Genomic DNA, 144,179 nt, shown 5'->3' on the forward strand with positions numbered 1-144,179 from the left:
TCAACCCTGTATAAGCGATATTAAATCGTCATGCGGGTCTTCATCAGGACTTTAAAATAAACAATGGCAACCTGCAAGAGCAAGTAAAGTGTGTGTCAAACGATGGTCCTTAATACCCAAATACGTGTGTTCCTAAGTCTACAAGAATGTAGTAATAAAATCGGCCATAACTCACCTAGCCGTTAGTCTAGGATGGCCTAATATTCACAAATTGCAGAGCCGAATCATTCATCCAATGGGTTTCTGAAATTTAAATTCAAATAAATTGAACCTTGGATGGCGGTATTGGATATAGAAAAATCATCCCGCCATCACTAATAATGAGGAAGACCTCCACCAACATTTCAGGGAACTTACAACAGGCAAAAGACCCCTTGTCAATTGCAATTTTGCTCAAAGGAAACTCATATCGCAGTGGAAAAAAGTGAGTAATGCATGTAAACTCGGTTTCTAATTTAAAGACCACACTTGTCCCGGTAAAAACGTCCCTGAACAGTGGCTAATTAGAAGATCACTCACAGAGTTAAATCCACTAACGTGACCTACAAACTGCTCTAAGGAAACCACAGATTTAGACTAACTTAAATTCTTATCATAGTAAAGAAAAGGCTAGTTTGTAACCAAATCAGTAACAATTCCGTTGTTTACGAAGAATAAAATACAAAAGTAGCTCCTTAAGAATTGAGGAGCTGGTCACAGCTCACCTCAAAGAGCGACTTGCTGGCTACAGGGCTTTGTTAGTTAGATATTAACCGTCAGATCCAATCTGAAGCAGGAGTCGTTAGAAAAATCTAACAGCGTCTAGAATATGAAAGACAAATGCACGCTTAGTTATATGCTCTTTGGCAAAGCGAACACAGAGAGAACGCTTCTGCGTAATACTCACTTGCAGTAATATCAACAAATTGCTTCCAAGCGGTTTCGAATCCCGCTACTGGGCCACCTTTCGTTACAGTAGGAGTAGTCGGAAGAACCTCCTTTAAAATTTGGTCAGTTAGGACTATAGGCCATTCCTTTTTGACAATTTGTTTAATGTTTTTGGCTTGTCTACTATAGCCTATAACCAATCTAATCTCTGAATTTTCACAGTTTTGGGTATCACTGGGGACACAAGCATTGGATTTCTCATGTCTGTTTGGATCAAGTAGTGCTGTACGATTTAGGGTAATGGCCTTCCTCATAGCAACATCTTATCTACTGGACTGATAGCCCCTAGCCTCCAATCTCTTTTTGGCCTCCATTTGATGGTACATGCGGGCTTCAGGTGTACTACAAGCTCTGTGCATGTGAATGAATTTGCCATATGGAATACTAGCTATGGTGTGTTGAGGATGAAAACTTTTTGCATGTAGAACTGTGTTGCCAGAGGTTGGTTTCCTATACAGACAGGTTTCTACTCTACCATTAATCGCTTGCACTCTGATGTCTAAAAAATTAGCAAAATTGGAATCAATATTAGCAGTGAATTGCAGATTTAGATCATTGTCATTGATGATATCGACAAAATGACTGGCTTGATCTTTAGTCCCTCGCCAAATGATAAAGACATCGTCAATATAGTGCCAATATTTGATTACATGTTCAGACCATATTGAGGCGTGTTGTGACCTGAGGACATGCTCCTCCCACCAGCCCACATGAAGTCCAGCGTAACTGGGGGAAATGCATGCCCCCATAGCCACACCACGTAGCTGCTGAAATAACACATTATTGAACTGTTATAAAGGCACCAATGTATCATTTTGATCAACATCTCATTGTGGCGATATAGTTCAATAGGTCGTTTGCCCAAAAAATATTTCACGGCTCTCAATCCGTCTGAATGTGCAATACTGGTATACAAAGTGGAGATGTCCATGGTAAGGAACAGGTATTCTTCCGACCACTCACAGTTACTCAACTGAAATAAAAAATCAGTTGTATCTTTAATGTATGCTGGTAGACTCGTGACAAAATCTTGGAGGTAAAAATCCACCTATTTTGACGTGTTTTCAAAGGTACTATTGATAGATGATACAATTGGTCTTGGAATGGGTAATTCATTTTTGTGTACCTTCGGTATGAAATGAACATTTGGCAATACAGGAAATTCTTTGTTGAGAAACTTGAATTCATCACGAGAAATTAGCCCTTCTTTTTTCCATTCATTGAATTCATCCTTGTAGTTTTTTTGTATGTTTCTCACTAGTGCCATATTGATTTTCTTATAACACGTATTATCATTGAGATGGCGATATGCTTCTTCAATATAATCTTTTTTGTCCCACAAAACAACATTACCACCTTTGTCCGATTTGTTAACAATGACAGTGTTGTTCTTCTTAAGTTTATTAATTAAATATTAAATATTGTTTAGTATGGAAATTAGGTGGTGTTTGGTGTAATTTGGTTCTATGATGTAGTTTTTTCAATTCCTCAATGACCCTATCGTGGTAAATGTCAATGGCATCACGTGGCATATTCCGGACAAATGAAGAAACTGGCTTGAAAGGGCTTATGTTTGATTTGCAGATGTCGATTTCTTCTGCCTCAGCTAATTCCTGTCTGTTACATGCCTGGATGTCTTCACTATTAAGTTCATGTAGAATCCGAACTAAGGGCATGTCTTTAACTTGCAATCCTTGAGTAGTGATGTTTGTCTTAAGCTTGTGTCTGTCTTTATGGACCTGTACAAAGTTATTTTTTATAGTAAAGTATTTTCTGAGTTTGATCTTCCTAATAAATTTATAGACATCCACACGTGTATTGCAGTATCCAAAATTGCTTTCAGGACAGAAAGACAAACCTAGTGATAAAAGTTGTTTCTCAGCTTCATCTAAAACGATGTCAGTAGGGTTAACGATAGTGTTGTCATTCATTGCTTGATCTTTCTCCAATAGCGGTTCTGTTGCCGCCTTGGTTTTGTTCCTGAAGAATTTCCATTGTTCACGCCTCCTTGCGTTTTGCCTTTGTTTGTGGAGGCGTTTGGATTGCGAGGTCACAGCGATTGTTTGCGCTCCACTCTGATATGCTCCAATTCCTCCGCCAATGTTAGTTGGCCCAAATCCCCTCGTTCTGCACCAGGGTTGCTGTCATCCGACTCTTCTTCACTTGTGACCAAACTGACATCAGACGTGGACACATTGGAATCGCTAGCCGCCAAGTCCTGTTACCTGGTATTAATCGTTGTTTTGTTAAAGCCACTGCTTTTTTGTCTACGCAGATTGTCGAACTTGCGTGCAAACGTAAAAATGTTGCTCCTGTTCATAGTCCTGTTTGTCTCGGGCAAACTTAAATGCCTTTCTTGTTTTTATCACTGCCTCTTGTTTTCTTAGCCGATCATTCATGTCTTTTATGCTTTTATCGATGAATTCTTTGCTGCTTAAATACTTAGGTTTCCTCAGTTTGTTATTTATCCTTACTATTTCCTCTTTGTTTTTGTCCCGGTCAATCTTTGCATATTTAACCAATAAGCATACCAGGCGCATTGATGCCTCCAGATTACTTTCAGCCCACTCCTTCAAACAAAATGGAATTTCTACAGAGTAGCACGGTTCCCCAATGTCCATTGGATCTGCTCCTTCTCATGGTTCATCGCTCAGCCCCACCCTCTTCAACACATACATGATCCCTCTTGTCAACGTCATCCATTCACACAGCATCAACATCCTCTTCTTTTTTTTATTTTTTATTTCTTTCCACAGAAGTTCCGGTGACAATACAGATTAAAAAAAGAAATTCTAACCTTAATACACATTATAAAAAAATATCTCTCAGATTCATACAATTGAGACACTTATGAATAATAAACCATCATTGAGGGATAATTAAATAAGCCTCAAACATAAAGGAATAAAGTACAATAATGATAGATACTACAGAGCTCATCATGCCACCACATAATCTGTGAGAGCACCCCAGGTTAACAATCCAATTTGTTTCTTTCAAACCCCCTTCAAAGCATATAAACTCCATTCTAATTCATAAATATTATAAAGCTTAGCTCTCCAAAATTTAAATTTCGGAGCCTCAGGGAGTAACCATTCCGTTGCAATACATAAACGCGCAACAGTCATAGCTAATAATAAAAAATATTTATGCTCATTTAATATAGGATAATTAGATAAATTAGGTCCTACTCCCAACAACATGAGTGCAGAAGAAATCTTAAACGGACAATGCAACACCGTTGATATAAATAACTCAATACTGGTCAAAAAATGCGATAATTTTGTACAATTAAAAAAGATATGTAACATATCAGCATCCGAATCCCCACATCGAAAACATTTCCCATTGTTTTTACTGCCCCAGGTTGCGATACGCTTAGGAGTGTAATATAACCTAAAAACCGTCTTGTAGATTTGAGCTTTTAGGTTTGCAGCCATACATATCTCCTTAGCCATACACAAAGTGTCCTGAATATCCATTTCAGGCTCTCCTAGCTGAGTTTGCCAATAGAGATTATATTTTTTCATATCATCCTCTCTAAACTCCATCAAAATCAAATATAGCGAGCTAATCTTTTTTTTATGGCGAATCCCCTCCACTAATATATTAGGAGAGAGCTTAATGTGTATTTTTAGACAAAAATCTCGAATTTGGAGATATTTAAAAAATGAATAATGGGGCAACAGATATTTATCTGAAAGTTTTGCGTATGTAACAAATATTCCATTTGCATCATATAGATCTCCGATTCTACATACGCCCTTTCTTGACCAGCTCTTTGCTACATTGTCCCAAAATACAGAAGGGAGTATTTTATCTGCATTAAAGGGAGTATAATAATTTATTCTGCCCAAATGTATTAATTTCCTGACGCTTCTCCAAACTTTAAAAGCTGAGACTAATACCTTGAAGCGGGTATGCTTATAGTAGTTACCCTCGAGTTGTTTTAATAAGCATCCTTTTGCCGATTCTCCTAATACCAAAAAGAATATCGAGGGTTCATCCGCTTCATCCTCCATAGATTCTCCTGTCAGCATAAACCTCATTCTTTGTAAAAAACAAAGATAATAATAAAGCAAAAAATCTGGTAAACCTCGTCCACCCCTTTCTTCCGGTAATGTCAGCCATTTCATGGCTCTTCGAACTTTTCCCGGGCCCAAAAAAATTCCCCACAGATAGAGTGAAGTTGCAATATATATTTAAGTGGAAACTCCAATGGAATACTCCTAAATAAATATAATATTTTAGCAAGAACATTCATCTTAATGATGTTTCCTCTTCCTATTATAGATAATTGCAATCGGCCCCATTTCCCTAATGATTGCTTAACTTGTGATGTTGTCTCTTGCCAATTTATATCTACTATCTCTTGTATTTGGGTTTTAATTTTTATACCTAGATACGTGACCTCATTTGTAGCCCTAGGATCTTTAAATTGGATATTCTGTGTACATAGAACTTGAGTTTTTGCAGAATTTAATTTGTATCCAGACATACTGCCAAAAACACTGGCTAGTTGTTCAATCTCAACAATAGACTCTCCGGGATCAATCGTTACTATCGCGATATCGTCCGCGTATGCAAAGACTGAGTATGCAATATCTCTTACTATAAATGGTTTGATATGGGATGAATTTTGGAGGCTGATAATAAAAGGATTAATAAATAAAGCAAAAAGCAAGGGGGAACACGGACACCCTTGCCGTGTCCGTCTCGTAATAGTAATCTTTTCAGATTTTAAGCCCATAGCAGTTATTCTAGCGTTGTTTTCTTTATATAAAACCTGAATTGTAGTCAAGAAAGTCTTCCCAAACCCCATCCTTCTCATGACTTCCCAAAAGTATGACCACTCCACCCGGTCGAAAGCTTTCTCTGCATCTAGTAATATCAACGCTAGATCCCTTTTTTCCACCTCCGCAATATCAAATAAAGTAATAACCCTATTAATATGTGTGACCGTACCTCTTTTTGGAATAAATCCATGCTGGATTATTGCCACAAGCGGTTTTATAGCCTTGGGTAGCCGATTCGCAATCATTTTTGAGTAAAGCTTGCTATCGCAATTAAGCAATGATATTGGGCGATAAGATCCGGGTAACTCCGGCGGTTTCCCTTTTTTACTAAATACCACAATTGAGGCATCATTCCATGTATTTGGGGCAATCCCTCTTAGTGCCATTCTAAAAGTCTCAAGCATAACCTTTTTCAGTGATTCAGAAAAACATTTATAGACTTCTCCCAGGATAAAATCAGGACCTGCCGCCTTACCACTTGGTATACTCCTAACTGCTTCCATAGAAAAGGGGCTGTCCAGAAATTCCGAATCACTATCATTTAGTTTATTAAACATGCCCTCTTCCCATTCCGAAACTACAACACAGTTTGGCTGATGAGTATATAATTCCGTATAGAACTGCTGAAATATATCTAATATTTCTCCCGGTTCTTCATGAATCACCCCAAACAGATCCTGTAGTTTAGGGATTGAACGAGAGGTCGCTTTCATTTTTAATCTTAGAACCAAGGACCGACCAATAGATTCTCCATATTCATGAATATGCCGTTTATATACTAAATATTTCTGCGCGATCTCTTGAGTCCATACCTCAGTTATACTAGCCCGCCGTCGTGCTACTTTAGCCTCAGCCAAGCTTATATTCACCAAATTGTCTTTTTTCCCAATTTCTTTGATCAGCTCTACTTCCGCTGCCCTTAGACTATTATACAACTCTCGCATTTGAAAACGTAATTTATTTTGATTGTAAAGCCCATAGCTTATCGTCTCCCCTCTAAAACAAGCCTTAAATGTATCCCATACCTCTACGATACTGGCCGACCCAAGATTAATATCAAAAAATCCTACTAGCTACTTGTTCATATGTGTTTTATACTGTTCATCAAAGCAAAGCTTCCTATCATATGAAAAACTTCTCAAACTATATATCTCTTTTGAGATTGAGCTCTCTATTAAAATTGGGGAATGGTCAGATGATACTCTAGGGAATATCTGGATCTTAGTCCCACAGTAAATAGTTGTGGAGACTAGAAAATAGTCCAACCGGACAAATTTCTTGTGTGGAGCGGAGTAATAAGTATATCCTGGAAGCGTCGGATGATTTTTACTCCAGATATCTACCAGGCCGTGCTCATTAACCAAGTTGTATAGAGCTTTAAAAACTCATGGTTTACGGCCCCTATAGTTTCCTAAGACGGCATCCAGCTCCATAGTATTTAAATTAATATTCAAATCTCCACATATAACTAAAGGGGACCTCCAGTTAGCAAGTTCTATATTTAACCATTCCAAAACCTCCGGCTCATCTACATTAGATCCATAAACTGTGCATATTGTAAAAGACCCACTACCCACTTTTAATTCTGATATTGCCCATCTACCCCATTTATCCGTTAACCAACGAACTACATCACAGTAACCTGGTTTGGACAGAATCATTACCCCTCTAGTTTTGTTAGTTTGTTGGGAGGCGGAAATTAAAGTATACCCTAAATCTGCTATAAGCTTCCTTTCATCCCATGCCAAATGAGTTTCTTGTAAACAAAGAATATCCGGTTGTTTAAAACGAATTTCAGCTGCAATTCTCCTCCTTTTACTAAAGTGATTAAGCCCGGATACATTAAATGAGCATATTTTAATATTTCGCGACATACTATATAAATATCAAAATCCTCAAATCATAATTGCTTCTGTCTAAACGTCTGTATGTTGATAAACTTGTTCTACTCAAATGAATCCCCCAATACCAAAAAAAATTTCCTTTTCATTATTGCCACCCGACATTACCGTGGAATTTTCCCTTTTACCCCTCTCTACACCCAGTACCCTCCACCCCCTCACTCCCCTCCTACCCCTCCCCCTTTTCCCACCCTCAAAAATCTCCCCCCAATCCCTCTTAACCGAGGCTTTCGGACTAATAGTCTCCCTTCCTGCATTACCTTTAAATTCATCCTGCCTTTAACTTTTTCAACCAAATTGCAATCCCAAAGCTAAACTAGGCTAGAGATAACAATGAAATAAACATGATGTTTTTCAAAAAGACAATTCTAAACTAGTGATGCTTCCAATTAATAAACCTGAAAAATTAAGAGTGCGGTAGAGACTGCAAATAGTTTTGCTGCCACAACATTAGTGAAAAAGCGAATTTTCTCCTTATAAATCACTTTGAGTTTCGCCGGATTCATAATAAAGGCTTGAGCGCCCCTCATTTGAAATGGATTCACCAACTGTTGCAGCTGCCAGCGATTGTCCATTGTGTATTTAGAATAGTCAGGTGTGGCAAAAAAAGAAAAACCTTCCGCCATAGTTTTCCTGTTTGGTTGCGTATTCATATATACTTCTTCTCTAGCACAAAAATTATTAAAGGCCACAAGAAACGGTCTAGGTTTAGTTAAATTCTGTCCAGGTCAAAGATTAAAAGGATATCTATGGGCACGCTCAATCTCCCGTTCCCAGTCCCATTTACTCAAACCCGGAAAAGCCTGTTGAAATAATTCTACTATGAATTTACGCGGATCTTGGCCTTCTTTACCTTCGGGAATTTGCATCAGTCTTAATTTATTACGGCGAGCGCGATTTTCAAAATCGGCCATTTTCCACAATGAATCCTCCTTGTTACCACTCAAGGTCTCTGTAATAGATTTCTGTTTTACCAGCTCGTCCTAAGATATTCTAGTTTCCACCTCCGTAAATCTTTCTCCGAAATCAGCCTGTGCCGTGACTAACTTCCGAATAGAACCTTGCAGTTTTCGGCAGGAATTCTGGATTTTATGACTTTCTGATGCAGTTTTATCCATATGGCTCAAAATTGTCTCGTATATCGTGGTCAGAGTAATATTATCCGACAATCCTTCTAGAGACCCCCCAACCGCGCCATCTATCCTGGGCATATCACTCCCAGCTCTAACTGTAACAGGACTTTCCTCTTCAGTATCATCTGGTTCGTTATCGTCGTATTCACTCTCAACCTCTGCCATACACAGCTGTTTAGATTATTGTGCTACCAAGTCTTCACACGATGAAGCTGAATTTTCGGACACCGAGAAAAAGTCCACAGATTCAGCCTCTGTAGGCTTAGTGGTAGCGATAGCCTGCTTCTCTGGAAAAATTAAATCATCAGGATTTAACAAGGGGGCGTCCTCTCCTCCGGTATTACAGTGCCCTTCTATCATGATATTGTCTGTCTCAATACCGAGATTTGGTGAGTTAACGATAGCGGTGACATTTGGTGGCGCTTCTAAAGAGTTTTCCAATTGGGGTCCTTGCTGCCCATTGGGAGCCTTCCCCTTACGTTTTTGCTCTGAAGCCGTAAATAGGACAGATATAGTCTGTTTCACCCTCCCTAGGCTTTTGGCAGGAGTCCCCGTCCCATTTTTCTTCGTAGCAGCCCCATTTGAATCTTTCTCACCTCCGCCGCTGTTTGTTGCTGATTCTGCCACATTCCCCGCACTCTGCTCCTGTACGCGTTGTTTGCGTGCGGTTTTCGGGGCCATAGTTCCTCTCCGCACCTTCTCCTGGCGGTTGCAGTCGGCGTTCTGATGCTTGCCTCGTAGCCAAACTGCAGCACCTGTGTGGGTTACCGCCCACCAGGCTCTACGGAATCTCAGCACCGCTGTAACTGCCTCCAACATCGAGGTGCTTCCCAGCGTACAGCGTCCTTCACCTGCCATGAAGATTCTGCACCGAACTCTGCCACACCGAGAATCTCCGGTCAGTAGCGAACACCAAACCGCCGAAGTCACTGTAGATTAAACTGTTAACTGCATCTCCAAGTCCTGTGGGTCAACGAGAGAGGTTAGCTCAGACGTCCAACACGTCCAGCCACACGGGCGCCATCTTGCCTCAACTTCCTCTTCTATGCTGATAACACTCAGCTCATATTCTCGCTCTCATTCACTGCCTGCATGACTGAAGTTTCTAACGGAATGAAAGCCAACTGTCTAAAGCTCAACACCAAAAAGTCAGAAGTAGTCGTCTTCAGCAAGAACACTTTATCATGGGACTTCAACTTCTAGCTGACAGAACTGACACCCACACCCAGTACCCATGCCTGGAACCTCGGAATAATCATTGGCAGCAACTGGACATGACCACACAAGAAGCTCCACTGGCTTCCGATACACAAACACACTTATTTGAAACACCTCACATGCACATTCAAGGCATTACACAACTTAGGCCCACACTACCTGAACAGTTGCATCTCCTTCCATCAACAACCCACAGGACTACCACTCACACACTTACCACACAGAAACAAAACCAGTTCAGGAGGACAGGCATTCTCTTACTTTGCTCCTAAAGCTTGAAACGACCTCCCACTCTACATCAGAGCCATATCCACTCTACTTGAATTCCGCAAAAGCTGAAGACTTGTCTTTTCAATGAACCAACCTACCATAGGCACGTTTAGGCTCACACACCAGCTCCATGTGAGAATACCCTTGTAGATGATAGTGTGCTTTACAAATACACATAAAATAACAACATAATTTAACATACCATACCATACCATACCATAATATAACATAACATAACATAACAGAATTAGAAATGGTTATTTTTTTATGTATGCTCTGCGTCCTTCCTTCTGCTGCATTCTTGGCATCCAAGGCTGTGTTTGATTGACATGGGGAGAATTAGTCCTCCTCTTGTGAGTCACTATCTGGATCTATTGTTAGTCCTGAACTTGTTGAAATATAATTCAGGATAGCACAACAAGCGATGATACATACTGCAGAGTTCTGCTACTTTTGTGAAGGCAACAGAACCTTCCTTTAAGTAGTCAAAATGCTCAACCACAAATTATGTCTTTATGTGACCAATATTGTATAAACCCTACCCATGTTCTGTGTGAAAGAAGTAAGGAGTCGTGGCCAAATGGCATATGCATTGTCTCCTAGGGGAAAATAATCTAACATAAGATATATGTACTAAATTAATAAAAACAACTGGATAATAAATTCTATAACATACCTAATAGATACCTATCTCCAACCTCTCCTCTTCCCAAACAGTTATAGTGGCCACCATTTTGGAACAGGAAGTATTCATGTTTACTGCCAGGGTAATGGATCAGCAAGCCTGTTATAAGGCACTCTTAATTACATATTACTTTTATATTCAACTAATGTGAATGTTTCCTGTTTCTAGAAAGGCGTTCTGTGTCTGAAGGAGGAACATATTAATTTGTGTTCCATCAATATATTTAATGCCTTTGGGAAGGGTGCTATGGGACAAAATCTAACTATAGTGTCCTTCAAGTCCTCTTGGTTATGTGGAAACACCATATGGATATGTAGTCTGGATATAAGACCACCAAGGAAAGATCAGAACACAAGTGAAAGCAAACTTTGTGATAGTGCAGCTGTTCTGCAACTATACCCTGGTAGCTTCCAGAGGCCTCTTAAATCATATATAGGCATGTATAACTTTTGTTAACTCAACCAACTAACTGAGTGCTTACAAAACTCAGTCAGTAGTTTTAAATAGTTCACTCGGAATAAATGAATCAGTAAAATCACAAGGTTGGGATCACTTAATTCAAGAATCTTGTAGGAGATGAACCACGTGTAATTTCTGTACTCTAACACATAACCGTGGGATTGTTCTGCGGTTGTGTAGTAATTCAAATGTAGGATCTAGAGGTTCATGGGTGGGATTGATGTGATGGAAATGTCTGTAGATAAAAGGTATATTTCAAAACTTTAGCCCTCTTTCTTGAACTGAGAATGGTTATACTGAGATTCCAAAGCTGGATCAAGACCACTCCGGAGTTGAGAATCTTGCTCTTAGGTAGTCTTGCCATCTTGCTTACTTTATTTGAAATGTGTGTCCATGATAGACAGGGAAAGGCCTTTGATATTAGTATATGCATTGTGTTGGGATTCATCGGACAGACTGTGAGAGTACTATTGTGGTATGCACCACTATCTGCATGGATGGTGGTGGTTGATTTCTACCAGATATAGCTCTTTGTGCTTCACCTATACCTATCTGTACACATCTCATATTTACTGCGCCTCCTCTTCTTGTACACTTTAATACACTATATGTTGGGTTTGAAGCACTAAGTCAGGTTACTTCCCTTTTGCTAAACATATTTTGTGATTATTTTGTTCATTGCACTGAAATAATTGCTGTGGGGGCAGGATGTTATCTTGCCATTATGTGGTCAGGGAAATAATCTATGCCTCACACTACTGACGTCCTTCATTGGGAATTTGAGCAAGTCCTCGTGGCTGAGATGGGTTCCAGTTCAGTTTTTGCCACTCTAGCCAAGCGCATCATAGTATGATAATGACTGTAATGCACAGGAACCAAGTCATAAACTCTATTTATAGATGTTAATATAACTTACATGAGCAAATAGCCTTATTCACAAGTCCAAAGCAACTTATGCAAATCACAAAAGTCGGGTTTTCACTTATGAAAGCATTAACTCACTTTTCAGGAATAGTAAAGCTCCTCCTATAGGTGGGGAGTGATGAGCTTCAGGCCGAATGCACTTGAGCCCTGTAAGCACCTAGATACTTACACATTATGTTCTGACCCTTCACTACCCTGGAATGTTTGATTACTGTCTAAGACAGTAATAATTTGCTTTCTTAGGTGGGAAAGGGGAGAAAACACTCCTCAAAATCATTGCAGTGTAGGAGAAGTGCATTTTTCCACAGAGAAAACAAAACAAAATAGTTAGCAATTGCTTTTGCATGAAGAATTTGCTCGCATATTCTTGCATGCAAAACTGAAATTGTTAAAAGATATCCAGAAGTAGTCCTTTTGGCAGCTTTCGATTTCTTGAAATCTTTGTGAATACCCGAAAGTCATAAATCTGCACCATGCAGGGTAGTAAACCTGAGGATGGGAATTTTTGAAGACTCACAGAATCGATGTGCTTTGCCTGTATGTTGCATAGTTTAGTTTGTGTCAATCTCACTAAACATTGTTGATACTCTAATGCCCGGATATAGCGTCACCATGAGGATGGAAAGTGGCTCAGTAACTAACCGAGAGTACCATTTGTTGTTATGCCATCGTACTGTAAATAAACTCAGCAACAGTTGGGAGTTTTAGTATTTTTTGTTTGTACTTTGCTGAGTTGCAGCACACCAGCATCTCAGCTTCGCTATTAATTTGTCCATGGTCTTCTTTTAGGGGCTTAGTTACGGAGTGGTGCAGCTGATGCAATTCACCGAGGCCCAGAGGTTGGAGGGACCCCCAACTACAACAGCCTTCGTGACAACACCCCCCCCCCTCCCGATAGGGCACCTAGACAGAGGTCAAATGTTACTTTAGTATTCTGACAAATTGCTGCTTATTTTTTTAACACGGATACTGGTGTTTTCTTTTGCTTATTGCAAAGTGTGAGGGTTTTGTACGGTGACCTGTGTGAATTTCTTGCAGGTGTGAAAGGAAAGGCTGTAGAATGTTGTATTCTTCTAAAACAGAAATGGGGTAATCTAGTTGGCAGTAGCTTTAACCCTGTCCAAGTAGGGATCATTGCTTCTAGTCAGGGTAAGGGGACTACACACCTGAGATAATCCCTGCTCACCCACTTGGTAGCTTGGCATGAGCAGTCAGGCCTATCTCAGAGGCAATTTGTAAAGTATTTGTACATAACAAACACAGTAACACAGTGAAAACACTAAAGATGGACACCTCACCAGTTTAGAAAAATACAGTACATTTAGCCAAACCAAACAAGCCCATAATGACAAAAATCCAACAATCATAGATCAAAATATCACTTTTAAAAGAAATAAAACAGTTCAGTCCATTTAAATTATGGTTGCGTAATTTTTTGTGCAAAGTACCTGGGATGCGTCAAAATCAACAGACGAAAACAGGCACAGGGGAGGCGAGGCGCCGGAAAGCACAGCTATAGGTTGATTTCTTACATGCAGGGAAGGTGATGTGTCATTTTCTTGCTCCAGCGGACATGATGTGTGGGTACCTTCCTGCTACGCAGGGGAGGGGATGCGTTTGTTCCTTACTGGGGAGGAGGTGATGTGTCTGTCTCTTACTGCAATGGAAGGTGATGCGCCGGTTTCTTACTGCATGGGGAGGTGATGGGTAGATTCTCCGGACACCGGGCCTCGGTTCCCTACTGAAGCCCAGTGTCGATGTAGACGTGGCGCACATGTGCGATGCATGGGAAAATCTGGATGCGCTGGAGTCAATATGGCGGCAGCGAACAAGGTGCTGCATCGATATCTTCAGCCGCTGTCTAACGATGTGCCGATCTTCTGAGCTGCGCAGCAGGGCCAGTGTCGGAGTCAGTGCTGTTGTAAAAAGGTAGGCAGTTTCAGTCGATAACCTTTAAGTATTGCCCGGCGGTAATCGCCTCTCATACCATTCGATAATTATCAAACAAAGAGGCAGGCGCTGGAGACTGGAAGGCGGGAAACAAAGGTTTTATTCCGACGGAGCAGAACACGTCAGATCGGACAGCAAGGTATCGTTTCGAGGTGCTCTCTCTGCGTCTCTGAGACCTGGTCTCTTATACACAATTTTATTACTTTATTACAGGTTTATTATACATGGCACATTCCTGATATTGCTTTGATACATGAAAGGACATCCTCGGAGTCCCCGCCTCAGGCCCGCTCCCACACATATCTACATTAGAAGTCCCCACCCCACCCACAGTAGGAGATGGCAATCACACAGCTGGACATCCCGCCGATTCATGGAATGTGTGCGACTGGTCGGGTCTCATGGGGTGGGGGCCTTGATCAACTGTAACTCCTTTGAAGAGGGGTGATTCCTTACAGTGGGAGCAATAAACTGCATCCGCAGGGCTAGGTGATGGCCTGGGATCGGCTCAGACAATCGGGCACGGAGGAAGGGGGTTATCAATAGGGCGTGTGACCATGTAAGGGATGAAGGGAGGTGTTGGTCAGGCACGGGATGTGGTTCCAAGGCAGAGTCGCGCAGGAGGAGAGGTTTTATGGCCCGTGCATGAGAGAGCGGGGGTGGTCAGCGCGTGGGGGGATGTTCGCAGCGCCAGAGGGACGCGATGGCGATCGGCAATGAGCAGGGAGAGAGGCCATGGTGCCGAAAATGGCTGCCGTGTGTTTTTGCGTGCGGTGCTGGGGAAGAGGCAAGATGGCGCAGATAATGTTCAGTTACGTATTAAATTTCGACAGTCCTCCCTTTTAACATATCTCGCCAGCTTGTTAGTTCGGATCTATCCCCATAATATTACGTATTTCTACCTCATACAGAGCTTTCATATGTTCGGCTTCAAAGTCCAGAGTCTTAGGGCAGATACAGTTTGTAAAAAGTGAACACAGAGGTGGCAAGCATTGAATACCCAGGCAGCATCCACATAGTATCACGATTGGTATTAGGATAAACGTAAACAACCTCCACCCCCAGTTTTTCATAGTGTCCCAGAACCAGCTCCCAAGCGACCATCGTTCTTGTTCCTGATGAACCTCTGAGGAAAGTCTGTGGAGGTGTTCAATTGCTTTGTAGACTGAGGGTGAGTTATCCGGTACGTAGGTTCAACAGCTGGATCCAATGATGCGGCATGCTCCTCCACGGTCAGCCAGAACCACATCTAGAACGAGGCGGTTCTGAAGAGCCACCAGGCGGACGGCCTGAAGCTCGGCGGTGTTGTTGGTGAGGATGCCAGCTGTAATGTTCATTGTTGTCTCAACTGCCTGGGTCAAGTGTCGGATAGCACGGCTGTTCGCCATCGGACCCCAAAGTGGAACAAGTCCCTTTACTGCATCCAAGAACTGTGCTCCGGTGCAGTCGGCTTGCTCAATGTCCCTTGCACGCTTCTGTCGGTGGTGGTTTGCTGGAGCCACATACGTCGGAGGAAGGATAAAAGCGACCACAGACGAAGTACATGTTTGGGGAGGTAACAAAAGAGGGTGGATCAACTGAGTCTAATGTTCGGGTGATGTGGCAGGAACTGTGCCCCACCAACTGCGTTCCCAGGCCTTCGATGCATACAAGGCCTGAGACGTTGACGACAGACATGGCCACTGTCAGGGTGGCGGCTGTTCGTTTCCAGAGGTAAGAGAAGGTGGGTCTGGCTGGATTGTTGAACACCTGCATTTCAACTCGTTCTTTGGCAGGGATGTCCATATGAAAAGAGGCGTTTGATGTCAGAGGGCAAAAGGGAGCAGACGTTTTTCCTGTTTTGTTCAGCCAGAACCCATGATAGAAGTGTGACATAGTTTTGCTGGAAGTGGCATTATCCTTCTAACTCTCTTGTAAGAGGATCAACCAAGCGAGGCAGGAACCATGGGCAGAGAAAGGCGAAGGGATGAAAGGGATAGAGTGTCCAGTGGCATGTGGTAGCAATCCACAGATCCAGCAATTCGTGGAATTAGCGGCAAGATTGTGTTGGTGTAGCAACTGCACAAAAGTTATTCCAGAACTCCTCACGCCTTTCTCGGAGTTGAGGTGAAAGTGAGATCAGATGGTGTTCTTTCATGGTGGTAGGCTGAGCAGTGGTTAGCAATGTCTTATGAGCGGGTGCGCTCTCTTCCACAATCCAGAAGGTGGCCATGAGGAGGAGGCAAAAGAGAAGGGCGATGAAAAGTGCAATAGTCTTTGAGCTGTGCATTTTGTCAGTCTTTGGGTCTTTGTAGTGGATCTTTGGACGTCCGGTTGCTTCCATCATCTTCGTATCGGGCGCTTCCATCATCTTCAAAGGACTCGGTAGCGGGCAGAACCACAGACTTCGTTTAGCTTCTCTCCTGGAGGCCTTTGTTGTGTTTAGGCTACCGCTCTGAGATTTAACTTAGTCAGTGGTCTGCTTAGCCGAAATTCCCTCCTTTCGACCCAGATTATACCCTTCTTTGGATGGCACAGTGGGATCAGGAAATTTTGCCAATTCAAGTGTCTCTTTATCAGGGTAACAGCTCAGGGATGGTCGGTCTTTGTCCAGGAGCTCCTCTTGGGTGGTGACGTTTTCAGTTGTTGTCAGAGTCGAGGATATCTTCTTGCAGTGATGTGCATGCAGCCAGTTACGCTTCCCCTCCACTCGAAGAGCTGTTCGGGTGGTGATCAAGACTTGCCAGGGGCCCGTTCACCGGGGCTCCAGACTCTTTGCGCGCTGGAAATTTCACACTAGGACGAAATCACCGGGTTGGATGTCATGTCCGGGGCCCCTGGAAGCATCGGGGATGGCCTGCAGCACCGTTCGGGCCGTGGTGATTGCATAGGCAGCTGAGGTGGTGCCGTCGGGGAGCTTGATGCAAGAGCCGTCTACCCATAGCTCTCCGTCAGGGTCTGGGAAGGCAGTGTCTCGGAGGTCAACCCTACTCCTAGTCTGTTCGTCCGTGAGGGTCATACAGTCATGTATAGGGGACACATTGTGATCAGTGTCAGCGAGAGGTAACAGAGTGGCTGGGTTCAGAGTGGTACATCGTTTCAGTGTGATGTGGGGTATAAGCAGAGTCAGTTCGTAACCAGTCAGTCGTGCGCTAGTCAGGTGTTGAGTCTTAGTCTGGTTCAGGAGGGTGTCAACCGCATGGGGTACTAACACTGTGAGGGAGTTCGAAAGTACGATCCCCTCACTTTGTCGGATAGAGACAGCAGCGGCGGCTACTGCTCGAAGGCAGGCAGGCAAAGCTCTGGCTACGGGGTCAAGAGTGGTGGAGAAGTAGGCACAAGGGCGTTGCTTGGGGCCTATGGATTGAGTTAGAACAGACAACGCGCATCCCTCCCTTTCGTGGGTGAAGAGGGAGAAAGGCTTAGTGTAGTCTGGGGTTCCTAGGACTGGTGCTGAGCAAAGGGCATCTCGCAATTCTTTGAAGGAGGATTGGCATTCGGGGGTCCAGGGGAGTGGGAAGGGGACATCTTTAGCCAGCAGGGAAAGCAGAGGTTTTACGATAAGGCTGAAGTTTGGCAACCACTGTCGACAGAAGGAGGTGAGGCCTACCAGAGAGCGAACTTGCTTCTGAGTTTTGGGAACAGGGGTTTCCAGAATGGTCTGAATTCGGTCAGGTGTAAGCTTCCTCCCGTCTTTGGACAGGAGGTGGCCTAGGTATGTCACTTGGGGTTGGCAGAATTGCAACTTCTTCCTGGAGACCTTGTGACTGTTCTCCGCGAGGAAGTAGAGGAGTTGGATGGTGGCTGTGACTGCAAGCGGAGTGGTGTCGGCCGCCAAAAGAATATCATCAACGTACTGTATTAACACCACTCCATCCGGTAGCTGGACAGCGTCCAGCTGTCTCTTGAGGGCCTGGCTATAGATGCTGGGACTTTCAGTGTAGCCTTGGGGTGCTCTACAAAATCTGTACGAACGGGCTTTTAAGGTGAAGCCAAAGAGGTAGCGGCTGTCTGGGTGGATGGGGATGGAGAAGAATGCGTTCTTGAGATCGATAACAGAAAAGGTGGTGGCAGTGGACGGAATCAGGGTCAGAATGGTGGTGATATCTGAGACTACGGGATACTGAGGCACAACCACTTTGTTAACCTCTCGTAGGTCAATGATGAAGCGGTACGCTTTCTCATCTCCCTCGCCTTGCTTCTTTACAATGGGTAGGATAGGGCTGTTACAAACATTACTAACTACTTCTTCTACCACTCCTGCATCGACTAGGGACTGGATAATCTTTACCAATGCCTTCTCACCCTCGGGCGATATCCGATACTGTGGAAGTTTTGGGAGCACTGCGTCCTGTCGAACAGTTATATGTACAGGGTCGATCATCATGCGTCCTACGTCTGAGTCAGTTTTGGCCCATAGGTACGAGGGTAAAGTGTCGAGTAGGGACAAGTCAGCATCGGTCATGGAGAACATATGTCGTGTGAGACAAGGCCCGAACAGATTTGGGTTATCATACAGTATAACTCGAGCTCCGTCTGGGGAACACCTAATGGTAGCTCGGAAATGTTTTAGCAAGTCAAGACCCATAATGGCATCGGGGGTGTTGGAGGAGAGCAGAAATGTCGTGTCAGTGGTGTTATTTTCCAAATCAAAGGAGATCGGTGTGGACAAGGGATTAGTGGTGGGCGTTCCATCAAAACCTATTGATGTTACATGTGAGCCAGACAAGGGTGCCCTTGGAATCAGTTGTTTAGATAACGCACTACGTGTCGCCCCAGTATCTACCAAAAATGGAGACTTCATGCCCAGGACCTTAGTGGTGACGTAAGGACCTTGCTGGTCAACACAGAGCTCGACTGGATCCCTCCCTTGCTGCTGGCGGTCCTATGCAAAGTCATGGGTGTTCTCGTAGTCAGACTGTTGGTACTGGTTCTGTCGGGGACGGTCAAATGTGTTCGGTCTACCTGGCCTGTCGTTGTTGGTGTCATTCGTGTACCCTCGTCCCTGTCCTCTATTTCTGGGGCCATTCGCTACGTCTCTTGCTTCTCTATTTTTGTTCATTTCCAGAAGGACCGGGCACTGAGATTTCCAATGTCCGAATCCCTTGCCGAACGCACACTGATTCTCATCTAAGTCCTTACGTCCAGCATAGGGTGCGGGTGTATGGTCTCTAGGGGATAGTTTTCTAAGAGCAGTCGGTTGATAATTTCCCTTGGAAGGTTCCCTTCCTATTGTCACCCCTTGCAAATGTGCGATCATTACTCTTTCCTTCAGGTCCTTTTTCTTTCTCTCGGACGCCCTATCGTTCTCGTTCTTTTGGTGTTCGTAGTACTGGGCCATCTGAAGGATAGCCGCGGGTTTGGAGGCCGCCCAACTACTCTCACTAGTCTGTAGTTTCTGAGAGACTTCCTGTGACAGACCCTTAACATAATTCTGGACAAAAAGGTGATGTCCGGTTGCAGTGGTCATGTCCTGGCCACTATAATCGGAAAACACTGTCTCGAATCGTGAGAAATATTCCGATACGTCTTCCTGGGGTTTCTGGCGGCAAGCCGTTACTATCGACCAGTCTACCTTCTTTTCTGGGATCAGGGTCTTTAATTTCTGGACAATCTTGTCTGGGAGTTCTAATATGGCCTTTAAGGGTTTCTGTCCAGGGTCTCGCTGTTTATCTATGGCATCGAGTTGTACCCAGGTATATCTGAACGGCTCAAAGTGGTCGACTCTCCAGGTTTGCTTCCACACATCAGCTGGCAGACATAACCCGAAAAACAAATCGATGTCCCCTAGGGTCATTATTGTTGAACCTAAGGCTGTGCCTAGTTCAGTGTAAAAGGCAGTCGGGTTCTTTCTCAAATCGGGTAAGGACTTTCTGAAAGTCAGGATGTCTTGTCGGTCCCATGGCTGATAGACCCAGTTATACACAACCCTCCCCTTCGCATCTTGGTGGTTGATGTCATCGTGTGTTCCCTGAACTCGTGGGGGGACCCAGTAGGGAGCGGCTTCTTTGATGGGCATCATGGTATCAGTTTTTTCTGCCTGGGGTTCAGTCGCTACGGGGGTTTCTGTTTTGGCTTTCTGTCTTTGTTCTTTGAGGTGGCAGAAGACTTCAAGCGTACGCGTGAAGAGGTCCGTCACATCGCCCTCGCCCTCATCACCAATGTCAACTTTTCTATACAAAGTCGTTAAGCTCTCAGGACCCTTATCCTGGTATCTATCCTCATAGGCATTTAGGGTGTGGTAACAAAACCGCACAACAAAGTGTCATCTGTGGCTATCGGCATATGAATTGTACATATCCGTCACATATTCCTCACTTTCCTTCCGTTCTACTAATGTTCTCACTACCTTATCGATTCCGGCTCGTTCACCTTTGGTCAGCCGATTAATTCTGGCAGAATCCTTCTTTCTAGTCTCAGGGTCATCTAATGTTACCGCTAACGTTGTGTTCAGTACAAGGGGTTCGGCCGGCGCGGAGGCCGTGAGGACCGAGGCCCTAGCACTACTCTCGCTTGCGTTCGGGGATGGTGGGTGCTGTACTAAAGATTGGGAGGGAGCGTATGGAGGGGGCATGTAGATAATTGGGGGGCCTAATAGTAAATCATCGTTCGCTCGTTGTTTGGAAGGTAACTCAGGGTAGAGCGTAGAGGGGGTCCTAACAGGGCACTGGCCTGATGTTTCAGACTCTTGTTTTAGTTTAGCTTCCTCACTCTCTTTTATTTCTTCTTCTAACTTTCTAGCGGCAAGGTGAGCTGCTTTTCGTAACTCTTTTTCTGCTTTCACTTCTTCTCTCTTTTTCCGTTGTGCTGCTTCTTTGCGCCACATGCCGATACTATCAAGCATGGTGGGCGTTGTTTTATTACTGCGAAGAGCTGTTTCTGGCGTTTCTATTTTACAATCATCAAAGGATCCTATCAGTGGCCACTGACTTTCGGGGTCCTTCTTTGTATATTTATGCCATAGTTTGCTATAGGCTACGGCGACTAGTCCATATTTAGTGAACATGTCCTTATTAGGGGTGCCTTCCAGTGGAGCTGGATGGTTCATCTCTAATAAGCGGTCCGGGCTGAACCAACTACCAATCAGTGGGGAGAAGATAGGCATGACAGATTACAAAGGGTGGACAAAGGTCCGCACTACCTATCCTTCACTACTTGCAAAGACTAGACAGAATATTTCTATTCTACGTTATTTGCAAACAGAGCATATCTCAAAAAGAACTATTCTTCAAACAATCAATGTTCGGACAATCAATCAGTGGGGAGATAAATAGGCACGACAGATTACAAAGGGGGACAAAGGTCCGCGTTACCTACCCATCACTATCTGCAAAGGAAGAGGGAGTATTTCTACTCTTCCCCGTTTGCAGTCAGCGAATATCTCAAAGAATAACCAAATAAGCAATAATAGTATTTTCAATCAATCAAACAATCGTTTCGCAATTCGTCGTGTTACACGACCTTACCCGGACCGCATCGACAGTTTCTCATCTTCCGCTTCCAGCGCCCGATCGTCCTCTACTCTCCGTTATTGCCGCGGCACTCCTGATGGTTCCCAGTCAGGACCGTAGATCACTCGAGAGAGGTCTGCTCGGAACCAGTGAAGTTCGGATGATCGGCTGCCAGACGAGGATCTATCTTCCAGATCGTTGCAGTCGTTCACTCTGTCGTCAGGACCTCTCCCACTGGATCCACGTGTCGCTGATGGGCCCCACGTTTGGGTCGCCAATTGTAAAAAGGTAGGCAGTTTCAGTCGATAACCTTTAAGTATTGCCCGGCGGTAATCGCCTCTCATACCATTCGATAATTATCAAACAAAGAGGCAGGCGCTGGAGACTGGAAGGCGGGAAACAAAGGTTTTATTCCGACGGAGCAGAACACGTCAGATCGGACAGCAAGGTATCGTTTCGAGGTGCTCTCTCTGCGACTCTGAGACCTGGTCTCTTATACACAATTTTATTACTTTATTACAGGTTTATTATACATGGCACATTCCTGAGATTGCTTTGATACATGAAAGGACATCCTCGGAGTCCCCGCCTCAGGCCCGCTCCCACACATAGCTACAGTAGAAGTCCCCACCCCACCCACAGTAGGAGATGGCTATCACACAGCTGGACATCCCGCCGATTCCCGGAATGTGTGCGACTGGTCGGGTCTCATGGGGTGGGGGCCTTGATCAACTGTAACTCCTTTGAAGAGGGGTGATTCCTTACAGTGGGAGCAATAAACTGCATCCGCAGGGCTAGGTAATGGCCTGGGATCGGCTCAGACAATTGGGCACGGAGGAAGGGGGTTATCAAAAGGGTGTGTGACCATGTAAGGGATGAAGGGAGGTGTTGGTCAGGCACGGATTGTGGTTCCAAGGCAGAGTCGCGCAGGAGGAGAGGTTTTATGGCCCGTGCATGAGAGAGCGGGGGTGGTCAGCGCGTGGGGGGATGTTCGCAGCGCCAGAGGGATGCACTGGCGATCGGCAATGAGCAGGGAGAGAGGCCATGGTGCCTAAAATGGCTGCTGTGCGTTTTTGCGTGCGGTGCTGGGGAATAGGCAAGATGGCGCAGATAATGTTCAGTTACGAATTACATTTCGACACTGTGGTCTTGGACTTCAGAGACCTGTTCGCTGAACTCGGGCTGCGGCAGTTCTTCTGGCCGTGGGCAAGTACTGCATTGGCTTCTTTGGCCGCACAGCGGCGATGTGTGGCAATTTTTCCTGCATGGTGGTGCTACATTGGAAAAACAGGTGCTGGAAGGGCGAAGCACTGATTTTTCAGGGTTTTACAGATTTTTGTAGCAGGAAACACATCCAAAGGGCCCAGAACTGGAATTGGCACCACTTGGCAAGTTACAACTCCCAGCAGTGGAGTTCAGGTAAGCTGAAGATAAAATCTTTGATGGTCCTGAGGAGGCAAGCACACACAAGCCCTTGGAGAAACTTCACAAGCAGGTTACACAACAAAGTCCATTCCTTTTACTTCGAAAGGAGAAGCAGCAACTGCAGGCCAACCCAGCAAACCAACACACAGCAAAGGGCAGTAATCCTACTCACAGATCTTCAGCTCTTCTCCTTGGCAGATGCTCATCTTGAGCCAGAAGTGTTCTAATAGTCTGGGGTCTTAGGTCCAATACTTATACACCTTTTGGCTTTTGAAATAGGCTCTCTTCAAAGGATTGTCTTTGTACTGCACAAGTTCTTGTCCTGCCTGGTCTTGGCTCCAGACACACTCCAAGGGGATGGAGACAGCATTGTGAGAGGCCATGCACAACCCTATTCAGGTGTAGGTGTCAGCTCCTCTCATCACTCTATCTCAGGAAGGCCCATACGCCTGATGATGGGCCATGAGGATATGCGGGGCACACCTTAACTTTGTTTGCGTGACTGTCTAGAGGGAATGCACAAACAGGCCCCTGCCAGTCTAAACCAGACGTTGATTCCACAGGCAGGTAGAGGCACAGGATGGTTAAACAAGAAAATGCCCACTCTCTAAAAGTGGCATTTTCAAACACACATTTTAACAACCTTCTTTACTAAAAGAGGAGTTTTTGAATTCTGAGCTCAGAGAGCCCAAACTCCAAATCTCTAGCTGTTTCCAATTGAAAATTACACTTATAAGATGTTACAAGGCAGCTCCAATGATAGCCTATGGGAGAGCAAGCCCAATGGTGAAAAACAAAATTTGCAGTATTTCACTTTCAGGACATGTAAAACACGCCAGTACATGTCCTACTTTTCACATACACTGCATCCTGCCCATGGGAGTACCTTGGACCTACATGAAGTAAATAAGAAAGGATAGGGCCTGGCAAGTGGGTGCACTTGCCAGGTCGACATGGCGGTTTAAAACTGCACTCACAAGCCCTGCAATGGCAGGCTTGAGACAAGTTTACAGGGCTACTCATGTGGGTGGCACAACCAGTGCTGCAGGCCCACTAGTAGCATTTAATTTACAGGCCCTGGGCACCCATAGTGATCTTTACAAGGGACTTAGCAGTAAATCAAATATGCTATTCATGAAGAACCAATCAGAATCACAATGTATAGAGAGAGCATATGCATTTTATCACTGATTTGGAGTGGTAAAGTGCCCAGAGTCCTAAAGCTAACAAAAACAGGACGGATAAATATGAGGCAAAAAGTCAGGGGATACATCTTGAAAACTAGACAGGTTCAACAAACAGTAAAATCTAAACACCTGTAAATGAACTGTACAAATGTTTTCAAAATAAATAAAATTAAATAAGCAAGAAAGCACAAGTTAAGCTTTTTTTCTCATTCTAAAGTGTGATGATGAAAACAAATATTTTAATAGAGTCAAAGCAAATTAAGACCCTTTACTTGGTAATGTGCAAATGACAAATATTTGCTAAAATCCATTTTCCACACATTATCATTTGTGCACTAAAAACTTTCATCATTAAACTGTACGTCTGTGCAGATTTAGTTGTACTTTCAATGGAAAATGTGCTGTCTGTAAACAACAGTGGCTACCACACCATGCTTTAGTAATATATTTATGACAGTGTGCTCCTAAATTCAACACCAGCTACATACTACAACCATACCACTCTCCTGCTGAAAGGGTGTGACTCATTTGCAACACTTGTTCTTTGTGTGAAGCTTGGCTTTTTCAGAATGCTGAGTTCAATGATGTAACATTGATGGCAGCACCACCAGTCTGAAGATTGTTCCAGCGCACTGCCTATCATGTGCACCCTATATGTGGGCTATATCAATTTTTACATGAGCGACGTTATAATCAATTAAGTCAAACACAAGAGTGAGCTTTGTGCAGCACACATCCTCAAATATTTCAAGAATTTATCAAATGCAATAATAAAAAAAAATCTGAGGCGTGTTAAAATAAAATATTTGCCTAGAATCACACAAAGTGCCCAAGCTGCAATTAATCTCAGGTTTTCTAATCTCATAGTGTAATTCAGCCACTGGAATGGTATCCCTTTCTTGCTCCTGTTTGACATCAAAGTTAAAATCTTTGTCTTTTATTCTTAGTGCATGAGGTTAAAGCCTGGGGAGCACCATGGGCGTCATTTGAGAGTAGTCAGGGGTCACAGCTTTGACCTTTAGCTTGCTCCCTGCTACTCCTTGCATTCCGTTAATTACCCCTGGCCTCAGAAGAGGTAAACATTTGACCCCCTCTGAGGCCAGGGGTCACATGGGAAGTACCAGGAGTAGCAGGGAGCAAGCTAGAGGTCACAGCTGCAACCTCTGAGTACTCCCACATTATGTCCATGGATAGCACACAGAAGCCACAACAAAGATCGGCTCACTCACCTCTATATTTGACACCTGGCATTTTGTGTCTAAAATAGGTTTAGATGCTGCTGCCAATGTGATACCAGTTTTGTCTGTGAGGATATCTTAGCTTGCACTAGTGATGATCATCTTGTACCTGTGCTGCATATGAGAGGAATTTACACTGCTGTCAAATGCTGCACATTGTCTGTGTGTGTATTATACACTGTCTTGGACTGCTGCAGATGCTGTGCATATTCTGTGCATGCGAGGGAATCATGTATTGTTTCTGACCATATCAGTATATGTTCTATGGGTGTGAAGGAAGCGTTTACTCCTGCCTGGTGCTGTAACTGTTTTGGGTGTAGAAGTATTACTACGCCTGTGAGTCTGGCTTGCACTCATACACCACAGTGCCGTTCCTTACACTAGTTTCAAATCTGAAATGCTTCTTGTTCATTGTATCTAAGGGAAGCATTAAATGGTGCTGCCCAGTGCCACACTTATTCCATGTCTTTGAAGGAAGCTTGCAGTCACCCTGCAATACCACAATTGTTCCATGTCTTTGAAGGGACCTTGCACTCCCTGGCCCTGCAGTTCCACACTTGTTCCATTTCTTTGAAGCAAGTTTGTACTATCCCTGAGTACTACACTTGTTCCATGTGCTTTAAGGTACCTTGCACTGGCCCTGCAGTGTCACACATGTTGCAGGTCTTTAATTAAAGCTTGCACTGGACCTGCATTACCACATTTGTTCCATGTCTTTGAAAGAAGCTTGCACTGACTAGCCCGAAGGAAGCTTGCATGATACCGCAATGGCACACTTCTTCCATGTCTTTGAAAGAAAGTTGTGATGCTCTTGACCAGTGCTGTAAGTCTTTATGAGCCAAGGACCCCCTGCACTCCTGATCCATGTGCACTATCTATTTCTGTGTGTTTTAGGTCTGACCAAAAGCCTGCTTTAGCAGTTTTACCAGCCTAGTGATTTCACAGAAATAATACATAATATTGCTTGGAGAAAATGGGCTTTATGTGAGATCAGTTCAGTTATTCAGGCAGATTGCCATTCACATATTAGTTCAGTCTTTCAGAACAGCATGCAATTGTGTGGCTCTGCCTAGTAGACAACTGCTGGTCTTTAGGATGTCAGTTAGTCTGAGTAATATTATTTATGCCTGTTTACTCTGTATTATTCTGCATCCAGAGAAGTTCGACCTCAGGAGATATTTTGTTTGATTCATCCCCCTGCAGATCACCTGCAAATTCGGACTAGTGCTAATTGAGTAATACGAACACCAGCTGCTATGCTGCCATTGTTACTGGACCACAACTTTCTTATGCAGAGAGCCAGGCATCACTGCTGCAAACTTCAACATCATGCCACCATCATGAATCGGTATTCTGCATACTCTATCGTTTTTTGCTGTTCCACTATGGCAGATCTGTGCGATGCTTTACATTTTGATTTTTGTTCAAAGCACATGCCCCCCACATTCAGTTGGAATCTTCCTCTTTCTGGGACTTTTTTTGATGCCAAATCTCTTCCATGTAGAAGACAACGAAGGTCAGACTCATAGTCTGCAGTGCTGGCCCGAGAGTAGTGTATGGGAGAATAGATCATCTCAGTGGGCTTTCAGGCTTCAGTTGCTTCAAGACTTCGAATTACACTAGGAGACCAATGCACCAGATACTCATCATGTGTCTCCTATGCCACCATCTGTCCAAACTCTTCTCCTTCCTAGAGAACAGTGTACCTGTGTGTGAGCAGTGTGCTTGTGAGAGTGCAGTTTGCCACCATGTTTTGTGAGTGCATTGGGGTTGATGAGACTCTGTGAATGCAGGAGTAACATTGTCTTTAGTGAATACAGGGTAAGTAGTCTGCAGGTTGAAAATTGTGCATATGTGAATGCATAGTGAGGCATATGCCTGTGTGAGTGCAGTGTGAGGAATGTGACTGTGAGGGCAGCAGTGTGAGCATGGGGACCCTACATGTTGTGTTTTTGTTGGCCTACACTTCACAAGGGCCAAACCTATTTGCTTTGGTAATGCTTTTTAGGGTTATGGTTTTGACTTACAGAAATGCAGTGCCGGGAGTGTGTGTATGAGAAATGTAGAGTTTTGATATGATGGATGCAGACTCTGTCGAAGGAGGTTAAGGAGGTGACAGACTGAGATGTCACCCTAGTGACGGGGCCCATTTACGTTACTTGCACTAGGGTCCATGGCAACCTAGCTGTGCCACTGTCTTCTTGTGAATTGTGTAATATAATAATGTGCAAATCATTAATTGAATTCAACTAGGAATGAACTTTTGACAAATGCATTTATTTCAAGAAACAAAATACGGTCTGAGGAGATCTTAATTTTTGGACCTTAAATTAATCCAAAACATGTATCCATATGAAATCAGTAGCCAAAATAACTTCAAGGTGAAAAAATAAATCAGCCTTCCACAAAATGCAAACTTTCCAGAAAAATATTACAGCACTTCTACATCTGCATTGTGTGCTAAACTGTCCGATATTACACCCTTTGACAAACTGTGTGAAAAAATCCGGAATTTTAGAACACGGAGCTCATGACAATATTATCTGTGATGTCTCCTTAAAGCAAGCTGTGAGTTAAAATGGCACCGTTTTCAAAGTCAGTACTTGGTGGAAAAATAAAGCAGTGAACATGTGAGACTCGTCTGCAACAAAATGTACAAAAGGGTACCAGAAGAAATATTACTGGTGTCTGCAGAATGACAGATGAATCCATCATCTCACCAGAAACTCTCGATGATGGATTTTTAATCTTTCCTTTTTACCTGCTCATCTGCAAAACACTTGATGAAATATACAATCCTTCAAAGGAGAAGGGGGATTTTGAAGAAGAGGCCAAACAAACCACTGAAATACCAATTTCCAAAAGCCGATATTGTTACGTTTATTTTGTCGAACAATTTTCAACTTTCATGTTTATTTACAAGCACAAAGATATCTGCTTGAGAGATATGTTTTTGTGTATTTGTTGAATACACGTGTGATATGTAGTATATATCTTTGCATTACAGGAATGCGAACAGTGATGCAGTTTATGCGTGGCTGCTGATCTAGGGTTACGTTCATTTAAATCCCAGAATTTGATAAATCCGAGTGTTCTGAAAGAGCTGAACCGGTTAAGCATTACGGTGTGGAGGAAGGGAGTCATCAATAAATATTATTGCAAGAATAGTGACCACAGCTATACTTTGCAGCGCATATTTCTGAATATATCAGTAGACTATGCATGCATTTATTTACAGCACGTCGGGCTGAAGGACTGGTGGCGAAAACGTGGTCGCAAATTGTGCACCAACATTTTCGGACTAGTCTTTAATTTTGCGATGCGCCCTATGCTCTATTAAGTCATTGCATAATCACCATTTTCAGGGGTTTGCAAAATGATCTGCCCAATTTTAACGAGGCCAGTCACTATTTTCAATGTCCCTTGAGTGGCTACAACCACAGGGGTGGTGACCTTCACCATCCTTCTGTTTGCATTCCCGAGCAGGATTTTTTAGTTTTTAAGCAGACCTGTGTTTCATAGAGGAACTGTTGTTGCTTCAAAAGAAAAATTCAATTCGGTATCGCATTCTGGGAGCAGGAAGTTTCCCTGTAGACCACTGTGTGCTCCCCCCCAGGTCACCCAACATGATTCCCAGGGACAACATTCTAAAAGGGGCAGCTTCCCCTTCCTCGAGGAGTCAGTAACTGCTCAATGCTTTGGAACTGCAATTGTTGTTGCAAAACATTAATACATAGCATATCGAATCACAAGTATTAGGTGACATCAATTTCACGCCCCTTGCTAACTGAGATTCGGTATGGCTCAGTAAACACAATTAGCAAGTTGGAATCCTTTTCTGACTCACAAAATAAATTTAATATATACCCAAAAGCAATTTTGCCATCAGAGAACCCTTTGAATTTGTGAGTCACAAAGTTTGTGACTGCAGGATGGCTTTGCACAGCAGGTCCTTGGAAACAGCAGATGTTTGATATAGGTTCTTATACAATAACCAAGTTAATAATAAGATATTATGGTCTATTTTAAAGAAACATCTAATAGGAAGAACATGAATTTATTCAATACTCCACAATTTTAACAGTTCCCCAAATGGATTGTTCTTCTATACTTCCAAAAACCGTTATAGGCCCATACAAACATTCAGTGGGCAGTTGAAACTCTAGTTATTCTACAAAGATATTGAATAAAAAAAATTGTGATACAAAAATATTGTGTCAAAAATATTATCAGCTCACACATATTCTAGGACAGAATATAGAAGGTAAGAATATTGTTTTCTAGATATATAATATAGTTGTTCTAAATATTGTAGTATATATTATCATCTACTATGAAACACTTTAAAATATTAGATATATTATAATTAGGTATTACTTTCATGACAATAAGTGGTTCTTACTTTTTATATTAGCCTGTGATTTTCAATATGTAATTTTTCAAACTGATGCAAATAGCAATTGTTAGTTTAGTAGCGGGTTAACGTGTTTGCAAAGTTTATGGTGGGAAGTTATCTAAAATGAAAATTATTGTTTTTCAAATTGAAATTATTGTTTTGTTTCGTAAGTAATTAATTGGTAATTAAGTATTTAAATATCTACGTTATTCAGTTGCTTATTTAATTGATTAGTTACTATTTTAGTACAGTTTGAAATCTTTAATATGTAGTTTTATTTTCTTTAAAAGTGTCATGAAGGGCAATCAATGCTTTAAAATCAATGTAAATATAAAAAGAACCAACCATGATGCAAAACATTCAAAGACGATTTCACTGAGAGGGCAAAACAGTTTCGTAAAAAGTGCAATGTGCAATACAGAAGCCCCAAGGGGATATTTTGCTTTTGTGCCATGCCTGCCTTTTGCAGCAATATATATGTCCATGGTGGCACCTGCCAGGACGTCCCATGCCTGAAGAGGATCATGTATGGCTATCCACTCTCCAAAGTCCAACGGAAGCCAGTACATGAGTTAAAAATGTCATGTCATGGGTGGGTGTCAGTGCTCTGAAATTGAGGCATTTCATCATAAAAGTAATAGACTTTATCATACTTTAACTGCAGCACACTAGAAGAAGCCAAGTTAAAGCGTACATAAGAACTGCTTCTGCCTCATATCATGTGCAGAAGTTAGCCTTCCCATGTTAAGATATTATGGGCTATGGTCCCTCAGTAACTCTCTTATTGTTGCATAAAACTTGGAGATTCTTGCTAGTACCATAAGGGACACATAGGTCTACACGTCCTCTTTACAGGTTCAAAGTCCATGCTGCAGGAATATTGGCCTTAAGAAGACACGCCTTTGGGACAACAATGCTGGGCAGTGACATAGCAAATGTATCACTGATTCCGGGGCGGGAGCACACAGTCGACACTGTTGCAGGTCCGGCATATGTGTTTTCCAATGTGCTCTAAATTCACAAATTGGCAGTGTCAGGAGTCTGGTGTGCAGGATATTCCTAAGGGCCTGCCTCTCCAAGGCAGATTTCAGGTATGGGTGGCAGGCAACATACATATGCACAGTGCTTAATTTGTAAAATATTAAGTGCCAGGGCTCTGACCAGGAGGCCAGTGCAGCTTGCACCACCCATCGCCCTTGTCATCGCTGCCAAAACAATTACTAACCCTCTCTCTGGCATGGAAATTCAACAGTTCAGATTATTCCAGGTCCCCGAAACTAAAGGAATGGCTGGGGAGGCAGGTATTAGCAATTTTAATGTATATTGCATTCCTAAACAACCGTTGTTCTGCTCATCTCTAAGTTAGTTGAGCAGCGCAACCATGTGGTATACTGTTCTAAATATCGTGTTGACAATTAGGTGCCGGTGCAGAGCACCTGAAACCAATTAAGTGCCGGTTCTGAGCACCGGAAAGCACCGGCTCAAATTAAGCACTGAATATGCAAATTATGGAGACCCACAGCACCCATGATCTGCTTGATCACTGACAAGTCTTGTTCTTTTGATAAATACCTACCATGCTTTTTTAATATGCTCTTTGGATGTGGCAGAGTAAAAGCTTGATGTTTCAAGTTTTCCATAATTAGTTTTAGCATTGTAGAGTGCGGTGAAAGTATTTTGCTTAGGTTGGAGTGCGATTAGTAAATCAAATCCCTTCAAAGTCCAACAAGTTCCCTGTTTTTGCTTATATTGAAGTGGGAGTTGTAAATCTGGACTCTCAAAAGTCCAATGCTTTCCCTACTGTTGCTTGGGTTAGAGTGTGAATAGTAAATCTAATTCTTCCAAGATCCAACACTTTTTCTACATTGGTTACACTGGAGTGGGAATAGTATAATTACCCCTTCGAAATGCAATACTTTCCGTCTTTTTGTTTATGGCAGAGTGGAAATATTCAATTTCACCCCCTCCAAAGTCGCCCTCTTTTCCTACTACTGATTAGAGTGGGGAAAGTACATCTAACCCCGCTAAAGTACTTTTGCTTCCATTGGAATTGGAATATTCAATTACACCCCTCCAAAGTCCCACACATTTTGTATTATGCATTGTTACTGTTTTGTATTATTTCTCTGTTTATTTATAAAAAGAAATTATAATTTTTGATTTCAATTTTATTTTTGTTGGTTTTGTATTATTTATTATTATTATTGTATTTATTTATTTAATTATGTTTGACATAATTTTAACATAGTTTTTAAATTGTTTAGTGTTAGACCTGTCAGCCTTTGAGTGGTCTTCCCCCCAAAATGTTGCCTTTTCCCTCCATTGTTGCTGTAATTCCTTTTGCTGGCCTTAGGAACCTGTGCAATTTATCACTGCTAATCAGTGCTAAAGTGCTTGGGCTCACTCCCCTAAACTTGGTAAAATTGTCTTACACCAAATTGGCTAATTTTATTTACTCCTACGTCCCTTGTACGATGGTATACCATATACCCAGGGCCTCAAAGTTCAATTCTACTACTGCAACCGATTCAAACATCCCCAGGCCTGTCATTGCAGCCTAACTGCAGTTTGACCTCCTGGATAGAGACCCAGCTCCCAGCCTGCACAGCTACACTGACTGAGCCCTCGCTTCTGGTGCCCCGTTCCCCTCTGAGACAGGTGGGGGTTCGAGGCTGCTGTCTGTCCTTGTTCCCTGCCTCCTCTGACAGAGTAGTTGCTGTGATTCCTGTATCCCTGCCCGCTCGCATATTGTCTTAATTGTTTTCTGCTCATATTTGTCTTGCCCTAATTGTTTTTTGCTCATATCTTCTTGCCTTAATTGTTTTTCCATATTTTGCCATTGCTTCTGCCTTAATTTGCCCCCTCTCATACTGCACTTGTTTTCTGTTTCCCCGTTTTTGCTCTGCTGCCCTAACAGCCCCTTCCCCTCCAGTTCTCCCATGCCAGCCTCCCAGCTGCATTTCTCTCCCCCTTCCCCTATATAATGGAGTCTGCTGCAAGGCTGCACCGACCGCGACCAGCGCCAGACCCCCTGGATCTCACACCATCCACCGCTATGACTCAGCAGCCCTCCTCACACTCAACCCCGGGAGAAACAATAACTGCCAACAGTCCACTCCGAGCTCTACCCACAGCCAGTTCTCCTGTGGCCACTGCCACCAGACCTTCACCACCGCCCCGCCGCCAACACCACTGGCACCCTGAAGTGCATCCTCCTCAACATATGCTCCATGCACAGACACGCCATTGAGATCTGGATCCTCCTAGACACCCTCTCACCTGACGTCGCTTTCTTTACAGAAACCTGGAAGAACGCCGCCTTTGCCCCCGACATCGCCACCATCATCCCAGATGGGTACAAGATCCAGAGAAAGGACCGCCTCAACAATCTGGGAAGAGGACTCGCCATTGCGCACAAAAATTCCCTCCGCCTCTCCACCTGGTTTGACGCCTTCTCCACCACCGAACACCTGAATTTCCAGGTCCAGACCAGCCCCAACTCCACACTCTGCGGCACCCTCACCTACAGACCTCCGGCCCCCGCGCCTCCTTCGCATCCACCATCCCGACCTCATCGCACCCTACGCCATCACCTCCATGGACTACATACTCATCGGAGACTTGGACTTCCACCTCGACAACCCCAGCAACCACAACACCACCACCCTCATTGACAAACTCGCCAACATCCGACTGAAACAACTTGTCACAATGCCCACCCAGAAGGCAGGATACACCCTCTACCCAATCTTAACAGGGGGAAACAGAACCCTTTTCAGCCACACCACGCAATCCACATGAACTGACCACCACTGCGTTCACTTCCTCATCAACAAACCCAACCCACCCAAATCTGCTCAGCGCCCTCCGCGATGAAACTGTAACAGGATCTCCGAGGAGTAGCTCAACTCCACCCTCAAACACGATACCCCCGCCGCCACAACCTAAGCCAACCTCACAGCCAGGGAGCTTCACACCTGGATATCCAGATGCGCAGACAAGCTTGCCCCACTACACAACTCTGACAGACAGTGACACAGGAAAACCACCTGGTCCACCGGCGTCCTCCAAGAAGCCAGAAGAACTTGCAGACGCCATGAGAAGAACTGGAGAAACAATAAAACGCCCGACAATCACACCACCAACAAAAACACCATGACACAATACCACCAACACATCAGAACCACCGAAAGGACCACAATCCACAACAAAATCCTCACACAAGCCAGCAACTCCAAGGAGCTCTTCAGCGTGATCCAAGAATTCCCCAAACCAACCAGCGAAACCACAGACATCACCCCCTCCCAGGACCTCTGTGACAAGCTTGGATCGTACTTCCATCTGAAAATCAAGAACCTATACAACAGTTTCAATGACCACACACCTGCCCCCGCAACCACCTCACCCTCCAGCAACACCAATCAGCCCACAATGGACTCCTGGACACCGGTCACGACAGAAGAGACTGTCTCGACCATGAAAGGCATCCACTCGGGGGCCCCCAGGAACCCCTGCCCACCACATATCTATCACAGAGCCACCCCCACCATCACACCTGAACTACGATGCACCATCAACACCACCTTCATGACAGGCATATTCCCCGACGACTGGAAATGCGCAAAAGTCAGACCCCTGCTTAAGAAACCCTCAGCAGACCCCACGGACCTCAAGAACTACCAGCCCATCTCTGTTCTCCCTTTCATGGCCAAAATCACTGAGAAAACCATCAACGCATAGCTAACAAAGTTCATCGAAGACAACTACATTCTTGACCCCTCCCAATCCAGATTGCGCAGCAACCACAGCACCGAGATCGCCCTACTCGCCGCCACAGATGACATCCGCACCCTCCTCGACCAAGGCCACACCACAGCCTTGATCCTACTCGACCTGTCAGCCCTCGACTGGATCTGCTCGTCCCTCACCGGTAGAAGCCAACAAATCAGAATCCACATTTTCTCTCCGAGCCCACGGAAATCAACTGCAGAGTACCCCAGGGGTCATCACTCAGCCCAACCCTTTTCAACATCTACATGGCCCCCCTCACCACTTTCGTCAGACAGCACGGCCTCAGCATAGTATCCTATGCCGATGACACCCAGCTCATGCTCTCCCTCACCAAGTACCCCACCACCACCAGACTCAACTTCCAGCAAGGAATGCAGGACTTTGCATCCTGGATGAGCAACAGCTGCCTGAAGCTCAACTTGGAAAAGACAGAAGTCCTCATACTCAGAACCACACCATCAGCATGGAATAACACCTGGTGGCCCACCGCACTCGGCAGCCCTCCAACCCCCATGACCACACCAGATACCTTGCCATCATACTCAACGCCTCCCTCTCCATGAGCAAGCAGGTCAACGCCATCGCTTCCTGCTGCTTCAACACCCTCCATATCCTCCGGAAGACCTTCAAATGGATCCCCCCTGAGTCAAAGAACACAGTCACCCATGCACTCATAACAAGTGGACTGGACTACAGAAACGTACTCTACGCCGGCATCAGCAAGTCCCTACTCTGCAAACTCCAGATGATACCGAACACCGCAGCCAGACTCGTGCTCGACATCCCCCGACATGAGCACATCAGCCAACACCTACGGAACCTCCACTGGCTCCCCGTCGAGAAGAGAGTCACTTTCAAGATACTCAACCACACCTACAAATGCTACACAACACAGGACCCCTATACCTCAACCAAAGAATCACCTTCCATGTATGAAAAAGAAACCTCCTCTCTGCCAACCTCTCCCTTGCCAAAACCCCATGCATCCGCAGAGCAAGAACAGGGGGAAGAGCCTTCGCCTACATCACGGCCAAGACCTGGAACGAGCTCCCTATCAACATCAGACGTGCCCCCTCCCTGAACACCTCCAGAAAGGCTCTCAAGACCTGGCTTTTCGACTAAGCGGAACTGCTACCTCTTCCCCCCCAGCTCCTTGAGACCTTCGTGGGTGAATAGTGCACTTATGATGGAGCAAGGTTTTGTATAAAATGAAAGTTGCTCGTATGCAATCCTCTCGAATAACCTTTAACAGTGTAATCAACCTGTTTGTGAATACTAATTTTGCACCACATTCTACCTATTGTATCTAGGGGACGCTTTCCTATGTGCTTCACTAATGAATAACCCAAGTGTCCTAAAATGGCCGCCAAAAACGCGGGAACTCTTCTGCGCATGCGTCTACTACATCTACATAGTATGACGTCTTCTGTCGCTTGGGGGAAATCTTTGCAGCTGCGCAATAGCTTTTAATATGGCTGCTCGAAACCACCGCACTGACACACATGCTGTGCTGAAACTAACCTATATAAGTTTTACTAAGCTATTAATGCAAAAGATTTATAAAGTAAATGGGGTTAGAGTAGAAGTAAGTGGTATTCAGTAAATTATTTTAATTTTGTATTCTAACATGCTCTTCTCTGATTTTATTAATAGTTCGTAATTGGGCCTTGGAGGGTGACAATGTCTTTGTTTCCTTGTGGCAACAACGCTTGCGCGACTTCTGCTTGTCCTGAAACTGATGAACTCATTGGGTCACTGCCAAACCCTAAGCCCAGCAAGGACATGGGGAGAACAACTCTTGACCCTACGAGGGGAAGAAGAGTGCAACATTATATTACAGATTTATCGATCCACATATGAAATGCTTGTGGGAATAAAGCTTGTGGGTATTAAAATTAAGGGGTGGAGAATTAGACAATAGACTAAAGAAAAATATTACACTTAGTATGGTGTGATGCCCTTACCCCACTGCTTGGCCCAACCAAATTGCGGGTGAACATGGGATTGAAACATTTGGGGGTGAATCATGCATTTGAATTGGTATAACAGAGCTAAGTTCTAGGTAGTTAGACACATTTGATGCTGAGATGCTGATGCTATGCTGAGATGCTGCCCGATTTTGCTGCAATCTGACTGAAGAAACCAACACTAGGGAAATTCGCGGAACAACCGAGGAGGCACATCTAGGAAGGGGTCCGGACGAGCCCGAGCCGGAGAGAGTAGCACCAGAGAGGGGTGTAACACTGGCATTACACTAGAAGAGGTCACCTTCCCTGTCTTGAACTGGTCCTGAATCCTTGACACTCTGAATGTTGGGGTCCTCACACCATTCTAGGTAAATATAACTGCAGGGTTAATTATCCATAATTGCTCTCTATTTTTTCTCTCCTCAGGTACTGTCATTGCAAGAATTTAATTAATGCAACTGTATATAAGCTAACTGTACTATTTTCTTCCTGATGGAGAATTCTGGTACATGTGTTTTCTGATTTGACTCCCAAAATTATTAATTCAGATAAACTTTTAAAACTCCTTCTGAATCTGTGGTTCCTTGAATAAAAGATCAATGTATTTTATTATTTCCTCCCTATTCTAATCTACTACTACATCTTTCGAATGTGCATTTGCTCAGGAGACAGGAATGGTAAGGATACTGGTGTAAAGGTTGCCTAGGGTAAAACAAAATTGATGACCAGTGGATATTTGCCAGCTCATTGAGTATATGAATGTATATGGGCCCAAATGAGTGCTGTGTGTATGAATGTGTAGAGCTGGTAAACTCCGCTGCATCAGTTTTTCTTGGTAGCAGAGGCATGGCTAGTATAGTTAGTTAGGTGAGGATTGTATTTGAAATTTTGAATTATTGATTTATGTTTTAACCAAAACTCGTTATGTATTGTTTTATGATGTCTGGAAATTCCCAGGAATATTGAATAGCAGGTGGTAAGTGGAAGCCACACTGCAGTGAGGTTATTGGTCTGGATCGAGAAAGTGCTGAAAGTTACGCAGGAATGGAAGCACTAAGTTAGGGAAAATTCTTGTGTGTTAGTGAGAATAATTGATAGCGATGAGTTTCCTGGTGAAAGTTTGGTATTATATCACCTAGAAAGGGTAATACTGAAGGAGTAGCAGGTTCTCTGGTGCTTGTGTGAAGAGTAAGCTGAAAAGTTTTACTCGTAGTGAAAGAAATTCTACTATTGTTTGAATTAGTGGGTCAGACACAATAGTGAATGTTTACACTTTGTTAATTAATGAAATTGTGTGAAAAGGTTGTGAGAAATTGAGTTTTTGCATTACCTAGTAAAGGAGGGGTCAGTTGAGGGTGCTGAACTGACGTCATCAAGAGCCGCGCTGGGATTGGTTGAAACACTGGGCGGGTAGTTGATGCGAAATTGTAAAGGAGGGGTCAGTAGTAATGAGTGATACTGACGTCACAGAAAAGCCGCGCAAGCATTGGCTGAGCGAGCGAACAGCGTAGAAGTTGATTGGTCCTCAGAATAGAAAATGCACTGGTATTGGAGAATTTTTAGAATTAAAGCAAGCGTCTGATTGGTTGATAAAATAGAAATACCAAGAATAACAATAGATAGTGGAGTTTGCATGTACGATCCAACTTTAAGAGGGACTCGACCACATGGAAGATTTATAGGGTTTGCTTACGAACAGTACCTTAACAAGCACAAGCACGCAATGTATGGAGAAAAGAGAAAAATTTCATTCATGCAAAAGGTTAAGAATTATTTTAAAAAGGACATAACCATTAAGAGTAGAGAGGGGATTCACATTCCTCCTCCAAATACACCTGCATTATACATGCTGGCGGAGAGAGGCTATCATACTTGTGTATGGTTAGAAAATTGGATAGAATACACAAAAGATGATGGAATATTAGTATTTCCAGAATACGGAAGCTTTAATGGAAGAATATTGTACAATTTAAGAACACAAGTATGAATGAATTAAAACCCAGACCTATATTGACCCAGTATGAGGCTTTAGAAGAATGGGAAATGGAAGCCTTTGAACACGACAGACCCCGAAGTAACACGACCTTAAGCAAATATTACCCGAAATTTCCCCGAGAAACTAGAGATAGTCAAATGAAACAATGGAGACAGGCCATGGTGGCAGAAGGTTTATATCCTGTGTTAACATCAGAAGAACAGACAGGAGGAAAATGTACAGAGAAAATAAAGCACTTAACCATGATAGATAGCGGAGAAGCAGAAGAAGGTTATTTAGAGGACGTATTAATGAAAAGTCCTCCACCTAATAATGAAGGATTTGATAGAATGACCCCTAGCGCCCCAATGGTAAGAACACCTTTGGTTCCACAAATAGTACATGACACAGCCAACAGGGTACTTCAAGAAAAGGAAAGGGAAGCAATAAATAAGAATACAAATGAAATGATCCAGAAAATAACTCAGATGAATATACATCCTGATGCATTGACCATACCAGTGACAATAGGTCCGGTAGTTCCATTGTATGGAGAAAAATCAAACTGTCCTAAAGTTCCTGTAATGCCTACCCCAGGCATATAATCTAGAAAGGAAAAGATAATCATAGATGATCAAGCAAGTGAATGTGAATCAGTAATATCATTGATGGATTTGCCCATAATAGAGCCGATGATGGAAACCCCGAAGAGAAATTTGCCCAGTTGTTCTAAGGAAGTTAGACTAGAAACATCATCAGGAACTAGAAGTGCCACAATAGTAACCCCAGAAGATATAGAGAGATGGTCTCAAGAAATAGAGAAGCCAAAGTCACAGCCAAAAATATTAGACATTTTCAAATTGAGAGTAGAATTGGAAGACATGGTTGCTGGAAATGTGGGTCTAGACATATTAAACACATACAGTGAGGAAGAATTACTGTTTATTTGTAGAAGCATTACACGAAACACAAAGGTATTCCATGAAAAACTGGCGAATTTGGCATCGGAAATGGGAATTGACATAGGGAAATCAAAGGTGTTGCAGAAACCTTATAGAGCAGAATTTTCTGATAAGGATTTGGAAAACATGAATGTGTCTGGAAGAAAGTTGCAGATCAGGGAATTGTTATTTCTGTTGCAAAAGTGGGGGGATCTGAAAGATGGAAAGTTAGATGGACAAAGAAAAAGGAAGAAGCACAGATAAATCGACTGACATCTGAATATGCCATGAGAGAAACAAAAAAAGCTGAGAGGTTGTATCCAATGAGAGAAGAACCCGGAGGGGGGTACGCACATGTGCCATGGAATAGGCAGGATATTTTCTGGCACATGCATCAAGCAAAATACCCCTCGCAAAAATTGCGATTCGGTAAAATAGCCGGTAACCAACCGCAAAACAACACTTTCCAATGCATCAACCCCAATCGCAAAAAATGCTCCCGCTAAATTAGCGATTTGCAAAATAGCGATTATATAATAGCGAAAACCAAAACTGCTCCTGCCAACAGCGAGTAGCTAACAACGAATCGCAAACCAATGCATCAAAAATCACTAATAGCGATTTGCCCCAAAATCGCTATTTAGCAAGAGCAGAATAAAGGGAATCTCAACCAGGAGGTAAAGTTGAGGAATACAAATAAAAAAAAGAAAAACCTTTGCATCACAGGTACAACCAATCTGAAACCCTTTCAAAATGCATCAGGAGACCCTCTAAGCCATTCACAATGGCAGCCCTCTACGTACTAGCAAGGAGGATGAGGATAAATGCAGTAGCCCAGCGCAGGCGGAGGATACAGGAGAGGGTATTCTGAGTGTGCATTACATTGCTGGACCAAAATGAGGAAGAAATATATAAGTATCGTCAGAATCGTGCAATGATAATGCGTCTCATAGCAGATTTGGAACCCCTACTGCAGCACCAGACCTGTGGGACGAATGGCTTTCCGTCACACGTCCAGGTCCTTTGTAGCCTGCACCTACTGGCGTCAGGCAGTTTCCAGGGGGTCGTAGCGGTAGCTGGAGGTGTATCCCAAAGTACACTCTCACGCTTCTTCCGGAAATTCCTTGAGGCCATGCTGACAATGATCCATACCCATATAACCTTCCCCACAACCCCACAGGAGTTGAATAAGACCAAACTGGAGCACTACCAGGTGGCCCAATTCCCACATGTCATTGGATGCATTGACTGCACGCATGTCCCCATCTGTCCCCCCTCAGCCAACGAGTACATCTTCCAAAACAGGAAGTCTTCCACTCCATCAATGTTCAGGTCGTGTGCAATGCTAAGCATATAATAACAGACATCATAGCCCAATTTCCCGGAAGCACACAGGATTCGTATATATTCCACCACAGTGGCATCAACAGGCGTCTGCTCGGCGGTGAATTTGGAGAGGGACACCTACTTGGTACATACATATACCTATTTGTGACATCATTATTCCAAAGGTGATTGCAATACTGTGGCTAACCCTTTGCCTCCCACCCTATAGGTGACAGAGCATACGCCTTGCGCAAATACATCCTGGTCCCTTACCTCAACCCAGCCACACCACAGGAACAGCGCTACAACGCGGCACACATTAGCACAAGGAATGTGGTTGAAAGGACATTTGGAATACTAAAAAGTCGCTTCAGGATCCTTCACAAGACTGGTGGTGGTCTACAGTACAACCTGCCATGCTGCACAACATTGCCACAAGAAGAGGCATACCAATCGAGATGGACGAGAATGACAATGATGGTGATGACCAACCACACGCACAACACTGACAGGCACATGTGGCAAATACAGCTGAAGGTCAGAGGAGACGTGCGTACATCACACAACATCATTTCTGAGGTAGGTGAAAATGAGCCATCACAAGAAGTTGCAGATTGAAAATGTTTTATTTACATGTGCACATGTAAAACAAAAAAATAATGTTTAGAAAATTGTGACGGTGATTGCATAGGATGATTAAGTCCAAACAAAGCTTTCCAACAGCACTGTAGGGCAATCACAATGTTGAAAGGTCTAATGGTTACACCACCATGGCCTGATTGGTGGATATACGAGGCTAGCGCCTCTTGCCACGTACCCCCAGCCACCTGTCGCATGACTCTGCAACATCAGCCTGATGTGTGCTTGCAGAAGTGGAGCTGCACGAACTGCACCTCCTGCTTGTGCTCACTGGCACAGACACACTACTCAGGCTCGATGCCTCCTCACTACCCTCCTCCCCTTCCAAGTTGCTGGCAATCACAGTCCCAGACTGGAGGTGTTCCACGGCAGTGGTCACTTGGGCTAAGGCCTTTGCAACGTCCCCACAGAAATGGCCCAGATCAATCTGTAAGGAAAAGCACAAATATGGTGACAATCACAGAGATGCAGCAACATGCCGTGCCAATACTGCAGTGGTGTTGCCCAGCTTGGTTATGGCCCTGGTATTGGATGAGGTACGTACCAAACTCTGCCGATGCCACCTACGCCAAGAGCGTTGTCCTGCAAGAACTGCACGTGTGAGCTCCTGTAGGTTATGGTTTGTCTGGCGGTTTCCCTCCGCAACAACTGTAGTGAGGTCACGCACACAGTCTGACATAATGCTAATGTTTGTGGCCAGCTTTGAGATCTGCATGTTGATGGCGCCCATGTGTCTCCCCTGCAGGTGCTGCACACGAAGCATCTGCGACTCCACACCGCCATATAGATTTGGAGCCAGTTCTACATCGGACGCAATGCGGGTCCTGGGCCTGCACCGGCATCCTAGTCGGAGCTGTGCTGGTGAAGGGACCCGTGGCTGGCTTGGGACTGTTGTGGCTGCTGGAGTTGACTCTGGTTTCATTTGTGGCAGTGCGGGTACATGTGCCCTGAGTTTTGGTGGTGAGGGTGGTGTACATTCAGGCTCCACAGGGGCCTCTACATCCGTCTCTGCAGGTGTCTCAGAGATGATGAGCCGGTCACTGTCCTCGGAGTCCACCTGAGCTGCATCTGTGTGTGAAACAGTGCAGTGTTAGTATTGTTTGTTCCAAAATATGATTCTCACATGGCCTACTTCGTACATAATAAATCACTGATCTGAACTAACTGTCTGATGTGAGGTGTTGTTATGTTTAATTGGACATTGACGACTATCCATGGCCACTTGGTGCACATGACTACAACTCCCATGAGGCTTCTTATGTATGAGGGAATATGTGGAATGGACTTATCACTCCACACTGTGATTTGCCTGGGGGATGTGCATGGATGTATAGTCCGCATATTATTAGCGCTTGCATGCATCTTACCTGGTTGTGTACTCGCTGCGCCGGAGGTGTCCAATTGGGTGACTCCCACGACTCCCACGACTGCCTCGTGCTCTATGGTCCCCTCCACGAGGTCCTCCAGGGCTGTGTTGGCAGGTGCTGTCGATGGTCCCCTCCTGTGCCAGCTGCTTCCTTCACCCTTTCGCAATGCGCTCCTTGGCACACTTTCTGAGGTCATACCACCTCTTCTTCAGGTCTTCTATGCTGCGGTGGGTGACTCGAACATCATTCACTCTCTCTTTGATGTGCAGCCATATTTTCCGCTTCTCAGCCTCTGGCACTTTCAGGGACAACTTGTCAAACAGTTTGTCGTGGCTGCTGCTCACCCCCTCTATCAGGTGTTCAAGTTCCTTGTCTGAGAACTTCATCTTCCTCTTCCTATGTGTGGCACTGGTCCCAGCAGCATTTTTGTCCATCCTGGCTATGTGTACAGTAACAGGATTCTGAAGGTGATGTGTCTCTGCTCAGCTTCAGTGCTCTGTCTCCTCCTCCTCTGAGCTCCTCAGGGCACTGTATGATGCATGGACTGAATGACTTCCTGGTTGTGATGTCATCAGCCTGCTTCTTACGCGACCGGCATTTTGCAAATTTGCTAATACCGAAATCGCAAAATGCGAACTCGAAAATACAGAAATCGCTATTTGCTAGTTTTTGGGTTGGCGACTCGCAATCATGTTTTCGGTATTATTTTAGCGATTTTTAAGGGATCGCTAATATTTACCGATCAGGTACATGCATCTCATTTAGCGATTAGTTAATTGCGATTCCTTATTTTTCACCAATAAGGACTCGCTTTTGCGATTTTTGATGCATGTGCACCTTTGTCTTTCACAAATGATTTCCCAAAATTAAGAGAGAACCAGTGGAGTGGTACAAACAAGTTGAAAGGTTTGTGAAAGTTTCAAAGGTTTTATTAAAGGATTTGGTCTGTTTGACATAGTGGTACCTGCAGATTTGTGGACAGAGTGTCAAATTACTGTAGATTGGCCCAGTGAAGAGTATCCAAGTCATTCAAAGACAGGAGCTCCGTCAGAAGATGTAATGAAATAATATCATCAAGTAATAACTTTCCTAAAGAGTAAAATTCCCCCGAAGAAAACTGATTGGGTAAAAATAGACAGGACAATCCAAGAGAAAAATGAGTCTGTGCATGCCTACTACGAATGTTTTTTACAGGTGTTCAAACAGTATAGTGGGTTTGAAAGTTTAGAAAATAAGGACATGACTGATTTTGTGTATCGATTTGTACCTGGGCTGAGATTGGATATATCTCAAATGATTAAGCAGCACATGCTGTGTTGGCAATCAAAGCCCATTGATGAGATTTTAAAATATGCTAAATATTGTGGGGGTGAAATTGCTAACAAACGTAAAGCTTTGGAAGAAAAAGTAATGTGGGCTCAAGTAAAGTTGGCTAAGCAGCAAGAGCTCCAATTAAATAAACAGTCAGAAAATCAAGGAAGAGCACAAGGTCAAGGTGAGAATAATGGGGGAAAACCTTGAGGAAGGTTGAATCGGGAAGAGGCAAAGAAAACATTTCCCTGTCACGGGTGCGGGAAGTTGGGGCATTGGAAGAACGAGTGTAAAGCTATACAAGTTAATGGCCCGAATCAAAATTTGAATCCACCGCCGCAGAATAAGGTGTTAATGAGTCATCAGCAACAGGGTATAGATCTACAGAGTCAATTGCCACCTGCCCCTAAATCAAATTATGTGAGTCAAGCCAAGTACAGTGTGGACGCTGGATTTCCAGAAGGAAGTGGTAAGAAAATTTAGTAACATCACAGTTTCTTTTGCAGGACCCACTATTTGATTATGATCAGGAATGACGGTGCCTGAGGGGGGAGGAAGGGGAGTGCGTACTTTGCGCATCCCTACCGGTAGATCAGTCAGGTCAATACATATACGGTAAAGTGGAAGGAAATGATATCACTTTCTTTTTGGATACTGGTGCTACCAGGTCTACCGTGAGAACAGCAGACATGCCTAACCTGCCACTCTCGGGCGAGAACATCCAAGTTATAGGTGTTTCAAACAAACAGATTAGAACTTCAATCACAGAACCAATGGAGGTGCGAATTGGAAATTTAAAGAAATGCATAAGTTTGTGGTCTGTGACTCAAGCCCTGTAAACTTGCTTGGAAGAGACCTGTTGTGCAAAATGAATTGCACTATATTTTGCACACCGGATGGTGTTGCAATACAAACCCCAGATGAAGATGGAGTTTACAAGTTCATGTTAGCTAAACAGGGAACAGAAGTAAATGAATTATATTCGATGATGACACAAAATGAATTACCTGCCGAAGTCAAACTGACTGTAAATGCAGAAATATGGGATTTTACTGGAAAAGAAATAGGATTAATGGCAAATGTAGATCCCGTAAAAGTGACAGTGAAAGAAGGTGCTGTTTATCCGCATACCCGACAATACAAAATGAGTCCAGAAGTAAAGGCAGGTGTTGCAGCAGAAATAGAGCGATTGGTCGAACAAGGCATTCTGCAAAAAATAATGAGTAGCCCTTTTAACTCACCTATAGTTGGCATTAAGAAATCTAACAGAAAGTATAGGGTGGTTCAAGATCTTAGAAAAATTAATAAAATTGTTGTACCATGTTACCCAGTAGTGCCAAACCCTGTTGTGATTCTTTATAAGATACCGTAGAAAGCAGGTTGATTCACAGTAATCGATTTATGTCATGCATTCTTTTCTATTCCATTGCATCCAAATAGCAAGTTTTTATTTTCGTTCAAATTTGAAGAGCATGTTTACGTTTGGAATCGTGTGCCTCAAGGGTACACTAAAAGTCCTTCAATATTTAATCAGATTCTCAAAAGAAGCCTTGAATTCCTTGTGTTACCTAGAGAGTCAGTCTTGGTGCAATATATTGATGACCTATTGGTGGCGTCAAATACACGAGATGACTGTGTTACTGATTCAATTGCACTGCTAAATTATTTGGCAAAGGGTGGACATAAAGTGTCCCCTGAAAAACTTCAATTTTGTAAAAATTCAGTTATACTTGGAACACCAAATAGAAAGAGGGGTTAGAAGGGTGACCTCTGAAAGAATCAGAATAATAAGACAAATACAGTTGCCACAAACCCAAAAAGAAATAAGAATGTTCCTAGGAGTTGTAGGATATTGTAGGCAGTGAATTGTAGGGTTTGTTTTACTAGCTAAACCCTTGATACAAATGACCAGAAAAGGAGCAAAGGATCCTATAGAATGGGACGATGAAAGTATGAGATCATTTAGAAAATTGCGGGAGAGTTTGTGTGAGGCACCTGCTTTAGGAATGCCAGACTATTCAAAAGAATTTGCATTATTCTGCTATGAGCGGGGTAATTGTGCACTTTCAGTTCTGACACAGAGACATGGATTCATGAGAAGGCCAGTGGCATATTTCTCTGCTACCTTGGATCCTGTGGCCTGTGCATTACCAGGTTGCCTGAAAGCTGTTGCTGCGACTTGTGTAAGCATAGAACAGAGTGAGTCAATTGTGATGGGACACCCTGTCAAGGTGTACGTTCCTCATGCAGTGGTGATTTTACTGACTAGAACCCAAACACAGTACCTTACTCCCAGTAGGCTGACAAAATATGAAAGAATAATACTGGGGGCTGAAAACGTGACTATAGTGAGGTGTACTGTTCTCAACCCAGCCACCTTACTACCTGATCCTTACGAAGAAGAAGTGAAAGTTGAAGTTGAGCATGATAGTCTTGCCGTGACTGAACTTAGCACAAAACCACGTCCTGACATACAAGAGGAACCCTTGAAAAATGCTGAGCATGAACTGTTTGTAGACGGCTCATGTATGTGACACGAGGAGGGAGGATTAGTGCTGCTTACGTTGTATGTACATTAACTGGAATAGTCGAAGCATCCTATTTACCAAAAGTCAGATCTTCACAAGTAGCTGAACTGATCGCTTTAATTAAAGCATGTAAAATTGGGAAAAATTGGAGACTAACCATATTCCCTGCCAGTCAATATGGTTATTGGGTTGTGCATGATTTTGGCCAACTGTGGATGCAGAGGGATTTTTTGACTTCCTCAGGAACCCCTATTAAAAATTGGAAATTTGTGAGAGAATTACTTGAGGCAATTCAATTACCAAAAGAGGTGGCCGTGGTTAAGTGTGCTGCTCACCAATCAGGAGGTGACTATGTGATAGCCAGTACCCGATATGCTGACCAGGTTATCCAACACTGTGCAAGGGATAAGATTGCCCTAAACAAGAAAGTCGAAACATGTGGAATCAGCTGCCATCTTATGCTACTTGCAGGAGTGGGAACCTGGGAGGAGGTAAAGGATTTACAAGATGCAGTAGATGTGAGAGAAAAGGAAGAGTGGGTAAAAATAGGATGTCAGAGAAGGGCAGAAGATGGTGTGTGGGTGTGTTATGATGGCAGACCAGTCATGCCAGACAGTATGCTTGCACCAATGGCTAGAATGTACCATGGAGACACACATGTGGACAGAGATGCAATGATTCGACTTTTCAGACAAGATTGGTTTAACGCAAAGTTCAGGAATGTAGCAGAGAGCCTTTGCCAAAGATGTCTAATATGTCAAAAAATGAACCCTGGCAGGAAAACTGTGGTCTGTATGGGAAAGATCGGAAAGGCATAGGGTCCTTTTGTGAGACTTCAATTAGATTTCATTCAACTGCCTGCTTGTGGAGGGCTGAAATATGTACTTGTCATAGTTTGTTTATTTTCAAAGTGGGCGGAAGCATACCTAACCCGAAGAAATGACAGCTTGACAGTGGCCAAACTTTTATTGAGAGAACCTTAGATTTGGTTTTCCAGTAACAATTGAATCAGATAGAGGGTCTAATTTTAATAATGAAATAGTTTGACTAATTTGTGAAGCATTCAAAGTCGAACAAAAATTGCACTGCACCTACCGTCCAGAGGCTTCTGGGGTGGTAGACAATTGAATGGCACAATCAAGTCAAGACTCCGAAAGGTGTGTGCATCCACCCCACTGGAATGGCCTGATGCTTTACCTCTTGTTCTGATGGGCCTCAGAAGTATTCTAGACAAAAATACTGGATTGAGTCCCCATGAAATACTCATGGGAAGAGCAATGAGACAAGCATGTGTACCAGGACACAAGCTGTTGAATATAACTGATGACTTGGTTTTGGAGTACTGCAAAGAGTTGGCTGACAGAGTGCGTTCTATTTCTCATCAGGTTGGGGAAGACGCTTTCAACAGACAGCTGAGCCACTCACATGATCTGAATCCCGGTGACTGGGTAGTTGTGAAGAATCACACTCGAGAATTGTGCTTAGCACCAAGGTGGGACAAACCGCATCAAGTTATTTTGACTACTTCAACAGCTGTAAAGTGTGCAGGATTGCCTAATTGGATCCATGCAAGTCATACAAAAAGAGTACCAGCTCCTGAAGAAGAAGAGTTTGAATTGAAACAAGAAATTGATGGCGCTGTAGGTTGTGCAGCTGAAGAACTTCCTATAGAAGATCCTGAGGTAGCTACCCAAGAACAACCGAGCACTTATCAGGATGACTGGATCCCAATGGTGAACATTCCTGAAGTACTTATAAGAAATGGGAGTCAAACACAGTTAGATAGACAGGAAAAGAGTGACGACCAGACAGGTATAGAAGAGCTCGCTCAGGAAAGTAGGGAAATGGCTGTTAGGGAACCTGAGCAGGAACAGCTAAGGAGAGAACAATATACTCAGACAGAAGAAACCCAAAGCCCCATTCCTGAGTCTGAGGTAGGCCTGGGCTAAATTTCCGTTCCGCTCATGGAAATTGCGATAATTTGACATTTTCGCGTTCCGCGGAGAGCGAGAAAATGTCAAAATTTCCGCATTCCGCAGCTTAGCGATAGTTTGGTTCTTGCTCGCGCTGTAAAATAATACATTCTCTCGCGCGCGCGAACGCCTTACCTGAATCCCCGCGTTCGCCGACAAGTTTTCCTGATCCGATCGCGTTCTCCACGAGATGTTGGATTGTTGGTAGCCATTTGCGCTGTCTCGCGACAGTTCACGCCTGCAGTAACGTCATGCGTCTCGCGATCACGTCTTTCTTCTCGCGATCATGCACCGCGAGAAGAGTGAAAACAAGATGGCCGCGCCCGCGAGCAACCGCATGGGTAAGTTGGCGAGCCGCGACCACGCAGAAAATACCGCGAACGGGCGGGAAAAAAACTTCCGCATCTTCGCGATATTTCCGCGTGTTTGCGGAGATTTTTAACATTTTCGCGATAATTTGCGAAAGTCGCTTTCGCAAATTCAGCCCACCCCTAGTCTGAGGAGGGACAGTTAGGATTTAGAGAAAACTTTCAGGCAGAAGAAGGTAAAGAGGTAAAAAGACATGAACAGGACCAGATAAGTACAGAAACGCAAGTTCAGGATACAGAAGAAAAAACAGACATCACCAATCCTGAACAGGGACAGATTAAGGTAGATTAACCCATCCAGGCAGAGCAGGCCAAAATAATAAGCCCTGGACAAGGTCAGTTAGAGAGGAAATCTGAAGACGAAGCTGATTAAGTTGTGCCGAAATCTAAGGAAATTAAAAGGAGTCTTGAAGAACCTGGCAGTGCAGTGACATTTAAGAAGAGTCGAAAAGGTGATAATTGGCCGAGAATTATTAAGAGACTGAGATATCATCTTAAGACAATCAGTGAGGAACCTGATCAAGTAAACGAAGTAACCAGTCAATCTGGACATTCTACAGTAAAGCCAAAAAGAAGGAGCCAGAGATTGAAGACATTGAATAAAATGTTCAAGGGTCCCGAGTGGACATATGTTATTCTTGAAGACTTTGAAAACCTTGACTTAAATGAAGAAAGTAATGAAGAGCTGAATATTGAACAAATTGAGGAAGAAGTGAGACTGACTTGAAAGAGAGAAAACGCTTAAGGTGTTATCTCATATCAGGTTCTGAATTAAAGAAGAGACAATCCTCTTGAGGAAAAAAAATGTCTGATAAAGTTATTGGAAAACCAAAACAAAGCTGTATAAAGAATGTTGTAGAATCTGTATATGTAGTTTAATATTAGTCCTGACAATATGGGTAATATTAGCAATAGTTATTCCTTATTTGATGATTACTGACAAACAGAATAGTACTAAAACACATACAGAAGTTGCAAACATTAAAAGCGATAGAGTAGACTTAGAAACACCAGATGAGCTAGATTTACACCACACTGTAGATAAGAATGAAACTGATTTAAATGTATTTGCAAATCACCTAGTACATTATGTAGAAACTATGGAAGTTAGTGATTGTTATGTTTGCAGGAAATTGCCAAATTCAGTTGCTGAAGGGGTAACTTATCATAATTTACCCTTGACATATGGTATTTCATGTAGTGATTTAGCTAGTTTATTCTATGGAACTGGAAAACTGCAGTATTTTTATTCAAATGTAGATGTAACTAACTTTTCCAGAAGTTCCCATGTGAAAGATCATGAACCCTGTCCTTAGTACTAAAGACTCACAATTCATGGGTGAATATTTCCTAACAATGAAGACAATAGATATAGCTGATGCACATAAACTCAACTTAACCTGTAAACTGCATGAGGAAGAAAATATTTTTTTGAATTTAGTAGAAAACAGGAGACAGGATTTCCAACGAAGGGCCCCTGAACCTAATCCTCAGATACCTAAATGGGCTGAAAGGGAAGACCTTTTGGTAAGTGGTAAGACTCATGCTACTATCTCTCTGGATTTTGAAAAGAAAGGGAAAATCTGTATCCATAGACTTAAAACAGAATATAACAAAGTATTTATTGGTTCTAGTGAATGTGAACATAACTTCTTAGTAATTGGGGGTTGGGGACTAAATGGAGGAACTGATCCAGTATTTCATGGAATGTATTATATTTGTGGAAACAAAGCTTATTTTAGGTTACCTGATCACTGGTATGGGAGTTGCTAATTCGGAATAGTATTCCCTAAAGTCTATCATGTTAAAAGAATCACTGGAAGCAATAATGACAGTAGTAGACTAACCAGATATAAAAGCGCTAATTTTTCTGAAATAGTAGGTGATATATTTGGTGTATTGATACCTTCAGTGGGGGTTCTGCTGAATTCTCGAAAAATCTGTCAATTGTCAGCAGTAGTTGATCGGTTATCTACTGACACTGCTGGAGGATTTTTACTGATCAATACAGAGTTAGTTACTGTTAGATCTAGGGTTTTGCAAAATCGACTTGCCCTTGATATCTTATTGGCAAAAAAGGGTGGAGTCTGTAAAATGCTGAAAGCGCAACATTGTTGCACGTGTATACCTGACAAAAGTATGGAGATTGGAAGATATATTAAAAATGTTACACATTTGGAAGAGGAACTGAAACCACTGGAGGTTGACAGTGTCTGGAAGAAAATAACAAATAGTTTCTCCACTATCAGTAGTTGGTTTTCTAACATAGGTAAGAGTATCTTAGGTCAAATATTATTGCCAATCATGGGAATAACTTTAATAGTTTTGATGATAATGTGTTCCCATAAATGCAGTGGAAAAAGAAAAAGATATGAAGTGAATGAAAAGGGTAGGAAACGAAAATTAGAAGAAATACGACTTGAAGAATTGAAAGGGAATATCTACAAAAGAATGAAAGGATCACAATTTAAGAAATATAAAGGAAGGAATAAAAGATTTGAAGACATTGAGATGGTAGAATGTTAAAGTTGGCATCTGATTTAATAGAATCTAGTGATGGCATTAAATGCCATCAGAGAGGGGATTGATGGAGCACGATTTTGTATAAAAAGAAACTTGCTCATATGCAATCCTCTCGAATAACCTTTAACAGTGTAATCAACCTGTTCGTGAATATTAATTTTGCACCACATTCTACATATTGTATCTAGGGGATGCTTTCCTATGTGCTTCACTATTGAATAATCCGAGTATCTTAAAATGGCCGCCAAAAATGCGGGAACTCTTCTGCGCATGCGTCTACAACATCTACGTAGTATTACGTCTTCTGTCGCTTGGGGGTAAATCTTTGCAGCTGCGCAATAGCTTTTAATATGGCTGCTCGAAACCACCGCACTAATGCACATGCTATGCTGAAACTAACCTATGCACATTTTACTAAGCACTTAATGCAAAAGATTTATAAATTTAATGGGGTTAGAGTAGAAGTAAGTGGTATACAGTGAATTCATTTAATTTTGTATTCTAACATGTTCTTCTCTGATTTTATTAATAGTTTGTAATTGGGCCTTGGAGGGTGACAATGTCTTTGTTACCTTGTGGCAACTACGCCTGCACGACTTTTGCTTGTCCTGAAACTGATGAACTCATTGGGTGACTGCCAAACCCTAAGCCCAGCAAGGACATTGGAAGAACAACTCTTGACCGATCTCCGGCCGATCTCCCTTCTGCCCTATCTGGCTAAAGTGGCCGAAAAGACGGTAAACATACAACTGATGGATTTCGTGGATGAGGCCACACTACTTCACGATACCCAGTTTGGTTTCTGTCCCCGCCACTCAATGGAATCAGCGCTTTTGATGGCTGTGGAGACCCTGCGCCAGGGGGTGGATGAGGGTCAGACTATGGCACTCATCCTATTGGACCTGAGTGCAGCTTTCGACACCGTAGCTCATTCCACCTTGCTACGGTGTCTGAATAATGGCGGAATAACTGGAGCTGCCCTCGCATGGATTCAGTCCTTCCTGACCGGGAGAAGCTTTCAGGTCCGTCAGGGTGAATGCTATTCCAGGGATATTGGATTGGACCAGGGCGTACCCCAGGGGTCGTCCCTGAGCCCCACCCTATTTAATCTGTACGTCTCCCCAGTGGCCCTTATTGCGGCGGGTCATGGTCTGCACATCGTGTCCTACGCCGACGACACGCAGCTGGTTGTCTCCCTCTCGCGAGCTCCCGGTCTTGCGGCGGACAGTTTCAGAGTCTGCATGCAAGATCTTGCAGCCTGGATGTCCGCCAACTGCCTTAAATTAAATGGCAACAAGACCGAGGTGCTCGTAGTGGGGGGGAACCCGTCTGTCTGGTCGTCGGCGTGGTGGCCTCCATGTCTGGGTGAGGCTCCAACACCTTGCCAAGAAGTCCGGAACCTTGGGGTCTGGATGGATGCTGACCTGTCTTTTGGACCTCAGATAGGACGTGTGGCGGGCGTATGTTTCAGCGTCCTGAAAAGTCTACGTAAAGTTTTGGATCTCCTCCCCACGTCAGCCCGCAGAACGTTGGTGCACGCCCTCGTTACGTCACGCCTAGATTATGGCAATCTGCTGTACCTGGGAGCAACCAACAAGGCCTTAAATCGCCTTCAGGTATTACAGAACGCAGCTGCCCGCCTCATTTTAAAATTTCCCAAAAGAGAGTCCTCTAATACTGCCCTTCGGGCTCTTCACTGGTTGCCAGTGAGGAGCAGGGTTGAGTTTAAGGCCCTTTGTACCTGCCACCGTATTCTCACTAGGAAAGCGCCAATACCGCTCCAGGACCTGATCACCAGGTATGTACCAACACGCTCCCTTCGCTCGTCCCACGGAGCCCTTTTAAAGGTCCCGAAGATAAGGCGCGCTCGTATGGGAGGCAGATCTTTTCGCTACCTGGCGGCCAAGAGCTGAAATGCTTTACCTCTGGACCTTCGTCTTGAGTCATCTGAACTTGGCTTCAGGAGGAAGCTAAAAACATACTTATATACACGCTAGCTTGCACAGTCTCAAGGGCTGAGTCTGATGGGAGTCTCTCTGTTATAGCGCGGGGACACGCTGTGAGCGTAACCAAGCGCTTTATAAAATTCCCTTATTATTATTATTATTATTATTGACCCTACGAGGGGAAGAAGAGCGCAACATTGTATTACAGACTTATCGATCCACATATGAATGCTTGTGGGAATAAAGCTTGTGGGTATTAAAATTAAGGGGTGGAGAATTAGACAATAGACTAAAGAAAAATATTACACTTAGTATGCTGTGATACCTTCACCCCTACTGCTTGGCCCAATCAAATTGCGGGTTAACATGGGATTGAAACATTTGAGTGTTGATCATACATTTGAATTGGTATAACAGAGGTAAGTTCTAGGTAGTTAGGCACACTTGATGCTGAGATGCTGATGCTATGCTGAGATGCTGCCCGATTTTGCTGCAATCTGACTGAAGAATACAAAACTAGGGAAATTGGTGGAACAACCGAGGAGACACATTTAGGAAGGGGTCCGGATGAGCCCGAGCCAGAGAGAGTAGCACCAGAGAGGGGTACAGGATGGTGTAGATACAGTTTTTAGTGTTACAATTATTGCGCCTCCTCTGATGCCAAGGTCTAGCCAGACCCAGGTCAATCTGTTTAGAAGCTGTGGTGAGTGCACACACAGAGCATGAACCTCATGGAAAATGTTCTTCTATCCCTGTAACCTTTGTTTCTTTCAGTGGATATATATATATATATATATATATATTAGAATTGGTGCAAAATTACTGTTGACAATTAACTATAGCTGATGGGTGAGTAAGCCCACTACGGCACAATTGGTTCACGCAGTATTATTTGAACATTAGATCTTTATTGTTCATCAGTGACGGACAAGAATCTACGTCACTGGTACACGCTAACTAACGCGCCAGCAGGCACACCCGGAGGGGTGGGGCGTTAGGTTTGCAATCTGTAAAATATGTACTTCCAGTAAATAGAAAGGAGCACGGTCAGCGAGAAGGATGCAATAGATTTAATTTAGTCAATGAGATTTTGAAACACATTATCTGGCGTTCTGTGACCATCATTAATATTGTTGATGATGGCGGCAAATAAGCTGATTATTTACATTTATTTTGTATATATTTATGAATTCACAAGATGTGGTTTAATAATTTATATCCAACGAAACTTGGCCAATGCATATGATATAGTCAATGATATTTTTGACATTTAAATATGGCCACGACAGTTGCAATTATGTATAGGCACTTGTGTGGCGAGTCCGTCCTTTAATGAGAACGATGAGGTGTATTTAATCATGGCGAATTTGTATGTATGCGAGCGTGATCAAGGCGTAAAGTCGAAACGCGTCGTTTTTTACCCTGCCATTAAATTTACCGCAGCAATTTGGGTATCCGAGTGTTTCCTGGAATGATGGGGATTTGTGGAGAGTAAATTAAGGATTACCGGTATCCTACCTCGGACCGCCCGTGACAGCCCTCCATTTTTAGGTGGAAAGCAGCTCCTGTATAGAGCACTCTCAACACCAGCGACACGCTAGATCTGCTCTCCTCAAATATCTGCTTTTCTATCAAATCTTTAAACATAGGATTAGCACTGTGCTTTCCACGCCGAGATAGAAAGGGATAAAGTCTTTTGCCATTTCTACAGCAATGTCTTTGAGCATAGGACTAGCACAGTGCTGTCCTTGCCGAGCTGTAAAATGACAAAAGCCATTTATCACTCCAGGCACATCATTACAGCTTTGAATTGGTAAAATACCATCCAAGCAGACCTGAAATGAGTAAAAGCAACCCCTGACACAGTGTTTCACTCTAATTAGGCTCTTCAGAGAGGTATAGCTTTGTCCAGACACAAGGGAGCACCCAGTATATATATATATTCACTGAAAAAACCATAGGTTTCAGGGGCTTTATAGTTAGTTGGACATTTCACACGTACAAAACCAGAGAAATACCCCCGTTATAGTTAGTTCAGCTAACTATAACTCGCGCCCCCGCAATGCACTGCTGATGACGTCACATATTACATCACTCCTGACATGGTCAGTGACATCACTGATGACATCACTGCTGACATCTCAAAATGTAAACGGGATGGGGGCTGCGTGGCCCCCCTCCTAAGCCCAATTTTGGCCCCGGGGACCCCATCCCCCGGGCCATGGCCATAATTTTTTTATTATTTTTATATCTAGGAGGGGGGCTGTATGGCCCCCCTCCTGAGGCCTCTATTATTAGCCCCGGGGACCCCATCCCCGGGGCTGTGCCTCTTTTATTTATTTATTTTTTGACGGAGAACCCATCCCCTGGGGCCTGACCATCCATTTTTTGGGGGGGCAGGGGGCTGCGTGACCCCCTCCTCAGGTCAAATATGGCCCTGGGGACCCCATCCCCCGAGGCCTGGCCTCTCATTTTTTTGTTTTTATTATTCACAGTGGAGGGGGGCAGCTTGGCACCCATCCCGGGATTAGGTAATATATATATCCATATACATATATATCATGTGATCAAGGCCCGAGTGGGGGTCGAAACGCGTTATGGCGGACAGGCTTGATGAATATTAAAATAAAGTAAATTTGATTGGCACCAACCTCTGGGTCCGCTCTTCGTCCTTTTCTACCCGAGTGAGGCAGTGACAAAAGGCGATTTACGTGCATATATATATATACACACATATATATGCATTATATATGCATATCACCTACTGGCAGTCGCCAGTAGGTAGTTATAGTTAGGACCTATTTTCCATAGGAAATTCACAACATTCTATTTCCAATAACTTTGGTGCCAGTTGATGAATTTTCGACACTCGTGGGGCGCTCCAGTCTGCTCCTATCCTGAAAGTTTCAGGGTGATTCGGCAAGCGGGGGCCGAGAAAAAAGGGGACCCCTAAACGTGTTTTCCTTATGCAATTTTCCATAGGAAACTGTAGACAGCCCGAACTGCTGAACGGAATTACACCAAATTTGGCAAAGAGGTAGTTCTTTGTTCAGTAAGAACCCTTTTTGTTAAATGGTGTAAATCCGTTCAGTAGTTGCTGAGAGATTCAAAAGTAAAAACACATATATGTCTAAGGCCCCGCAGGATCCGTGCACCCTCCCGATCACAAGCTTTATGCTAATTGGCTGTCAACACTCCAAACCAGGAAGTGCAGCCATCTTGTGCCTCGGTAGAACCGATGCACAAGAAAACAGAAAAAGTAATGCACAAAACGCAAAAAGGGGACAGGGTAGAAACACCCTGACCCCCTAGGCCTGCTCAGGGGGTCCCACAAGGACCCCCAGGGCCCCAAAAAGCATTTTTTTTTTTAAATCTGCGAGATTCGCGCTCCCAGCGCGAATTTCGGCCGAAATTTTTAAAAAAATGAAGGAAGGGGACGGGGCCTGAGGTGACGTGTACAAACACGCCCTGTGGCACATTTTAAGTTGGGGAAATAATTCCCCTTCGATCCTGAGGGCCCCTGGGGGCCAACTAGCCCACCAGGTCCTTCCAGTAAGCGCCACTGCGCTGCGTTGCAGAGAGGTGGACTAGGCTGTGCCCCTTTTTACACCTCTCTGCAACGCAGCTCTGTGGCGCTTACTGGAGGTACCTAGTGGGCTAGTTGGACCCTAGGGACCCTCAGAATTCAAGGGGACTTAATCTCCCAACTTAAAATGGCCACAGAGCGTGTTTAGACAGTGGTGAAGGGAGGGGACGGGGCCAGAGCTGACGTGTGCAAACACACCCTGTGGCGCGTTTTAAGTTGGGGAAATAATTCCCCTTCAATCCTGTGGGCCGCTGGGGGCCAACTAGCCCACCAGGTGCTTCCAGTAAGCGCCACTGCGATGCATTGCAGAGAGGTGGTCTAGGCTGTGCCCCTTTTTACACCTCTCTACAACGCAGCTCTGAGGTGCTTACTGGAGGTACCTAGTGGGCTAGTTTGGCCCTAGGGACCCCTAGTATTCAAGGAGACTTAATCTCACAACTTAAAATGGCCACAGGGCGCGTTTAGACAGTGGTGAAGGGAGGGTACGGGGCCTGAGGTGACGTGTACAAACACACCCTGTGGCGCTTTTAAGTTGGGGAAATAATTCCCCTTTAATCCTGAGGGCCCCTGGGGTTCAACTAGCCCACCAGGTGCTTCAGTAAGCGCCACTGCGCTGCAGAGGTGGTCTAGGCCGTGCTCCTTTTTACACCTCTCTGCAACGCAGCTCTGTGGCGCTTACTGGAGGTACCTAGTGGGCTAGTTGGACCCCAGGGACCCTCAGGATTCAAGGGGACTTAATCTCCGAACTTAAAATGGCCACAGGGCGCGTTTACACAGTGGTGAAGGGAGGGGACGGGGCCTGAGGTGATGTGTGCAAACACTCCCTGTGATGCGTTTTAAGTTGGGGAAATAATTCCCCTTCAATCCCGAGGGCCCCTGGGGGCTAACTAGCCCACTAGGTGCTTCCTGTAAGCGCCACTGCGCTGTGTTGCAGAGAGGTGGTCCAGGTCGTGCCCCTTTTTACACCTCTCTGCAACACAGCTCTGTGGCACTTACTGGGGGTACCTAGTGGGCTAGTTGTACCCAAGGGACACTCAAGATTCAAGGGGACTTTATCCACCAAATTAAAACGGCCACAGTTCAGCTCCCCCCTCCCTTCACCAGTGTGCAAACAAGCCCTGTGGCGTGTTTTAAGCGGTAGTTTTAATCCCCCTGCCCTATTATGTACTAGGGTCTTACAGAGGAGGCCATGGTAATCACGGGGGTACCCCAACGCATAGTGTTCCCTAGTGTATGTAGGTGTTTTAACGGTATTCTAAGTGTCTTTTAGCATAGCACTGGCTCTAGGACTGGTTAGTCAGAGTCAGTTACCACCAGTACCCATCTGAAAAAGTTGAGGGTACAGGATGATTTTGCAACAAGGTCTCTTTCTGCACCTCTGTTTGTTCTCTCTGCACGTCTTCCTTCTTCCTGCACTTTTCTTCGTCTTTGAGGACTTCTGTTGCTTCTTTCTGCATTTCAGTTTCTTCTTTTTGTGTGTTTTTTCTTCTTTCTTCACATGTCCTCCATCTGTAGGCATAGTTAGAAACTAGCATTTAAAAAACCTTAGAAATTAACTGAAAAAACCATAGGATTTAGGCACGTTATAGTTACAAATTATCATTTAACAAACCTTTGAAATTCACTGAAAAAACCATAGGTTTCAGAGGTGTTATAGTTAGTTGGACATTTCACTCGTACAAAACCATAGAATTTCCCCCCGTTATAGTTAGTTCAGCTAACTATAACTCGCGCGCCCGCAATGCACTGCTGATGAAGTCACATATTACATCACTCATGACATGGTCAATGACATCACTCATGATATCACTGATGCCATCTCAAATGACATCACTGATGACATCATCCTTGTGATAGAGTGGCAGTCCTCCTCTCAGCCTAATATAACCTTTGATACACACACTCAAAAATAGAAAATAACATTTTCAAAACAATGGACATACCAATACCACTCACAACACACCTAGTATTTCCAAGATCTACACACACATCTACTCATTCACCAACAGTCCTATACAGTTAGTCATACATGTACTCACTCATCATATGTACTCATACACCTATTCATCATCATTAAAAAAGACTTACCAAGACCAAAAAAACAGAAAAGAGAAAAGAAGAAAGCAAGCAATATTATTTAAAGAAAAGACAACAGCAAGAATTAGATGAACTACAACATGTGGGAGAAAAGAAAAAGTCTTGCAGTAAGAGAACAAAAGAATTTATTAAAAAACTTACAAGGACTAGAAACTGTTTGCACAACGTAGAAAGTAGAAAGAATACCTCAAGAACAAAGAAGAATGAAATGAAAAAAGGACAAAAATTAATGGCAAATCACATTCTGAAAAAACAATCTATGGTAAAAGAAGAAAGAATCAATTTGATGAAATAAGGAAATGAATGTTTCACAATAGAGTAGTACAAAATGTATTAAAAGATGGCACAAAATATAAAAAAGATCAGCATTTTATAAAAAGAAAAAACAGATTGAAACTATTGTTGAAAAGGCTTTTGAATTAAAAAGAAAATTGTTCATTTTAGTTTTAAACAGAATGCAATTATTAGATTAACCAATGCATTTTATGAAGGACAAAATTAAAAAGAAGAGATGAATTAACAGAACTAACGTTTGTGATATTTTTTTGGGTGAATGGAAGCACACTTCAAGTTCAGAGCCTTTTTTTAATGAACAGAGCTATTTTCAAACCAATACATTAGTTCATGCAGTTGATACCAAAGGTCGTGCTTATGAAGTGAAGAACGGTTGTGCAATTGAAAAAGAAAAGATGGTTCCTAGAAATGTAGAAGAAGGGATACTGATGAAGTTCTAGGGAGACATTCTAAAGCCCCAGTGTATACTTGGGATTGTAGTAGTATTTGTAGTATACAATAGGAGTCTATTGATAATTTATGACGTTTCTTATGAGAGTATACTAAAAAAAAGTGTTAAACAAAAGATTATGATGCTGCAAGGACTAGATCCTTGTAAAGTGAGAAAAAATACTGGTTTGCAAGGTCATTCTCTAGCTTGTCTTTCTAGAAAAGTGTGTAAAAGTGTTTTTCATCATTTGAGAATGTTAGCAGTACACAAGAGGATGAAAAGGAGGAGTTGTGAATTTACCTTTAGATTTAAAGAAAAACATTAAAGCTATTGGTGTAGAGAAAGAGGAAACTGAACCTGTAGTTATTCTTGTTAATGGTGTCCCTACGGAGAGTCGTTAAATATGGCAAGAATTAGTAGATGTGAGCAAAGTGCAAAAGGCTACGTTATATCTCATAAAAAACAATGGTTACTACAAAATTGTGTATGTTGAAGAAAAAGAAATCATTTTAGGAGATGATAGCGAAATTTCAAGTAGCCAAATTGAAAAAGTGGACATCTCCAAAAGTGAAGAAATGTATGCACATTATAGTGTATATCCTTTACATTCCAAAGAAGTGATTGGAAAATCCCATGAGTTTTTGGGAAAAATGTTTAGAAGCTCTTTGTTTTCCACAGCTCTTCCCCACTGGAAAAGGTGGACGGTTTGACAAACAACCAGTACAGATTCCAGCTACAGAATATCGAAAAAAACAAGATTGTACTCAGAACATCCAAGAGTTCAACAATGTATTCCATATATATTTCATCTTTTGTTTGAAAGGGACTTGTCTGGACTTTCATATGCAGTCAACCACATATTAAAAACAGGAGTTCATCTTCTACATGTTTCTGCAAAGGAATTCATGTACAAACTACAACAGAGAGACGATCATTTAGAATATCAATTGATTAATTTGATGGCATGTCAATGTGGTACTAATGAGTATTGGTATCGGTGTCATGGAGAACTTAAATGTATGTTAAAGAACTTAGGAACTCATACGTGGTTTGTTACGCTAAGCTGTGCTGAATACGCATGGGACGATTTACTTGAATTTCTTCGAGAAGCAGATTCAAATATTAAAAACATGGAATTCAAGACACCTGGAGAACTGTGTTCCTTGGATCCTGTAAATGTGTGCAGATATTTTTATCATGGGTTTCAAGCTATAATGTCTTTTATCTGCAATAAAAACAACCCACCTCTTGGAGAAGTTATTGATTTCTTATGGAGAAAGGATTACCAAGCTAGAGGTGCTCCTCATATACATATGCTTTTATGGATCAAGGATGCACCCATGTTTGGAACTGATTCGGATGAGACTGTTTTATCTTTTATTGAAGACTATGTTACATGAGCTATACCAAAAACAAGAGAAGAAAATACCTTAAGACAACAAGTTTTACGGTTCCAAACTCATCGATGTGGCAAATACTGTAGATGGAAATACTAGTCAAAGGAAAAGGTATATACCAAATGTCGATTTGGATTTCCATGCCCAGTAATATCCAAAGGAAGAGTCAACAGTTTCATGTCAGCAGTGAGGCATACTATCACTAGAAAATCTCCCCAAAATATGTACAATTTAAAAAGAAGTGCACAATCAAAGTATATTAATTATTATAATCCAGTGATTTTGTCAATGTAGAATGCTAAGATGGATATCCAGTATGTTGCGGATAATTCCATTGTTGTTGCTCGGTATGTAACGTCATATATAACAAAATCTGAAAAGACGGAGTTGAAAGAAATGTGGGAAGAAATTTCTCAGAAGACTCTCAGTAAGAAATTGTACAGCTTTAGTTTGATGATGCTGTCCCATCGAGAGATTGGATGCTACGAATGTTCAGATCGGATGTCCTCTGCAAGCTTATATTCAAAGTCAAGAGGAATCATTTGGGTTAGTCTATGTCTTGCTGCAACACGAAATCGAGTACATAAATATATACAAGAAATTAAATATTTAGCATTAAATGAACCGGAAAGCACAGATATTGTTCAAACAAACATATTGGATACATACTATCCAAATAGAAGTCCCCATCTTGAAAACATATGTCTCTATGAAGTACTGCAATATTACAGTTTTAAGAGAAATATTACAGAGAACATAAATGAGGAAAAATATGCAGTGATTGGTTCAGAAGGATGTTTGGTGAAACATAGTAAAGGAAATCCGATTAATCACAGCAAACTGAGTTGCGATATTCCTGATAAAAGGGAATTTTACTATTTAGCACTTTTGCAACTCTTCAAGCCTTGGTGTACTGAAATGGAATTACTTGTAGATTTTCAGTGCTATGAAGATTATTTTAATGCATGTAAAGATAGCATTGAATGGACAGTTTTTCCAAATTATCTCCAAATGTTCAATGAAGAAATTGAACAGGAAGCTAGTATTGCAGTTGAGATTGCTAGAGACAGTTCTCAAGATAGTAACAGTTCTGCTCCACTGAGTGAAGATCCACTAGGACAACCAATTCTTGAAAATGAAGCAGCAAAAGCCATGAGTGAAGTGAAAACAGCAATGCATCAAGCTCAACACTATATTATGGATTTAGGAAATTTGGAAGAGCAACTAAATATTGACCAGAAAGAAATATATCAGCAAGTGACACAACAGATCGACCATGGTTTTCTTCATGAAAAAAAAGAATGCAACTGCACATCTTTTAAACCTAGTCAAAGGTTTATCCGTGGTCAAGCGAGTACAGGAAAAAGTTTCTTAATTAAAGTTTTGACCAGTTATTTACAGAAAACCTCTGAATCACATTTATCTTGTGTTGTAACCGCTCCGACTGGGTTAGCAGCACACAACATTAAAGGGATTACATTACATCGTTTACTAATGCTACCTGTTGAACATGAAAACAAGTTGGAATATCACAAGATTTCTGGAGAAGCTTGTTATGAAGTTTCAGTAGTACTAAAGAAAATGAAATTTCTGATTATTGATGAGGTGAGCATGGTCTCAAACTTAATGCTTGCCTTTGTGCATTTACGAATGCAGCAAATTTTAAAAACAGAATATGATGTGTTATTTGGAGGAAAACATGTGCATGAAGACACCAGAAAATCTTTGGGAAGTATTGGAAATATCAACATTTTGTCATATTTTGAATACAAAGAACTTATTAAAAATATGCGACAGGCAAGTGATGAAGATTATGGAAGTATTCTTCAAGATATAAGAATTGGTGTATTGACAGAACACGGCAAAGAAGCTTTGCAAAGCCGACTACTTACAAACTTGTTTCCAAATGAAAATGTTGCTCCTGAAATAATATGCAAAACAATTGGAGAAAAGAAATCTATAATCTGCCTAATGCTAACACTTCGAGAGTGTTCTACATTCAATGAAGAACTTTTGAAGCTAGAAAAACAACAAATAATAAAAATGGAAGACATTGATAAAATAGAGCACCAAGGAATTACTATTATTTTGACAGAAAAAAAAAGCATAATCGGATTAATTAGAAAAATCTTTATCTAAGACTGCTGGTTTAGAAAAGAATGTATATATATGTGAAAACTGTCGGGTAATTTTACTGCATAATTTAGATGTGGAAAAATGTTTAGTAAACGGAGCAATGGGAAAAGTTGTTGGTTTGTTAATGATCAAAATAGAGATGGAATTGAATTTTTGAAGATTAAATTTGATGACATTGAAGAAGTAAAACAGATTGGACGTTGTTCTGTTCATTTTTTGCTTGTTAAAGATTTGTATGTTCGTAGAAAACAGTTTCCTCTTTCTTTAGCATATGCGGTGACCATTCATAAATCTCAAGGTTTAAGTATAGACAGTCCTTTCGTAAACATTGGAAGTACCGTGCTTAAAGAGGGAATGGCAGATTTTGCATTGTCCCGAGTCAGAACTTTATCTGGATTGTATTTGATTGATTTAAATGAAAGAAAGATTAGTGCAGATGCAAATTGTGTAAGAGAGTATAATCGGTTAAGAAGACTGTATGAGCCCAACTTAGGTGAATATCCTGTATATGAAAAGCGTGTAGTATGTTGAAAATGAACATATGAGAAACTCTGTATTTAGGTTGAAAGGAAGAAAATAAATCAAGAGACTGTTGAGATTCCAAACAAAAAGAAAAAGGACACTGTTGAAGAGATTGTAGGATATCAGTTAGAAAATTGTTCAGGTATCAACTGCTATGCTAATGTAGTTGTGAACGTCGTATTTTATCTAGAAAATCTCCAGCAACAAATTGTGGAGCATCGAGAAAAAAGGTTTTGTTCCTTGTTGCATTCTATTTTTGAAAACTTGAGAACTGACAAAACTAAAATCCAAAGTGTTTCTGGCATTCGGAATCTTCTGGATATATGTTCTGGTTCTTCACAATTTACACAGAATGTACAGCAAGATGCTCTGGAATTTCCTATGTTTATGCTTGCAGTACTGGAAGATGAAGGAATACAAATTGAAAATCTGTTTGAAGGTCGTTACAGATGGGAACATGAATGTGAAGATTGTACATTTACTTCTACCATTAACATAGACACAGAAAGATTCATATATTTGACAATACCAGATTGTAAAATGGTGTCTTTTAAAAAATTAGTTAAATTAGCTAATCAAAATATGGAGTGTAGTCACTGCAAATCAGAAATGTTATCAACATTATTTATAGAAAGATTTGGACAATATATCATTTTAATGATACAACGTTGTAGAACAGATGGAAGAAAATTGGAAACTAAAATTAAAAATTTTGTGGCAAGTCAACTATCAATATCAGGAAGAACTTTCAAAGCAGTAGTAATTATTTTCCACGATGGACCTTCTTGACATCTGGACACTACACTGTGTATTTAAAGAGCAATAAAGGATGGACACATTGTAATGATGCCCATTTACTTTTCAAATATCGGTTGCCTAATGAATTACCAAGTTCATACCTAATATTTTTTATGTCAAAGTTCTGAGAACATCATTCGGCCTATTGGGAAGATGTCTATATGAATTATTGAGATTATTTTGGATATTTTCAATACAAACAATTTCAGAAACATCATTCGGCCTATTGGGAAGATGTCAATATGAATTAAGAAGTTATTTGTGGTACACTCAATGCAAATGATTTCAGGAACATCATTTAGACTATAGAGAAGATATCAAGAATTGCTGATTCATTTATAGTTTCTGTTCTTTGATATTGTATTTAGAAAATTGTTTTAGAAAGAAGCATTTTATATATTTGATCTTTGTATTATATGCAATGTTATTGAAGATTTATTTCAGGAAATGTGAACAGAAAGTTGAGTTTGTTGTAAATAGTTTTTAACACAGATTTTTTTTTTAACATTCTTATTGATTGTATATTTTTGCCCGCTGTTACATGATGAACAACATTGAAATCACTGTCTATGGTGAAATTCAAAAGATTCTGAGAACAGCAAAAAAGGCAAACTGAATATGTTATGTAATTGTAAAATTATGTTGTGTTCTTTAAACTATAATATTATATGTAATAACTGTATTTTTTCTTCTCTTTTACAGACCAAAATTCTAAATTTTGAAACTTTCTAAAATTTAGATTATAAAAAACAGCTGAAAAAATTGTTTCAATGACTTTCATATCTACTATCGAAAAGGTAATATTAAGTAACCCAAACACTACCCATGCACTACTACATTCACCTCTGCACTTCCCATACAGACCTCTAACCACCTAGACACTTCTCATTCGCTCCTTCAATTCCCAAGGTAGTGCCCATGCAGTCCAGCAATCACCCTGTCACTCCCCGTGCACTCCTCCAGTCACCCAGCCAGTACCATGTACTTATCCAATCACTCTGCCAATACCCAAGCACTTATAAATTCACTATGCACTCTCCTTGCAGTACTCTAATCATCCAGCCACAACCCATGTACTTATGCAATGACCCAGGCACTAACATATGCACTGCTGCAATCCCCTATGCACTACCCATGCAGTCCTCTAACCACTTACACACTTTTCATTCGCTCTTTCAATTCCCCAGGTAGTACCCATGCAGTGCAGCAATCCAACTTCCACTCCACGTGCACTCCTCCAATCACCCAGCCAGTACCATGTACTTATCCAATCACTCCGCCAATACCCAAGCCCTTATATATTCACCATGCACTCTCCTTGCAGTACTCTACTCATCCAGTCACTACCCATGTACTCATGCAATGACCCAGGCACTAAAACATGCAGTGCTACAATCACATGTGCACTACCCATGCAGTCCTCTAACCACCTACACACTGCTCATTCGCACCTTCATTTTCCCAAGTACTAACCATGCACTCCAGCAATCACACTGTCACTCCCCGTGAACTCCTCCAATCACCCAGCCAGTACCATGTACTAATCCAATCACTCCGCCAATACCCATCACTTATAAATTCACTCAGGCACTCTCCTTGCAGTACTCTAATCATTCTGTCACTACCCATGTACTCATGCAATGATCCAGGCACTGACACATGCACTGCTGCAATCCCCTATGCACTACCCATGCAGACCTCTAACCACCTACACACTTCTCATTCGCTCCTTCAATTCCCCAGGTAGTACCCATGCCATCCAGCAATCACCCTGTCACTCCCCATGCACTCCTCCAATCACCCAGCCACTATCATATACTAATCTAATCACTCTGCCAATACCTAAGCACTTATAAATTCACTATGCACTCTCCTTGCAGTACTCTAATCATGCAGTCACTACCCATGTAATCATGCAATGACCCAGTCACTAACACATGCACTGCTGCAATCCCCCATGGAGTCCTGTAACCACTTACACACTTCTCATTCGCTCCCATCACGTTACCACTACCCAAACATTCATAAAAAAACCATATAGTAGACTTGCAAACCTCCAATCACCCACACAGTGTCCATACTCTCATGCAAACACTTAAGTAATTTTTCTTTTTTTAACCACTAGATGTGCTTAAGTAAGAACCGTTGTTTTTTTTTAGAACAATTTTAATTTTTTTTGTATTTTTAAACATTTTAAAAACAATTTGTGTGTTTTTTATTTTAAAAACAACAGTCAAAAATGGAGATCAGAAAACGATCTCTCCAACAAAAACAAAAGCACATTATAAAAAAAAATGAACATATATGTGCTTTTAGAGTAGCAGAGATAACGTCCACACACTGTTCTCCAATGCACAGTTTGGTGTCGCACTTTATCCAACTAATTGCAGCATTTAAAAGTTCAGGCAGAATGTGGAGCCTTGGAGCAGGTGGAAGCTGTGCTGACGTAGATGGAGCATTTGGATCTTGTTAGGCAGCAGCATTTAATTCTCTCCTCCTCTCCTCTCTTGCCATGTGAACTGGGTGTAGAGTCTCCAGCTGTTTTTTCATGCTGCTTGTACCGCATGAATATTTTTGTCGGACCCTCTTGACAGCACTCTCTGGCAAATTGTACAGGTAACTTTTTGGGCATTTTTTCGCCCTCAGGAACGGCAAAGAAGGCCCAGACAACGCTTTCCTTCCTCTTTCTGCTGCACTGCACCATCTCTTCTTTCTCCTCAATGGCCAAAGGATCAACTGAAGCAAGACTGGAGGCCATAGTTGTAGAAAAAATAAAGAAACACACAAAAAAGGTATAATGATAAAGAGAAGCAGGAAACAGGTCTTGTCTCTATGAAAGACAAAAAGTAAGGGGAATATCAGAAGGATGGATCCTCCCTCTTCCACAATGAGATTGATTTAAACCAATAAAATTCTTTTTTTTGTGCTGACATGAAGTCGCGTAGGGTGCGCGCACCCGTCACGCACCAATCACGCACCCGCGAAATATCCTATACATGATTATACACTATAAAACATTTCTATAAACTTTTAATAAGTATATTAGCAAAACTATTCAATCTAATATCATATTCATAGTTTCAATAGTCATTTTTTCAAGTATGAGAATACGCCGAGGTCATGACCTCGGCGCGACCAATGCGCAATCACGGCGTGATCCCGGAAATACGTGCGGGGAGGGGTCGTGCACACTACGCGCATATGTCGCACACAGAGCAAATTTCCTTTCGTACAGAGTATATTGAAAATAATAGTTTAAAAATACTTTTGTAAATAAAATTAGACAAACACTTAAAGCAAAACTTTTATAGATAATTATTTAAAAGATATTTAATACTTTCCAAATTACGCCGACTTCGCGACCCCAGCGCGATTTCTACAATCCACACTAATAGGATGCGCGCACCCATCGTGTAGGGTGCGCCACTTATGTCTAATAATTTAAAAAAAAGGATGGATATAGTTTTCTGCAAAATATCTGTAATAGACTGTCACACATCATTCATAATAAAATTTAAATAAATGGAAAATGGTATGTTTAAGAATCATTCAATGTGATCAGGACGGGTGTGTGTGGAGAACAGAGCTAGTCTTTCTGGGGGCCCCTGAAAGGCTCGGGCCCTTAGCTGGAGCCCTCTTTGCCCATGCCTTGAAAGGCCTATTACCGGTATGACTCTGTAGCCTTCTGAACTGCACCCACATTCAAGTGCACCATTCTGTGTACCATCAGCAGAGCTTGTGCTGTGCTGAAAAGCCTCCTCCTGGACATGTGGCATGATGCGTGCCTCAAAGACCATGGTGGACAGCACTACATAGAACGTTAAGTGTTGTGTCTAATGTGACACGAGGTTATACTCTGTTATAGCGTCAGTGGGCCCCTGTACTGTGCTGAGCAGCACCGGTACATGCTTCTACCCTATCGCTCAGCACCAAAATCTTTCTGCACCTCTGACTAGAGGTTGTTTTAATCCCCCTGCCCTATTATGTACTTGGCCTTACAGGGGGGGGGTATTGCCAATCATAGGGGTACCCCAACCTATAGTGTACACTAGTGAATATAGGTGTTTTCACTGTCTAAGTGTCTTTCAGCACAGGCTCCGGGCCTGGTTATTCAGTCTGTTACCACCAGTACCAATCACTCAGCCAAAAGCCAAGCACTTATAAATTCACCATGCACTCTCCTTGCAGTACTCTAATAATCCAGTCACTACCCATGTACTTATGCAATGCCCCAAGCACTAATATGCAGTGGTACAATCCCCTGTGCACTGCCCATGCAGTGTTCCAATCACCCAGCCAGCACCATGTATTTATCCAATCACTCCGCCAAAACCCAAGCACTTATAATTTCACCATGCACTCTCCTTGCAGTACTCTCATCATTCAGTCAATACCCATGTACTCATGCAATGATCCAGGCACTGACACATGCACTGCTGCAATCCCCTATGCACTTCCCATGCAGCCCTCTAACCACCTACACACTGCTCATTCGCACCTTCATTTTCCCAGGTACTACCCATCCAGTCCAGCAATCACACTGCCACTTCCTGTGCACTCCTCCAGTCACCCAGCCAGTACCATGTACTAATCCAGTTACTCCGCCAATACCCAAGCACTTATAAATTCACTCAGGCACTCTCCTTGCAGTACTCTAATCATCCACTCACTACCCATGTACTCATGCAATGACCCAGGCACTAACACATGCAGTGCTACAATCACATATGCACTACCCATGCAGTCCTCTAACCACCTACACACTGCTCATTTGCACCTTCATTTTCCCAAGTACTAACCATGCACTCCAGCAATCACACTGTCACTCCCCGTGCACTCCTCCAATCACCCAGCCAGTACCATGTACTAATCCAATCACTCCGCCAATACCCATCACTTATAAATTCACTCAGGCACTCTCCTTGCAGTACTCTAATCATTCTGTCACTACCCATGTACTCATGCAATGATCCAGGCACTGACACATGCACTGCTGCAATCCCCTATGCACTACCCATGCAGCCCTCTAACCACCTACACACTTCTCATTTGCTCCTTCAATTCCCCAGGTAGTACCCATGCCATTCAGCAATCACCCTGTCACTCCCCATGCACTCCTCCAATCACCCAGCCACTATCATATACTAATCTAATCACTCTGCCAATACCTAAGCACTTATAAATTCACTATGCACTCTCCTTGCAATACTCTAATCATCCATTCACTACCCATGTAATCATGCAATGACCCAGTCACTAACACATGCACTGCTGCAATCCCCCATGGAGTCCTGTAACCACTTACACACTTCTCATTCGCTCCCATCACGTTACCACTACCCAAACATTCATAAAATAACCATATAGTAGACTTGCAAACCTCCAATCACCCACACAGTGTCCATACTCTCATGCAAACACTTAAGTAATTTTTCTTTTTTTAACCACTAGATGTGGTTAAGTAAGAACTGTTGTTTTTTTTAGAACAATTTAATTTTTTTTTGTATTTTTAAACATTTTAAAAACAATTTGTGTGTTTTTTATTTTAAAAACAACAGTCAAAAATGGAGATCAGAAAACGATCTCTCCAACAAAAACAAAAGCACATTATAAAAAAAAAAATGAACATATATGTGCTTTTAGAGTAGCAGAGATAACGTCCATACACTGCTCTCCAATGCACAGTTTGGTGTCGCACTTTATCCAACTAACTGCAGCATTTAAAAATTCAGGCAGAATGTGGAGCCTTGGAGCAGGTGGAAGCTGTGCTGACGTAGATGGAGCATTGGGATCTTGTTAGGCAGCAGCATTTAATTCTCTCCTCCTCTCCTCTCTTGCCATGTGAACTGGGTGTAGAGTCTCCAGCTGTTTTTTCATGCTGCTGGTACCGCATGAATATTTTTGTCGGACCCTCTTGACAGCACTCTCTGGCAAATTGTACAGGTAACTTTTCGGGCATTTTTTCGCCCTCAGGAACGGCAAAGAAGGCCAAGACAACGCTTTCCTTCCTCTTTCTGCTGCACTTCTTTCTCCTCAAAGGCCAAAGGATCAACTGAAGCAAGACTGGAGGCCATAGTTGTAGAAAAAATAAAGAAACACACAAAAAAGGTATAATGATAAAGAGAAGCAGGAAACAGGTCTTGTCTCTATGAAAGACAAAAAGTAAGGGGAATATCAGAAGGATGGATCCTCCCTCTTCCACAATGAGATTGATTTAAACCAATAAAATTCTTTTTTTTGTGCTGACATGAAGTCGCGTAGGGTGCGCGCACCCGTCACGCACCAATCACGCACCCTCGAAATATCCTATACATGATTATACACTATAAAACATTTCTATAAACTTTTAATAAGTATATTAGCAAAACTATTCAATCTAATATCATATTCAAAGTTTCAATAGTCATTTTTCCAAGTATGAGAATACGCCGAGGTCATGACCTCGGCGCGACCAATGCGCGATCACGGCCCGATCACGGCGCGATTACGGAAATACGTACGGGGAGGGGTCGTGCACACTATGCGCATATGTCGCACACAGAGCAAATTTCCTTTCGTACAGAGTATATTGAAAATAATAGTTTAAAAATACTTTTGTAAATAAAATTAGACAAACACTTAAAGCAAAACTTTTATAGATAATTATTTAAAAGATATTTAATACTTTCCAAATTACGCCGACTTCGCGACCCCAGCGCGATTTCTACAATCCACACTAATAGGATGCGCGCACCCATCGTGTAGGGTGCGCCACTTATGTCTAATAATTAAAAAAAAAAGGATGGATATAGTTTTCTGCAAAATATCTGTAATAGACTGTCACACATCATTCATAATAAAATTTAAATAAATGGAAAATGGTATGTTTAAGAATCATTCAATGTGATCAGGACGAGTGTGTGTGGAGAACAGAGCTAGTCTTTCTGGGGGCCCCTGAAAGGCTCGGGCCCTTAGCTGGAGCCCTCTTTGCCCATGCCTTGAAAGGCCTATTACCGGTATGACTCTGTAGCCTTCTGAACTGCACCCACATTCAAGTGCACCATTCTGTGTACCATCAGCAGAGCTTGTGCTGTGCTGAAAAGCCTCCTCCTGGACATGTGGCATGATGCGTGCCTCAAAGACCATGGTGTACAGCACTACATAGAACGTTAAGTGTTGTGTCTAATGTGACACGAGGTTATACTCTGTTATAGCGTCAGTGGGCCCCTGTACTGTGCTGAGCAGCACCGGTACATGCTTCTACCCTATCGCTCAGCACCAAAATCTTTATGCACATCTGACTTAGAGGTTGTTTTAATCCCCCTGCCCTATTATGTACTTGGCCTTACAGGGGGGGGGGTAATGCCAATCATAGGGGTACCCCAACCTATAGTGTACCCTAGTGAATATAGGTGATTTCACTGTCTAAGTGTCTTTCAGCACAGGCTCCGGGCCTGGTTTTTCAGAGTCTGTTACCACCAGTACCAATCACTCAGCACTTATAAATTCACCATGCACTCTCCTTGTAGTACTCTAATAATCCAGTCACTACCCATGTACTTATGCAATGCCCCAAGCACTAATATGCAGTGGTACAATCACCTGTGCACTGCCCATGCAGTGTTCCAATCACCCAGCCAGCACCATGTATTTATCCAATCACTCCGCCAAAACCTAAGCACTTATAAATTCACCATGCACTCTCCTTGCAGTACTCTCATCATTCAGTCAATACCCATGTACTCATGCGATGACCCAGGCACTAACTGTGCACTGCTACAATCACCTGTGCCCTACGCATACAAACCTCTAACCGCCTAGACACTGCACATTCAGACCTTCAATTTCCCAGGTAGTACCAATACAGTGCAGCAATCCCCCTGTCACTCCACATGCACTCCTCCGATCACCCAGCCAGTACTATGTACTTGAACAGTCACTCCGCCACTACCTAAGCACTTGTAAATTCACCATGCACTCTCCTTGCAGTACTATATTCATTCAGTCGGTACCCATGTACTCATGCAATGACCCAGACACTAACCATGCACTGCTACAATCACCTGTGCAATACCCATGCAGTTATCTAGGCACCTAGACACTGCTCATTCACTCCTTCAATTACCCAGGCACTACCCATGCAGTCTATCCATCGCCCTATCAGTACCCATGCACTCCTCCAATCACCCAGCCAGTACCATGTACTTTTCCAATCACTCTGCCAAAACTCAAGCACTTATAGATTCACCATGCACTCTCTTTGCATGACTCTAATCATTCAGTCTGTGCACATGTACTCCTGCAATGACCAAGGCACTAACACATTCACTGCTACAATTCCCTGTGCACTACCCATACAGTCCTATAAGCACCTAGACACTACTCATTCACTCCTTCAGTTACCGAGGTAGTACCCATGCAGTTCAACAAACACCCTGTCACTTCCCATGCACTCCTACAATCACATAGCCAGTACCATGTACTTATTCAATCACTACCCATACACTCATGGAAGCACATATGTACTACTGATGCACTCATGCAATCACCCAAGCACTACCCATGTATTCATGCAATCACCCAAGCAGTACCTATGCACTCATGGAATCACTCAGGCACTATCCATGCTCTCATGCAATTACACAAGCATTACCCATGGACTTGTCCAATCACAAAAGCACTACCCATACACTCATGGAAGCATGTTCATAATACTGATGAACTTATGCAATGACCCAGACCCTACCCATGTACTCATGCAATCACCAAAGCACTAAGCATGCAGTCTTCCAATCACCCAAGCACTACCGATATACTCATGCAATTACTCCTGCATTACCTATGGACTCATACAATCACCCAGGCATTCCCCATGCACTTATGCATTCACCCACACACTATCCATGCACTCTTACAATCACTCAAGCTCTAGATATGTACTGGTGCAATCACCCAGACATCATACAATTATTTCTCTTTTTTTAAATAGATAAGGTAGTTTTGAAAATAACTCTTTTTTTCTTCTTTTGTTTTGTATTTTTTGACTCTTTTAACAACTGGTGTCTTAACTTTTGCAAAACAAAAAACTTTGCAAAACCAAACAATTAGCAGTGATGGCTGCGAATAGCAAAAACAACACTATCCACAGACTGCTCCCCATAGCATAATGTCTTTCTGCATTTAATCCTGCGGTGATCCACACGAGCTAATTTTGGCCTGATATCATGTCCTCGGGAAGAAGAGTCAGTAACAGAGGATGCAGTTGCTTGCTGATTGTCATGCAGGGCTTGCTCCTCCAATTCTTTTTTCCTTAGCTTCCGAGCAAGCAAACAAGGGTGAATGTTTTTTAAATGCTTGAGCATACTTGAAGTACCAAAGGAGTCCTTTTTTTCCAATCCCCTTGATAGATCTTGGTCAGAGAGTGAGCAAGTGACCTTTCTAGCATTTATTTTGTCTCTCCAGGAGGGAAGGTGAAAAAGGTCCATTCTACACTTTCCTGTCTTGCAGGACGTCGATCCTGTTCTTCTTTCTCTTCTAGGTTGTCAAGAGGTGGTACAGATGTTGAAGACATTTTTAAATGATGTCTGAAAAAAATACCCAAAATAGATATGGAAGAGAAAAAAACACAGCAGGTGTTTCTCCTCCAAAGGTCGCCAAGGGATGATGAAATTGGGTGGGGTCTTCTAACTTCTAGAAGGGAAAGCTTCTCAACCAATGAAATTCTTTTTTTTGAAAGTCACATTGATTCACGCAGGCAGCATGCACACAGCGTGCACCCATCGCGAATTCATAAAATATATTTAAGAATAATTTATCTTTATTCTATTTATAAATATATGATTTAAATAATTACATATAATAATCTCTTGCTTCAATATACAAATCAAAGTTATATATATTTAGTTTTTAAACGTAAACTTTTACGGCGAATTCGCGAGCCCGGCGCGACTTCCATATCCACATTCCTAACATTACGTGGAGGCGTTCTTCGCGCACACGTCGCTTTAGAACCGCGGACACTACTCGACTTTACCAATATGGTGGCTTGAATTTGCGCACCAAACGAGATGGGTACATGATGGGTGCGGGAATCCAGTTATTTTAATAAAAAATAAATGTATATATATTTATAAAATATTATAAAATAAAAAGTTAATTTTTATATCAATTAAAATATTTGGAAAACATTTTTTTGAACATTATTCTTAAAACTTTGCACATAAAAAACCTTTGAAATTCACTGAAAAAAACATAGGTTTCAGGAACGTTATAGTCAGAAATTAGCATTTAAAAAAACCATTGAAATTCACTGAAAAAAAAATAGGTTTCAGGCACATTATAGTTAGAAATTAGCATTTATAAAACCTTAGAAATTCACTGTAGGGTTTCAGTAGGGATGGTATAGTTAGTTAGATATTTCACTTGTACAAAACCATAGAAATTCCGCCGTTATAGTTAATTCAGTTAACTATAACTCACGCCCCCGCAATGCACTGCTGATGACGTCACATATTACATTATTCATGACGTGGCCAGTGACATTACTGATGACATCTCAAATGACATCACTGATGACATCACTGATGACATCATCCACGTGAAAATCTGATGCACCTCCTCACACTCTAATATAATCTTTATACACCCACTGTAAAATACAGACAACCATTTTCGAATCCATCGACACAACAATACCAGTTACTACATACGCACTCACTGATTCCTAGGTCTATACACACATCCACTCATTCACCCATACAATAACTCATACATGCAGTCACGCATCAATACAACACAATCATATGCACTCATACACCTATACAGACACTCACACACCACCACTCATGCCTGGAGTTACTCATACACATAGTCAGTCATGCAAAGAATCAATCACACTCCCATTTACTCACCTACACAGTTATACACACACCACCTCACTTATTCATACAGATACTAATGCATACTTACACTCTTATACAATCACTGATACAAGCACACACTCATCCATACAGCAACTCTCACAATCACTGACTCTCACATATAGTCATTTATTTACTCTAACTCTCACATACACTGCCTTTTACATAGTTAGTTTTACATGTACCACCATCCATTCACATCCATTCACTCACCAACACATCCATACACACACACACACACCCATACAGCTGTTTCCACATGCACTCTCGAACCCATACACCCAGTGAATCAACCACTCACACATCTATGCACAAAGTCACACAACTCACCCACCCACACACACACTAAGTCTCCCATACAAATACACAGGCAACCAATCGATAACCCATATAGACACTCATGTAGCTACTGACCAACCCATGCAGCATCTTACACAACAACAGACAGACTGATACAGACATTCACACAGTTTAGTCACTAACCCATGCATTCAGTAAGACACATTTAATCACTCGCTTATACAGTCAGTCACGCACCTACTAAATCCTCCATCCAGACACTTATACATCCAATCATTCTTCAGTACACCTTGGCAAATATATAAAACATATTTAAACTTTACAGAAACACACAGTCACTGGATGATGTAATCAGTAATGTCATCAGTGATGTCATTTTAGATGTCATCAGTGATGATATCAGTGATGTCACTGACCATGTCATGAATGATGTAATATTCGAGGTCATCAGCAATGCATTGCGGGGGCGCGAGTTATACTTAGCTGAACTAACTATAACTGCCGAATTTCTATGGTTTTGTGCGAGTGAAATGTCCAACTAACTATAACGTCCCTGAAACCTATGGTTTTTTCAGTTAATTTCTAAGGTTTTTTATGCTAATTTTTAACTATAACGTGCCTGTAACCCATGTCTTTTTCAGTGAACATATATATATATATTATCTACTGGCGGTCGCCAGTTGATAGTTATAGTTAGGACCTATTTTCCATCGGATATCCGCAACATTCTATTCCCAATAAGTCTGGCGCCGGTTGATGAATCCTCGCAAAATTTTCCAAACTTTTGGCCAGCTCTGCTCTGCTCCTACCCTGAAAGTTTCGCGGTGATCCGTCAAGCGGGGGCCGAGAAAAAAGGAGGATCCCAAAACGCATTTTCCCCATGCGATTTCCCATAGGATCTGTTGTCGCAGCTACAGCCTGAACCGCTGAATGGAATGACACCAAATTTTATCAAAGAGGTAGTCCTAAGTTCAGACTCGTGCCTTTTGCATAAATGGTGTGAATCTGTTCAGTAGTTCCTGAGAAAATGAGGGTAAAAAAGTTAGTGATATCTATGGCCGGGGAAAATCCGCGGACCCTACCCGTACCGTAAGCGCACCCTACCCAAACCAAGCGCGCACCCTCCCGATCGCGCGCTGAATGCTAATTGGCTGTCGAGTGTCTGTCTACGTTCGAAACCAGGAACTGTTGGTGGCCATTTTCTGCCTCGGTAGAAGCGAGGCTGAAGAAGCATGTGTAAAACATATGAAGGGGGCAGAGTGGAAATACTCTGACCCTCTAGAGGTGCTTAGGGGGTCCCAGAAGTAACCCTGGGGCCCCCATTTAAAAAAAAAAACGGCGAAATGCGCGCAGCGTGTGCGCATCCTTTCGCGTTGGGTGCACAGATTCTCACGCGTTGGGTGAGCGATTCCTAACGCATTGGGTGCGCGGATCCAAGGAAAAAAAACTGAAATTTTTGGGAGATAAACATCAAGCTTAAGTGTTTTGTTCTTGAGTGGCTCTAAAAAGAGCCGTTGTGTTCATTGAGAGTTTTTGGTACTTATAAGTAAGTACCTATACAGAGTCTAAATTTGTTGAGGAAGACTTTGTTTCCTTCATCAGTAAAGTGTACTCCATCTCTCCTATACATCTCTTGCATATAAAAGCGCATATTGTTATTGTAAATGGACTCCATTCTATAGTCTCGGAGAAAAGCAGAAACAGATTTATTCACATGTTTCCTATCTTTCTCAATTTGTGGACAAAAATGATCGGACCAGTTCCATTTCTGCCTTTGGTATATGTTAGAATACACAAAGGCAGTTTTGGGAAAAAGTGAAATCAGTTCTGTAAAGGTGTCCTTCATAAGCATTTCCAGACCTACCCCAGTCAAAGTGCCTAGGTCATTGCCACCACAGTGCACTATTATGAGGTCAGGGTGTTGGATATGCATGAAGGATTTCCCCAATGGCATCAATTGGTGCCACTTTAACCCTCTCTGTCCAATCAATTTAATGTCTACATTTGGCAAACCTAGGTCTTTGTGAATGCCTTTGTTTTCTGCATACCTTTGGCTCCAGAAAATATAGCTGTGTCCCACAATCCACACTCTAAGCATCTTGAAAGGAGGTCTGGATGCACTCTGTAAAAGAAAAAGCAGTTTGGAAAGTAAGATTTTTCTAAAATAGTGGCTAAGATGCAGTTTTGAAAAAAGACAAGAAATCATTGGTTGTTTGACAACCTTCTACACTGAAAGGTAGGGTGCATATTTCTGTTGTTTAAATGTATGATTCTTATTGGTTAACAAAAACTGATTGTAAGGAACATTATATATGATATGCTGATATGTTGAAAAGTCAAGCACACTTGCTGTCTTGATTAGCAACATTGTGTGCTGAACGTGACCTGTGTGCTCAGTACCGTGTTCCATGACCTATTTCTATGGTAACAGGCAGAAGGCAGATTGGGGGAAGGGTTCAAATGTATGTCATTTGGAAAGGGTTGAAATGTTTAACCAATAGAAATGTGTGTTTGGTTTTGAATTTATGTGGGAAGGAATGTTGATGTTTAAATGTATAAGTGGGGAATATGAGAGGGAAACTTTGCCATTCTTTGGTTCTGCTGACAGGTGCACAGTGCAGAGATTCTGTATAAGAAAATCTGGTGTGTGACTGATATCTGGGTTGTGACTGATATACTTCTTAATCTACAAAATAACTTGAAAGGTGAGTTAATTAATTGTGAGGGGATGTATGTAGACTATTTTGATTTTAATCAGACTAATGTATTTCTCCTGCTAAAGTGTAGGGAGTACTTTTTTCACTACAATCTTATTGACAGTGTGTGTGCATGTAGAAACCATTCTGTGATAAGCATTTGTGTTTTTCATGTGGTTGCAGACAGATAACTGTGCTGTTTTGGTAGAATTAGAAACCAGTGATTGTTTATGAATTTGTGAAATGAGTTATGTTTCTACACTAAAATGTAGTACTCCTTCTAGATGAAGAAATGTGTTTTTGTATAGTGCAAGGGATAGTGTTGTTTGTCTAGAATCACACAGTGAGTCTGTGTGCATTTGGGAACCACTGTGAGAGAAGCATTTGGTAACATTGTGTATTTGCTGACAGATAACTGTTTTAAAACCTGTCTTGTTGTCAAGTTTTAGTAGCATAAGAAGGCAGTTTTTGCTTATGCTTTGATTAAATGAGTCCGGCTTTGACACAAAAGTGCAGTCCTGAAATATGTAGATTGTGTGCAGTTCCCTTACCACTTCCACTGTAGTGAATGAGTTTTGGTAAACTTCTAGGGATAGTGGTGCTTGTCTAGAATCACACTGTGAGTCTGTGTGCATTTGGGAACCACTGTGAGAGAAGCATTTGGTAACATCATGTATTTTCTGAGATAACTCTTTTAAAACTTGTCATGTTGTCAAGTTTTAGTAGCATTAGAAGGCAGTTTTTGCTTATGCTTTGATTAAATGAGTCAGGCTTTGACACAAAAGTGCAGTCCTGAAATATGTAGATTGTGTGCAGTTCCCTTACCACTTCCACTGTAGTGAATGAGTTTTGGTAAACTCCTAGGGATAGTGGTGCTTGTCTAGAATCACTCTGTGAGTCTGTGTGCATTTGGGAACCACTGTGAGAGAAGCCTTTGGTAACATTGTGTATTTGGTGACAGATACTGTTTTAAAACCTGTGATGTTGTCAAGTTTTAGTAGCATTAGAAGCCAGTCTTTGCTTATGCATTGATAAAATGAGTCATGCTTTGACACTAATGTGCTGTACTTTAATATGTAGATTTTGTGTAGTCTACTTACTTCTTGCACAGTAGTGAATGAGTTTTGGTAAGCTGCTAGGGATAGTGTTGCTTGTCTAGAATCACACTGTGAGTCTGTGTGCATTTGGTAACCACGGTGAGAGAAGCATTTGGTAACATCGTGTATTTGGTGACAGATAACTGTTTTAAAACCTGTCTTGTTGTCAAGTTTTAGTAGCATTAGAAGGCAGTCTTTGCTTATATGTTGATTAAATGAGTCAGGCCTGAAATATGTAGATTGTGTGCAGTTCCCTTACCACTTCCACTGTAGTGAATGAGTTTTGGTAAACTCCTAGGGATAGTGATGCTTGTCTAGAATCACACGGTGAGTCTGTGTGCATTTGGGAACCACTGTGAGAGAAGCATTTGGTAAGATCATGTAGTTTCTGAGATAACTCTTTTAAAACTTGTCATGTTGTCAAGTTTTAGTAGCATTAGGAGCCAGTCTTTGCTTATGCGTTGATTAAATGAGTCAGGCTTTGACACAAAAGTGCAGTCCTGAAATATGTAGATTGTGTGCAGTTCCCTTACCACTTCCACTGTAGTGAATGAGTTTTGGTAAACTCCTAGGGATAGTGGTGCTTGTCTAGAATCACACTGTGAGTCTGTGTGCATTTGGGAACCACTGTGAGATAAGCATTTGGTAGATCGTGTATTTGCTGATAGATAACTGTTTTTAAAACCTGTCTTGTTGTCAAGTTTTAGTAGCATTAGAAGGCAGTTTTTGACTCTAAAGTGCAGTTCTGAAATATGTAGTTTGTGTGCATTCCCCTTACCTCTTCCACTGTAGTGAATTAGTTTTGGTAAACTCCTAGGGATAGTGGTGCTTGTCTAGAATTATACTGTGAGTGTGTGTGCTTTTGGGAACCATTGTGAGAGAAGCATTTGGTAACATCATGTCTTTTCTGACAGATAACTCTTTTAAAACCTGTCATGTTGTCAAGTTTTAGTAGCATTAGAAGCCAGTGTTTGCTTATGCATTGATAAAATGAGTCATGCTTTGACACTAATGTGCTGTACTTTAATATGTAGATTGTGTGTAGTCTCCTTACCCCTTGCACAGTAGTGAATGAGTTTTGGTAAGCTGCTAGGGATAGTGTTGCTTGTCTAGAATCACACTGTGAGTCTGTGTGCATTTGGAAACCACTGTGAGAGAAGCATTTGGTAACATCGTGTATTTGCTGACAGATAACTGTTTTAAAACCTGTCTTGTTGTCAAGTTTTAGTAGCATTAGAGGGCAGTTTTTGCTTATGCTTTGATTAAATGAGTCAGGCTTTGACACCAAAGTGCAGTCCTGAAATATGTAGATTGTGTGCAGTTCCCTTACCACTTCCACAGTAGTGAATGAGTTTTGATAAACTCCTAGGGATAGTGGTTGTTGTCTAGAATCACACTGTGAGTCTGTGTGCATTTGGGAACCACTGTGTGATAAGCATTTGGTTGATCGTGTATTTGCTGATAGATAACTGTTTTAAAACCTGTCTTGTTGTCAAGTTTTAGTAGCATTAGAAGGCAGTTTTTGACTCTAAAGTGCAGTTCTGAAATATGAAGTTTGTGTGCATTCTTCTTACCTCTTCCACTGTAGTGAATGAGTTTTGGTAAACTCCTAGGGATAGTGGTGCTTGTCTAGAATTATACTGTGAGTGTGTGTGCTTTTGGGAACCATTGTGAGAGAAGCATTTGGTAACATCATCTATTTTCTGACAGATAACTCTTTTAAAACCTTTCATGTTGTCAAGTTTTAGTAGCATTAGTAGCCAGTGTTTGCTTATGCATTGATAAAATGAGTCATGCTTTGACACTAATGTGCTGTACTTTAATATGTAGATTGTGTGTAGTCTCCTTACCCCTTGCACAGTAGTGAATGAGTTTTGGTAAGCTGCTAGGGATAGTGTTGCTTGTCTAGAATCCCACTGTGAGTCTGTGTGCATTTGGAAACCACTTTGAGAGAAGCATTTGGTAACATCGTGTATTTGCTGACAGATAACTGTTTTAAAACCTGTCTTGTTGTCAAGTTTTAGGAGCATTAGAGGGCAGTTTTTGCTTATGCTTTGATTAAATGAGTCAGGCTTTGACACAAAAGTGCAGTCCTGAAATATGTAGATTGTGTGCAGTTCCCTTACCACTTTCACTGTAGTGAATGAGTTTTGGTAAACTCCTAGGGATAGTGGTGCTTGTCTAGAATCACACTGTGAGTGTGTGTGCATTTGTGAACCACTGTGAGAGAAGCATTTGGTGACATCATGTATTTTCTAGCAGATAACTCTTTTAAAACCTGTTATGTTGTCAAGTTTTAGTAGCATTAGAAGCCAGTTTTTGCTTATGTGTTGATTAAATGAGTTAGGCTTTGACACAAAAGTGCAGTCCTGAAATACGTAGATTGTGTGCACTTCCCTTACCACTTCCACAGTAGTTAATGAGTTTTGGTAAACTCCTAGGGATAGTGGTTGTTGTCTAGAATCTCACTGTGAGTCTGTGTGCATTTGGGAACCACAGTGAGAGAAGCATTTGGTAACATTGTGTATATGGTGACAGATAACTGTTTTAAAACCTGTGATGTTGTCTAGTTTTAGTAGCATTAGAAGCCAGTCTTTGCTTATGCATTGATAAAATGAGTCATGCTTTGACACTAATGTGCTGTACTTTAATATGTAGATTGTGTGTAGTCTCCTTACCCCTTGCACAGTAGTGAATGAGTTTTGGTAAGCTGCTTGGGATAGTGTTGCTTGTCTAGAATCACACTGTGAGTCTGTGTGCATTTGGGAACCACTGTGAGAGAAGCATTTGGTAACATCATGTATTTGCTGACAGATAACAGTTTTAAAACCTGTCTTGTTGTCAGGTTTTAGTAGCATTAGAAGGCAGTTGTTGCTTATGCTTTGATTAAATGAGTCAGGCTTTGACACAAAAGTGCAGTCCTAAAATATGTAGATTGTGTGCACTTCCCTTAGCACTTCCACTGTAGTGAATGAGTTTTGGTAAACTCCTAGGGATAGTGGTGCTTGTCTAGAATCACACTGTGAGTCTGTGTGCATTTGGGAACCACTGTGAGAGAAGCATTTGGTAACATCATGTATTTTCTGAGATAACTCTTTTAAAACTTGTCATGTTGTCAAGTTTTAGTAGCATTAGAAGCCAGTCTTTGCTTATGCGTTGATTACATGAGTCAGGCTTTGACACAAAAGTGCAGTCCTGAAATATATAGATTGTGTGCAGTTCCCTTACCACTTCCACTGTAGTGAATGAGTTTTGGTAAACTCCTAGGGATAGTGGTTGTTGTCTAGAATCACACTGTGTGTCTGTGTGCATTTGGGAACCATTGTGAGAGAAGCATTTGGTAACATTGTGTATTTGCTGACAGATAACTGTTTTAAAACCTGTCTTATTGTCAAGTTTTAGTAGCATTAGAAGGCAGTTTTTGCTTATCCTTTGATTAAATGAGTCAGGCTTTGACACAAAAGTGCAGTCCTGAAATATGTAGATTGTGTGCAGTTCCCTTACCACTTCCACTGTAGTGAATGAGTTTTGGTAAACTCCTAGGGATAGTGGTGCTTGTCTAGAATCACACTGTGAGTCTGTGTGCATTTGGGAACCACTGTGAGATAAGCATTTGGTAGATTGTGTATTTGCTTATAGATAACTGTTTTTAAAACCCGTCTTGTTGTCAAGTTTTCGTAGCATTAGAAGGCAGTTTTTGACTCTAAAGTGCAGTTCTGAAATATGTAGTTTGTGTGCATTCCCCTTACCTCTTCCACTGTAGTGAATTAGTTTTGGTAAACTCCTAGGGATAGTGGTGCTTGTATAGAATTATACTGTGAGTGTGTGTGCTTTTGGGAACCATTGTGAGAGAAGCATTTGGTAACATCATGTATTTTCTGACAGATAACTCTTTTAAAACCTGTCATGTTGTCAAGTTTTAGTAGCATTAGAAGCCAGTGTTTGCTTATGCATTGATAAAATGAGTAATGCTTTGACACTAATGTGCTGTACTTTAATATGTAGATTGTGTGTAGTCTCCTTACCCCTTGCACAGTAGTGAATGAGTTTTGGTAAGCTGCTAGGGATAGTGTTGCTTGTCTAGAATCACACTGTGAGTCTGTGTGCATTTGGAAACCACTGTGAGAGAAGCATTTGGTAACATCGTGTATTTGCTGACAGATAACTGTTTTGAAACCTGTCTTGTTGTCAAGTTTTAGTAGCATTAGAGGGCAGTTTTTGCTTATGCTTTGATTAAATGAGTCAGGCTTTGACACAAAAGTGCAGTCCTGAAATATGTAGATTGTGTGCAGTTACCTTACCACTTCCACAGTAGTGAATGAGTTTTGATAAACTCCTAGGGATAGTGGTTGTTGTGTAGAATCACACTGTGAGTCTGTGTGCATTTGGGAACCACTGTGTGATAAGCATTTGGTTGATCGTGTATTTGCTGATAGATAACTGTTTTAAAACCTGTCTTGTTGTCAAGTTTTAGTAGCATTAGAAGGCAGTTTTTGACTCTAAAGTGCAGTTCTGAAATATGAAGTTTTTGTGCATTCTTCTTACCTCTTCCACAGTAGTGAATGAGTTTTGGTAAACTCCTAGGGATAGTGGTGCTTGTCTAGAATTATACTGTGAGTGTGTGTGCTTTTGGGAACCATTGTGAGAGAAGCATTTGGTAACATCATCTATTTTCTGACAGATAACTCTTTTAAAACCTTTCATGTTGTCAAGTTTTAGTAGCATTAGAAGCCAGTGTTTGCTTATGCATTGATAAAATGAGTCATGCTTTGACACTAATGTGCTGTACTTTAATATGTAGATTGTGTGTAGTCTCCTTACCCCTTGCACAGTAGTGAATGAGTTTTGGTAAGCTGCTAGGGATAGTCAGCCTCATGCATCAAGCCAAAATCCATTCGGTAAAATACCGATTCGCTAATAGCTCCCGGTATTGAGTTAAAAATACCCAATCCCAATGCATCAACCCAAAAGCAAAAATCGCTATTTAAGGAGCTGCATAGTAATTTGCTAAAAGTTTGAAAAATGCACTTTTGTGCATTTTTCCAAGTTTCATGTTGCGCACACACATGCCCTTAGATCATGTGTGTATGCAACATATGTGCACATATCAATTTCAGGGGTGCAATAGGGTGTCATTTTGACACCCTTGCACCCTTGAAATTGCATGAGCAATTTGCGAGAACCTACTGGTACTCGCTATTTGCTCATGCAATCTCCAATTCATTCCTATGGGCCTGGAGGCCCATAGGAATGATTGGGATGGCATTCCTTAATTGCTACTCGCAATTTGCTAGTAGCAATTAAGGAAAGTTAAGGAATCGCTATTTGAATAGCGATTCCTACATGCATAGCCTTTTGCTATTCCTTATTAGCGATTCCTTATTTTTCGCTAATAAGGAATCGCAAATGGCATTGTTGATGCATGTGCCCCAGTGTTGCTTGTCTAGAATCCCACTGTGAGTCTGTGTGCATTTGGAAACCACTTTGAGAGAAGCATTTGGTAACATCGTGTATTTGCTGACAGATAACTGTTTTAAAACCTGTCTTGTTGTCAAGTTTTAGGAGCATTAGAGGGCAGTTTTTGCTTATGCTTTGATTTGTTTCTTGCTCGCGCTGTAAAATAATACATTCCCGCGTGCACGCGATCGCCTTACCTGAATCCCCGTGTTCGCCGACAAGTTTTCCCGATCCGGTCGCGTTCTCCACGAGATGTTGGATTGTTGGTAGCCATTTGCGCTGTCTCGCGACAGTTCGCGCCCGCAGTAACGTCATGCGTCGCACGATCACGTCTTTCTTCTCGCGATCATGCACTGCGAGATAGGTGAAAACAAGATGGCCGCGCCCGCGAGCAACCGCATGGGTAAGTTGGCGAGCCGCGACCACGCAGAAAATACCGCGAATGGGCGGAAAAAAACGTCCGCATCTTCGCGATATTTCCACGTGTTTGCGGAGATTTTTAACAATTTTGCGATAATTTGCGAAAGTGAATTACGCAAATTCCGCCCACCCCTACTATACACTTGTCTTTCACACCTTCAATTCCCTAGTCAATATCCATATAATCCAGCAAACATCCTGTCACTCCCTTTGCACTCCTCTAGTGACCCATTCAGTACCAAGTACCAATCCATTCACTGTGTCAAAAGCCAACCACTTATAAATTCACCCAGGCACTCTCCTTGCTGTACTATAATCATTCAGTCAGTCCCAAGTATTCATGCAGTGAGCTAGGCCTTAGCACATAGACTGCTTCAAATGCCTATTTACTATGGATGCAGTCTTCTAATCACCTACACAGTTGTTTTTCACACCTTCAATTCCTCAGTAAGTATTCATTCACTTCCAGCAAACACCCTGTCACTCTTTTTGTACTCCTCTAGTGACCCATTCAGCACCATGTACTAATCCATTCACTGTGCCAAAACCCAAACACTTATAAATTCACCAAGGCACTCTCCTTGCAGTACTGTAATCATTCAGTCAGTACCCAAGTACTCATTCAGCGACCCAGGCCTTAGCACATGGACTGCTTCAAATCCCTATCCACTATGCATGCAGTCCTCTAACCACCTACATACTTGTCTTTCACACCTTCAATTCCCTAGTCTGTATCCATACAGTCCAGCAAACACCCTGTCACTCCTTTTGTACTCCTCTAGTGACCCATTCAGCACCATGTACTAATCCATTCACTGTGCCAAAACCCAAACACTTATAAATTCACCAAGGCACTCTCCTTGCAGTACTCTAATCATTCAGTCAGTGCCCAAGTATTCATGCACTGAGCCAGGCCTTAGCACATGGACTGCTTCAAACGCGTATCCACTATGCATGCAGTCCTCTAACCACCTACACACTTGTCTTTCACACCTTCAATTCCCCAGTCAGTATATATACACTCCAGCAAACACCCTGTCACTCCCTTTGCACTCCTCTAGTGACCCATTCAGTACCAAGTACTAATCCATTCACTGCGCCAAAAGCCAACCAGTTATAAATTCACCCTGGCTCTCTCCTTGCTGTACTCTAATCATTCAGTCAGTATCCAAGTACTCATGCAGCGACACAGGCCTTAGCACATGGACTGCTTCAAACCCCTATCCACTATACATGCAGTCCTGTAACCACCTATACACTTGTCTTTCATAACTTCACTTCCCTAGTCAGTATCCATACACTCCAGCAAACACCCTGTCACTCCCTTTGCACTCCTCTAGTGACTCATTCAGTACCAAGTACTAATCCATTCACTGCGCCAAAAGCCAACCACTTATAAATTCACCCAGGCACTCTCCTTGCAGTACTGTAATCATTCAGTCAGTACCCAAGTACTCATGCTGCGACACATGCCTTAGCACATGGACTGCTTCAAACGCCTATCCACTATGCATGCAGTCCTCTAACCATCTACACACTTGTCTTTCACACCTTCAATTCCCCAGTCAGTATTCATACACTTCTAGCAAACACCCTGTCACTCACCCAGGGTGTTTCCTTATAGTACTGTAATCATTCAGTCAGTTAGCATGTAGTCTTTTAGTGAGGTAGGCTTTAGGGCATGAACTGCTTCAAAGTAGTATGCACTATGCATGTAGTGTTTTAACCATTGTCACACTTGTGCTTCAGGGCTATAGTTTCTTAGTCAGTTTTTATATAAAATGTGTTTCTACAGTAATAGAATAGTATAAATTTGAAAGTTATTAAGATACATTTATTTGTGATTCTTTTTTACAGATACTGTTTTTCAACGTTAAAATAGAGAAATCATGCCAGAAAAAAAAAGAAAAAGAAAAGAACAGTGACAGGAGGATTACTTGAAGAAACATCAACCACAAGTATTGAATGTAGAAGATAATGTGGCTAAAAGGAAAAAATCTTCTGGTAAGATTACAAAGAAATTTATTAAAAATGTTTGTAGGACCAAACAGAATGTAAATAATGCTGGAACTACTGAGAATTTTTCAAGTAAGGAAAAAATTCAAAATAAGGCTAAAAGCAAAAAAGCAAATGGTCAGTCAAAGGAGACAAAGTATGGTAAAAGAAGGCAAAATCAGTATAAGGAATTACGCAACAAAAATATGTTACAAGAGAGTAGTGCATAATTTGCTGAAAGATGTGAAGAAATATAAAAAGAGAGCTTTATTTTATAAAAAGAAGAAGCATATTGAAAACATTGTGGAAAAGGCTTTTAAAATAAAAAGGAAACTGTTTATTTTTGTATTAAACAGAATTCGATCACTAGATAAACCAATCCATGTAATGAAGGCCAAAAGTAGGAGGAAAAGAGTTATTAATAAAAAAAAGTTGGGATTTTTTTGGGGAGAATGGAAACACAGTTCCAGTTCAGAGCCTTTTTTTAACGAAGAGAGTTATTCACTGAGCAAAAAATTATTGTATGCAGTTGACACCAGTGGTAGAGGTTATGAGGTTAGCGACGGTTGTCCAATTGAGAAAGAGAAAATGATTGAAAGAAATGCAGAAGAAGTGATAGCTGATTAAGTTTTAGGGAGATGTGCTAAAAACCCTGTGTACACTTGGGATTGCAGTAGTACTTGCAGTGTACGACAGGAATCTATTGAAGAATTATGTAGTTTTTTACGAGCCTATACTAAAAAAGTGTAAAACAAAAGATTAAGCTGTTGCAAGGACTAGACCCTTGCAGAGTGAGAAAACATACTGGTTTGCAAGGTAATTCTCTGACTTGTCTTTCTAGGAAAGTTTGTCACCATTTCAGAATGCTGGCAGTACATCATACTCAAATGCGGAAGTTAGTGAGAAGGTTGTATTATGCAAAAAGTCCAGCACTAAAGTTAAGTGAGTTGAACAGTGCTCTTTTGCATGGGTCAGTATCAGATGTGAAGCAGGTCTGTGATGATATTGAGTTTTCTTACTTTGGTCCTCAGCAAGAGAGTGAAGAAACTGACACATTAGTAGAACAAAATGTTGAAGACAATGTACAACCCGAAAATTACAGAAAAATTTGAGGATGAAATCACAAAGTTTAAGGTAATTTCAGGTGAAAGACCAAATGTTTCTTGTATTTGTTGTCGGCGAAGTCACTATAAAAATCAGACTAGGGGTGTCAATAAGTATTTAAAAAGTGAAATAGAAGATAATGATAAGTGGATGGAATTTGCAACTTATTTGTTGGTAGAGTATTGTTTTGATTTGGGATCTGAGCAGCGTATTTGCAAATATTGGTATAACAAATTAGATGACAATAAAATGCCTGCTAGAGCTGTTCATAATAATCTAGAGTTGGTTGCTATTCCATCAGAGCTGATAGATTTAAATACGTATGAGTCTATTCTCATACAATGTGTTCACCTGTTTCAGGCTATTGTTCGTATGGAGCCCAAAACAGGTAAATTACCTCCATCAGAGTTGCAAAGAGGATTGAAAGGAAGAGTTGTGTATTTACCGTTAGATTTAAGGAGAAATATTGAAACTATTGGTGTAGACCATGCAGAAAATGATCCACTAGTCATTCTAGTTAATGGTGTTCCTACTAAGAATAAGAACATTTGGCAAGAGTTAGTGGATGTTAGAAAAGTGCAAAAGGCGTCATTGTATCTGTTAAAAAATAATGAGTACTATAGAAATGTGTTTGTTGGAGAAGAAGAAATAGATTTAGCAGAAGATACTGAAACAATAAGTGGACAAATAGAAAAAGTGGACATGTCCAGATGTGAAGAGATCTATGAACATTACAGTGTACATCCACTTCATTCCAAAGAGGTGATGGGAAATACAATTGAGTTGTTTCAAATGAAAAAAGCAACAGGAAGTCCCATGAGTGTATGGGAAGAGAGCTTGGAAGCTCGTTGTTTCCCGCAGTTGTTTCCAACAGGAAAAGGTGGACGATATGATCAACGTCCTGTGCAGATTCCTGCATCTGAATATCGGACAACAAGAATATATGCAGAAGATACAAGATTTTGACAATGTATCCCTTATATGTTTCATCTTCTGTTTGAAAGTGACTTGTCTGGACTTTCATATGCAGTAAATCACATTTTAAAAACTGGAATGCATCTTCAAAATGTAACTGAAAAGGATTTTATGGATAAAGTGCATCAGAGAGATGATCATTTAGAATCTCAGTTGATTAATCTGATGGCATGTCAGTGTGGGACTAATGAATATTGGTACCGTCGACATGGAGAACTGAAATGTATGCTACGGAACTTGGGAACTCCTACATGGTTTGTTACACTAAGCTGTGCTGAGTATGCTTGGAATGATTTACTTGAATTTCTTCGAGAGGCAAATTCCAATATAAAAAATATTGAATACAAGACACCTGGAGAATTGTGCTCTTTGGATCCTGTCAATGTATGCAGATATTTCAATTATAGATTTGAAGCTATGATGTCTTTCATCTGCAATAAAAAGAATCCTCCTCTTGGAGAAGTTGTGGATTTCACTTGGAGAAAGGAGTATCAAGCAAGAGGTGCTCCTCACAATATGTTGTTATGGTTCAAGGACACCCCCAAATTTGGAACAGATTCAGATGAAACTGTTTTGTCTTTCATTGAAGATTATGCTACATGTGCTCTTCCAAATAGCAGAGAAAATAAAAACTTAAAACAACAAGTCTTACAATTTCAAAGCCATAGGTGTGGAAAATACTGTCGACGAAAGTACAAGTCAAAGGAAAAGTTCTATACCAAATGTCGTTTTGGATTTCCACGTCCTGTATTATCCAAAGGAAGAGTGAACAGTTTTATGTCAGCTATGCGACATACCATCACAAGAAAGTCTCCGAAAAACACCTACAACTTAAGAAGAAGCGAAGAATCGAAATACATAAATGACTACAATCCAGTTATTTTATCCATGTGGAACGCTAACATGGATAATCAGTATGTTGCGGACAATTCCATTGCTGTTGCTCTATATGTAACGTCTTACATTACTAAATCAGAAAAGACTGTATTGAAAGAAATGTGGGAAGAGATTTCTCACGAGAAGACTTTAAGTAAGAAATTATACAGTATCAGTTTGAAGATGTTATCGCATCGTGAAATTGGAGCATATGAATATTCAGATTGGTTATCATCTGCAAGTCTATATTCCAAAAGTAGAAGAATCATTTGGGTGAGTCTAGGTCTTTTCGGAATGTGAAATCGGGTACTGAAATCTGTTCAAGAAATTGAATACTTAGCAGAAAATGAACCAGAAAGTACAGATATTTTGAAAACGAATATGTTGGACACATACTACCCAAATAGAAGTCATCATCTTGAGAACATGTGTCTCTATGAAGTGCTGCAAAACTACACTTTTAAACGGAATACTACAGAGAACATCATGGAAAATATGCAGTTATTGGTTCCGAAGGATGTCTGGTGAAACAAAGGAAAGGAAATTTAAATAATCACAGGAAACTGAGTTGCGACACTGCTGACAAAAGGTAATTTTACTATTTAGCCCTTTTGCAAATGTTCAAACCATGGCATTCAGAACTGTAATTACTTGGAGATTTTCCCAGCTATGAAGATTCATTTAATGCTTCTAAAGATAGCATACAATGCAGTGCTTTCGCAAATTATGTCAAAATGTTGAATGATGAAATTGATCAAGAAGCTACAATTGCAGCTGAGATTGCTAGAGACAGTTCTCAAGACAGTCAAAGTTCTTCTGCACTGAGTCAAGATCCACTAGGACAACCAATTGTTGAAAATGAAGCAGCGATTGCAATGAATGAGGTGGAAACAGCAATGTATCAAGCTCAAGAAGATGCAATACAGTTAGGAAACTTGGAAGAACAACTAAATGTTGAACAGAAACAAATATATCAGCAAGTGAAAGAGCAGATTGACCATGGATTATTTCATGAAAAGAGAGGGTGCTCATGTACATCATTTCAACGTATCCGAATGTATGTGAGTGGGCAAGCTGGAACAGGAAAAAGTTTCTTAATTAAAGTAATGACAAGTTATCTACAGAAAACAACTGATTCACATTTGTCTTGTGTTGTCACTGCTCCAACTGGGTTGGCAGCACATAACATTAAAGGAATCACTTTACATTGTTTACTAATGCTGCCAGTAGACCATGAGAACAAATTGGAATACCACAAGCTATCTGGAGAAGCTTGTTGTGAAGCTTCAAGATTCCTGAAGAAAATGAAACTTCTCATTATTGATGAGGTGAGCATGGTCTCAAACTTGATGCTTGACTTTGTGCATTTAAGAATGCAGCAAATTCTTAAAACAGAGTATGACGTGTTATTTGGAGGAAAACACATCATAGTTTTTGGAGATCTACTGCAACTGACTCCGGTAAAAGGACAACCGGTATTTAAAACACTAGCCCATGAAGATACCAGAAAGTCTCTTGGCAGTGTTGGTAATGTGAACATTTGGACTCATTTTGAATACAAAGAACTGACAACAAATATGTGACAGGCAAATGATGCTGAATATGGAAGTATTCTTCAAGATATAAGAAATGGAATTCTTTCAAAACAAGGAAAACAAGCTTTGGAGAGTCGATTACTTTGCAATGTCTTTCCAAATGAAAATGCAGTTCCTGCAAAAGTGTACGTGGAAATTGCTAAAAATAAATCAGTGATTTGCTTAATACCAACACTGCGTGAGTGTTCCATATTCAATGAAGAATTATTGAAACTGGAAAATGAAGAAATTGTAAAAATGGAAGCCATCGATAAAATACTGCATGAAGGAATCACTATTATTTTGACGGAAAATTTGAGATCAAAACTGGATTGTTTAGAAAAAAAAATATCTAAAACTGCTGGTTTAGAAAAGACACTATGGGCCTCATGTAGGTAGCCAAATACCGGTCGGTAACGGCCGATTTTCGGTAATTATACCGTTACCGACCGGTATTTTGGCTATTGGTATGTAGGGGGACAATTATTGGTTTCGGAATTTACCGAATCGGTAAAATTACCGATTCGGTAATAATACCGAATCGGTAATGTTACCGAATCGGTAACTTTTCCGAATCGGTAATTTTACCGATTCGGTAAATTCCGAAACCGAAATCGAGATGTAGGGGGAGTGTGTGGGTGTGTTTAAGAGTCGGTATTTACCACCAACTTATAGTTGGTGGTAAATAATCAATGTATGTGTTTATGCATTTTTACGCGCGTAGCAGTGTGCAATGTGGCATACATACATGCCCTTAGGGCATGTATGTGTGCCACATGTGTACACATGGCCGAATCAGGGGTGCAACAGGGTGTCAATGTGACACCCTGCCACCCTTGCATGTGTTCACCACATTACCGAATCGGTATTTACCGATTCGGTAATGAGGCATACCTTCCCATCAATGGGAAGGTATGCCTCATTACCGAATCGGTAAATACCGATTCGGTAATTACCGAATTGTAACGAATCGGTAAAAAATACCGACTCATTACCTACATACGAGTTACCACTTCTAAAATACCGATTCGGTATCGTTCGGTATTTTAGAAGTGGTAACTGGTATGCTACCTACATGAGGCCCTATATGCGTGTGTAAACTGTCGGGTAATTTTAAGGCGTAATTTGGATGTAGAGAAAGGTTTAGTTAATGGTGCAATGGGTAAAGTGGTGGATTTTGTGAATTATCAGAAAAAAGAAGGAATTGAATTTTTAAAAATTAAATTTGATCAGATTGATGAAGTTAAAGAATTTGGTCGTTGTTCAGTTCATTTTTTGCTTGTTAAAGATTTATATGTCCGTAGGAAACAATTTCCATTTTCTCTGGCATATGCAGTGACTATTCATAAATCTCAAGGATTAAGTGTAGACAGTGCATTGGTGAACATTGGATCTACTGTATTTAAAGAGGGTATGGCATATGTTGCTTTGTCGCGAGTCAGAACATTATCTGGTTTGTTTTGGATTGATTTTGATGAGACAAAGATTACTGCAGATGCAAACTGTGTAAAAGAGTATAATAGGTTCAGAAGGGCGTATGCACCAAATTTAGGTCAATATCCTGTATTTGAAAAGCGTGTGGTTGGTCGAAAAAGAAGGTTAGAGAATATCTGTTCTGAAGGTGTGAAGAAGGGAAAAGAACAAGATAATGTTGTGATTGCAGGTAAAAAGAAATTGGACGCTGTTGAAGAGATTGTTGGTTATCAGTTTGAAAATAGTTCTGGTGTCAACTGCTATGCTAATGTAGTGGTCAATGTTGTTTTTTATCTGGAATGTTTGCAAGAAGAACAAATTATGCAGAATCAGGAAAAAAGATTTTGTTCTCTGTTGCATTCTGTTTATGATAAATTGACAACAGATAGAAGTAAAATACAATCTGTTTCAGATGTTCGTAGTCTTTTGGATGTGTGTTCTGGTTCTACACAATTTACACAAAATATCCAACAAGATGCTCAGGAATTTTTAATGTATATGCTTACCATTTTTGAAAATGAAGGTGTAGAAATAGAAAATATATTTGGCCTTTCTTACAAATGGGAACATCATTGTGACAATTGCATGTATACATGTAGCACCAATATAGACACTGAGAGATTTCTGTGTTTAACATTACCAGACTGTAAATCAGTGTCTTTCAATAAATTAGTTAAAGGTGCAAATCAAAACATGAAGTGTAGGCAATGTAAATCAGAAATGTTATCCACATTATTCTTAACAAAATATGGAAAATACATAATTTTAATGATGCAACGTTGCACAGCTGACGGAAGAAAATTGGATACTTTAATAAAGCAATTTGTAGCAGCACAACTATCAATATCAGGAAGGACTTTTGTAGCAATTGCAATAATTTACCATGATGGTCCTTCCAACACATCTATACATTACACTGCCTATCTAAAATGTGAGAAAGGCTGGACACTTTGTAATGATTACCAGTTGGTTTTTAAACAATATTTGCCTAGGGAATTACAAAATTCTTACCTAATATTTTTAAAGTCAAAGTTTTAGGAAGATAATTCACTCTCTGAGGAATTTATTATTATAATTTAATAGGACTACCATTGGACAATTTACATAAATAAGGAGTGCAAAAATACCATTTGGCCTCAAGGAAAGGTATATTTTTGAATTATGGACTTTTTGGTGGTCATTGATTCGGTGAATATTTTAATGCGGCAATAGTTACAGTTTTTATAAGTTAAAGTTCTAAAAAGTTTGATTGCCGTATGCATTTCATATATGTCGCTGCCTGGAATCCTCAGGATCGTGCGTTGCTCTCTGGGGTCCACCTCTCGACACCCTCAAGGTCTGAAACAATATTCACAGACTCGATGAGGTGGTCCAGTGGGGGAAGGAAAGGATGGGGACAGCAGGGAGGGAGACCTGTAACGAGAAAGAAAGAAGGAGATCAGTACACCCCTACCCTCGCTGTCGTGCTGCTCTATCCCTACCCCTTCCCAATCCTAATGTCCGAGCCCTACCTGTAAAGGAAAATAACGCGCTGCTCTGGCTGGAACCTACAAGACGTAGGGAAGCATTTCCTGAGATCTAGAGCTAAGACATGAAGCCTTATATATGCGTTCCCCCACACTAGGGCCTCAATGCGCATCTCCCGCTTTCGGGGTTGAGCTAAGAACATACCATATACTCAGTGTCTCACAGTAATACAGGGGAGCGGAAGAGCGGTCCTCCAGCTCACTCACCAAACCCCTGCTGCGAATGATACAAAAGAAAACAGTAAACTTCTGTGCCTGCAGAATACCCCCAATCGTAAGTATCACACACCAATCATCGGAGCACTCTTCCGCATTGCATCATGGAAAAAATGTCTAGACAACCAGTGTTCAGAGAACAGGACATTTCCTACTCATCAGAGGTATTCCTTGCCAGAACGGGTAACATCCCTGGCTGCAGGCAACTGGAACACGCCCATTACGTAATGGGCACAAATAGTACAATAGCACAAGAGCCAAAGTTCCCGACTGCTTAGAGAATCAACAGTCGGTGTGAATAAAGTACAGAGCAAAAGCTCGCGAAAATGGAGCGTTTATCACCACTCACATCGCGCCCTTTTTCTCCCCACATGAACCTGGTAATTGCCGGTTCGCCAACGCGGGAGAAAGGCGTCTAAGGTGCACGGCTCCAATGGGAGTCGGAATAACCGGAACCTTGTGGTAGTCCCCCACAATGAATGGGGAGTATACTCGTGGGTTTGGGATTACGTTTGCCCCACTGAGAAGACGGATAGTCGCTTCACATGGAACCCACAGAGGGACTCCGCCAACGAAGCAACGTGATAACAACGAGGGAATGGCCACAATACCTGGGCTGAGCAGAGGTCCAAGGAATAGGAAGCGCGGTGCTTACAGCACCCTTACCAGCCTCCTGGTCGATCTCGGCGCAGCTCTCGGCATGGAGTAATCGGCACCGTGCAGGTGTCCCGGAAGCTCTATGTCTGCTTCCGCGTCTTGGCGTCATGACGTCACGGCCGTCAGCCGCCCGCGGAGGTTCTTGGGGATTGTAGGCTGTCTACTCGTTTGCGCTCGCTCGCGGGTCGTCAGTGTTCCATGAGACCTCTTCCCATGAGCCCTGACAGTACATCCCCTCCCCGAAGAACACTGACAGAGGCAGGGTTTCCTAGGATAGCGTTGATAAAACAATCTAACATATCGTGGTGCATGAACCCCTTCCGCTGGTTCCCAGGAATTCTCTTCCTCGCCATACTCCTTCCAAGCTATGAGATACCACAACTTAGAGCGGTGGATCTTGGAGTCAAGAATACCCCTTACCTCATACTCCTCCTCCTCATTTACCACCACCGGGGGAGCCCCCTTCTTTCTGGCTGAACGTGCTGGTTTTAGTAAAGAAGTGTGAAAAGCAGGATAGATACAAAGAGAAGAGGGTAAGTTTAATTTGACCGCTACGGGGTTAATGAGCTTCACAATGCGATAGGGACCAATAAACATGGGGTTGAATATGCTGTATTTTTTAAATCTGATGTTTTTGGTGGAAAGCCACACGTAATCCCCTAGTTTATATATGGGTCCTGGTCGCCTATGCTTGTCCGCATATGCTTTATATCGCCCTTTCGCTTTTCTCAACATGTTTTTCGTGAAGACGAGGGTCTTCTGGATGCGCCGGACTCTGTCCTGTACTCCTGGAATGATTTCTGCTCTCCCCGGGTGTAAGAATGGGATAAACCGTGGATGAAAGCCATAATTACAGAAAAAGGGAGAGAGCTGGGTGGAACTATGTGTTGCACTATTATATGCCGCTTCTGCTAACCACAATGTGTCGACCCAGTTTTCTGTTGAGCGATCTACGTAGCACCTCAAATACTGCTTAAGTGTTTGGTTCACCCTCTCCGTCTGTCCATCTGTTTGGGGGTGGAAGCTGGTAGATAGATTAGGGGTTATTTGTAGTGAGGCACACCATTCCCTCCAAAACGTCGCAGTGAATTGAGGCCCCCTGTCCGAAACTACCCTCAGCGGTAATCCGTGTAACCTGACTATATGTGTTAGCAATAACTGCGCTAACTGACCGGCGGTGGGGAGCTTTTTACAGGCGATAAAATGTGCCATTTTGGTCAGGTAGTCCACTACTACTAGGATCACTGTATGCCCTTGATCAATAGGCATACCAGCGATGAAGTCCAGGGAGATATCCTGCCAAGGTCCTTCTGGAGTGGGCATGGTTTGTAACAGACCTGCCGGACGGGCGTGTGAGGTCTTCATCTGCTCACAAACAGCAATTCCTGAACCATTGACGTATGTCTGCCTGGATCGAGAGCCACCCGAACTGACAAAGTACTCTTTGAGTGGTTTTTTCCACCCCGTTATGCCCGGCACTAGGGAGGGTGTGACACCAATGGAATACTTGTTTTCTGTGCACGTCGCCCGGAACCAACAGCTGTTTACCACAAATGGGTAGTCCTTCTTTCAGTTCCCACTCTGGATGCTGTGATAACCATGACTTCCATTTGTCGGTTTTCATAGCGCGTGCCACACTGTTTAGGAACGGTTCTGTAACTGTGGTACATATGACCTTGCTTGGTTCAATAATGGTCTGTTTGCGTGGTTCTTCAGAGATTTCTGAGCTGGATTGCCGCGTTAATGCATCTGCCTTTTTATTGTCCTTTCCGGGTCGGTAAGTGACCAAGAAGTTGTATTCCGCGAAGAATAACGTCCCCCTCAACTGACGGGGCGACAGATGCCTGGCTGCCTTCATGAATTGGAGGTTGCGGTGGTCTGTGAAAACCGTTACCACGTGTTTGGCTCCTAGAAGATAATGTTGCCACTCCTCAAAGGCGTCTTTAATGGCTAGAAGTTCTTTCTCCGCGATGGTATAGTTGGATTCTGCGGGGTTTAGTTTGCGGGACCGATAGGCCACAGGGTGTAGTTGACCCGTAGACGGGTGGCGCTGAGACAACACTGCTCCCACAGCATAGTCAGAGGCATCCGCCTCCACGATATAGGGTCTGTCCGGGTCCGCATGTACCAATACCGGAGCTGACACGAATGCTTTCTTTAACTCCTCGAACCCCCTCTGAGTTTCTTCTGTCCAATGAAAGGGTACCTTCTTCCGCAACAATCGCGTTAACGGGGTTGCCAATCCTGAGAAGTGCCCAATAAATCTCCGGTAGAAATTGGCAAACCCGAGGAAGCATTGAATATCTCGGACGGTCTTGGGGATGGGCCACTCTTTTACTGCCGCGATCTTACGCTCTGACATCTCCTGACCGTGAGGAGTCAATATCACCCCCAGGGATTCGACGGTGGAAACACCGAATTCACATTTGTTAATCTTGCAATAGAGGTGATTCTCCTGTAGTGTCTGCAAGATGGCGCGTACATGATGGACATGGCTCTCGACAGAGGGGGAATAAATGAGAAGGTCGTCGATGTACACCACGACAAAACGATCAAGATATTCGCGGAGGACATCGTTCAAGAAGAACTGAAAGGCAGCGGGCACGTTACATAAGCCAAAGGGCATGACGAGATATTCGTATAATCCGTACCGCGTTTTAAAGGCGGTCTTCCACTCGTCGCCCTTTCGCATGCTTACCAAGTGGTATGCCCCTTTCAGATCCAGAAGAGTGTAGATGACGGCCTTCTGTACTTGCTCCAGTAGTACCGGTATTAACGGGAGGGGAGACCGGTTCTTAACGGTAATGGCGTTTAACGCCCTGAAGTCTATGCAAGCTCTTAATTTACCGTTAGCCTTGGGAATGAAGAACAGCGGCGAGGCTGCAGGAGACATAGAGTTCCGAATAAAGCCTAAGGCTAGATATTTGTCCAAGTACTGCTTTAGAAAGATGTTCTCTGGCTCAGTCAAGGCATATACCCTCCCCGTGGGTTCCACGGCTCCGGGGATTAAGTCAATCTGGCAATCATATTGCCAGTGAGGAGGTAACGTTTCGGCTTTATCTTCGTTGAACACCTCTTCATACATATGGTACTCCTTGGGTAACGTAACCGGGTGTTCCGCCGCTGAGGCTACGTGGTGTATGACTGCCAACATCCTCGCCGGGCGGTGTTCTTGGGGTAAACAATGCAACATACAGTACACCGATGTGAAACGCAACTGTTTAGTCACCCAATCCACAAGGCGATTGTGTTGTTGTAACCAGGGTAACCCCAATATTAGTCCATATTGAGGAGCCTGGATGACATTAAAAATCAGGTATTCGGTATGTTCCAGACCCAGGCGTATTTCCAGGGCTTCTGTCTGAAACCAAATGGGTCCTGCTGTTAACAGCTTCCCATCCACGGCATACACGTTTTCTGGCGTCTTCTTTCCCTCCAGTGTGATGCCTAAACGGGATGCTAGAGCCTGATCTATGAAACAACCAGTGGCTCCTGAATCCAACATGGCTGTCACATTATGAGATGTTCCTCTTACGCACAGTGAGAGATCAATATTGAAGTGCAGGTTAGGGATTGGTGTCGTAGAGCACAATGAAGGGATGTATCGCTGGCTTAAAGAATTCCCTTCTTCTTTCTTTAAGCAGACTCGTTTCCCAATGCACCTACCGAAGTAGCTGCGAGTTGTTTGCGGGGTTCTGTGCGGGGATTCCTACTCCTTCAGCTACATTCCCTGATAAAATGCCCTTTCTTCCCACAGTATATACACAGGCCTTTCTTCCTCCTGTAGTCCCTCTCTACACTCGTGAGGGCGGAACGTACTGCTCCTACTTCCATAGGTTCGGCTCTCGTAGTGGGCGATGTGTCCGGGATACGGGAAACCTCCGCCCTCCAAGACCCACGGTCCTTTCTTCTGGTATCGACTGTTCTTTCGCTAAGACGATGATCCATGCGAAGAACTAAGGATATCAGCTCCTCGCAAGTAGTTGGTTGGGGGTCGATCTGAGCTAGGATGTCCTTCATCTCCTCCTTGAGCCCCCGATGGAACACCGCAGCCTGTTTAACCTCGGGCCAGTCCGTTTCTGCGACCAAACACCGGAAATCGTTTAGATACGCGATAAGATCGCGATTCCCCTGTCTCAGTTCTAGTAGGTCTTTATCCGCCGAAAGAGTTGCTGCACGGCGGTTGAAGGTTTTCTCGAAATCCCGGATGAATGAGTCCCAATCATATAATAAGGGATCATCTTGTTTCACCAACGGGACTGCCCACTGAGCAGCGTCCCCTGCCAAGTAAGAAATTAGGAAGGCTACTCTCGCATGATTGGTGGAAAAGGCCTTGGGTTTGCAGGAAAAGTGCAGCATGACCTGCGTGAGAAATACTTGCACCTCACTGCCTTCTCCATAGAATCTTTCCGGGGTGGCTAATGGTACCGGTGTGGGTATTTCCACTACTAACGGAGCTGAATGAGAGGCTCCGGGGTTCCCTATACTAAAAGGGTTTCTTTGTATTCGGTCAACAGTGGCCTGTAATGCTGCCGTTTCAGCTCTAGAGGCTGCTAACTCTGTTTGTACTAAATGCAAGGCAACGAGGACGTCGTCTAACGATGCCATCGTTTACCGGTCAACCAACACACAACCGGGAGGATTATAATTCGTGGGCCGATTACTCTGTCGCGGCCTGGAATCCTCAGGATCGTGCGTTGCTCTATGGGGTCCACCTCTCGACACCCTCAAGGTCTGAAACAATATTCACAGACTCGATGAGGTGGTCCAGTGGGGGAAGGAAAGGATGGGGACAGCAGGGAGGGAGACCTGTAACGAGAAAGAAAGAAGATCAGTACACCCCTACCCTCGCTGTCGTGCTGCTCTATCCCTACCCCTTCCCAATCCTAATGTCCGAGCCCTACCTGTAAAGGAAAATAACGCGCTGCTCTGGCTGGAACCTACAAGACGTAGGGAAGCATTTCCTGAGATCTAGAGCAAAGACATGAAGCGTTATATATGCGTTCCCCCCGACTAGGGCCTCAATGCGCACCCCCCGCTATCGGGGTTGAGCTAAGAACATACCATATACTCAGTGTCTCACAGTAATACAGGGGACCGGAAGAGCGGTCCTCCAGCTCACTCACCAAACCCCTGCTGCGAATGATACAAAAGAAAACAGTAAACTTCTGTGCCTGCAGAATACCCCCAATCGTAAGTATCACACACCAATCATAGGAGCACTCTTCCGCATTGCATCATGGAAAAAATGTCTAGACAACCAGTGTTCAGAGAACAGGACATTTCCTACTCATCAGAGGTATTCCTTGCCAGAACGGGTAACATCCCTGGCTGCAGGCAACTGGAACACGCCCATTACGTAATGGGCACAAATAGTACAATAGCACTAGAGCCAAAGTTCCCGACTGCTTAGAGAATCAACAGTCGGTGTGAATAAAGTACAGAGTAACAGCTCACGATAATGGAGCGTTTATCACCACTCACATCGCGCCCTTTTTCTCCCCGCATGAACCTGGGAATTGCCGGTTCGCCAACGCGGGAGAAAGGCGTCTAAGGTGCACGGCTCAAATGGGAGTCGGAATAACCGGAACCTTGTGGGAGTCCCCCACAATGAATGGGGAGTATACTCGTGGGTTTGGGATTACGTTTGCCCCACTGAGAGTACGGAAAGTCACTTCACATGGAACCCACAGAGGGACTCCGCCAACGAAGCAACGTGATAACAACGAGGGAATGGCCACAATACCTGGGCTGAAAAGAGGTCCAAGGAATAGGAAGCGCGGTGCTTACAGCACCCTTACCAGCCTCCTGGTCGATCTCGGCGCAGCTCTCGGCATGGAGTAATCGGCACCGTGCAGGTGTCGCGGAAGCTCTATGTCTGCTTCCGCGTCTTGGCGTCATGACGTCATGGCCGTCAGCCGCCCACGGAGGTTCCTGGGGATTGTAGGCTGTCTACTCGTTTGCGCTCGCGCGCGGGTCGTCAGTGTTCCATGAGACCTCCTCCCATGAGCCCTGACAATATAGGTGTGATTTGTATTTTCTGGTATTTTACTGAGAATAGCATGTTGTTTTTTTTTTAACAATCTTTCTGATTGTTTTTTTTTTGCCCGCTGTTAAGTGATGAGTACGATTGAAATCACTATTTCTAGTGAAATGCAATATATTCTGAGAACAGCAAAAAAGGCAAACAAATTACTTTGTGGAAATTATGCTGTGTTGTTAAAAATGTATTTTTACATGTTATAATTTTTTTTTTCTTTTCTTTCACAGATCCGAATTTTAAAATAAGCAATTGATATGAATTTAGATTGCAATGAAAATATGAAAAAAATGTGTACCATTTTTTATTGCTATTACTGTGAAGGTAAGTTTAACTAAGTCTCAATATGCAGAATGAGGAGGTCTGCAAGAAGCTACAAATTTGAAACACGTTTGTAAAAACACTCTGTTTATACCTATGTAGTTTTAAAATCTGACCATAATCAGATATCATGTGACCTGCAGAAAAAGAGATTTGAGGGGTTCATAATATCTCCCATTGTAGCTATTGAAGGACCGCATTCATTTCACTCATTCTTCTTTGAAATTCTTTGCAAACAAAACTCTGTGCTTACCTCCTATCATTCGCCAGGAATTTTAAAACTGGAAATATGTCACTTTTTGTAACATAGTTATTGCGCAAGACACTCTTTCATATTTGCAAAGAGAGGCAAAGGCACTCTGTGCACTTTTTATACTCCATGTAAATACAACCTCATTAAGCACACCAGTTTGCGTTGAAAGGGTGTTCTATAAGTGTTGTTGAGCATGATTGCACTGAATACTCATAGAATCAATCAATCATAACACTTGTATAGCGCGCTACTCACCCGGCAGGGTCTCAAGGCGCTTGGAGGAAGGGGTCTGCTATTGCTCGAACAGCCAGGTCTTGAGTTGTCTCCTGAAGGCGAGATGGTCCTGGGTCAGCCGAAGATGGATGGGGAGGGAGTTCCATGTCTTGGCCGCAAGGTAGGAGAAGGATCTGCCACCAGCGGTGGCTCTTCGGATGCATGGTATGGCGGCGAAGGCGAGGCTTGTCGAACGTAGCTGGCGGGTGGGCGTGTAGAAGGTCAGGCGGTCGTTGAGGTACTTGGGGCCCAGGTCGTGGAGAGATTTGTGTGCGTGGGTGAGGAGCCTGAACGTGATCCTCTTGCTGACGGGGAGCCAGTGCAGGTCCTTCAGGTGGCAGGAGATGTGGCTGCGTCGGGGGATGTTCAGGATGAGTCGGGCGGAGGCGTTCTGGATGCGTTGGAGTCTTTTCTGTAGCTTGGCTGTGGTTCCGGCGTAGAGGGCGTTTCCGTAGTCCAGTCGGCTGGTGACGAGTGCCTGGGTGACCGTCTTCCTGGTTTCGGTCGGGATCCATCGGAAGAACTTGCGGAGCATGCGTAGGGTGTTGAAGCATGATGAGGCGACAGCGTTGACTTGTCTGGTCATCGAGAGGGAGGAGTCCAGGATGAAGCCCAGGTTGCGTGCATGGTCTGTTGGCTTGGGGTTGGTGCCCAGGGCGGGGGGCCACCAGGAGTCGTCCCAGGCGGAGGGCGATGGTCCCAGGACGAGGACTTCCGTCTTGTCTGAGTTCAGTTTCAGGCGGCTGTTCTTCATCCATTCGGCAACGTCTTTCATCCCTTCATGTAGGTTCGTTCTGGTGGTGGCGGGGTCTCTGGTGAGGGAGAGGATCAGTTGGGTGTCGTCGGCGTAGGAGATGATGTTGAGGTTGTGCTGGCGTGCGATGGCTGCAAGAGGTCTCGTGTAGATGTTGAAGAGGGCGGGGCTGAGTGATGATCCTTGCGGAACGCCGCAGATGACTTTGGTGGCCTCGGATCGAAACGGGGGAGGCGGACTCTCTGTGTTCTTCCAGTGAGGAATGAGATGATCCACTCCAGTGCCTTCTCTTGGATACCGATGTTGCTGAAGCGTTGAACTAGGGTGCGGTGGCAGGCGGTGTCGCACGCTGCAGAGAGGTCCAGGAGGATGAGGGCCGCTGTTTCCCCATTGTCGAGCAGGGTTCTGATGTCGTCGGTGGCTGCGATGAGGGCGGTCTCGGTGCTGTGGTTGGCTCGAAAACCAGACTGCGAGGGGTCGAGGGATCCGTTTGTCTCGAGGAAGGCTGCAAGCTGTCTGTTGATGGTCTTCTCGATGACTTTGGCAGGGAAGGGGAGGAGCGAGATGGGGCGAAAGTTCTTGAGGTCGGTGGGGTCCGCTGTTGGTTTCTTCAGTAGGGCGCTGAGCTCGGCGTGCTTCCAGCTCTCCGGGAAGGTGGCGGTGTTGAAGGAGGCGTTGATGATGTCCCGTAGTTGGGGTGCGATGATGGAGTCGGCTTTGTTGAAGACGTGCTGGGGGCAGGGGTCGGTCGGAGATCCGGAATGGATGGTGTTCATCGTGCGGGCTGTGTCTTCGGTGGTCACCGTGGTCCAGGAGCGGAGGGTGGTGATGGAGGTCGTTGGTTCGGCGGTTGGGTGCGTTGATGGTGCGCCGAAGCTGTTGTGGATGTCGGCGATCTTGCGGTGAAAGAACGAGGCGAGAGAGTCGCAGAGGTCTTGTGAGGGAGTGATGTTGTTGTTGCCGGTGCTGGGGTTGGAGTACTCCTTGACGATGCATGTTGTTGTCCACTCGTTCCTTCAGTGATTTCTTCTTGGTAGTGCGGATAAGCTGGTGGTGCTTGCGGGTGGCGTGTTTGAGGGCGGTCATGTTGTCTGTGGTCTGGTCGAGGAGCCAGGCTTTCTCGAGTGTGCGGCAGTTTTTCTTGGAGTCCTTGAGTTTGTCGGAGAACAAGACACATGTCTAGATTTATCAGAAATCATAAATCTCAATATGTGTGTGAATGCTGCACCATTCTAAAATTGGTGTAGGAAAGCACAACAAGGAGAATTGTTTTCATTTCTCCACATTTTTATATCTTCAATGCATGCTACAATGCTCAGCATACATTGAAGGAGAAAAATGCCTTTACTGATTGTTTTTGTGCAGGAAGGTGTGTCTTCCTGCACAAAAACAAACAGCACATGACACAGATATCCTTGCACTATGGTGCAAGGGTGCCTGTGTCACCACATGGCTGCAGTTTAAGCAGCCGTGCAGAGAGAAGCATAGATTTGCAACATATTTATGTACATATGTTGCATCCCTGTACTTCGGAAGTACTACAGCACACTGCAGTTAAAGAGGTTACTGTGTGATGCTACAGCACTTCCTCATAGTTCTGCACTTATACATTCACCATACGCTACTAATGCATTCATTCAGTCAATTACGTACTACACATACATTCATCTAAACTTTCTCACACTAACAAAGAAATTTCGCTCTTTTTTTAAACCAGGAAAGTTAGTTCTTACAAGAACGATTTTTAATTTTTTTTTTATTTTCCTGCAAAAAAAACAAAAAAAAAAAAAACAGGAGGAACCAAACAATGAACTTCAGGGAACAATAAAAAAAAAAAAACTACCAAATGTGAGATCAGATCGATCGACTTCCCACCGTAGCACAAAGTCGCATTGCACTTAGTGCAGAGCACTTTTATAAATTGAAATTGAGGACGGATGTCCAAATTTTGGGCTGATGGATGCACTCTTGAAGTGCTTGGCTGCGATGAGGTGGAAGGCGCAGGAGTGTTTCTCATCCATTTGCACTCTTCTCGTGCAAGATTGTTTGGATGAAGGGTCATTAGGTGCTTCCTCATACTAGCCGTGCCGCACGAGTACTTCTTGTTAGGATCCCCTGGCGACAGCACTCTTTTGCAAATCTTGCATGTGACCAAGGTGGCATGGGTCTTGTTCTGCTCCTCGGGAAAAGTAAAACATTTCCACACCACTGAAGAAAAACGTTCTTTGCGTGGTGCCTCCTCCAAAAAATCATCCTCAGATGTATGAGGAGATGCAGGTGATGCCTGCTGCCCTGAAGCCATTTTTAGTTGAAAAAAGTTAGAGCTAAGTGTAAACTTAGTCTAAAAAATCTTCTTCTCTGCAAAGAGATGCTACTCCAAAGAAGGTCAAAGAAGAATGATTGAATTGGGTGGGGTCTTTCAATAGTTAGAACAGGAAGTGTAATGAACCAATCAACTCTCTCTTTTTTTGCAGGTCACATGGGATCCGCAAACCCTGCGCATACGCAGCACGCACCCAGCGCGCATCCGCGAAATTGAATTAAAAAAAATTATAGGATTAGATGTAAAAATATATTAGTTTTAAGACTAGTTTAGAATTTGTCTTCAATTATTATTCACATGAAATACATATATATATGTTTTTTTAAATGTAAAATATTTCGCGGGATCCGCGCACCTACCACGTCATAGACGTAAATGACGCATCGTGGAAGCGCGTAAATGTCGCGTTACGTATATTGAACGTGTCGCGTATAGGCTGGGAGTCGCGTACCTGTCGCATTGCAATCGCGCACTAAACACGTACCCAACGCATACCATGCGCGGATGCTGACGCGTAGGGATCGAGAACGGTGCGCATAGGGTGCGTGGATCCAAAAAACATGGAAAAAATATATATAAAATAAAGTTTTGAACATATAGTTAAAGAAATATTTCTCAAAATATAATAAAATATGTTTTAAAAACAAATAATATGTTTTAATTTTTAAAAGAATAAATTAAAAAAATAAATTTAAACAATTGGTGATAAAAATGAATTTCAAAAAAACATAATTAATGAAATTGACACACTGAATTTGAAAAATATAGAAATCCAATGAAAATCATTTAACATGATATCTTTAGAGATAAGTTATAGATAGGAATTAGCATTTAAGAAACCTTTGAAATTCACTGAAAAAAACATAGGTTTCATGTACGGTATAGTTAGGAATTGGCATTTAAAAAACCTTTGAAATTCACTGAAAAAACAAAAGGTTTCAGGGGCGTTATAGTTAGGAATTGGCATTTAAAAAACCTTAGAAATTCACTAAAAAAACCATAGGTTTCAGGGGCGTTATAGTTAGCTGGACATTTCCCTCGTACAAAACCCTAGAAATTCCCCTGTTATAGTTAGTTCAGCTAACTATAACTCGCGCCCCCGCAATGCACTGCTGATGACATCACATATTACATCACTCATGACATGGTCGGTGACATCACTGATGACATCACTGTTGACATCTCAAATGACATCACTGATGACATCACTGATGACCTCATCCATGTGATAAATTAGTGCATCTTCTCACACCCTAATATAACCTTTGATGCACCGACTCAAAATTTCAGACGGCCATTTTGAAAACCATAGATACTCCAATACCAATAACTACATGCCCACTCATTGACTCTTAGGTCTACATACACCTCCACTCACTCACCTGTACAGTCACTCAGTACAGGACAATCATATGCATTTATACACCTATATAGACACTCACACACCGCTATATCAACCATTGAGGTACTGACACACCTAGTCAGTCATGCAAATAATTAATCACAGTCCAATTTACTCACCTATACAGTTAAACACACTCAAGTTCACTTACTCATAAAAATACTAACAAATTCTGACGCTCTTATACAATTACTGATACAAGCACACACTCATCCATACAGCCACTCCCAAAATCACACACTCTCACATATAAATAGTTATATACTCTTACACACATATACACTGCGTTTCACATATGTAGTTACTGACACATATACAACTGAGATATACATTCAATCACTAACACACCCATACATACACTCACCCAACCATACAGTCCATCACAGTTGCAACCATGCACCCATAGAAACACTCACTCATACATCTATGCACAGAGTCACACACACCCTACCCACACAAACTCTCAGGCACCCATACAGATACTCAGACAACCAATCAATGACCCATATAGACACTCATATAGCTATTCACAAAACCATGCAGCTACTTATACACCAACACACAGACACATACAGACATTCACACAGTTTAGTCACTAGTCTGCAGTAAGATACATTTAATGACTCACTTATAGAGTCAGTTACGCACCTAGAAAATCATCCATTCACACACTTGTGCACCCACTCATTCTTCAACAGGCCTTTCCCTATATATATTAAACATATTAAAACCTTACAGAAACACAGACTCACTGGATGACGTCATCAGTGATATTATTTGAGATGTCATCAGTGATGTCATCAGTGATGTCACTGACCTTGTCATGAGTGATGTAATATGTGACGTCATCAGCAGTGCATTGCGGGGGCGCGATTTATAGTTAGCTGAAATAACTATACCAGGGGAATTTCTAGGGTTTTGTATGGGGGAAATGTCCAGCTAACTATAACGCCCCTGAAACCTATGGTTTTTTTAGTGAATTTCTAAGGTTCTTTAAATGCCAATTCCTAACTATAATGCCCCTGAAACCTTTAGTTTTTTCAGTGATATATAGATAGATAGATAGATAGATAGATAGATAGATAGATAGATAGATAGATAGATAGATAGATAGATAGATAGGTAGATAGATAGATAGATAGATAGATAGATAGATAGATAGATAGATAGATAGATAGATAGATAGATAGATAGATAGATAGATAGATAGATAGATACGGTTTGAGGATTATGATAACTCCCACTTACGAAAATTCCCATCCAAAACTAATAAAAGAATGGGCTGACTTAAATGCGGAAAGCTCAAAACAGATGACACTACTACTGATCAAGTATGCCACCATTGACAGGGAAAGCATTGTGCAACAAATCAAGGATGTATCAGCCCAATTGAACCTCATTACTGAAAGAGACATAGTTACTAAATTAATGAAAGAAATGAAGAAAAGAGTAAAAAAACATAAAGATATAATTACTACATGCAAAGCGAATAAGTTCCTGCGTGACAGAAGGGACTACGAAACCGGGAGAATATAAAATTTCTCACAAAAGTAGGACAACATTCGGAGTGAAAGAATGGAAGTTACGAACAGAGTAAGACAAGAGGTGTCTTTGAGTGATCTCAGCTCTGACACATGATCAGATCGAGAGAGTTCAACTGAAAATTTAAGAATAACCACTGTACAAGACAAGTTTCATTTTTTACGCCTGGGACGGTACACAAACAATTGTCCGACACCCCAACAGAAAAGAGGAAGAGGAACAAGAGGTGGCGTGGCAAGGGGAAGAGGAAATGGAGAAAAAGAAGGAGCAGTAAGGAGGAGCCAAACCAAGAAATAGAACATGGCAACACAGTAATTATTCTCAGCAAAATTCCATTAACCTTAGAAGACAAACGTATCCTAAATTTGGGACTCTCTCATTGCCCTGAACCTAAGGTCAATTACGTGTATAGATCTATCCCAGTTCATACGCAAATTAAAATTGAGAAAGTATTTTAAGCAACAAGTTAAGAACACCAGTAGGAATGAAGTACCATCCGGTGGTGATCAAGACACCAGTATGTCCATTACAGATATTAATCTTCTACATGTGCTTAATGAACTGGAAGCAGAGGGCAGCATAGACCCTTATGATGCGACTGAGATCACCACAAGAACATCTTCTACGAAAAAGTCCCCCTTTAAGCCAAAATCTAAATTCAATTCTACCCTTCCATTTGATAACTGTGACACTTTCAATGAAACCATGCTTGACAAAATCATGAAAATTAAGCGGTTAGAACTCAATACCAATCGTAGGCCTACACCTAAGGAGCGGGAACTTACAATGGTAATCACAAAATAGTCATCGGATTAGGAGTGTGTCATACGTAACTCTGAAAAGGGTGGCAATGTGGTCATCAGGACCTTGAAAATGTATGAAGATGAAGCTAACCACCAACTAAAAGACAACTCATGTTATAGAACTATTACATGGGGAGAATATGATAAACTAAAGAACAGCTTCTACGACAACCTGACAGCATGGCGTGACCAGAGTTTAATCACATTGGAGGAATATAGTTTCCTCAAAGTAACCTTTCCTAGAGAACCAATTCCATATCTTTTGCCTAAGGTACACAAAAATAGTGATGCCCTCCAGGTAGGCCATGATTTCTGCGATAGGAAGCCTGTCGGAGAATGTTTCCGAATATGTTGATTTTTACTTGCAACCGATGGTGAAAGATCTGCTATCTTATATACAAGACACCACAGACTTCCTAAAGCAGATTTTTTATATTCATTGGGAAGCTGACTTCCTTATGGTGTGTCTAGATGTCAATTCCCTCTACACGAGTATCCACCATGAAGATGGATTGAGGGCTGTTGAACACTTTCAGAACCATAGACCCAGAAAATTTTCCAAGCACAATGAGTTGCTGATCAGTATGATCAAGTGGTGTTTAACATGTAACATCTTCCTTTTTGATAAAACATTGTATAGACAGCAACATGGGACGGCAATGGGCACCTGCTTTGTCCCCAGCTATGGAAAGTTGCATATGGGCTGGTGGGAGGAGCAGGTGCTACATGGTCCTGAAATGGAAAGGTGGTCATCCCACATTGTGATTTGGCTACAGTATATCGATGACCTTTTCATTCTATGGAGAGACAATCTAGAATCTGTGACAAAGTTTGTTGATTGGTTAATTCTAACAAATTGAACCTACTATTCACCAGCAGAGTCAGTAATACTGAAATAGAGTTTCTAGATGTGAAAGTAGGAGTAAAGGATAATTTTCCCTGTACTACTGTATTCCGTAGACCAATAACATGAAATACGAAACTGCATGCAAGTAGCTCTCATCCTCAATCACTTAAGATCAGTATTCCCTATGGTGAGCTTTTGAGGGCCAAAATAATCTGTGGCTCCAGTGGGGAATATGAGCAGGCCGAAGGAGAAATATGTGCAAGAATAGCAGCCAGAAGGTACCAACGTCCTGTCTTGGATCAAGCTAAACTTAAAGCTAGAGTTGCAAAAAAAACTGATTTCCTGTTCAAAAAACCACAATACATAGGGAGGGTCACACCCACAAACAGATTTATTAGCACTTACAATCCTTACCATAAAAAACTAAAGAGAGCATTGAATAGACATTGGCATTTGGTCAGGCAAGATCCGACCATTGGAACAGATGTCTCCCAGAAACCAGACATAACATAATGACGGTCTCAGACACTAGGGAACAAACTAGTTAACACCTATACTGACACACATCCACAATGGCTGAAACCCAACAAAGCGCATAAAAAGTGCACAAAATGTTAAGCTTGTCAACATGGCAAAAATACAACTGAAGTGATATCCAATCTTGGAGACAATTTAAATATTTCTAAACCACTTAATTACAAATCTGGGTATGTAGTGTATATGTTAGAATGTCCATTCCCTAAAGGCAATGTCGGGAGCACAAAGTTGGAGGCACTTGCGTGCTATAAAAAATGTCGATACGACATATCCCGTAGCAAGACACTTCATGGAGTTCCACAACAAAGATACTTCCAAACTAACCTACTGTATTTTAGATCAGGTAGTTAAAACTCTGAGGGGGGGGGCAGAGAAAAAGCCCTGAGACAGTTGGAATGTAGGTACATCCTTAGAATGGGCACAAAAGAGCCTGCAGGCATGAATATTGATGAGGAGATGCACACCTTCCTCTAAATGTATGGCCCATCGCATGAATTTCTGTGATTCTTTGTGGTTTGTTGTGGTTTTTCATGGTTTTTCAAGACTTCAATGCTGAATGTGTAGTGATCCTGAGTCCTTTCTGTAATGCTGTATTATTTCAATCTGAGCACTTCACCAGCGTGTCTTTTTGGGGTTTTAAACTGTACAAACTGTTCTGTCAGTTCTCAAGAAAGTATTTTAATACTATGTTTATTTACTTTTGTTACAGGTTATCCAGACGGATTACTGTGATATGGTAGCAAAAGAGCTAAGTTATCTGAGTTTTTTTATTTTTATTCTTATTATTTTTTGTATGTTTATTTGTATTTACACTATGTTTCATTGTTTTTAGTTGCATATAAATGGTGACCAACCAATGTTGAAAATATCATGTAATAAGACTATATTATGGTCACCTTTTGACATATATTGCCCAATGGGGCGTTAATGATTGATTGTTAATGCTCTTTTTTCCTTTTTAACTTTAGCTTGGTTCTCGCTGACATAATCAATTTCTTTCCTGTGCTATATTATTTTGTACATGTCGAATTGTATGGTTCAAGTATTGAACATGGACATAGAACTTTAGAGATGATTATGGTTGGCAAATCGAATATAGGACGAGAGGGCCTTGGTTATGAATTGGGACCTTTGCCAGGGTATTTATGTTTTTATGTTCCAAAATGAACCGGGACAAAATGTTGTCAGAACAGTTATTGGGGATTATTCCCACTTGGGCTGCATTATTAATTGACTGACCTGTGTTTATCCATGGTTATATATTATGAGTGCTCTCTCAATACTGGTAAATCTTGATGCTTTAGGATGCTGCCAAACATTTGTCAGATTGAATTCTACATCGTCTATTTAATTGAATTTAAAAATTTTAATTTTGGTATATTTTGCAATTTATTAAATCACTCTCAGTATATGCCATATGCATTGCAAAAGAAGTTACATTGAATGTAAATGCTCTTTTTCCCCATTGTGTATACATGTGTGAGTAACATGTTCCGATATGGCCAACCAATATTGGGTTTTAAAAAAATTATTTTTATTAAACCATACTGGTCACAACTTTACATAGACACTTAAATCAAGTAGAACAATTATGGAGACTTGACAGTTACATATTAAAACACACCTTATACAGCGAGACATGATAGTTATTCTAATTATGATGATGTTGGATCGTCTTGGGAAGGAAGAACAGGGGGGGTCACATATGTATCCACAATACGCATTCCATCTGTCCCAAATAGCAATCCATTTTTGGGGGCAACCACGAGCAACATAAACAGTTTTTTCCCTGACCATACACCAGTCCATATCCACCTTCCAAGCTTCAAGCTTAGGTGATGCTGTTGCCCCCCACTGTCGTGCGATATTTCTTTTGGCTACCATTTGACTCAAAGTTTTCCATAGTTTGTCCTTACTGTTAAGATCTGTGGGTTCCCACATGTTCAAAAGACACCTCTTGGCTTCAGGCCTAATCACAATTTCCAATACTTCGCTCATGCAATCATGTACCTTCTTCCAATATTTCTGGACCAGCCCACACTCCCATATAATGTGCAGAAAGGAGCCCTCTAGGCCACACAGTCTCTTACATAGCCCATTAGTCGCCGTACCCATTTGCACTAGTCTGGGTCCAGAGACATAAATTCTATGCAGAATTTTTAGCTGAACGAGGCTTAGTTTGGATTAAATAGTGACTTCTCGTGGGGAGGCAACTGCCTTCTGCCACTCCTCATCATCCAGCTCTAATCCAACCCTCTCCCATCGCTCCCGTAGAGGTGCAAGAGGATCTTGAGTGTTGTTGATGAGTTTTTTATATGCAAGGGAGATTACTTTATCTGGCAGGTAGCCATCAAGCAGTCTGTCCTCCAGTGGAGAGGACTCTGGGGGGAGACCCCTCTGAAAGGTTAGATTGGAGGGAGTGTCAGACTTGCATGTACCTAAAGTTTGCAGTGTCTGCCAATTGATGTGTATGCTGGAGCGAGGCAAACAATCCCACTTTGCCTACCTCCCATAGGTCGCCGATCTGCGACAACCCAAGGAGATCCCATTTGTCAAACCCTTTTGTCCTCCCCAGGGTGCCCAGTTGTTCCGAGTCCCATAGCAGGGTGGCAAGTGTGAGTTTTTGCTCCCACCCTAAGCTACGGTTCACTGCGTGCCAGACTTGGACTGAGTGCTTTGTTGGTCCCGTTAGTAAATATCTGCGGGGTCTGGAGTAGAGTACCCGACCAATATGGTTGTAGCGATGATCAACATGTGAATGCTTTAATGCCTCTTTCTATGACCATGCCATACAAAACTTTATTTATACACTTTCTAGGCACCAGTCTAACGTCGTGATCAAGGCTTTCCAAGCCGAAACGCGTAGGCGTTTGTCTGCCACTTGCAATGCTTCATTAACCTTTATTTTGCTTCCACGGCATGGAGTGCCATCTCCCGAGTGATTTTTCAGAGCTGCTTTGCATAGATATATAAATATATATTCACTGAAAAAACCATAGGTTTCAGGGACATTAAAGTTAGTTGGACATTTCACTGGTACAAAACCAGAGAAATTCAACCCTTATAGTTAGTTGAGCTAACAATTACCCGCGCCCCCGCAATGCACTGCTGATCACGTCACATATTACATCACTCATGACATGGTCAGTGAGATCACTGATGACATCTCAAATGACATCACTGATGACATTACTGATGACATCATCCAGTGACTGAGTGTTTCTAAATAGTTTAAATATGTTTTCTACATATATATGCCAAGGTATATTGAAGAATGAGTGGGTATATGAGTATCTGAATGAATAATTTAATAGGTGCATGACTGACTGTATAAGTGAGTGATTAAACGTGTCTTACATGGGTGACTGACTAATCTGTATGAATGTCTGTATCAGTCTGTCAGTTGGTGTGTAAGTAGCCGCTTGGGTTGGTGATTAGCTATATGAGTATCCATATATGGCTTTTTGATTTGTTGTCGTAAATGGGTGTCTCAGAGTCTGTATGGGTGTGTGGTGTGTGTGTGACTCCCTGTATGGATGTGTGAGTGGGTGATTCACTGGGTGTATGGTTTCAAGAGTGTTTCTGTGAGGGACTATATGGGTGGGTGAGTGTGTGTATAGCTGTGTTGGTGAGTGAATGGATGTCTCAATGGTACAAGTGTGAGTAACTATATATGTGAAAGGTAGTATATGTGAGTGTTGGAGATTATAAATTACTATATGTGAGAATGAGTGATTGTGAGAGTAGCTGTATGGATGAGTGTGTGCGTGTGTCAGTGTTTACAGAAGAGAGTAAGTATGTGTTAGTATCTGTATGAATAAGTGAGGTTGTGTGTGTATAACTGTGTAGAGGAGTAAATGGGATTGTGATTGATTCTTTGCATTACTGACTAGCTGTGTGACTAACTCTATGGGTGAGTGGTGGTGTGTGAGTGTCTGTATGGGTGTATGAGTACATAGATAGTAGCTGTATTGATGTGTGACTGCATTTATGAGTGACTGTATGGATGAGGGTGTAGATGTGTGTGTAGAGCTATGAGTCAGTGAGTGGGTATGTAGTAACTGGTATTGGTGTGTCTATGCTTTCGAGAATGGCTGTCTGTATTTTAGAGTGGATGTACTAAATGTTATATTAGACTGTGAGGAGGTGCATCAGATTTTCACGCAGATGATGTCATCAGTGATGTCATCTGTGATGTCATTTGAGATGTCATTAGTGATGTCATCAGTGATGTCACTGACCATGTCATGAGAGTTGTAGTATGTGATGTCATCAGTAGTGCATTGCAAGGGCGCAAGTAATAGTTAGCTCAACTAAATATATCAGCTGAATTTCTCAGGTTTTTGTATGAGTGAAACTAACTAGAACGTCCCTGAAACCTATGTTTTTTCAGTTAATTTCTATGGTTTTTTAAATGCTAATTTCTAACTATAACATCCCTGAAACCTGTGTTTTTTTCAGTGAATTTCATAGGATTTTTAAATGCTAATTTCTAACTATAACCTCCCCAAAACCTATGGTTTTTTCAGTGAATTTATAAGATTTTTTAAATGCTAATTTCTGACTATGCCTACATAGGTAGGGCATGTGCAGAAAGAGGAAGAAAGGTGCAGAAAGAAGCAAGAGCTATGCAGAAAGAGCAATCAGAGGTGCAGAAAGAGGCCTTGTTGCAAAGTCATCTTGTGCCCTTGGCAACACCCAGCTTTTTGCTGACTGCTACTGGACAAGTGTGTGGGTTATGCCTAGTGCATTGAATGAGTGCATGGGTAGTGCCTGAGTGATTGCATGAGTGCATGGGTAATGCCTGGGTAATTTTATAACTGCATGAGTAGTGCCTGGGTGATTGCATGAGTACAAAGGTAGTCCGTGGTGATATTTTAAGTGCTTGGATATTGGCGGAATCTTTGCATGAGTGCATGGGTAGTGCCTGGTGATTGGAGGAATGCATGGGTAATGCCTGGGTGATTGCATGAGTGCATGGGTACTGCCTGAGTGATTGGGGAAGTGCATGAGTAGTGCCTGGGTGATTGCATGCGTGCATGGGTAGTACCTGGATGATTGGAGGAGTACAAGCATAGTGCATGGTGATTTTTTAAGTGCATGCTAGTGACTGAGTGATTGCAGGAGTGCATGGGTAGTACATGGGTGATTGGAAAAGTGAATGGATAGTGCTTTGGTTATTCCATGAGTCGATGAGTACTGCCTTTATGATTGGAAGAGTGCATGGGTAGTGCCTGGGTGATTTAGAAAATGCTTAGTTACTCCTTGGGTGATTGCATGAGTGCAGAGGTAATGTATGCATGATTGGAAGACTGCATGGGTAATGCTTGATTGACTGTATTAGTTTATGGATAATGCCTGGATGATTGCATGAGTGGATGGGTAGCGCCTGGATGATTGAAAGAGTGCAAGGGTAGTGTATGCTTCAGTATTGGTTGAGTGTTTGCCACTGCTAATCAGTGCCACAGCGCGAATGCTCCATGTGTAAAGATGACTGTATGAATTGGGATAACCACAATTGGCTCGTTTGGTTTACCTGTCAGTCCGTAGTATAAGTGCACTGTGTATGCCCAGGGCTGGTAGACCAAATACTGCTGGTGGGCCTGCAGCGCTGATTTGCGCTACCCACTAAAGCAGCTTTTAAATTGCAGAGTCTCCCGGCAGTCCAGAACTGCCTTTGTAACTGTGAGGTGCACCCACTTCCCTGTCCCTGCACCTTCCCTTCACACCATGTAAGACTCCCCTATGGCAGGGTGCATTGTCTGTGACAGGAAGAACATGCCTAGGTCTGTGTAGCATGTTTTAATAGCAAGTTACTCTCCATTTCACTGTTTACTATTGTGAGGCTATCCGTTCTCATAGGCCAGAATGGGAAGGCTGAGTATTACATTCCATAATCCTACCTGCCCCCAGGAACCTGATAGGAAATTTGAATTTGATATGTTTAGGCTCAGGACATTGAGATACATCTTTTAGTAGGGATCATTTGTATATCCCATGTTCGAAAATGCCTCTTCTAGAAACGAGGTACTTTCTTGCCTAAGCTTTCCTGTAGGCTTTGCTAGTATGTGTATTGGCCGTCTGGTTTTGGAGCAGCAGGGCCAGCTGGGTCAGACCTGGCTGGAGAGAGATCGGAATTCAGAGCATGGGGAGGGGTGACTCTTTGATCTGAGCAGGGCCGTGCCTGGCAAGGTGAATGATGGCCCCACCTCCCACTGGGCGTCTGATAGCAGATCCCCTGATTCTCAAAGGGCAGAATGTCACCTCGTAAACCAAGTGTTCCCCGTCCCCACCGAACTGGTTCTGGCTGGATTCAGTGATTTGTTACTTTAGAGAACAAAGTCTTTTTAGGTATAAAATGCTGCACTGAAACCTCTTTCAAGTGTGTTCCTTCTGGATGTCAAGATGAAACTCTGTCCGAGTGAACAGAGGAAAGGACTTTGAAACTTTCACCAAGCTTGCTGAAGAAACTACCCGAGGGCCTGAATTGAGAGCGCCTCCTGCTGAAGTCTCAGGGACATTAGACTTCACCTCATCAGCCATCTGAATTCCTGTGCGAGGGATTCTACTTGCAGGTGAGGCCTCTGTCGAGTAATCCAGAGCCTCTAGTTCTACTGTGAGGAACGCGGACTGGTAACCCTTGTTAACTCTGTGTGGGCCGCCGCAGCTAAGAGAGAGCTGCCACTGCTGAGAGCCCGCCTTAATTCGAACCTTTGGAACCTTCGGTGAATCTGTGTGGGCCGCCGCAGTTAAGAGAGAGCTGTAGCCACTGAGTGACCCGCCGTTGTGCCAACCTGGTCGAGATCATCCTTTGTCCTGTGGGCCGCCACAGTTAAGAGAGAGCTGTAGCCGCTGAGTGCCCACCGTTGTGCCATTCTGGTCGAGATCATCCTTTGTCCTGTGGGCCACTGCAGTTAAGGGAGAAGTGCACCCGCTGAGTTCCCGCTGTTGTGCCAGCCTGGTCGAGATCATCCTTTGTCCTGTGGGCTGCCGCAGCTAAGAGAGCTGCTGCCACTGAGTGTCCGCACTTGTGTGAGGAACGCGGACTGGTAACCCTTGTTAACTCTGTGTGGGCCGCCGCAACTAAGAGAGAGCTGCCACTGCTGAGAGCCCGCCTTAATTCGAACCTTTGGAACCTTCGGTGAATCTGTGTGGGCCGCCACAGTTAAGTGAGAGCTGTAGCCGCTCAGTGCCCACCGTTGTGCCATTCTGGTCGAGATCATCCTTTGTCCTGTGGTCCGCCGCAGCTAAGAGAGAGCTGCTGCCACTGAGTGTCCGCACTTGTGTCAGCTGTGCATCATTGTGACTTGTCCTGTGGGCCGCCGCAGCTAAGAGAGAGCTGCTGTCGCTGAGTGCCCGCATCTTTGCCAACTTTGCATCATCGTGATTCGCCCTGTGGGCTGCCGCAGCTAAGAGAGAGCTGTTGCCACTGAGTGCCCTCACCTTTGTCAACTTTGCATCATCGTGATTTGTCCTGTGGGCCGCCGCAGTTAAGAGAGAGATTCTGACGCTGAGTGCCCGCACCTTTGCCAACTTTACATCATCGTGATTCGTCCTGTGGGCCGCCGCAGCTAAGAGAGAGCTGCTGCCGCTGAGTGCTCCCACCTTTGCCAACTTTGCATCATCATGATTTGTCCTGTGAGCCACCGCAGCTAAGAGAGGGCTGCTGCCGCTGAGTGCCCGCACCTTTGCAACTTTGCATCATCGTGATTTGTCCTGTGGGCCGCCGCAGCTAAGAGAGAGCTGCTGCCGCTGAGTGCTCGCACCTTTGCCAACTTTGCATCATCATGAGTCGTCCTGTGGGCCGCCGCAGCTAAGAGAGAGCTGCTACCGTTGTGAGCCCACAATGGAGCTGCATAGTGAGAGTCATTGCTACCACCAGCCCAGGCTGCCGCAGCCGCGTGCTGCTGCTGCTGAGTGCCCATCTGTCCCCAAGTGCCCGAATCATTGTGAGTGCAAGCTGCAGACCACTTCAGCCAAGAGTTGTGGTCGTTGGGAGTCCGCCCCCCTCCCAAGGTTTCTAAAGCCCCGGGGAGGTGGTGGGCCCCGGGGTTGAGGGTCCACAACAGACCCTCTATTTAAATACAGAGTGCCCCAGGGAGGTAGCGGTCCCCACGGCTTGGGGGAGCCCACGAGGCCTCCCCGCCCTTATTGATTTCAAGCCCCAGGGCTGTGGGGGCCCCCAGAGCCCCCCCCCCCACATAACTCAAAGTGCCTCGGGGACCTGGCCCACCCAGGGGCTTTTAAAAACGAAGCGCTGGAGCCCCCGTTTGATTTTTTTGATTTTCGACCGGATTCGCGTGACCCTGCCCAAAAATAAAAATAAAAAATGCTTTTTTGGGCCTCGGGGAACCCGTGGGACCCCCTGAGCAGGCCTGGGGGGACAGGGTGTTTTTACCGTGCCCCCTTTTCTTGTTTGCAATGTATGTCTCACCTTTTTGATTTTCACTCGATGCGAGGCACAAGATGAACCAAGAGCTATCTTTTTGCCAAATTTGGTGTAATTCCGTTCAGCAGTTCGGGCTGTAGCCTATTCCAAAATTTCCTAAGGAAATTTACATGTAGAAAACACGCTTTGGGACCCCCTTTTTTCTCAGCCCCCGCTTCATGGATCACCCCAAAACTTTAAACAGAGAAACTGAGAGGGCCGACCCCTTAGTTTTGAAAATTTTACGAAGATTCGTCAAACTGCGCCAAAGATATTAGCAAATCCAAAAACACTTTTTCTATGGAAACTAGCTTGTAACTATAACTACCTACCGCCAGTAGGTAATATATTAGGTAATATATATATGTATATGTGTATATACACACACACACACACACACACACACGCACACACAAATATATGAAAGGGGTGGTGATGAGTCACTAAAACTGAGATGCTTTGGATCTTGTTTGTTTATACGATTCAGAACAAAACAACTGCATGGATTAAATGGGGATGAAGAGTTATATGTATATCTGTAACCAAAAAATTGCATATTATCTGTGACCTATGTAAAATATTTGCTAATGTATGATGTGTGATAAGGTTAAGTGGCAAATGAGGGTGAAGAATGTGAGGCCAAATCAAATGAGAAAATCAATAAATCTATACATTAGTGATGTTGCTATATATAAATCATTAAAGAAACCACCAGGAAATGAGAATGAATGAAACGGTGTAATATGGAAGCATCCTCAAATAATCATACCATGATGGCATTTAGAAGTGTCATAGGCACTTAGCCTAAAAATGCAGTACATGCAGGGGATGTTAAAATTGAATACACCCATAGATAGAATCATAAAAAATAACAACTTATTACGATATGGCACTAAGCCCAGAAGAAATGGAGTATATATATCAATGGGATAATGCACAAAGTATTACAATTTTAAATAACATCACATCCCGATAGAAATCAAAATGATTGTTCTACTAAGTAGTAGTAAACCCACATTGAGTTAAAATCCACTGATGAGAGTAACAATGTAGATCTAGTCCTCCTAATCACCAATATGTACATAATTGAGCATGATGCTGCTTTGAAATATTTGTTATGTGTTGTTTGTCATTGATGTTTTTCTCTAAACTACATAGCCCAAAATGGTTCTTTATCAGCCCAGTGGGCATGTTTGTATAAAATGAGAAATGGAGAAAAGACTTACCTAACTGTGATCAAGACTCTTTAGTTGAAACACTTTGATGTTGGTGGTGTAAATAAATCATTCTGGATACTCAACTCCTGGAGTGCAGTATATATTCTTTTTGTGATAACAAAATCTATACAAAACTCCTCGTTTACTCAAAAAGGATGAAATCGGCACTCTGTTGCTTTTCACTCTGGCTTGCACATTCTTACATGAGTGTTATCATCTACACGTTTCGGCTGCCACCCGCAGCCTTGTTCACAACGAGCCACTTTCACTTTTTCATTTAAATGCTTACCCCTCAAAAAAATACTCACAGAAAGAGGACAATTCGTATTGCTATTTCTAGTAAGCTACGTAAGGCAAGTAGTGGCACCATCTTGGAACATGCATTCATGCACAAATTTCATATTATTTTCAATCCCAGCAACGCTTGGTCACCAGTTATTAAACTGTTAGAGATCACATTTATTTGGAAAGTTCCATTATCATGACATTTATAATTCTAAGTACAATTTCTTTTACTAACAAACTTTTTTGTTTAAAGTGCGTACGTGCATATCGTTCCATAGCTGCCATTTCCCACTCAAGGTTTTTTAATGGACCTTACAGTACTTCTTATATATGTGCAAAAATATAGATTACGTATCCATTATCTAAAGGGTTGTGCTTTGAAAGTGCCATAACTGTTATAAAGTGCGCAACTTCAACCAAATTTAAAAAATTGAAATTTATGTCTTACGTGAACTAAAGTGCTACCCTCAAAAAAAGTGCTTGTGCTTATTTCCTTGTCCTCTCAAAATTTAGCTATACTCTATTAATGAAAGCACAGATCTCGATACAGGCTTTAATATAAGCAAGTAAACAATTCTTTAACCCCGTTAAGACCATTATGTTCTTTACTGTCCAGTTCCAGGATGAAGTATGTTTCTAACTTCCTCAACTCCCTTTCTCTATCTCCGCCCCTTCTTCTCCTAGGCGCTTGTGCTGTATTCCATCAGTGACAAACCATGTTTATGCTCCTTCTCAAAGTGCCTAGCTATGGGGTAACTCTGGTCCTTGTTGATTATGGCTCTCCTATGCTGTAATATCCTCAAGAGCCAAGGGGGCTTCATCCGCCAAATAGTAGGTCACCAGGATGCAAGCTTGTAGAGTGGTGGAGAACAACAACAATTATAGTTAGCTGAGCTAACTATAACTCACGCCCCCGCAATGCACTGCTTATGACCTCACATATTAAATCACCCATGACATGGTCAGTGACATCACTGATGATATCACTGATGACATCTCAAATGACATGACTGATGACATCTTCCACAGAATCTCACACACACCCACTTATACCCCAATATAACCTTTTATTCACCCACTCCATCTTCCACACTACCATTCTCAAAGCCATTGACACAACCATACCAGTACGTGCACACCTATAGACTGATTCATAGGTCTACACACACATCCTCAGTCATCCATATAGCCACTCATACACAAACTCACTCACTAATACAGCCCCTGATGTATCCACTCATACACACATACAGCCACTCACACACTGTCAGTCACCCATAGAGCTACTCACACAGCTACTCCCTCACCCATAGAGTCAATCACATAGCCACTTCCTCACCTATACAGCTATACACACACCAACTCACTTATTCATACAGATACTAATACATCCTCACTCACCTATACAGTCACTGGCACAAGCACACACTGACCCACACAGCCACTCTCACAATCACTCACTCACACATACAGTCACATATATACTCCAACACTCACCTATACTGCCTTCCACAAATGCAGTTAGTCATACTCACCCATATACCACTGACACATCCATTCACTCACTGAAACAGCCATACACACACTCACTCACCCACACAGCCCCTATCCCTTAAGGATAGGGATTTCCTTTTGAGTGCTAGTGGTAAATGATTGGTATAGCTGATCTAAGGTGCACAGGGAGTAACTATCAATTAAGGCTGAAATCTCGCAGTTCAAAATTTCGTTTGAAGTGTAATAGAAACATAGGTATAGAAATAAGATTATTTCATATTATCTTTTGAATGAGAGACATCTTTCCTTTAGAGGATCAGACCGTTTTATGATGAAAACGCATGTATATTGTCTAGTGTATTTGCTTAGAAAATGTGCCCAAAAAAATTGTAATGGAGGGAGAGCTGCTGCAAGGAGTGAGATTTACTTCACAGTGTGTCGCGCTGGGATTGTTTGGTTGGTGTAAAGCTGAAATGAGATTGGTTGATTCCATCATAGAAAGTTGCGCTGTTATTATTTGTTACTGACGAACAAGAGAATTGTGGGATAATTTAATTTCCTGGTTTTGTGGAAAACATTAATGAAATGCAAAACTGAATAGAAATGAAGTTTTTCAAAGCTTTATGAAAGCAAGTACACGGAGATATGACCATACCTGTTAGAATAGGAGAAGATGTACCACCTGAGGGTATGCCAGGATACAATGTATTGATGCATAATGGATTACACCCATGTCTGTGGCTTAAACATTGGCACAAAATTACAGAGAAAAATTAGGCTCTACAGTTTCCTTGTTCTGGGACATTTAATTTGAGAATCATTGAGAATTTGAGGAGGAAATTATACGAAATGAGACCACCTCCTAGACCAATTCAGTTTAAGGCATTACGTTCTTGGGAACACCTAGCTCATCAAAAAGAGAAAGAAAAGTATCAGGGAAACTATAGAAGAACCATAGATCACGGTATACTAATGATAATATTCAGAACCTTGATTGGGATGCACAACAGAAAGTATGGAGAGCAGATGATATTCAAGGAACAAGAATGTTCCCCTTGATACCTGTTGAAGGACAGATTAGGGGAAACTTAAAAGAGAAAGGGAAACATACTAAGACCGAAAAGAGTGATGTTGAAACAGACGGAGAAAATAGTGGCATAGATGACGATCTTTTAAATGACTTATTGTTCAATCATCCACCACCATACCATGAATCTCAGAGTGAAAATATGATAAACAGAAATACACCTGATATTCCAAATTCCCCTTATATGCCCGAAGTACTAAAAGAAACTACACTGGTTCTCCTGCCAGAGGATAAACAGCAATACCAGTACCATTGAACACCCTTGAATTGAATGATTCAGATGCTTTAACCCTTCTTGTTACTATTGGTCCTATTTTATCTCTTTATAAATTTGGGTCATGGGTAAATACTGTCCATAGTCCAACTCAAAGTAGTACTACTGGTACTAAGAGTACAGGTTCTATTTTAAATGAGACACACTTTCTCGTTGTTGTAGTAACTTTATACGATATAAAAAATATCATAAAAGTATAAAACATTATAAAAGCAGTGTTTAAAAAAATGAAATAAAAGAACCCATTACAGCGTTTTTTCAACATCTAATACATCATAGTTCATTACCCTCAAGAGGAAAACATATATTGTAGTAAGGATATCAAAAAAGGGGGGAAGAGTGGGGTAATAGATGTTATTGCTAGGGGACTGGGGACTGGGACAGAGGTAAAAGAGATGATGTTCTACTCAGTAATTGATGCTTCTTGAGGAGCCTCTGCCTTATCCTCCAAGCCCCCCCCAAGAACTTAGCAGTCCCGTAGATGACACTGGGGACTGTCGTCTCATAAGTTAGGATGCGCAGGGCCACCCTATGCGACCTGCAACCCAGGTTGGCACAAACGAGTTTCAGCCATCTAGATCTCACTTGTTTATAAGCCCGACAGGCAAACAGAAAGTGGCCGGCCGATAGACTCCGTGGGAGAAGCACAGACTGGGCAACCTTTATTGTCCTCCTTCCCACCCCTCCACCCTGTTTGGAACTCGTATAATGGTAGTGTGCCATACCTTAGTTTAAGGTAGAGTGACCTATCGCTAGGAGATTCAATGAGGTCCAGAAATGCCTCCAAACTGGGAGCGGGTTTAGCGTCTAAAAATCTTTCAGTAAGGATGCCTCTCTGGGAGCTCCGAGTAGCAGCGTTGACCCAGTCCCAATAGATTTTTTTCACGATGGATTTAGGTGGTGGTTGCTGATTCTCCCATGCCTCACCCAAGCCTAGCACTAGCACCAGTTTTTGTAACTTAGATACCCACGGTATCTTGTGGCATGCTCCAAGATGTAATATGTCATTCAAAGCGGCAGCATATTGATCCGCGGACCTTCTGAGCCTTACCGAATACAATAAGGGGCGCAACCTGGCCACTTCATTTATAGAGTGTCTACCAAGGTCGCTACGGAGAGGAACTAATGGAGTGGACAGAGGAAGCGAGACTATGTTTCTAAATAACTTATTTTCAGATTTAGTCAACTCTGTTAGATTATCAAATCCCCATAGTTCCGCCCCGTAGAGGGATGCTGATAGAGCCTTCCCCTGGTAGACCTTGGTTGCAGCAGCTATTGGCCGGCTTTATGATAGCCTCTGGTGTCTAGCTATGGCTCCTGCGGCTCGTTTATGATTCAGCAGCATTTTGGACAAATGAGGGGCCCATTTCAGCTTGTTATTAATCCGCACCCCAAGGTAATCAAAGGCTGCCACAAGCTCCAGATTGCAATTGTCCACCCTGATGTTGTTCCTGAATCTTTTAGAGGGGGACATAGCCATTAGCTTGGTCTTAGATGTGTTGATCTTCAGGCCCCTGGTATTGCAAAACTCGGTGAAGCGGGACAGAAGTTTTTGGAGACCCATAGGGCGCTTTGAGATCAGCAGCGTATCATCTGCTAAGAGTAGAGTGAGCGATTTTTCCCCGCTCACGGTTGGGGCGTCGACCCTGTCATCCCTCAAATAGTCTGCCACCCCATTTATAAATAGAGAGAACAGGGTCAGCGCTAGAACACAGCCCTGGCGGACCCCTCTCCTTACTGCTATTCTCTCTGTTAACTGGCCCTGATAACCCCACCTGACTCTTGCAAAATTACCTTCATCAAGACGTTTAAGGAGGTCCAAAATTAGGGGGGGAATGCCCAAATCAGCCAGGACTTGCCACAACTTTAACCGGGGTACCAGGTCGAAAGCTGTTTTGAGATCAATGAATGCCAGATAAAGGCTACCCTTTTCGATAATGACAGATTTCCAGTAAATTGTAAAAAATCTGAAAACCTGGTCAATGGTTCCAACCCCTTGCTGAAATCCAGCCTGGAAGTGTGACAGAATACCATCGTCGTCAATCCAGGCCTTAATCCTGGTTAAGAGGACCCTGCCCACCACTTTTTGAATCACATCGATTAAATTGATTGGTCTGTAGTTGGCAGGGTCCTCTTTATCACCTTTTTTGAAAATGGCCACCACCTCTGCCCCCTTCCAGGAATCTGGTACTGGGTGTCCTGTTGCTATGTTGTTCAAAGTTTGTAGAATAAACTCAGCCCAGAGATCTCTATCATGAAGAAGAAGGTCTCCTGGGAGACCGTCTCATCCAGCAGCCTTGCCTGGCGCTATCATTTTTATTGCTGATTGAATCTCACTGAGGCTAAACTGACCCCCCCCTAGGGAAACTAGAGGCGCGGGGGTTGGTCCCAGTTCCTCCGGAGGAGATTCTTCACCGGAGGCATATAAACTAGAAAAATGATCGAACCACTGGCGCCCAATAATGTGGTTCGAAATTGGATCTGCCCAACCCCTTGCATTGATATTAATTAAGTCCCAGAACTGAGTTGAATCTTTCAGTCGTGCTGCATGCTTCAGGTCCTGCCAATGGACACAATTTGATCCGAGAAGCAAAATGGTTCAGGCGTTATGTTCCCAGAACAAGTGAGCCTCCTGATATAAGTTACCATGCTATTAAAACGACTTCACCAATTGGAGTTTCGGTGGCTGATACTGATGCATCCGCACCAAATATGTAGCCTGGAATAAGTAGAGATTTCGCAAATGGAGATTTTCATTCAAATGCTTCAAGAGAAACATCTGGATTTTTTCCACAAGAATTTGATGATTGGCTTAAAGGGTTTAGTAAGCTAAGTAATAATAAAAGTTCTGAAACTATTCCAGTCCCAGTGAAGGGAAAATTCTTAGATGTGGCCAAGCTAAAAGTGGAGTTAGAAGAAGGGACTTTGGGAACCCTTAGTCCATCTCGATTAGATGCCAACCAGGAAGAGGAACTATTGTTCCTTTGTAAAGACATTACCAGAGGGGTTAGACAGACAAACGAGAAGCTAGTTGTATTGGCTCAAAAATATGAAATTGATGTTCAGAGATCAAATGTTTTGCAAAAGATATACAGATGAGACTTCAGCGAAAGAAGATTTTGCTAACATAAGGCCAGCAGGAATTAAATTACAGATTAAGGAACTGATGATACTGATCAAGAAGTGGAGCAAAAAGGAGAACTAGGAAGGTAGATGGTAGAAACAAAGAAGGAAAAACAGAGAGTTAGGAAGCAGACACCGCCAGTAACTTACGGAGAAGTACAGATGCTTTCTATGAGGGAGGTACCTGGTTGATGGTAAATGCTTGTGTCATGGAATAGAGCTGATATTTTGTCATTTGCAAATTAATTCCTGAAATTGATAGATAATCCAGTGGAATGGTACATACAGATTGAAAGGTTTATGAGCATTTCACAACTCCTGGAGACTTGTGGAACGAGCGTAAAAGTTGTGTAGATTGGCCTCAGACAGAACCAGAGAGGGTTCCTGGAATTGGTGCCCCTTCTCCAGTGGTATTAAAGAAATATCAACAAGTGATTATTTTCCAGAAAAGCAAGATTCCTCCTAAAGAAATTGATTGGCTAAAAATTGGCAAAACAACCAAAGAACTTAAAGAATCACTTCATGACTATTACAAGAGATTGATGCAAGTTTTAAGACAGTGCAGTGGATTAGAAAATGTGGCTGAAAAGGATATGGGATATTTTATTTACAGATTTGTGAATATTTTGAGACCTGAGATTTCTTCCATGATTTATCAGCTTTTACTATGCTGGCAGAACAGACCGATTGATGAGATTTTGCATCATGCAAAGTACGGTGGAGATGAATTAGAATTGAAACACAAAAAATTGAAAGAGTAATGAATGATAGCACAGATGAAAGCAGTACAAAGAGGCGATAATCCTCTGGGTTTTGACAATGCAGTTACAGCACAGGGAGGATTTAACATGGTTCCTGTAATGCAAGGTTTTAATGGTTTTCAGCAGCAGAATTTCATTTCCAGTCACAAAGTAGATGTTGTGGTGTTCCAGTAGACTCTAGGATAGGTGTTGATTTTCATCTTTGAAGAAAACAAAAATTGTGGGCATTAGAAACGTGAGTGCTAATTTAATGTGAACAATCTTGGAAACCAGATACAGAATAGAGAGTATGCACAGTCTCAGGGAAAAACCATGGTTCAGGCTCAACAGAAGCCAAGACAGAGAGTTCAAAATCCTATTACATCCCAATCAATGCAAATACCTCAAGATCTGATGCCTCAACAGAATGTTCAGGTATAAAGGTAGAATAAGAATCAGTCAGCAGACGAATAGGAACTCTTTCCCAAATCACAATACCTCACAACAGTATTTGATTCAGACAGATGATTTCTACCAGGACTTGTCTGCCTGGATATACCTGAGGGGGGAGGTGGACTGCGTGCTTGGTACACCTTTAAATCTAGACTGCAGTGGTCCAAATGTGAGAAGTGAGGTAAACTGGATTCATGTTTCATTCCTCATTGACACTGGTGCTACCCGCTTTACTGTAATAACAGCAGAGGTTCCTAACCTACCCCTCTTGGGAGAAAGTACCCAAGTTGCTGAAGTTTCTAATGAAAATGTATCTACCCCAATTTCAGAACCAGTTCCTGTTAAAATAGGTTCCTTTGAGGATCATCATCGATTTGTGGTATGTGATTCATGTTCAGTGAATCTACTTGGACATGACTTACTGTGCAAATTAAATTGTTCCATGTATTGCATTCTAAAATGTATTGAATTTCATACTACTTGCCCAACAGAGATCTGACATGGGAATGGGAATGTCTCACCAAGGAGGATCTACCCATTAAACTGAGAGACACCATGTTGAACTTGGCCCTTTTTGGCGCAAGTTCCCTAAACTTTTTGCCTTCCCCTTAGACCTTTTTCTAACATAATGTTGCCGACTTAGATGCTTTGGGCACTTTGCCACTGCTGATCAGTGCCAAAGTGTAAGTGCTCCCTGTATAAAGTGTTATGGTAATTGGTTTTCCATAATTGGTATGTCTGCCTTACTAGTAAAGTCCCTAGTAAAGTGCACTATGTGTACCAGGGCTGGTAATGCAAATGCTATTAGTGGGCCTGTAGCACTAATTGTGCCATCCACACAAGTAGCCCTAATGAGATAACTCAGGCCTGCCACTGCAGTGCCTGTGTGCAGTTTGCTAACTGCCATGTTGTCCTGACAAGTGCACACACTTGCCAGGCCTTACCCTTCCCTTTCCCTGCACATCAGACACCCCTATAGTAGACCAAAGGTACCCCCCCTGGGCAGGGTGCAGTGTCTGTGAAAGGTAGGAAATTTGCTGAGGTGTGTACCATGTCCTGACAGTGAAATACTCTCCATTTCGTTTTTCACTGTTGCAAGGCCATCCTGCCCATAGGACAGAATGGGGAAGGCTGTGTAATATGTTTCCAGCCTATCTTCCCATAGGCTTAGGATGGAGAGGTGAATTTTAGTGTGCCTGAACTCACAATTTAATAACACATCTTTTTGTGAAGGTGGGTTTTGAATTATGTGTTTAGAAACCACGCTTTTAGAAGTGGCTGGTTTTTTTGTTCTAACAATTCTGTGTGTCTCTGCCTGGTTGTGGATTGACTGTCTAGATTTTAATGTGATAGGACATGGGAAATGTCTTGACCCAGGGGAGGAGTAGGTGAGACAGCAACAGGCTGACCTGCTTCTGAAGTGTAGGGGGGAGGAGTAGCCCCTGGAGGTGAAGAGGCCTGGGCAGCTGCCATAAAAAAATGGTTCCACCTCCTGCTGAGTGATTGAGGAACCAGACCCCCACTATCAAAAGAAGAAGGTGTCACTGGTAGAGAGGCACCCGAAACTGGTTTGGACAGGGGTCAGTGCCCCTGAACACAAAGATTCAAAGAAATGTAGGGGTATAACTATGAGAGCTAAAACCCCTGGACTTTGGACTGATCAAGACTAAAAAGGATTGAAACTACTTCGCAGTCAAGAGGAACCTCTGCCAAGGAAGAACAGCTGAAGAGACTGAAGAGAAGGACTGACCCTTGCTGTGTGTTCTGGGGCTGGCCTGCAGTTTGCTGATTTAACCAAGGAGAGGCTAAGGGACTTTGCTCTGTGCTGTGTCCCTATGCTTGAAAGGACTTTGCTGTGTGCTGTGTCCCGAAGTAACGTGTCTCCAAGGGCCTGAGGAGAGCTGGCTCCCTGTTGTGGAAACTCAGGAACATCAAGTGTGTCTCAGCGAAGCTGTGTGCATGTGCTTTTTTCAGCCTGAGACCTTCGTAAGAACTGCCCCGTGATTGCGTGCACTCGTAGTCCAAGTGAGTCTCAGTGACGCTGTGTGCGTGTGCTTCGTGCAGCCTCAGACCTTCGGAAGCTTTGCCCCGGGACTGTGTGACCCGAAGCCCAGCCAAGTCTCAGCGAAGCTTTGTGCGTGTGCAGCCTGAGTCTGCCGTGGGGTCCATTGCTGTGGTTGGAAAGTGCCCTGTGACTACAGTGCCCCTGCAGCGTGAATCATCGTCCAAGCTGCTGTGTAGCTGTTTGTGGCCCAAGCCGTCATCGTAACGGAGGCTGCAGATCAAGATCGCCACCACCGGCCCGAGCCACAATTTACTGTGGTTTTCGTAAAAGCTAAGGAAGTTGTGAGGTAATTGTGATCGTTGTTCTCAAGAGGATAATGCCCAAGATCGTCAGCAACGGAGAAGGCAGTGCCGTAACTTGTCCGGCTACAGCGTCGCCTTGCATCGGAGCTGCGTCGTCATCGGAAGCACCCAGCAGGACGTCTGACGAGCAGGGAGAGAGAGAGAGCGAGGCAGCGCATCCCCCAGGTAAGGCTTTGACTCCGGTCGGGAGCCGCAAGTGTGTGTGGCTTGGGGAGGGGTGCAGGAGGAGTAGAGGAGTGCTCCCGTCTCTCTCCCGCTGCATCGCATTAGACGTGCTGAGTCCTTGAGCGGCCCGGACCTGCCCGACAGGACCGGGGCTGCCCTCAGAAGTTCAGGACTGTGTCTGTGGTTGGGGCCTAGTAGTGCCCGCGCTAATCACGTCGATTGGCCTGGTAGTATTCTTGCATTACGAACTGCCTTATTACTTGCATTAGGGATTGTGTTATTCCTGCATTACGAACTGCCTTATTACGAGCATTGAGGATTGTATTATTCTTGCATTACGAACTACCTGATTACTTGCATTAAAGATTGCATTATTCTTGCATTACGAACTGCCTGATTAACATGCATTGAGGATTGCATTATTCGACAATACAAACTGCATTACGAACTGCATAGCATTGCATTAGGACTGCATTTGAACATCTTGAACTGCTCATTAATACAGAGAGAACCTACAAGTGTTTGTTGGCCTAATAACCGGCTAAGTGGAATATTACGAATACCCGTATGTTGGAGTTTTATCATTTGGTCTTACCGTATTTTTCTTCTTGATAAAGATACTGTTATTTTCATACATCAGTGTGGTGTCCATTTGTGGTGTTATCACTGTGTCACTGGGAGTGTGGTTGCAAATACTTTATACATTGCCTTGAAGGAAAGCCTGGCTGCTCGTGCCAAGCTACCAGGGGGGAGCAGGGGTTATCAAAGAGGGTGTCCCTCCTTTCCCTGACTAGAAGCAAGAGTCCCTATTTGGACTAAGGTAACTGCCTCAGCCAACTAGAGACCCCCAGTTCTAGCACACAATGTTACCTAAAGTCTGAAACTTTATAGGTAAAGATATCAGACTAATTAAAGGTGTTGAACCAGTCCGAATCACAGTCAAGCCCAATGCAGAATATCCAAGAATCCCACAATATAATTTTATGCAAGATACTTTTGTCAGGATTACTCCTGTATTGACTTAATGATTGAGCAAGGGATCTTGAAGGAGATAATGGGGAGTCCATGTAAATCTCTCATTATGGGCTTGCGGAAGCCAAATTGCAAGTATCGTATTATGCAGGATTTGCTAAAGGCAAATGCAATTGTTGTCCCTTGTACTCCTGTGGTACTGAATCCAGTTGTGATCTTATTTCAGATTCCATACGAGGCCAAATAGTTTTCCGTCATCGACTTGTGCCAAGATTTATTTTCTATTCCTTTTCATTAGGATAGTCACTTCCTCTTGCTTTCCATTTTGGGCAATCGTGTTTTGGCATGATGCCCAGTCCCATAAGGGTATACGGTAAGCCCATCAATTTTGTATCAGATTCTCAAGAAAAATCTTGAGTATCTGGTAATGCCAGAACAGTATATTGACAACCTGTTGGTGACATCAAATACTAAGGAAGCTTGCAAAAACTGATACCATTGCCCTTCTGAATTATCTGGCCGAAAATGGACATCAAGTATATCCGACTATGATACGGTTTTACAAACTGAAGACCTGTACTTAGGAAACTAAATAGTAAATTATTATATTTAACATGACTCCGCCAACTACCCAAAAAGAAGCCCGCTTGTTCTTAGGAATGGTGCACTGTTAGACTTGGCTTTTTCAGTGGGTTTAACCTCAGACTTTTTTTCTTTTTGGCCTCCTGTTTTTGACCATGTTTCTGCTGGTTTTAGGACTCTGGGCACTTTACCACTGCTATTCAGTGCTGAAGTGCATATGTTCTCCATGTAAATTGTGTTTATAAATTGGTGTTTCTATGATTGGCTTATTTAATTCACCTTTATGTCCCTAATACAGTTAACTGTGTGTGCCCAGGGCATGTAAATCAAATGCTGGTTGTGGGCCTGCAGCACTGATTGTGCCACCCACACAAGCAGCCCTTCAAAGGGGGTCTCAGACCTGCCACTGCAGTGTCTGCATGCAGTTGTGACTGCCATGGAAATCTGATAAGTGCACCCACTTGGCAGGTCCTAATCTTTCCTTTTATTACATCTGAGTCACCCCTAAGGTAGGCCTAAGGTACCCCTGTAGACAGGGTCAACTGTATGTGAAAGGTAGGAAATGGACTGGTGTGTGTGACATGTCCCGATAGTTAAATGCAGTGTATTTCTTTTTTCACTATGGAAAGGCTATTTGTACCATAGGATAGAATAGGAGATACTTTGTAACATCTTACAAGTATAACTTTCCATTGGGACAAGATAGAGAAATAGAGTTTAGTATTCCTGGACTCAGAATGTAAAAATTCATCTTTTAATAAAGATGATTTTTACGTTGTGTGTTTGAAAATACCACTTTTAGAAAGTTGGTATTTTCTTGCTTAGTCATCCTCTGTGCCTCTGCTGGGTTGTGGATTGACTATCTGGCTTTGGAGTGACTGGGCTGAGAATGCGCATTTACTGTAGACAGTCACGGGGGGGGGTCGAAATGTGTCCTGCCCTTCCTGGATGAGGCAGGACTGGGCTCAATAGACCTGGGCTGCATTCAGAGTAGTGGGAGGAGTTTCACTAGCACCTGAATAGGCCTGGTCTGCATTTAGAGTGGTGGGAGGAGATGTCCCTTGCACCTGAATAGGCCCTGTCTCCTTGCACAATTCTGTCTCCACCTCCTGCCGGGAAGCTGGTCTAAAGAGGACAGAACTGGTTTGGACTGAGCTGAGAGATTTTATATAGCAAAGGAAAAGGTGGTATAATTATTTGGGCCAGACCCTAGAACTTTAGATTACTGCTGAACAAAGCAATCTGCTTTGAAGAAGAGCTGAAAAACCTATCAGGAGGAACTGCCACTTTTCTGCATGCTCTGCTGTGTTGGCCTGCTGCTTGCTGCTTCTGTCTTGGGCAGGGAAACAACTGGATTGTACTTTCATTATGTTGCTGTTAGAGTTTTCAAGGGCTTGAAGTAGAGCTTGCCTCCTGTTGGAAGTCTCAGGGAGATAAAATACTTCAGGGAACTGGACCAAGAAGACAGCCAAGAAGAAGAGGTGGACAAGCTGTGAGGAGAAACTACCACTTTGCTGTGTGCTTTGCTGTGTTGGCCTGTAATTGCTGCTTCTGTCTTGGGCAGTGAAAGGACTGGACTGAATTTCTGCAACTTCTTTGTTTGAATTTCTCCAAGGGCTTGAGGTAGAGCTTGCACCCTGCTCAAGAAGTCTCAGGAACAGCAAAGAATTCAACTTCATCTGCTCTCAGCACTGGGAACTGTATGTTTTGTGCTGCAACAGAAGAAAAAGCAACCAGACGCCGTCAACGACGCCGCTGCTGGCTCTTTGTCCTGAAAGCACCACGGAGGGCACCTCCACTCTTCACACTGCAACCCTGCCGTTCGACACCATCACCGAGCCACTGATTACACCATGACCTTTCGGCACCGCACTTCGCGCCCCCTCATTTTATGACGCCACCTGGGTATCCCAGAGAACGCTGCTCCACGCCAACATCGGCGCTACTGCTTGCACCATGGCTCGAGGGCACAGCTCGTATGTTACACGACTCACCATTCTCATTCCGCCCCGCAGATTTGGCCTTTCGATGCCGGTGCCAATGACTCTGGTTCATCAGCCGATGACAGCACTTCAGCAACAATGACGCTGCTGCTTGCACCATGACCTGCCAGCACCACGACGAGCACTGCATTTCTTCGCACCACAGTCCTGGTCTCACTGAGGCTGCAGCCTGCACCGCGACCAGAGGGCACCATGTGCCTCACTGCTGCACTCCGCAATGCAACCCTGATGCCTGCCATTCCCAGCGCACCTGACTTCAACCGCGAGGGGTTTGATCCACAAGGGCCCGATGACTCCTGCACCAGAACCGTTACCTGCCGATGCCAACTCTTCAGACCTCAACAAGAGGTCACCGATGCCCTGCATTTCTAAAGGTACTGTTTTGCAGATCTTCCCGACACGGTAGCTGGCCCTTGACGCCGTGGTCAGCCAGAACTGTTTGGATTTGTTGTTCACAATGCCGTGATAGCCCCGGACAGAGCTATCGACTGAAAATGTATCAAATTTTAATTTAGATAATGCTTTGTATTTTTTTTTTTTAAGTATGAAATCTCATTTTTGCTTTCATAACATTTTATTGAATATTTACAATATTTTTATGGATGTTTATACATGATGAAAATTATAATGTCGTTCTTAATAATACACTTTTAGAAATACATTTTTATTTTTATTTTTTCATTATTTTGTTTAAATCTTGTATAATTAAATAAAGGAAATAGAATGAATATCTATCATTTATGATGTATAAAGTTAGGTTCTATTGTATATTTATATGTTATGCTTTAAAGTTTAGGAACATTAATAAATATTGAAGAAAACATTAATTATCAATAGTAATCAATATATGATTTTATGTGCTAATGTTTAATTTTAAATATTTAGTTTTTTATGGGTTATTGTCTCTTCTAAGTAATTTATTTCCATAATCAAACATTGAGTGTGAGTATGAAGTGTTGATTTTGTATATAAGTGTTCTAGGGTCACAATGCTTAAAATGCTTTTGATTGTAATAGAAATAGTGAATGTCACACTTTTAGTGGCAAATACCTTCACCAGATTGGTTTGTATTGTAAAGAGAATAGTACATGTCTCCCTTATATTGCCCAACACCTTCACTAAATTGATTTAGATCGGAGGGAGAATAATAACTATCACCCCTTTAGTGCCCAACAACTTCCCAAAATTAGCTAAGATTGGAGTGGGAATAGTAAATGTCGCCCTTTTTATGTCCAACACCTTCTTCAAATTAGTTTGGATTGGAGTGAGAATAGAAAATGTCACCCCATTTGTGTCCAAAACCTTCAACACATTAGTTTACATTGGAGTGGAAATAGTAAATGTCACCCATTTAGTGTCCAGCACCTTCCCCCAATTGGTTTAGATTGGAGTGGAATAATAAATGCCACCACATTTGTGTCCAACATTTTCCCCAAATTGGGATAGGGTAGAGTAGGAATAGTAAATTGCACCACTTTTGTGTCCAACACCTTCCCCAAATTGGTGTAGATTAAAGTGAGAATAGTAAATGTCACCCTTTAGTGTCCAACTCCTTCCCCAAATTGGTTTAGATTGAAGTGGGACTAGTATATGTCACCTGGTTAGTGTCCAACACCTTCCCCAACATGGCTTAGATTGGGGTGGAAATAATACATTTCACCACATTAATGTCTTACACCTTCCCCAAAATTTCTTAGATTGGAGTGGGAATAGTAAATGCCAATCCTTTAATGTCCACCACTTTGCGCCAAATTGTCGTATATTGGAGGGGTAGTAGTAAATGTGACCCATTTAGTGTCCAACAGCTTCCTCAAATAGGCTTAGATTGTAGTGGGGATAGAAAATGTCACCCATTTGGTGCCCAACAACTTCTCCAAATTAATTTAGATTATAGTGGAAATAGTGTCTGTTACCCCTTTGGTGTTCACCACCTTTCCTAATTTGATTTAGGGCCTCATGCTGAATTTGGTGGTCATTGGACTGCCAAACCTGTGGTGGAGGTGCAGTGGCAGTCAGGGATCACCGCACCAGTGGTCCGGCGCCATATTATGAGTAGGGAGGTTGGACCATAAGTGGACTGCTGCAGGACCTAAGGATCCACGATCCCTTGCTCAGCGGTCTTGAGGCAGCAGTATGGTTGGCGGTGCCGCTGTGGCATCACCAAGCATATCAAACGTTTCCTCACTACGACCCTAACAATGGCAGTGAAAACACATTTGTTAGGGTGGTGGTGAGGAAACAGAGGAGGCCCTACAGGGCCTCCTAGTGCCTCATGGCCCATGGGATGCATGTAGGGGGCACATGGTGCATGCATGCCTAGTTCCTGCACAGCATGGACTTAACAGTCCATGCTGTGCAGAAACTTGCTTTGGCATTCCCATTGCAGTGACTTGTTGGAAGGCACCACTGTGCGCACGCCAAAGGATCGCCCACCAGACTACGAGGAAACTCGGAATCTGGCAGTCAGCCGGCAGTTGTATATGGCAGTGCAGGAGCGGGGTGGTAATCACGCCCTTAGACTGTAGTGGAAATAGTAAATGTCCCCCCTTTAGTGTCCAACATCTTCCCTGAATTGGCTTAGATTGGAGTGGAAATAGTAAATGCCACCTCTTCAGTATCCAACACCTTCCCAAAATAGATTTAAATTGCAGTGGGCATAGTAAATATCACTCCTTTAGTGTGCAATACCTTCTCCAAATTGGTTCAGTTTGGAGTGAGAATAGTAAATGTCACCCCTCTAGTTTCCAACACTTTTGCCAAAATGGTTTGCATTGATGAGTAAATATTTAAATTAACCGTTTTAGTGTGAAATATGATAGTAAATTCTATTACTATGCAGTAGGAAAACTTAATGACATTTGGGGGCTTATTTCGATGTTGGGTGGAATTGCTTCCAATGGACAGTAGCACCATACCACAAATTAGATGCCGGAAAATAGACTAAAAAGAACGCATATAGACTACAAAATAGGAGGTAGCAGTAAAAGACTAGGGGCCTGATTACCAGACTCATGGTGAGGCGGTGTGTCAGAGCCCCCCAAGTCTTACCTTCCACTTGTGAGGCGTTCCTGCAGAGGCGACAAGGACTACCACCCCTGTCTCCCGCCTTCTCCTAGTAGGGTGTGTATACCGACTAGGACGGAGGGGGTATCAAGGGTAGAAGCCAGATAGGATTGGGTCAAGAGGGCTTCCTTAACTCCGGCTGTGTGAGAGAAGAAGGGGGACACGGTTAGCTCACCGTAGTTCCGACCTCTCCACCCCTCTAGCGTAGCACCAGCCCACGGACCAAGGAAGTACCTGGTGGGAAACGGTGTGATTAGCGTCTGTGGCTTCCGCACCTCATTTCTGGTGCTTGAAGAGCGTCCCAAGGTGGCGAATCGGAAGTACCCCAGCGTTTACACACCAACAAAAACAGAAAAACCAGCGCTCCTGCGCAAATAATAAAGAAGAATCACTGTGCCGTTCCTCCCACTCTCCTGTGGGTTTCCGGCTCAGGGCAAGAAGGAACGCTACCTCCACAGAGATGCAGGCTCTCTGAATGCCTGCACGGTCATGTGATTTCGTTCAGTTTAGGGAGAGCACACAAAATCATCAACGGAAAATCAGCGCTCCTGCGCAAATAATAACAGAGGCATTAAAAGGGGAACCCAGCCCACCACACACGCTCTGGTGCGTAATGGCTGGAAAGCGTGACAACAAAGTACGGGAGCACCGCTGGTGCGAGGCGGGAACGCAGGCGGCCGTAGCAATGGCCCTGCTAACAAGTACTGGAACGATACCTGCAGGGTTGGTGTCCGGAGCAGCGTCTCCTCGTCGGCGGCGATGGTGAGAATCCAAAGCGCTGATGCCGCCGGAGTCCCCGGCTGTTAAGCGCGTCCACCCGGAAGTGAGTCAGTCTGACTTCCGCTTCCGCACCTTGGCGTCTAGACCGCCAACTCGCCGTCCTTCGGTTCGGAGCGGCGATCGGAATCATGACAGCACCCACCACCAAACAGGACCCCCGCCCGGCAGCCGGCAGGTCACACCGGGGTGGCGGGCCGAGGACAGGCAGGATGACCCATGTGGAAGGCCCGAACCAGCCGGGAAGCGTAGCGAACGTGCGACAACGGCTCCCAGGACCTCTCCTCCGGGCCATAGCCCCTCCAGTCCACCAGATAGAAGAGCCGGCCCCGGGTCCGTCGGGAGGCCAGGATGGCCCGGACCTCGTACTCCAGGTGGTCCCCACGAAGAACCGGAGGAGGAGGGACGGAGGCCACGCAATCAGGATGAGCGGCACGTAGAAGGGAAACGTGAAAGACTGGATGGCATTTCATGTGCGGGGGTAGTGACAGCTTCATGGAGACACGGTTCAACACCCTAGCTATGACATAGGGACCCACATACCGAGGCAGCAGTTTCTTGGAGCCCCGGGTGTTAATGTGTTGTATCGACACCCACACCCTGTCACCCACCCTGTACTGCGGCTCAGCTTGGCGATGCCTGTCCGCGAACAGTTTGTAGGATTCCTTAGCCTTAGCCAACTCAAATCGGGCTCGTTGCCAGAGATCCCGAAGGAAGCCATGGTACGCCTGTACAGTGGGTAAGGGGCTGGCGAGAGGCTTTTCCCAAGGGACAGTCCGGGGATGACGCCCTTGCAGACAAAAGAACGGGGACATGCCGATCGCGGAGTGGCGGCTGTTATTGTAGGCGTATTCCACCAGCCAAAGGACTTCCGACCATTCCTTTTCCACGGATAACAAGAGACATCGGAGGTACTGCTCCATGGTCTGATTCGTCCTTTCCGCTTGTCCATCGGTCTGCGGGTGGAACGCTGTGGATAAGCGTACTTCCATTTGGAGAATGCGACATACCTCACTCCAGAATTTGGACACGAACTGGGAGCCCCTGTCCGTGATCACCACCAACGGAATACCATGTAAACATACCACGTTGCACATGACTATACCAGCCAAGTCTGCCGCTGAAGGCAGTTTCGTCAATGGAACAAAATGGGCCATCTTGGAGAGATGATCCACAATAGTGAGGATGGTGGTGTAGCCATCCTTTGTCCTGGGTAGTTCCACCACAAAGTCCATGGAGATGGTATGCCAAGGGTAGGGAGGCACAGGGATGGGATGTAGCAATCCCACCGAGGGCTGGGAAGATCCTTTCCCCTGGGCGCAAACGGCACATCGCGCTATGTGGGCGTGTACATCAGCCTCCATGGTAGGCCACCAGAAGTGTCTCAGCAGGAGGTCCATCGTCTTCTGACGGCCAGGGTGGTTGGATAGCGGGTGGTCATGGCACATGTACAAGGCTCGTTGGCGATGGGTAGGTAGAGGCAGGAAGTAACGATCTCCACGGTATATGAACCCTTCCATGGTAGTGAGACCCTGCAGCTCACCTATCCAAGACGAAGCGTCTTTCTGTTGTAGGTCATCATGAAGTTGAGACAAAAAGCCGGAAGACAGGATGAGCCCTTGGAAGCAACGGTTCGGGATGATTGGAGCCGGTTTGACCTCGGGTGCGTTCTCTTCGGTCTCCTCAAGACGTGACAGGGCATCGGCCTTGGCGTTGTTCTTGCCTGGACGATAGGTAATCAGAAACTCATATTCATTGAAGAATAAGGTCCAACGCAGCTGCCGAGAGGTCAGGGCCCGTGCAGATCGAAGGAACTGGAGGTTTCTATGGTCTGTATAGATAGTTATTGGATGTTTGGCGTCCTTAAGGTGGTGGCGCCATTCCTCGAAGGTGACTTTGATGGCAAGGAGTTCACGGTCAGAGATCGTATAATTCCGCTCCGCTGGTTGGAGTCTTCGGGAGTAGAATGCCACCGGGTGCAATAGGCCTGTGCTGGTATCCCTTTGGGATAACACCCCTCCCAGGGCGTCTTGGGAAGCATCGGCCTCCACTATAAACGGCCGTTCCGGGTTTGGATGCGATAAAACTGGGGCCGTAGTGAACCGCGTCTTCAAGGTGCGGAAGGCTCGTTCGGCTTCGTGGCTCCAGTCAAAGCGGCTCCCTTTGCGCAGTAGGCGGGTGATGGGCGTAACAATCCTAGAAAAACCACTGATAAAACGGCGATAGTAATTCGCAAACCCCAGGAACCGTTGTACATGTTTCACTGAGGTAGGGGATGGCCATTGTAGTATCGCAGCGGTTTTCTTGGTGTCCATGGAAACCCCCTCTGGTGTGATGATGTGCCCCAGGAACTCTACTGCCGTGGTGTGAAAGACGCTCTTTTCCAACTTGACGTATAACCCATGGTGTTGTAACTGCTGCAAAACAGTGCGTACATGTCCAACGTGTTCGTCTTGGGTTTTTGAGAAGATTAGAATGTCGTCAATATAAACGATGCAAAACAAGTCAAGATATTCCTTCAGTACTTCGTCGATAAAGTGCTGGAAAGCCGCCGAGGCGTTGCAGAGTCCGAAGGGCATGACCTGGTATTCGTAGAGACCGTACCTGGTCCAGAACGCGGTCTTCCATTCGTCCCCCTTTCAGACTCTGACCAGATGGTATGCCCCCCGGAGGTCCAGCTTGGTAAATATGGTGGCGTCTTTCACCTGGTCCAGCAGGTTCGAAATCAGGGGTAACGGGTACCTGTTCTTGACCGTGATGGCATTCATCGCTCTAAAGTCGATGCACGTTCTTAGGTCTCCTTCCTTCTTTGCCACGAAAAAGAGAGGAGACGACACCGGCGATCTAGAGTGGCGGATGAACCCATTGCGTAAGTACTCATCCAAATACATACGGAGATGTTCGTTTTCTTTCTCAGTGAGCGAGTAAATACGACTACAGGGCAGCTTAGAACCAGGGATCAAGTCTATCCTGCAATCGAAACTGCGATGCGGAGGTAATGTGTTCGCCCCTTTCTTATCAAACACTGTAGCCAGGTCCAAGTATGCATCCGGTACCTTCCCTTGGAAGGCCAGGCTGGTTTTCGTAAGGGGCAATACATGGGCTTGTACTCCTGTGGAACCGGGGGAACACGACTGAGGGTAACAGAGAGATGTGCAATGATCCGAATCCAATTGCACCAGCCTGGATGTCCAGTCAATCCGTGGATTATGTTCCACCAACCATGGAAGTCCCAGGATCAAACGGAATTGCGGTGCATCTATGGCATCAAAGGTAATAGTCTCCTTGTGTTGGTTCCGGAACGTCATCTCCAGGAGTTCGGTCTGAAAACGGATGAGGCCGGAGGTGAGATCCGTCCCATCCACCGCCTTTACTATCTCAGGCGTCTTCTTCGTTATAGCGGCCATCCCTAGTCTCGCCATGTACTGGTTGTCAATAAAGTTGCCAGTGGCTCCTGAATCGATCAGGGCGGTGACGTGCCACATCAGGCCCGACCGTGTTCGTAAGGTTACGTCTACTCCAAGATGATGGCAACCGTCGCCGTTATCCGGGGTTGGTGTCCTTAGGGATGACGAACCCAGTAGCCGGACCCCACCGTTTACTGGGTTTCCTCGTTTCCCGACCAGTCACCCTTGGAAACAGGCAGAGCAAAAGGCTTCTTCCCCCTGGGTTTCGGTTTTACCGGGCATTCCCTCACGAAGTGCCCGTTCTTGCCACAATACAGACACTGGTTCTGTCGCCTTCTCTTTTCTCGTTCTTCCTTTGTGAGGGGTCCCCGAATGCCTCCGATCTGCATTGGTTCTGGTGGTTCAGGGTTGGACGCTATGTCCTCGATGGGTTTTTCTTTCTGGAGCAAAAGTCGGGAATCTCCGCCTCTGTAGCGGTCGGTCTTCCTTTCCTGCAGTCTAAAGTTCAACTTTACCACCAAATCAATAAAAGGACCGATGTCTTCTGGTGGATCAGGTATTTGGGAAAGGAGGTCCTTTATCTCATCCCGCAAACCCCTGTAAAACACCGAGACCTTCTTGGACTCCGGCCAGCGGGCTTCGATCACCAACCTACTGAAGGTGGTAATATAATGCAGCAAGTCCGTGCTTCCTTGTTTCAATCCGAGCATCTCGTTATCTGCTGCCTGTACAAAGGTATGGCGGGCGAACATCCGTCGCATGGTATCCTTGAAGGCTGGTAGGTTGTACAGAACCGGTTCATCGTTCTCCACTAAGGGAATGGACCACAGGGAGGCATCGCCTCCCATATAGGAGAGGATAAAAGCGATTCTGGAAGCGTCGTCGGGGAAGGCGGTGGCGCGCGCCATGAAGTGCAGATGACACTGGTGAATGAAGACGCTGTACTTCGTGCTATCACCATAAAAGCGCTCGGGAGGAGCTAGTTGTACAGTATGCGGAGCTATAACCTGTATGGAGGTGTCTTGAATGGGACTTGTGGTGGAACCACTGGGTTGAAACGTGGCGGGTCGCAATAGTTCTTCTCGTAGTACCCGAGTCGTGGGGAACTGTCCCCAAGGCCCTGTTCCGGTGTCTGCGACTTGCGTCTGTAACGCGGTGATATCTTGGCGTAGACCGCGGTTTTCCGCCTGCATGGTAGCAAGGATAGCCGCGATGTCCTGGAGCGTGATCTCAGGGTCCCCCATGTCGCCCGGGCAGGAGAAACAACGTGGGCTTTGGATTATGTCAGAGCCCCCCCAAGTCTTACCTTCCACTTGTGAGGCGTTCCTGCAGAGGCGACAAGGACTACCACCCCTGTCTCCCGCCTTCTCCTAGTAGGGTGTGTATACCGACTAGGACGGAGGGGGTATCAAGGGTAGAAGCCAGATAGGATTGGGTCAAGAGGGCTTCCTTATCTCCGGCTGTGTGAGAGAAGAAGGGGGACACGGTTAGCTCACCGTAGTTCCGACCTCTCCACCCCTCCAGCGTAGCACCAGCCCACGGACCAAGGAAGTACCTGGTGGGAAATGGTGTGATTAGCGTCCGTGGCTTCCGCACCTCGTTTCTGGTGCTTGAAGAGCGTCCCAAGGTGGCGAATCGGAAGTACCCCAGCGTTTACACACCAACAAAAACAGAAAAACCAGCGCTCCTGCGCAAATAATAAAGAAGAAGCTCTGTGCCGTTCCTCCCACTCTCCTGTGGGTTTCCGGCTCAGGGCAAGAAGGAACGCTACCTCCACAGAGATGCAGGCTCTCTTCATGCCTGCACGGTCATGTGATTTCGTTCAGTTTAGGGAGAGCACACAAAATCATCAACGGAAAATCAGCGCTCCTGCGCAAATAATAACAGAGGCAACAAAAGGGGAACCCAGCCCACCACACACGCTCTGGTGCGTAATGGCTGGAAAGCGTGACAACAAAGTACGGGAGCACCGCTGGTGCGAGGCGGGAATGCAGGCGGCCGTAGCAATGGCCCTGCTAACAAGTACTGGAACGATACCTGCAGGGTTGGTGTCCGGAGCAGCGTCTCCTCGTCGGCGGCGATGGTGAGAATCCAAAGCGCTGATGCCGCCGGAGGCCCCGGCTGTTAAGCGCGTCCGCCCGGAAGTGAGTCAGTCTGACTTCCGCTTCCGCACCTTGGCGTCTAGACCGCCAACTCGCCGTCCTTCGGTTCGGAGCGGCGATCGGAATCATGACACGGTGGTGGCGGTCTTCTGACCACAAGGAAGCTACATATGAAATAGTCGTTTGAGACTAGTGACCGAAAGCTGCCAAGGACTAAGCACTAATTAGTGGGGTGCTGGGCATCTCAAAAAATGTAAAGGACTGTCCTCACACACCACCAGGTGTCATGCTTCATCATTGGCAGTCCTCGCTCTCTAGAAGCCGTGTTTGGTTGAGAGCGGGCCTACACCTAGAGACAGGGTGGCACTTCTAAGATCTAAGTGGGGGCCCGTGAGAAAAGTGATATTTAAAAACCAATGTAAAAACC

This window comes from Triturus cristatus, chromosome 2_1 (genome assembly GCF_964204655.1).
Source record: "Triturus cristatus chromosome 2_1, aTriCri1.1, whole genome shotgun sequence".
Classification (NCBI taxonomy): domain Eukaryota; kingdom Metazoa; phylum Chordata; class Amphibia; order Caudata; family Salamandridae; genus Triturus; species Triturus cristatus.